Source organism: Myripristis murdjan, chromosome 1 (assembly GCF_902150065.1).
Source record: "Myripristis murdjan chromosome 1, fMyrMur1.1, whole genome shotgun sequence".
In the NCBI taxonomy this organism is placed as follows: Eukaryota; Metazoa; Chordata; class Actinopteri; order Holocentriformes; family Holocentridae; genus Myripristis; species Myripristis murdjan.
This window is the reverse complement of record NC_043980.1, coordinates 16602762-16745881: the sequence shown is the minus strand read 5'-3', so window position 1 is coordinate 16745881 and position 143120 is coordinate 16602762. Positions and strand designations below refer to the sequence as shown.

Below are 143120 nucleotides of genomic sequence, written 5' to 3'. Positions count from 1 at the left end.
TTTCTTTCTTCCTTTCTTTCTTCTCTGTTTCTTTTTTTTTACATTGTCAGGCTAACTAATATTCCATCCCATATAGGATAAAGCTGCTCAAAATGACAACATAACCTTTTACATCAAAATGCTTCTGGAATCATAAAATACTTCTTCAAATATCCCAATTTTTTTTTTTTTTTTTTCATTCTGAAGTTTTAACCGCTTGTGTCATGGTCTTTTTTTATCCTCACCAGCAATGTGCACATACTCTGAGGACATGTTATTGTGCCTCAGTAACTTTCAGAACAGGCACATTGTTCTTTCTGTCTGCCTGGAGAGAGAGAGAATGGTCACTTAACAAGAAACACTTTTCCATTTGCTTCCTCTGCTGACCATGGACAGAACACTAAACAACACCTCCTCTGAGAATCCTAACTCTTAACATTTTCCTCCAAAAGAGTTTAGTTGTACGAGTATCAAAATGGTCCCTTTTTTCTATTTTTGTGCTCGGCAGGCATGGCCAGTCACCCTCCCGTCCCCATCTCTGAGCTGGCAGATCACATTGAGCGCCTGAAGGCAAACGACAATCTCAAGTTCTCTCAAGAGTATGAGGTAGGACTGCAGATTATCTTTCCCTGAAAATCTTCGACTCGAGAAATTTATCCGGTTTTGATGAAGTTTCTCCAGTCAAAATCAATGTTGACTCCTCATTTTTGCTTGATTTAAATAGCTGACACTGTAGGATTACAGTGCATGTTCGGTGAAAGCTAGAGAGTTGTTACGTTGTATTTGGATTTGTCTTCATGGACAGATACAAGATAAAGCGCAATTTCAACTCTATTGCTCTCGCAGTTGTCATGTCATTATCTATACAAATATCTGAGTGTCTCTATTGAATGAAGACTCCCAGTCAGGGAAATTGAAATTGCATGCTCAAAGACAGTTCGCTTAAAGCCAGATGGTTATCAATCCCTCATTTCCACGCTCTGGTGGCGAATGAGAATTGTAGAGGAGAAATGGAGATAGAAATGAAGGGGGAGAGGCAGAGAGCAGCGCTACCAAGAGATAGAGAAGGCAAGAGTTCTCTGCAGAGGAGAAGCAGCTTTTTGATTAGGTTCCTTAAACTGCACTACGTTTAATGTGAAACAGAAAAAAAACATCTGCTTGGAGATAATGATGTGCTAGGACATGGTGTGCTGGAGCTAAGTATCTCTATCAAAACAAAACAAAAGGAGAAATATTTTCCAACGTACTGGTTATGTAGCAAACAGTGCTACCATTACAATGAGCTCCACAGAGAGCTATTAAAGGGGTAAAAACAAAAAAAAAAAATAAATAAAAGATTTTTTTTTTCCCCTCTCTGCAAAAATCTGTTTAGACCGACGGCCTCCGGGTAAAGAATCTGGATGAGACATAAGGCGCTAATTGGCTACCAGAAGAGAGAGCGAGACGGAGATTGTGTGCGACAGAGATACATATTAAAAAGAGAGAAAGACACGTTATGCGAGGATGTTTTAGGGAGAAAGCAATGGGAGAATAAAGGGGAGGGAAGGGGGGCTAGTGAGGGAGAAGCCGTATGTAATTTTGGTGCGAGCTGGAACCACTCTGTCGAGCCACACATTCTCTCTGCATGACTGTGTGCTTTGTTCAGTACTGAACCCTTAACGAGGGAGTGAGGGAGATGGATGGAGGAGGGATCGAGAGAGAGAGAGAGAGAGAGAGAGAGAGAGAGAGAGAACCAGAGAGCAAGAGAGAGAGAGAGGGGCCAGAAATGATTGCGGTGTAATAATCAGACACACATGATGGCAGGCAGTGAACAGAAAGCAGTGCACACACACACACACACACACACACACAAACACATGCACACATACACTCCTCCAGTCCCACTCCTGTCCATTTTTCCCTAACCTAACCATAATTATGTGTCGTAAAATATTCAGAATTGCTAAATTGCTCTGGCTTTCTCCCTCTCCGTCCCTCTCCATTGACACCCCCATAATGACCTCATGTCTGCCTCTCCTGGCTAACAGCAATGGTTACACTGTAATTACCCTCCAGGAACTTAATGTGTTGGTCTAACACAGCCATCCTTTCTCTTCCTGAAGAATTTATTGTGTTTTTATCATCTTTTCCTCGTAGCCAGGTTTCCTGTTGAAAGGAGGAAGACCCCACATGCTTGCGTCTCCTCGGAATAGAATATTGTTCTCACACAATCTAATCCACTTTAATACTGTCTAGTTAATTGTCAATTTGTGTCAGGTTTTTAATTGGACAATGCCTGTAAGCTCAGATTTATAGGGTTGCCCAGTGCCTGCCTTTTTAAAGAGCAATTTCTGCTCTGGCTTTGGGGCAGATTTTAAGAGCTAACAGCATCCATGCCAGGCTACATCTCTCTTGGTTTTAAGTGGTAACGATTTATCAGAGCCTTAATGTCGGGAGTAGTGCTGCTGAATGAGACAGTATCTAAAGCAATAGCACTTTGAAGAGCGTCAAGGCTAAAAGGGTGGAACAGTAGTACACAGTTGTTGGTTCTCAGTTACATTTACAGATGAATTTACATTCATTGATATATCTGTCTTCATGATCATTTTAACGCAGCACTTGCAACAAAAAGAGAGTTCTGCTTAGACAGTGAATGACCCCGTATGTACTATGGCTGCCAAAAGACATTTACTTCGCTTTTTTGCTTCTTTTAAAACAACTGGAATCATAAAATTATAATAACCCTGCAGCATTTCTATCTATCATTTGTAGCCTGTTGATCTTTGGTCTTTGGCCCCCATGCGGTGCATTCAGTTAACCTTTGACCTGTGTGTGTTGTAGTCCATTGACCCCGGTCAGCAGTTCACATGGGAGAACTCCAACTTAGAGGTCAACAAGCCAAAGAACCGCTACGCAAACGTCATAGCCTACGATCATTCCAGGGTCATTCTCTCCAGCATTGAAGGTAAGACACTCTGTTTGTGTCTGTGTGAGTGTGCGTGTATAATGTCTGTGTTATTAGCTTTCACAAAACCAAAGATGTGTTCCAAGGCTGGTTGCTATACTACAAAGTGCCAGCATTAGATGCTGTATTTCAGTCTTTCAAAACGGTAATTTGTAAAGTCGGTTGTGCTCACAATGGTTTCACAGCATTTCAAGCTGCTGTTTCCACCCATTGTGGGACCCAATGACAGTATTGCTATGGTCTCTCATTTGGCCATTTTAATGCCGAAGACTGTAGGGGTGAACCACACTCTCACTTTATTTGCAGACTATTTACTGATATATTTTCATGGCTTGCCCATTATTCTGGACTCGCTCCTTTTGGCTGGTCTAAAATGAGGAGAGAAAACAGCGTCTTTCCCAGTCCTTTTTCCTCAGTGTGTGTTTTGAAGCTCACTCACCCACCTCAGCTGAGAAAGACCTGAGGCAGAAAAACTGGCAGCTCCAATGTGGAGAGAGGGAGGCAGTGGGAGGCCAAGCCCGAACAGATGAGCCTTATCTGGGCAGAGCATGTGTGAGCAGCCCTTCCACCCCCGCCTGTCCTGGAGCCCTGGCTGTCTGTCTTTTTTTTTTTCAGCTCAGAAGACACATATACACTTGAGCGTGTCCAAACACACATAAGGACACACACACACACACACACACACACTTAAAAGTGTAGCATGCATGCACTGTAGATCAAACACATATATACACACACGTTCAAGATGCACAGAGGCTCAAACAGATATGCACTTTTGCTCCCTCCGTCTTGCACACACACTCGCTGCCAAGCCCATGTAGCCACCGAGCGACAGCAACTCATCTTGTGTGTGTGTGTATATTTGTTTTATCTACTGACTGCACAGTGCCTCTGCCATACTCCCTTGCAATTAAGTTGCAGCACATCAAAGCTTTTAGTCAAGCTGTCTTTTAAGGAGTGGGGTTGATAAACATATGTTAGAAGCTCTCCTTACCGTCTGTCCCCACCCCATTTAAAGTAAGATATATAAACACCCTATACTCCCCTGTTATTTAAACATGTGGTATCTGTGTGTGTGTCTGTGTTTATGTATGTATGTGTGAGTTGATCAGTTGGGGTTTCAGGATTGTATTGGGCTCGGCTGTAGCCATGCTAGGAAAAATTAGCAGCCAGGGGAGTTTCTTCATGTGATTTTACTATTTGTTCATTGACTTCTGTTTTTTAAACGTAGACTCAAGAGTGGTTTGTGTCCCATTTAGGCAGAATGAGGTCATGGCTGAACTCTGAGTATATGTGTGTGTGTGTGTGTGTTTATGTATGTATGTGTGTGTTTGGGTGTTTGGGTGTATGTGTTTGAGCTGTGACTCAGTGATTTTTGGGATTATGGTATTAGGCCCCAGATGAGCAGGACTGATCCTAAATCAAACACACACAGACACTCGCACACTCGTGTGTATACAAACACACACACACACACACATACACATACACACCGAACACACATACAATCCCTTCCAGGACAAGCAGTGTCAGTCGAGTCTTACACAGAGACGGCCTTACAGTCATATTGCCATTCAAAGCGACACATCCAGAGTATACTCAGATTAGGCGCATGATCGTCTTAGCATGTATTATAAAACAAGACGACTGAACAATCCAACACCAAAGGACACTGGGCCCCGTGAAAACATTAAGCTCCCTACCCCGACCTCAAATGATCCTCACCCTTTTTTTACTGGGACATTAACCTGCTTTCGTGGCAATAGATTTGGAATAATCCATATTTTATTTCATTGTGAAAGGGAATAAGAATCAGGTTAATCTGCCAAGTAAATTACATGCACAAGAAAATGGTTTTGTGTGATTAGCGGTGAGACATGCCGCCATAGATCGTTGGCATGATGCTGTGGGCAGGACATCACAATGAAAGAACAGGAAACATCCAGCATCAATAGGAGCATTGATCATTGATCTGTTCTCCGCTCTCTCTTTTTTTTCTCCCCGTTCTCTCCCATTTCAATTCACCCCTCTCTCAATTCACTCTCCTCTTCACCTTCCATTCTTTTCTTCTCCTCTATCCTCCCTAACCTCCACGGCCTCCAATCCATGCAGGAGTCCCAGGCAGCGACTACATCAATGCTAACTATATTGATGGCTACCGCCGTCAGAACGCCTACATCGCCACACAGGGCTCCCTGCCCGAGACCTTCTGTGACTTCTGGAGGCTGGTCTGGGAGCAGCACACAGCCAACATCATCATGATGACCAAGCTGGAGGAGAAGTCACGGGTAAGACAGAGGGAGCGTAATAAGATGACAGTAGGGAGGAGTTGGAATAGAACAGGTAGCGCAGGATAGAGCGGCATGCAGTGAACGCCATCATGATGACCAAACTGGAGGACAAGTATGGGGTGAAATAGAATCAGGCAGAACAGGAAAGAAAAGTAAAGGCGAGATCAGTTTGAGATGGAGCAAGGGCCAGGCACTGGTCAAAATGATGTGAGGTAGCATGAAATATAATAGATACTGTAGGTCGGGTAGAGAAAAGTGTTGTCCAAGAGATAACACAGATAGTGGATAGGATAGGATAGCAAAAGATAGCACAGGATGACAGACTGCGTATTTCATACACAGGGGTATTAAAATGTGCTTTACATCCAAAAGTATGAACTGCATCCAGCGATGAGTAAACCAGTCATTTAAAAAGAATAAAAGGCATGATAGGCATGGGACAATCATTTACAAAGGAATAAAAGGCATTAAATCACGAGGCCTAAAAAGGCACAAAAGAGGCACTGGAATACATAGAAAACAAAATCAAATTACAGATTGATTAGAGGACATAAAAGTGCAGAATATTAAATTATTGAGCCTGGATTTAAAACTGACCAGAGTTGGGGCACTTTTGGGGTCTCCTGTGGGATTTTTTCCAGGTGTATGCAACACAGTAACTATGTAAGTGTTTGTTTCGTTAAAGCTGAATAGGATACACTGTACAGAGTAGAGAAGGGTAAGATAAGCTGCTCTGAAGCACCAAGTACTTCAGAGCAAAGGTCCTGGATAGTGGAACAGAATGGGATACATTAGGAAAGAGTAGGATGGTGTAACGTAGGGTCACAGGGTAGAATCAAACACTATAGGACAAGATTAGAATTGGGGAATGTTATCCTTTGCCTGTAATGCATTAACCTACATTGTGTTACTGCCGTTAAAAGTACTTGAAATAGTGGTAGTACTTCTGCAATGTTAAGTCTCTCCTTGTGTTTGCCATTAGCATTTGCTGGCTGAGCTAAACACAAGAAGAATCCACAGTACACCTACACAGCGTAGTATGTGCAGAAACAATAGTCGGGATTTTTGCCTAATTTTTATTCATTAGTTATTTATTTATTTTTATTTTTTTGTGTGCCAGCATAATAATCATTGTAAATAATAACATAAAGTAGCATCTTGCTTAATTGAAAAATAGCCATATACTTGACTACTTGATTACTCTAACAATTTTCTATTTAATGTGTTATCCACTGCAGTAGATAAGAAAGGGTAATGTAGGATGGTGTAGGGTAAGACAGCAAGGAAGGGTGTGTTTGGATAGGCTATTGTATAGCAGGGCAGCATGGGTATAGTAAACTAGGATAAGGGGCAAGAGAAAAAGGAAGGACGGGATAGGGAAAGGAAGGATACGATAAAGAAGGATAAAGTAGGGTAAGTGAAGACAGAGCTTGTACGGTAGGACAGAGTTGGCGAGGCTGGGTTAGATGGGATAGGAGGTCAGTGAAGGGTTAACCGAGTAGAGTCGAGGAGAATATGTTAGGGTAGGATACAATAGGGTAGGATAGGAGCAGGGCAGGACAGGACAAATTAAGCTGGGATGGACGTGTTGGGACAGGACAGGTCCAGCTGAATTCAACAGGACAAGAGGGAATGGGACTGGACAGCATAGGACAGGATAGGACATGTAGTACAGCATAACTTAAAACACAGCCAGCATCAATGTGATGACCAAGCTAAAAGACGTCCTGGCTAAGACAGGGAACAGGAGAGGGCAGGATAGAGATAGCTCTGAGGAGGCTGGGGGAAGTCGGGCAGGTGGATGCACAGGATGGGGAGGGAGGATAGTTAGGAAGATCGGGAAAAGTACAAGTACCGCTAAACTGTGGGGGGCAGGGGGGTAATGGATTAGAAAATCTTTTTGCTTCAAGGCATTTTGCCACAGTTCACAGAATATACGCTTGAGTAAATATTCAATGTAATGATGCTGTCATGTCAGAATTAAGTGAACAAGACTTTCTTGAGGTATGAATCATGATTAAGTGTTAATCAACTATCTCTGGAGCCCTGTTCAGAAAATGATCCTTTCCTCTCGTCTGTGCTCCTTCTCTTAATAACCTGTGCTTTGTGTTAAAGCTCTGTCTCTTTTCCAACTTTTCCAACTGTCTCTGTTGTGTCTGTTTGACCCTCAGATGCCCTCTTATTTCTTCTCTAAGGCAAGACCTCTCTTTCTCTCCTTTGCTAATCCCTTGTGAAACGCAACCTCTCCTCACATGGTTTTCTCCTTACCTCCTTTCCTATTCAGTGCCTTTTTTTCTGCTTTACTCCCTTTTTGTTTTGTACAAAAGCCAGTGCATTGACTGAGAATGCTGAATTGTTTTCAGCTCACCACAAGGCACTTACAGTTAACTTGGTCTAAAATGGGTTTGACTGTAACCACACCGGTTCAGAAACAGGGCATGTTAGTGTCCACAGTTTGCATGATCACACTGTCAACTTTCTCTCGCTTTCTTTTTCTTATGGCTATATAGCACAGATGGAGCCACTGTAGAAATACCTTTTTCTTTAATATATTTGCAGTGCTATCATGACTATATTATCATATGTCCTGTAAAATCCTGCACTCCTTATGCAGGAGCAGTACAGGGTGGAGGACTTCTGCGATAGCTTCCAGTTGAAGGATACAGTGCTTTCACAGAGCTCTAACCACTAGATTACTGTTTCAACAATAAAATGTATGCTTCATGAATTCCAGCTGAGCTTTATATTGATTCACTTCAATAATGAGTATAATTCTTCACAGCCATAACGCAGCACAACAATGAAAATATTAAACTGGAGGGCTGCCCGCAGTCCCCAACCAGCCCATTTCCTCCACATCCACTGTATATTGTGGATGTGGTGGCCTGTATGTTGAAGGAAATGATTTAATCTAATTTAACACTACTTCACGTTATGTCACTATGTGTTTACCCTTTCTAAACACAGATAATAAGCACATGAGCCCAGTGTAGGACTCAAACCACCTCCCTTCCTCTCAAGCCACACAAGGCTGGGGTCAATATATGCTCTTAGCCCATGCATATTATACTCTTCACACCAGGCATTTCTGCGATCCTGTTGAGTCTGTGGCAGTGGTCTGGCCCCCCTACATGGACAACCATTCCAGTCCCCACTAGCCCCACAGTGTCTCAAGGCCTGATGGGAAAACGACAGTTGAAAAGCTGTAATTACAGCCCGAACGTCTCGGGCCAAAACGCATAATCCTCAGTCTGGAGCAGTGGAATGCAGAGCGAGCTGAGCTGAGCTCCCTGCTGTCTTTGATGTGAGGACTGGAGGGATCAACATATAACGTTTGGTTTGGCCTGATTCTGCCAAGGCCCTCCTCCCCCTTCTCCTCTCCACTGGGATTTTTTCCCCTCTCCTCTGTGGTCTCTGAGGCCGAGCTAAAGAACTACAAATATGTCTGTCTCATATGTGGGAATTCAGTTGCGTTGCAGTGGTTAAGCATGCTGGGATTTGGTGTGCTGTGTGCAGTTTTGTAGGGATTTGTTGGGCTGGAATATAGGGTAACAAAGAGCATCAGCTATGTGAGGACTGAACATCAGGTATTAATTGGCCTTTAGGAGCTCTGTGTCAGATCCTTGCGAGAGCCCACTAACCTCTGACACCTTCAGTTCACCTCACACATTTTTTAATACTTGAAAGAAGTGACACAGGATCTCAGACCTTGCAAAGCACAGCTCTCTCTCTCTCTCTCTCTCTCTCTCTCCTCTTTATCTCTGTATTTCTCATATACTCTTACACACACTCACTAAAGCACCTTTCACAAGCAGGGTTGGCACTATATGCATGATTTTCTCATACCAACGTGTCACGAATCTGCTTCAACACTTCCTGCAGTTTTGACGTTACTACACTTGTACAAGCACCCAACCCAGCATACACACACACACACACACACACACACACACACACACACACACACACACACACACACACACACACACACATACAGAAATTGCCCTGCATCGGTCACAGCTTCTCCTCCTCTTCCTGTAGGTGAAGTGTGATCAGTACTGGCCGACGCGGGGCACAGAGACCTACGGCCTGATCCAGGTCACTCTGCTGGACACAGTGGAGCTGGCCACCTACTCTGTCAGGACCTTCGCCCTCTATAAGGTAGCATGACATGTGCATTGCAGTGGAGTGGGGGAGGGGCAGTGTGATGTGTGTGATGGCGTGTGTTTTTACTCATGTATTTGTGTGTGGTCATCATTGTGTCCTTTTATTTATGTGTACAAGTCTGTGGTGTCTCCATGCTGCAATTTGTGTTTGCATGTGAGATTACATTGTTACTACATATACATCATACATTATTGCTCTTGTTATTATATAATTATTATATACACCTCAATATGAAAACGAGGCACATTTTCTGAGATATTTTTTGTTTTGTTTTGAAGAGATTGTTGATCTGTGCAATCAAACTGTAAAGCTATATAGTACGTAATAGGGGCCAAGCAATTGTTTGGTTTGAATTATTAATAACTGCATCAAAAATGTGCATCTAGATTAAACTTATTCTGATGTAAAATAAATCCCCTAAAGCTGAATGAACCTGGGCTCATGGTGGTGTATCACATACATGTATGATGTGCATGTAATTAGGTGTACAGCCTGCATAATGCAGCGTTAAAGCAGTGACAAACACACCTGTCTCCTCCTGCAGAGCGGCTCCAACGAGAAGCGTGAGGTTCGTCAGTTCCAGTTCACGGCCTGGCCAGACCATGGGGTACCTGAGCACCCCACCCCCTTCCTAGCTTTCCTGCGCAGGGTCAAGGCCTGCAACCCGCCAGACGCAGGGCCCATGGTTGTCCACTGCAGGTATGTGTGTGTGTGTGTGTGCTTCTATGCAAGTGGGTCAGCGCTTCATTCTCTTTTAATTTATTTTAGACAAATCTTAGAATTCATTAAAAAATTGCAAAAGTGCACTCCCTAGTGCTCGATTGTCTGTGTTTGTGTGCATGCATGAAAATTCTTTTGTGTGATTTTGGGTTTTACTTTGCAATATAATTTTCATAAAAAGTCCCTGAAACTGAAACTCACCGAGAGAGTCCAAGAAACCATATAAAATCATTCATAGGTCCTGCACTGAAATGAGATTGACCTGCCATTATGCAAACCCCAAAACCCCTCACTGGCTAGGACGCTCACATTCCTCCCTAAACAACCTCCATCACCGGTTAGGTTTTACAACAACAGCAGCCACCAGGCTGACCCCATTTTCCATAAGTAGCTTTAACTGTTGACTATTTACCGTTTAAGCGGGTCGTGGATCTGAGTTCATAAGTTTATATTCAAATGAGGTGCAGTCTGAGCAGCGGGAGGTTCATACGTTGGTTGTAGGAAGATTCTGGAAACTTGTCATTATGGTCCTGGCACACTGAGCTCCAGAGCTGGAATAGAGCCGCTATCTGCTCCTCTCCAGGGACAGAAGGAGAGGAGGGAGGGAAGAAGATAGAGGGAGAGGAAAAATGGAACAAACACTGTCGGGAGAGGAGTTAGTGAGGTATGGATGCAGAGGACATTAGGGAAGTGAAGGGATTGAGACAGTGATTGAGGGTGAGAGTTAGAGAGGAACAGAGAGTTAGAGAGGCAGATATGGGCAGAATGAGAGAGAAGTCGAGGTCATATCCAGGACGTGGTGAATGGAAATGATGAATTAAAGAAAAGGAAAGAGGGATAGAAAATGGAGTCTAAAAAAACCTTCCTGCAAATGTGAGAGTGAAAAAGTGATAGGGATGTCATGAGAGTGTTCGCAGGGGCTTAGAGAGAGCAAAAGAAGAGGCAGAGAAATGAGGGTTGGGGGTGTAAAGGTTGGCAGGAGAGGAGATCTTGCTAATCTTCCTCGCAGTCAGATGGAGTATCTAACAGGATTATCAGTCAAATTAAATTATCCTGGCAAGACTCCATCATAATGTGCCTTAACAGATCCACCCGCCTCTCTATCAGTCAATGAAGTGAATTTCACTCCACCTGAACAACACACACTTGTGAGCGAACATACACACTCATACACACTGATATTAATTTAACCATATAAAAAGGTTTTTATTCACTTGCAGAAACCTGCTTGGTCAGGGTGTTCCACCATTTAGGCACTAGCACAGCAAAAATGAGAAGTGTTTGGGTGCCCAGCTAAATGTATTATGTTTCTGGATTGTGTGGCAATAGAGGAGGACATATTCCTAATGCCAGTGAAACGATGCTGCCGACTCATCACTAATGTCAATTATTATGTCCTTTGTTCAAAATATTGCTGGCTGGCATCTTTATGATACTTAGTTGGTTTAGGCACAATAGATATAGGATTATTGTAATAGAGCTTTCGCAGTATGCAACAAGGCTGGATTAGCATCAGGATTTTAAGACACACACACACAACCACACATATACATGAATAATATTTGCTCAATAATGCATACCTCAGGTTATATGAGAAGTTCACACTAACAACTCGCTCACCCTTTTCCGTCCCGTTTTTTCTCAGTGCTGGAGTGGGCCGCACGGGCTGCTTCATCGTAATCGACGCCATGACAGAGCGAATCAAGCATGAGAAAACCATTGACATTTATGGCCATGTGACGCTGATGCGGTCCCAGAGGAACTACATGGTCCAGACAGAGGACCAGTATGTATTCATCCACGATGCGCTGCTGGAGGCCGTGGCCTGCGGGAATACTGAGGTCGCAGCAAGGAACCTGTACTCGTACATCCAGAGGCTGACGCAGATTGAACCGGGAGAGAACGTCACCGGCATGGAGCTGGAGTTCAAGGTGAGGAACGTTGCACTTGGAAGTCCCTGAAGTCTCTGAAATGATCAAAGGCCCGCCAGTAGAAGCAGATTTAATGATGATAATGTGAGGGTTTATTGATCCCTGATGTTAACGTGTGGAGGGTCAGCTATAGAGCTATACACTCAGTGGCCGCTTTATTAGGTCCACCTGTACAATCGAATGCAGTTCAGTGCAACAGCTCTGCCATAAATTCTACCTTTTAAGGAAGTTTATAATGTTCAGTTTTTGTTGACATTGTGGAGAATGTGCAAATTTATTCAGTGTTTATTGTTGAGGTTGTAGTTTGCAGAGGTTGTATACTGGACTACATTGAGAGGTGTTTCCAAATTTTTTGTCCTCCCTGTTTATGTACATGAGGGGGACTGAATAGTGGAAACACCTCTCAATAAAATGCAGTCCAGTGCCCCCAGAAGCACTAACTATGGGCTCAGTGCCAAACATATAATTGAATGAACACCTCTGTTACTGTGACAAAAAGAAAAGTAAACTTCATGGCGCAACAGTTGTATTAGATTGTATTAGATTGTACAGGTGGACCTAATGAAGTGGCCGGTGAGTGTAGATTCAGCATCTTGCTCAAGGAGGAGCACTTCAGCAGGGTAAACTGAGGGTAAAGGGCGGCCAACCACACAACGACCTCAGCCGCCTAAAGAGAGTGTGGGGTTAGAATGTGTGACATCTTGAACTTCACAGAGTATGAGACAGAGGTCAAGGTGAGGATGGATTTTCAGAAACTTTTGTATAAAAGTTCTCAGTCCACTGTTAAACCACTGTAACATCAGAGGGTATAGAACGTGGAAAGTCACAAGTAATTTTAAAATAGGGAGGTCATTTCCAGTATGTGTTGTTGTCCATTCTTGCATCCCCTGTGGCATGCTTGGTGTTATATGTAAAGGCAAAAATGATTTCTCCTCAACAAAAGAATGCCAAGGAAGGAGAATGGGTCAGAATCCCAGAATTATACATCCCAATTTCAGAGTGTCAAGGAAGCATCAGGTAGTGAAATGGCAAACCACAGAGAATGGGCAGAAGCCTAAGATTCATTGTGAGAATGACACATTATGTACCTGGCAGAAATGCATAGCGCCGTAGTCTATAATACAGATATAGTTGAAACCGCTCGATTACACAGATAATTGTAAAAACTGTGAAGAAACTCTGTGCTTTCAGGATTAATTGAAATTGTTGGCTTTGATGATCAACTATTGTAATGTAGTTCTCATTGGTGATAGAGGCTCCCAACATTACAGTCCTACTGTAAAGGTTTTGTGCAAGTCAGGATGGATGGGTGGACACCCTAGAGGATGATGGGATGGCACTGTTGGGTTTAATGTAAGCGGGCTCTACTGAGGGGTTTAGATTGCTCTTTAGCTCTGAAACCTCGGAGGGTATTTACAGCAAATAGCAGTGAGGGCAAAGTAATATATTTGCAATCTGCAAAGTTTTGGGAAAAGGTCATATGGATGATTTCAAGGGTTTCGGGAGCTGATCGAAATTCAAACAGAGAACATTAAAAGTAGGCATGAATACACAGGCAACTGTGAATAAATAAGGTATTCACAGTGTGCTTATTTTTCATTTTATTCTAGTTTTGAGGGTTCTTTGTCTTTATTTTTTTATTATTACTTTGATATTCACCTCATGGCAGGTCGTCATTGCAAATAAGATTTCTCACCTGACCTGTCTGGTTAAATAGGATCTTAGTAAAGCTACACACACACACACTCACACACACACACATATCTATATATATATAGATATAGATATAGATGTATACACACATATATAAAGACAGGTGGCTTACATTTTCCTGGCATGGTTTATGTTTGCTCAGACACTCAGAGGGCAAGGTAAACACAAAACTATTCTAAGCAATCACCTTCATCGTATGCTACAGCATTCCTATCCTAATGGGAGCAGTCTCTCCCAGAATGACAATGCCTTTAGTGCTCACTGAATTGTTTGTTCAGCCGTACATTAATGCAAACCATATGCCTGGGTTGTCTCAGTCACCAGATCTTGTCTCAACTAAACACTTATGTGACATTGTGGAGTGCCATCATGAAACAGCCCTTTTCTGCTATCATCATCGACAAAATACCAGAGGATGGAATTTCTCAAGACCGGTGTCATATCCCTCCAACAGAGTTACAGAAAGTTGAAGTGTGTGTGAAAAAGGGAAGCTGCCCTGGCAGGTTTTGGCAACCCAACACCCTATTCAGACACTTGTTATTGTTTCCTTTAAGAGAAGGTTCCCTCAAAAAGTCCGAAGAGGTTGCCAACGGCGAGCGATTTTATCCAAGTTTAACAGATGACGAAAAAGAATGGCGTGTATCGAAGCAATCATAGATTTTGCGTCTGACAGACTTTCCTGATAAGACGAAGTAAAATTTAAACCAAATGACACGAAGAATTACTATTGTTGATATTGGAAACTGGATTCAGAGTACCCAAATGAACTGGTGAACTTGTGGTTGGTGTGGGATTTTCCAGCTCGGTCTGTCTGTAAGAAAATAAGGGACTCTTGTTTCTCCCACAGTGCTCCAGTAGCCGCTGATGGGCTAGGCTTGTTTCGTGAGACCCCATTGTTCCCCCAGAGTCTGCGGTTTCCCCCCGCCTATCCTCTGTTGTTCTGTCTTTCTTTTTAACCCGTGTCAACCAGTGGTCAAAGGGTGCACTCACTGTGTGTGTGAGTCTACGTGTGCGTCTGCCTGTCTGTCTGCATGCATATGAATGTGTGTGTTCTAGGGCTTTTTTGTCGATGCAGGATCAACTGTGGTTCACATCTGTGCATTGAGACAGTGTGGGGCCTTGTGGTTTCCTGCCCCTCATTGCCCCCCTCCCTCCCAATACCCCACACCCCCATACCACTTGAGTTTCCTCTTCCTCCTCTAATTCAGCTTTTTATCCTCCCTCCCTCAGTCCCCTCTGTTGTTCCCGTCTCCATATATCCCCCACTGTCTTACCTTCTCCCCTCCTTCAAACCCCCATTTATGTAACCATTGATGTCTCCATTTTTTTTTTTGAACAAATATCCTGATGTCTGCCCAGTCTAGTGGATTTTCAAAGTGTCTTTTGTCCAGCATGGCCAAGGAAAACCAAGCCTCGTGCTGAATACATTTGTAGGCGTTTGAGGAATCTCATTCAGTGAACGTTACCGAAGGGGTTGTGAATTTTTCTCAGCTGCTTTTTGCCTAGATCGAAACCGCCTTCCCTCCTTTTTTTCTTTGCTTCCTCTGTCTGCTCTCAGCAACACTAAGGGATCACAATTTAGAACCCATCAAACCTACCACGTCATGCCAATCAATACTAAATTACGAAATCTTTTTATTTGTTCCACATTCTAGCGCCTAGCCAGTGCCAAGGCGCACACATCACGGTTTGTGAGTGCCAACCTGCCATGTAACAAGTTCAAGAACCGGCTGGTGAACATCATGCCCTATGAGACCACGCGTGTCTGTCTGCAGCCAATCAGAGGGGTGGAGGGATCTGACTACATCAATGCTAGCTTCATTGATGGGTATAGGTAAGCAAAAACATTATTTGAACATGTTCACAGTTTATTTTTGTGTTCCTGTCTCCCCCCCTTTCTCTTTAGTTTAATTTTCTTCTATGTAAAATATATAAAGATGTACAGTTTTAGGCAAGTAATCTGATTGGTCAAAGACTCATTCCATCGTCCAGTGAAAACCCCATCTCCAATTTTGCTGATTTTCATATTTTAACTTATTTTGAGGTTTAACCTGCTCCTTTGTGGGTCAAGAAGAATCTACAACATCAACAATCAACAACCATTTATAAACTACTTAAAAAAGCTAGTTAGTTTGTTTCTGAAAAGTGGACATTCTGGAAATACATTGCTTTCTCTTGACAACAGCGCAACAATTCCCATAAAACATGGTGGCTTTGCTTTATTGGTTGCCACATCAATTCCATAGCAGTATTTCTTGTATTTTTATTTATTTTTTTATTTTTTTGTATTTTTTCTCTTGTATTTTTTTTTCAGGCAAGACACAGCTAAAACACTCTGATGCTGTCAAAGGTGTTTTGCTGCACTTCATACCTATTACATCAGCAAAATACCCAAAATCATACAAAAAAAAAAAACAAACACTCTCTTGGGTACAACTACAATAGTCAGCATTGAATTATACAGTCTGCCATGTGCTCCCAAAAAGAATAAATTAGTTCAACATGCATGTGAAATTATTGTGTGTATTGTGGAGAATATGTGGATAAACATAAATGTATAATCTGTTGATTTGTGTGCGCGTGTCTGTGTGTTTGTGTGTGTGTGTAGGCAGCAGAAGGCCTACATAGCAACCCAAGGCCCATTGGCTGAGACCACAGAGGACTACTGGAGGATGCTGTGGGAACACAACTCGACCATTGTAGTCATGCTAACCAAGCTGAGGGAAATGGGCCGGGTGAGGACTCAAACACATATCTCTTTAGTATCTCTGTATCTCTGTAGTCATACTTTTAGGGTGTGCATGTTAACACAAATGAGCACAACATGAAATTAACCTCTAATCCTGCTGGTGCAAACTCCTGTCCAATGGTCTGGATAGGCACCAAGTATGTTTTGGCTTTTGACCATTATGGGTTCAACCAGTATGGACTAGTAAGGCCAATACCACCATCAGTATTTTTAGATTGAAGCTGCCAATAGCTGATATTTCATGTCAATATTCAGTATTTGACTGCTTTCAAGCCAAAATCCAACAATTGTGGAGTAAAATTCTTCCAAGTGGGTTGCAGCTTCTTAAAAGACAATACCAGTGATTTTGAACATTTGGCCCATTTACTACAATTTACTCACATTTTACATTACAGCAAACCATTTTGAAAATCATGTGGGCGTAAGACTTTCAAAATTGAATTTTTGGTTGAAACACCCACCTTGTAATGTTCTGCTCCTGCGGCTAACAAAGTCACCGCCACTCATAAACCACGGGACTGATAATTGGCTGTGTAAAGCAGACGTTTCCCCGGGGACTATTTTCTAGCAGAGACAGATTCACTCCCTCAAATTTCAAGTCATCAAAACACAACTGCTGCGTTCAGGAAAACTAATGTGGGTGAGTGTATTACAGCGACCGAACACTGGTGTAGAGCAAGTTTGAAGTCTCGGAAAGTTAATTTTAATATCATAGTGCAATGAATGGAAACTAATGGCTGGATAAAAGGTAGGAAAAATATGTCTGCGTTCCAAAAGACTTTGCGAAAAGGTTAACAAAAACATGAAGTACTGTATATACATTTTCTAAATATCACATTAAACATGCAAAATCACTGGTTTGGTCCTTTAAGGAAGGATAAGGCAGTTTTTGTGTCACGTCTTACTGACTAACCTGCCAAATGTTGTTGAGTTAAATCAGTTCTTCATATTGACTAGACACTGACGAGATGGTGTCTGATTTTTATTAAAAGTTCAATACTGGCCTGATATATCAGCCATTGTATTAGTGTAATCCTAATGACTATGTTTTTTCTGTAATACATGTATTCTCAGATTAGAATAGGCTTTCATGCCACAGTATATTAGGATGCAACAGTGGCAATTGTGGAGCACTGAAAAATGCACAGAGCAAGAGAGTTTGACTATATCATGAACTTCATGCCATTTCTGACACAAGATGAACTAAAGCTGGATAGTGAAATTCACAAGTCAGTGTGACATTTTCAGGTCAAAATAGCCAGTTCATGTGAAAACAAGTCACCGCGCTCACTCGTTTTCTGTGTTTGGTGTGTTAAAGCCAGTAGAAGTGGAATCATAACAGGTAGATGGCTCGCACTCAGAGAAGGGAATTCTTGACAGCTTCACTTTATTTTTCGAATTTTCCTGCACTGAACAAAAGATAATAAACGCTGAAAAAATTCAGTGAGGCTGTCAAGAATTCCCTTCTTTTGAGGACAAAGTAGCCAGACACAGTTCGTCTTTACCTGTCGGAGGTGTTGACAGAATGTGTGTCCTGTCCTCCTGCAGGAGAAATGTCACCAGTACTGGCCTGCAGAGCGCTCAGCCAGGTACCAGTACTTTGTGGTGGACCCCATGGCTGAGTACAACATGCCCCAGTACATTCTTAGAGAGTTTAAAGTCACCGATGCCAGGGTGAGTCACCGGTTTGTGTGTGTGTGTGTGGAAGAGAGAGAGAGACAGAGAGGGAGAGTGTCCCATTATTTCTGTAGTTAGAAAGTAAAAAATATAATCCCCATTTTCTGTCCCTCCAGGATGGCCAGTCACGGACAGTTCGTCAGTTCCAGTTCACTGATTGGCCTGAGCAAGGAGTGCCAAAGTCAGGGGAGGGATTCATTGATTTCATTGGCCAGGTTCACAAAACTAAAGAACAGTTTGGCCAGGATGGGCCAATAACCGTGCACTGCAGGTAAGAGCTGTCTTTCCTCCAAATTATAGTTGAGCAAATCATGATTACTGCATCAATGAACTAAGAAAATTACATTTTCTGCACATGGCTGTTAAAGGACTACACCAGCATTTGGCCAGTTGGTCACCTTACCCAGTATGTGAGAAGAGGATTGGCGCCAAAATCATATCAGTCTCTGTCCTGTGGACATGCTAATGCTTTCGCATACAGTCTGTTCTTTAATTGTTGGCACTTAGCATTACCCATAGTATGAAGATATATCTTTTAGCAACCCATTTAGTATTCATTTTCATTCTGTGGCCTGTATTGGGGTTTTTTTGGGGGAGTAATTTCTTGCCGGTTGTTTTGTTTTCTATAAACTGTCAGCCTGTAAAACCAGTTGAGACTGTAAACAGTGATTAAGGGCTATAAACTTGAACATGAACTGTAGATTTATAACTTCTGAAAACAAAATCTTAGTCTTCATCATTACTGAATTCCATAACAAATCAGGAGTGCAGCAAAGCCCCCAATTTCACTCATCCTGTTGTGAAACAAAAAAGAAAAGTTACACTCTTGTCTTGTGGAATCTTCAGCCTTGTCTATTTCACCAATTCTCAAAACAAGCCTGGCAGGTTTAGATACATGTCATTAAAATTAACTAGCCAACCATCCTTACAGCTTCTGCAAATTCTAATTTTCTCACTTTTAAGATAATGCTAATCACTTACAAAACATTAGCATGCTCACTGGGCAAAAATATCTGCCAGAGGCACAGAAATGATTGCTGTGCCAATCCACTCATCACAGACTGGGCACGGTGACCAGTGGGCAAAATTCCCACAAAGAATCTGAATGTGAGCATATCACATAAATACAGTTTATTGCACATTTCCATCAGTGCAACAGTTATGACTCTAAATATTTTCCCGTTTCTAACCTGTGCACCACCAGTGCTGGAGTTGGGAGAACTGGGGTGTTCATCACCCTCAGCATTGTGCTGGAGAGGATGAGGTACGAGGGAGTGGTGGATATTTTCCAGACTGTCAAGATGCTGCGCACCCAGAGACCTGCCACCGTTCAGACAGAGGTGAGAAAGCTTTTCTTCCTTTCATTTTCAGATGCCTATTCTTATGTGCATTTTGAATTTGTGCAAAAGACAGCATGAAAGGAAACACACTGGAATGGAATTTTGGAAAATCTCTCTGGCGTTTTTACACTTGGCTGAAGTTGGCATATCGACAAAGAGAAAATACGATAAAGGCTGATGGAATCTGAATATACCGAGCAACAATGACTTAGCAAGGACTTTTGGCATGGGCTTTCTCTCCACTGCATGCACTCTCCAGCATTTCTTGGCAGCTTTTAATAAAGCCATGTACAACAGAGTGAGGGCTGTTATTACCACGACTCCCAGAGTGAGGAGGTCTTCAAATCTTTCCATCTTCTGAACCGTCTGGTTGCCCTGCTTTGATTATGTAATAGCCTGCAGTGGCGCACTTTTCAAAGTAAGATGCATAGCACAGTTCATGTAAATGCACATGTGAATTCATGTTCTTTTGCAGATTTTTTAAAAAAAATATCCTTAAAATATGTGAAAAAGGTAGATGAAAAAGTGTTTTTCTCTCACAATTTGTGTCTCTCTCGGTTTCAATCTCTGTCAGTAACTATGTTTACATGCAAAAAATATTTCCGGTTTTTGCCCTTATTCCAAAAAACACAAAATTCCTACTAAGCTGTTTGTATGGCTGATAAAAATAAATATTCCGCTAATATTTCTGGTTATATGCAATAACCTGTATACTGTGCACAAACAGCCTCCCTCTGTCATTCATTCAGCCACCTTATTGGAAATGTTGGCACTGCGATATTCATACATATCCGAAAACCGCTGGTATCCTAGTCATTTATAATGTTTAAAAGTAGGTGTTTCTCCTTCTGACCAGAAATGTGGGCTTTTCTTTTGTGAATGCACTTCCAACCCGGTGTTTACAATGCATATAGCTGACCGAAAGCTGCAGTAAAAACCCCAGCTGAGACTCATAGTTGGAAAGCAATGTATGCATGACAGCAGAATGCTCATAAAACCCGAGTAATATCAGCATATCCCACATTAACCGTCCTGTTCCCTTCAAATTTACAAACATTTTTTATCAGTTGGGGTCACTTTGACCACAGTAAATTAAACCTCCAGAATGTGATTATAATAAAAACTGTTACCCAAGTTTATGAGTCAGATACTTTATGTGTCTTGCTGGCTACCTAAATAGACCTTTAATTAAAACATAACCTCCTCCACTCAGCCCTCTTCCTATACATCACAGTTCTTGGGAGAATTATGTTTTCCCTCATAAATGTGAACTGTCAGTGGTTCTCACACTACAACAGGTGTGGTTATGTTCTGTAAGGGCCCCTAAAGCGGAAGGAAGACTTTCGAAGATTATAAATGGCATGGTATAGTTCCTCTGATAGATAGATAGGTATACTTTATTGATCCCAGACTGGGAAATTCACACGTTACAGCAGCATCATCAATAAAAACAAAAAATTAAAAATTAAAAAATTAAAATAAAAAGTATATACAATACAGACTAAATATGCGAAATATATACACTAAAGGCAATAAGGGCTAAGTATATACAATAAAGTAGCCTGAGAATATGAGATGTTTAAGTGTTGAAATGTAATGTTGAAATGTGTCATCCAAAACAACTAAAACAAATGTGTGTAAAATGCTGATACTTGTTCTTGTATGTTACAGATAAAACAGCCTGGGGTCAAATTAACCCCAAAGAAACAAAGATGCATACAAACTGAAATCCCATCATCATGTTCATTTTATGTTTACCCGGCTGTCCCCATTATATTAGCAAAAGTCATTCAATATGAAGCAAAAACATCATGTTAATCATGTATTTAGGAGCATTAAACACCGAATGGGGTCAAACTGAGCCCAAAGATAATACGAGGCTTAATGCTACATTCAGAAAGGTTTTATTAGGAATATCCAAACAGAATATGCTGTTTGCATGACCCGTGTCAAATTCTGAATCTTGTCATATCCGTAGTAATAGTGGAAAATTAGTGTGCATGTGAAGTGTCTCCACTCTCTCATGAGCTCTGTCTCCCTCCAGGACCAGTACCAGTTCTGCTACCGGGCCAGTCTGGAATATCTGGGAAGCTTTGACCACTATGCAACATAAACCCAATGGCCGTCTCCCACACCGCATCCTACCTAGTGTACTTCTCTTTGGTCACACGGGGCCTAAATTAGTGCACTAGGGAGCAGGGTGTCCTCGGAGATTTTGCCACCTCATCCAGAGCGAACGGGAACCATCAGCTTATCCCGTACCCAGAACGAACACCTCTACCTGAGCCATAGCAACCTGCTTGACAAGGGTGTTTCCTTCCACCCTCAGCCCAAACTCAACCATTGGTCAGTCTGAAGAAGCAACTTCAACCACTGTTCCAATCAACATACTTGATCAAAAAAATGAATAGATTTTATTTGTTTCAGTGCTTTTGTGAGCACCCAGATTGCTTTACATTGTTTGGGTATGGAACTCACCCTATCCACCACCAGTGTAGCATCACCATCCTAAATACAGGACTTGGCTACAGTATTTAACTATCACAGGAAATTTAGATTTTTTTCTATCTTGGGACTAGAAATGTCTACAAACCCATCTTATGGACGCCTCATGGACTGAGAGAACTGTTGGCCTACTAAGGGACCTCTGAGGACCAGAAATTTGCCAATAAGAGGCTGAAAACACAGAGCACACAGTATTAAAGACAAAAGACACATCCCAACAAAAAAGAAAAAAAAAAAAAAAAGACACCGAGAAGTGTTTTTGTTATGGAAACAGACTCTCGTTTCCTATGAATGAAAAAGAGGATATTTCTACCATACAGTAATAACAACCACCAGTTCAACCTTATGCTTCACGATTCAAGATAAGGGAAATTTTGGAGACATTTAAAAAAAAAAAAAAAAAAAAAACCCACAAAGTAAAACATTAATTTAGTTTTTTAGAAACAATACAATATAGATCTATCTTGTTTTTTTTTTTTTTTTTTTTTTTTGGTATTCCTTTTTTTCATGTCGCTCTTTGTTTTTTTTCTGTTTCTTTCTTACTTTAACTGACTTGTGACCTTGTCCCCTCTGACCAGACACAGACAAGGTCGTGAAATGTTTTTTTGTTTTTTGTTTTTTTTTTTAATTGCAAAGAGTCGTAGCCATTTTTTTTTTCTTCCCTTTTTTCAGCGATACGGTACTGTTGAAAAGTGTACAATCAAATCTAGTGTGAAAACATTCACGGTTCTATGAAAAGCACCACCATTGAGTGTCACTCTCTTGCATTCTCTTCTTCTCTAACACTCTCTTTTTAACACACACACACACACACACACACACACAGATATTCCAAGACTCTCAACCTCATTTCTCTCTGGCCTGCGATGCCAGGGACCGTTGAGGGGGACCACAGGAGTACAGTATGAAACCTGCTGCTACCAAACAGTCCCAACAAGCGTCCCACCAAGCAGAAGGTTGAGAAAAAAAAAGCCAGACGTTACACAACTTACAGAGAGTATGCACAGAAAGCAAAATAGTTCTATGAAAAATAACTATTTATGTGTCCAAATAAGCTTCACAAAGATTTCTCAAGCAGGGAGGGACAAAGGGATGTAGAAAAACGGGGGGTGGGAGGGAGGGAGGGTGAAATATTCGTTCTCACTGGAATGCTCACCTATATGACTTTTCTCTCTGTCTGATTCAGTGTGCAATAAGTAGATGTATTATTATATATTTTTGTGTCAAGTCACTAACTGCAGTTATATGCCATGATGATGATGATGATGATGATAATGATGACGGTGTATCATTTTTCCAGACACAAGGACGTTATGATTGGTGTGGTACCTGCCACCATTTAATGTGTCCAAATAGAGGAATGACCTCTGACCTAGAAAGTAGATCTTTATCATGTCACGATGCCAGTAGATGATGTCATCCCTCCGTGTCACGAGCAACCAACGAATGATCAAACTCATATTTCAACAGCATCTAATAAGTACTTTGATTTTAGATTTCTAGTGCCTTATATTACACGCCTATTTTGATAAAGTTATTTTAAAGGGTTTTTTTGTGTATTTTATGTATGTATGCCTGTATGTATGTGAACTGAATGTCAATGTATGTTGTGTATATGCTTTTGTTAACGTTATAGTATGTGAAGGTATCTCGTGTGTTCTGTTTCTTGGCTGTGAAACTTTGTATGGAAGGCTCTGTGTAAGCTGGATAATTGTACTATCACTATACACTTTCAACCCAGCAACGAAATTATCATATCTCTTTTAATCAAAAATCCAATCTTGTATGAGACTTCAGCTAGAGAGAGAGAGAGAAAGAAAAAAAAAACAATAGGGGTTTCTAAATAGGTTATTAGAAAAGATGGCCTGAACAATCTTTTTGGACGGGACAGTGTGTGTGTTGACAGTTTTGTGTCTTTTCTCCCTGGGACTCTTGCACAAGCTTTGTGTATATACTTTTTCATGGAGACTTCGGTTTGCCTGCCATCAGATTTTGGCCACAATAACGACTTTGGCGCTGACTGTGATCTGGCTCAGACAAGTCATACTTACTCAGCTATGTAGAGTTCTATACAAAGCCGAAAGGCGGCGGCTGTCTTCGTCGGCTGAAGGAAAGCAAAATATCAAACCATGTAGATGTGGTTCTATATCCCACCTGGAGTCCTGAACCTAAAATCAGTAAGAAAAAAAAAAAACAAAAAAAAACACTCATACGTGTTCCTTGTTCTGATGTCTATATCATTTTATTTACTGACAAAGGCTGAGAGAAGTTCAGGTGCTACGTCTCCAATGACAAAGAACCTACAGCATAATTTTTTTGTATCTTCATTAATACTTCACCACGTTAGGGATCGCTCACAGTTGTCCACCATCTTACGGTAACCCTGTTGTCGTTTTTATATGCATGGTACCACTTTTGAGACGCCCCCTTGGTCGCACCTGTTATGGGAAGACTTGCACTTTCTCTCTTTGTACTATGCACTAATACTAATATCCTATTATCTCTGATAGCGCCCTTCCTACCCTCCAAAATTTTTTTTTTTACTTGAACTCAGCAAAGATGGACCCTGTAATGCTCACATGGTTGTGTATATGTAAATAACACAAAACACGGAGAATAATCTAAAACAGAGAAATGCATAAATAAATGAATGAATAAGGTAAATAAAAGTCTATCAGATATAAAGAGTGGTATAATAAGAGGATGCACCTGAGATCACAGATTATGGCACAGCCGTATGTGCAATACATCACATCGTGGATTTGTTGTACCACAAAAGAAAATTTTCACAAGAAAGTGTTATATTTTCCCCCCGATGTTTCATGTAGATGGATACAACTGGAGTTTATAAATTGTATAAAAAAAAAAACAAAAATATGATGTGTTACATGGATCAGTTACCTCCAATTGGTCTGTAAATGTAGACTTTTCTTTTTTTCTTTTTTCTTTTTTTTTTTTTTTGTGTTCTGCTCCGAGTGAACAAGTGCTTTTTATTTTCTTACATTGGTTCTCGGAGTGTGTGACATCGAAAAAAGAGGTCTGTATGGAATTCTGTTCTTTGTCGACACAAGTTTCATTTGTTACAAATAAACTCAAGTGAAATAATTGCTACTGCTGCCTTGTAAATCACTAGTGCCATGGTGTCAGTAACAGATACGAGGCAAATATGTTTGACAACAACTCACTTTGTGTGACGGCGTCTTTTTGGAATGGATTGGGTGTTGTGTTGTGCTTCAGCCTTCGCTTTGACTGACGGCATTCCTGTCAGACATGGAAGACACTTTAATTGTGTAATTTTATAAATCTTTTTTTTTTTCTCTCTGCTTGTGGTGGTGGACAGATGGCATGCTCATAAAGGAAATAATCATCTGTCTCTTCCTCAGTCTCACTGTTAGACTCAATACTTTGCTCATTTGCTCATCACATCCAGTCACAGTCATGACTAGACTTTTTTATATCTGTATTGCAGACCACTTCCAGAGAGCAGAGCAGTCAGGCTGCAGTCTGAGGTAAGCAGATATTTTGGCAGAGGATTGCTGTCCATTTTCTCAGCCTCTCGTTGCAAAGGCGCTCTGGAAAAGCTTCCCTTTTTGCCTGCCAGCTGCAGATAAATTGTCTTACTCCTGGTTTCTGACTGAATCTTTGAGAAGAGTCTTTTCTCTCTTGCCGTCTCGGAGGGTGCGTTTCATTTGCCATGTGTCATTACCGAAATTCGCATCCTTTTGCATGTATACACGAGTCCCTCAATTAGAGTGTGTGGAAAGCCGGAGAGCACTGCTCCATCTTTTATGGCCGTAAGCTTCTTCAGCTGACTCTCAAAGCCTCAACTTTGCTGTCATGGTGCTGTAGCGTTTAAGCGGCATGAGTCTAAAGCAGCACTTTAGGGATCCTTTTCAAAGCCATGAAGGTGGAAGCAGTCGTGATTATGCACGAGTAAGACATCCCCTGCTGATTGAGCCCATCATGTTTACCCAGTGTGTGCAGCTTCAGGGTGAGGCTGATCGCAAGGTCCTTGACTAATTCACTGATGACTCAGAAAATCAGAGGAAGAGTTGAGGTCAGCACCGTTATCCAAGTGTAGTGCACTTGCTGTTCAATGCCTACTCAATCAATGGTTTTTCAAAATGGGCTCTGGGGACCCTCAGGCGTCCTCGAGGGCCTTCCAAGAGATCCTCAGCAAAATAAGGAATAATTTAATTTCACTGTAATTTTCTTCAGTAGAAATTGATACAATGGGGGGAAAAAACATTGAGATTAAATCAAGATTGTATGTTTTAACCTCACCGCTTTGAATCCATCTGTCAGTGTCAAGTATGACATCTAAACAATTCAATACTTTACACAAATTGAAAAAACTATCTCTCATCAGGGTCCATAGGGGAAAATTTTGCTTCAGATTTCTTAATGAAAGTCAACTAGTGGGTCTGGAACAGGAAAATGAATGAAAACTCTGTACTAAGTGATCTGGTACCAGCTGGGGGATGTAGCAGGCCTAAATGTTGATTGTCTAGTCACAGCTTTGTCAAGCACCAGCCTGGGACCTTGGACACTTACCAAGCACTAAATGATGCCCTTGGGGATGTTTTATCACATGTGTGCTCGCCACCTGTCCTCGGTCACCTGGACGCGTTGCAAAGACCAGAGAGGACTGGAGCTGGCACATGACAGCATGGCTACGCTCACTGGGTTTTTCGCATCTTCATCAAGGATAATTGTCTGCTTGCTTTGGCATTAACGCCAGCGAGAGCCTCTCAGAGCGCGCTGCAAGTGGAGTTTCCATGGGAGTACAAAGCTTTTTGAAACCCCGCCATGGTCACTTTGAGCTGCCTCCTGGATTTCAGCTCTGTTTTCCAGATCTCCTGTTCCTGCCGTCTCAGCCAGGCTCTTTAAGGTCTGCTTGAAGAATAACGCTGGGAACACTGTGCTCAGCCCCCCTTCAGCATAAAACAGCCTTTCACCTGCAAATGCTGGTCGTACCGTTCAGTTACACATTCTCTAAAGGCTCCTCGGCACGGCATTAAATCAAACGCTCGCTGACCTTGAAACATGTTAAGTCTTTTCACTCAGCTGTTCAGTGAGGAAGAGGCTTGCTATTCTGCCACGTCTTCAAAAACTTTCACAAGTAAAAGAATACACTCCAAGAGAACAATGCAGTATTTACTCACAGCTTGATGAAAAACCTCTACCTGTAGTTGTTTTGTAGTCACTCACCAGGAGAGCTTTGCTAGAGCTTGTAATGATCTGTCCTCTCCTGTGATTATTGTAACTAGAACAAACATTCTTGAAATCACAGTATGGCAGTGCAATGTCCAAATCACATGAGCTACTTTTTTATTATTATTATTATTAAAATGTGTGACATAATACCTTTATAAATGAAGGATTGCGGTGGTACTGAGATGCCTTGTCCTACAAATCATATTCTCCAGATGTAAAAAACATGTTTGCTTAGTACAAACTTCAGCAAAAAAAAAAAAAAAAAAAAATGCCATTATTATCATCATTTTCTGAATATGTTAGATATGGTCTATCATAGTGCACTGATGTGTGTGACCGGCTGTACTGCTCTCATGCACCACTGTCCCCTGTATGCCAAGGCTAGCTGGTCTTCATTATCTAATGGAGGCATACACAGGGGCTCGCGTTCATTTTAATATGATTCTTAGCATGCATCCCTCCCATTTTTGCAGACAAATAACAACAGCAACACCAGAGCAGTTAGAGCTCATGTCCCTATGACCTGCACACACTATCTGTATCTGAAGTCCGTGCAGAACCTGGCAAGAGGGTCTTGAGATACGCAGCTCCCTCTGCACGGAATAGACTTAAAACCAAATTGCAGCTGGAGTATTTGGTTAGTTTTGGTGAATGAGAAAAAGATTATAGGCTTACTATTGAGCTGAAGGTGAAATCCAAGAAGGCTGTAGACCTTTTCATAGGAGGCTGGTTCTGGATGCCATTTAGTGTACATGTGAGCTGTCTCAACATGCCTCTTCTTTTGAAATAAATCAGTCCACAAATCATGCCTGTCTGGCATCACTGGAAAACAACAAAATAAAAACCCATATGGGCACCCCGGTTGCTCACTTGGTAGAGCGTGTACCACAAATCAAGTCCTCACCGCGGTAGGGATCCGGCTCAGGGCCTTCGTCACCCTCTCCCCTGCCTTTCCTGTTTCTCTCTGCTGTCACTATCAAATAAAGCAGGAAGGCCAAACACTGTAGAGGAGGAGAAATGTATTTCATGCAACGTTTTAAGGCTTGATTGTATTTGTTTGGTTGCTGTATGCCGTGACAAAAGAAACCAAAAAAAAAAAAAAAGGAATTCATCAGTGCACCTGCTGGGTGTCTTTTGAGGTGAAAACATCACAACACGGCTTCATGTACGCAGCAGGTCAGGGCTCCAAACTGACCATGGTCACTTATTTATTTATTCATTCATTCATTCATTCATTCCTTTATTCTAAAGTCTAAAAAAACATGAAGTCACCTTGGCATGTGCTAATAAATTATTAATGTACATTATAGATCAGTGGTGAAATGGTACCTGCCACTGTGTGTTCACTGTTTTCAGCATCTGCCTGCAGTGCATTTGCTGGCGTTGATCCCACTGTTGTCTGTTGTCTAACAATCCCACAATGCATTTTGCACACCATGTGAGTAGAAAACGCTTATATTGATGGATTAAATTTCCAAATTCAAATTCCAAAGGGTAAAAAAAAAAACTTGTGAAACTGGCAAGCATTTATCTAGTATTACAAAGTAAGTGATTAAAAAAAAAAAAAAAACCATAGGCAAAGGCTGGCCCTGTCAGCTGTTTTGGGACAAGTTTGCAGGGGGTTTGAGGAGGAAGGGTGGGACACGCAAATGAACACACACACAAACACACACACACACACACACACACACTCAATTTATCTCCATTTTTTTAGTAGGATCTCCAGAACTAAACCTTGTAGCGGCTCAGAACCAGGGATTGTCCAGGGGGTTTCAGGGATGCTGAACACGTGAGTCTTGATCAATCAACTACATCCCGAAAAAAACCCAGAAGCCAGCTTTGGGATCAGTGACCCAAAGGCAAAGGGGTTAAATGGTGCCACACACACACACACACACTGCTCCTCAGTTGTAGTGGTAGGATGTAGGATGGCACAGTGGCCTGCATTCAAGAAAGCAGGAAGCTCAAATGTTGTGACAATATTCACGATTTTTCTTTAAGGCACTAATGTCTTTTCTTTACATTACAGCATTTTGTCTGACTTTTAATAAAAGCACCACTCAGATTTTGTTTTTATGTGTCACAAGCTATAAATATACTTGAACAGCATATTTTTGGTTTAAAATACTGTACAGCATTACAACAGTTATGTTTTCAGATAAAAGAAAAAGAAATGTGCATACCATCAGGAAATATTGATCTCGTTCTTATTGAACTATGCTTGAACTGATGATTGACAAATGAAATAATTCAATAACAACAATTCAATAAAAAAATCAAATATGGATTTTTTTTATTTTGTTTTTCTTACAGCAGTTAGCAATACTTTATCTATAGCAAGCCCAAAATAAATACAAACATTAACTTAAATAATTTTAACAGTGTGTTTCATTCAACACAGAGCAACAGTAGCATTATGATTTCACATGGTAAAAGGGCACAAAAACCAATACAACAGTCTTGCATGGCTTCCTATCCTGGTCACCTTGTCTGATCTTCCCTTGTTAGAAAGTGAATCACGGGTAGTGTGATCAAATAAAAAATATTTTTGATTATACAATTATGCCATTTGGATGTAAAATGATACATTCAGCTTATTTTTGTTCAGTATGGAAGTAAAAAAAAAGGACGCAGAGAGGAAGCCACAGGAGTGTATTTGGACTTGGCGCCGCTGAAGCAGGAAGAGACGACGTTTAACATGCGGGGAGAAAACAGTAGGACATGTGATGAAAACACTACGAGCAAAGTGCATACATATTCAAAATGAAAACTCAGGACAGACCCCCAAAAAGCTACTGTAGGTCAGCTATTTAGAAAAATCTCAAACTTCTGAATTTGTCATTTACAAAGGAATAAGTTTTTGTGGTTTATTTCAAAAAGGGTGATGTGACAAATATAAGTTGTGTTTGTTGAAATTCCCTGACAGATGTGAAAGCACTAGGCAACCGAGGGCCACGATGCACTCCGTTAATCCGTTCTGTAGATGGTCAGCCTGATCTAAATCATCTCTAGCCAATCATCTACCACCAACCTGCCCACCGAGTCACTGAGCAAGCAAGCACACAAATGGTAAGCCAACTTCCATCTTACACAAAGCAACCATCTCCTTGAATCTTTCCTCTTAATCTATTCACCAGAACTTATGTGGGCCATAGTTGTTAAGATGGAACTAGATCCAGGAAGCTCACACACAAGCATACACACACACACACACATACACTCACACAAACATCCTCCCCTTTTACATCCGCAGTCAATTCAGTGCATTCATTTGTCATTGATCCTTCTCCATCTCTTCATTTCCCTTTGGGGCTGCGTGGCTCACATGTGCTTTTGGCGGTTGTACGGAGGCCTGGAAGGGCCACATAGTCTTTTTGAAACCATGAATTGGGCATTCTCTGCCTCTTTCTCTCACCCTGCGTGGTAAAGAAGGTGTCCTGGAAACGCATGCTGGAGGCTGTGGACTACATAGAGAGAAATTGGAGAACATCATGGAGAAATAAAGGGAGAAAGAAGAAAATGAGATATACTGCAGGTGGAAAAAGAGTATTGAGTTATTGTAAAAATCAAAGGACAACTGCTAATTCCAAATGCCAGTAAGACTGATCCAAATAGCACTTATTTCCATATCAAACTTCAGAGTTTACATTTCATCTTGTGTCATTTGAAGTTGTCCATAAAGTCTAATACTTACAAGTCTACCCTTCACCTTTTTTGGAAGGTCTTCATCCAGAGTGTAGACATCTTCTCTCTTTGCCAGTACCTGAGACCCATCCTCAAACTCCACCTGAGAGAACGCACAATGAAAAAAAAAAAAAAAAAAAAGCTGATTTTTAGCTGTTCAGAAAACCAATCAGTTTCCATACTTTTCAAGCCCAACTGATGAAAACTGAAAATGACCTTAAAACATCATGCACACATTACTTTGACTATGCAATCTGATTGGCCTGCTCTGCAAGGCGAGAGTAGCCTGCTCATGAAATCCTTTTTTTATTAGTTCAGTTTGAGGTCCTCAAGTAAAAACGCAGCTCAGTCTTGCTTCATACCTAGGCACACCTTGACAATGGAAAGTTCCTGTTCTTTTAAGTCCAGCCCATTTCTAAAATCTGACCCCGCTTACATTGAGTGTGCGTCAGAGATGCATTTGTGCATAACTAATGGTTGACGCCCAGCTCAACTAAATAAAGCTTTAAGTGGAAGCAGCCTGACTCTCAGCTTAGTGAATATTTCAGTGAGTTTGAATAATGCAGATTGTCACCTCCTCCTCATCCCCCATTTTTCGCTCCATCTCGCACTCTCCATCCTTCTGTTCTGTCCTCCATCCACCCCCTTGTGCTCTGTGTATCTGAACAGCTTTATATCCCTGCTATCTATCCTTTTATTTATCTATCTATCTTTTCATTCTCCCATCTATTCTTCTCTTCTATTTTCACCATCGCCCCAGCACCTCCCTCAACCACCTGCTCAAGTTTTCTCTCTCCCGCTGTCTCTCTCACCCCATCTTTTTTAATGCACAGACCTGGGGAAACTGATAACGTCACTGGAGTCAGTGACTCTGAGGCTGAGGGAGTTGAACAAGTTTACTGCTGCCTCTCTTTGACCAACCGCTGGGCTTACAAGCTTCTTCAGCAACATCATACAGATAAAAAGACACAATTTGAAGGGAGAGATAAACACAAAGGATCATGTGTTTATCTCTCCCTTCCAAGCGTATCATCTGTCATGCATTTCTTTGTGTGTGTATGTGTGTGTGTGTGTGTGTGTGTGTGTGTGTGTACCTGGTACATATAGGAGACATTGGATCCCAGGTATTTGGCGCCGTAGAACAGCCCATCAGGCCACTTAACTTGAACAGCCTCCCCCACTTCAGGAGGACCCAAGTTCACGCAGTCTCTACTCTACAAATGCAGGAAAATGGATGTTGAACAACAGCTGAGCAATAACAAGAAATGTCTTCCAAAGTGAGAGCATTCTGCCTCTTGTTTAGCAGCGCTTTTATCACATTATGAGAAATTTGCCTCTTCTCCCTTGTCATAGATGTTTTTCAAAATAAATATTTTAAAAAACAAACAGCATTTCAATATTACAAGGTACTCCAATTAAAGAATAAGGCATTAATTTTATGTAATGTTTTATTTACACTTAATTCACAAGAAGAAGAAGAAGAAGAGAAGAAGAGTCTTGTTTCAGGCAGCCCTCATATCTTCTCTTGACTCTTGCATTACTGGGACTAATTTTTAAAATGTAAATGTTCCAAATTTAACAATATTAGTGTTTCGATGCAACTTTTTAAAATGAAATTGTCAGCTTCTTATGCACATTGATATTTTTCCTTTACTGACTGAATTAGATGTTGGCTGAGTTACTTTTTATGCCACTTGGAACAAATATCTTTAACTGTAGTGCATGCATATAAAAAACAATTAACGTAAAAGACATGGAAAATACAAAAACCAAATCATGCTGGAATTACCCCTTTAAATAATGTTAAGGTGAGACTACATTCAGGCTCAGCCATTCCCGTACACTGTTTCAAAAATAGATAGAATTGGGGACTTGATTGAGCTCCGGATATAAAAGGATGTGTAACACAGCTGCAGCAAACACTTCTGCAAACTTTTCAAATCCAGCACAACTTAAAACACCTTGCTTGTCTCATAAATGTATTTTTGTATGAGTATCGTTTTTGTCAAACTTACTTACTGCTAATGGAAAGTGAAACTTGTTTACTTTGGTGACATCTTGAGTCCCTTAGTGGGAGTATTTCATGACAGCTACTGTATCGCAAAGAGGCTGCATGAGATTGAACAATCCACAAGCTAGCTGCCTTTGTAATGTGCTCAATTCTAGCAGGCTTTTTGAAAGTATCACCGTGCAGACCTCCACTGGTTGAAGCTTTTATGAGACCTAGAAGTATACAAGCCTAGGGTACATACTAAGAAGTCAAAGCTGCTGAGGTTAGGCAGATCTGATTACAGTTAGGGTTAAAGATTGATTGCAAATCAATGGAATGTCATCATTAGTCTCATAGCTCAAGCGTATGGTTATGTTTGTTACTGCTACTTCAGAATTAGCCTCAACAGGGGAAGTCTGGTGATAATGATATTCAACTGAGCAAATCCAAGAATCTCGACCCATCAGAAGCAGTCATGGAAGTGATTATTCCCAGCTACCATGAGAAACACTGTAGCCCCAATCACACATCACATTTTAGAAAAAAGCAGTCCACTGATAATTCTGTGTTAATCTGAATGGCCCTTACAGTAATCAGAGTTTTGTCATAGCAATTACTGAAAGGTTTGGTATTGACAGAAATGACTTACGCTGACTCTTGTTCAAACTGGTTTTGAAGGTTTACGACATAAGGTAAAATATTAGACAAGCTTCTTGGAAAATCCCCGATGCAATGACCAGTTGAGAACAAATAACCTTTTCCTGAAAAAGCAAGGTTTCTTCAGTCTGAGACGGCTTTAATATCCGATATGACCTCATAGAATTGTGAGGTGACCTGTGTGTGAGTGTGTGCGTGTCTGTCCAATTAAACTTATTCTCACCACTATATCCTCAGGGTAGGTATCATTGGAGAAGGAGCCGTCGTCAAACATGACCTCATAGAAGGTCTGGGAGGTGATCTGCGTGACCTTGGAGCTGTAGTACCGCAGATTCTTGTGTTTGGAGATCACCGTCTGGCCCAGCGAGATTGATGCCTGGCATGCTCGTTGCTTCTGGCATGAACAGACGAACAAAGAATTTAAGACCAAAAAATGATGATTAAAAAATGTCTCGACTGAGATATTTCAGCTTTTCTCTGTAGAGGAGCAACGAAATAATGAATTCTTACAGACATCTCATCTATCACATAACAGTGGAAGACATGATCAGTAAATTCCAGAAATATGAACATTGCTGCAGCCTGAACACCAAGCTCAAATCAGCCAAGAGATTAAGAAGAATCGGTAATGTATTAATCTTTGACTAGAATATCTCAAAATGTTGTGAATGGACTGACATAAAACTTTGTAGAAGGGTTGGCCAAAAGATAAGGAAGGGATTAACTTGTCAAAGGGGGGCATGGTGGTAGGGGTGGATTTTCCCTTTAAGGCAAACACCTTCCGAACAGATTCAGCAGGCAGAAAAATGTGTGCTTGTGAGAAATTGCTAACATTTGCTGAAAATTTGGCATGCGGAACAGACACATTGACAAGTGCATATCATTGGTGTTGGTATGCACTACTGAGTGCCTTTTTTCCCTATAAATTTATCCAACTTTCAGCTGTCCACTCCAGCTTCATTGTCTACTTGTACAAATGAAACACACTGACCCTGGATATGAGAATGGCAAGCTCGCTCTTTTAACCTTGCTATGTGAAACACTTTGAGCTGCATGTTGGTTTTATAAACATGCAGTTGAGTTGAGTTACTGTACAAGATTAACAGAAACAATTATTGTAATCAATTTAACTCAATTTACAAACAACGTGAAAGTCTGATAGTTCGCAAAAAATGCCAGCCAATGCCAATCTATATATACTCTTCCTGAGCAGAGCTCTGTCCATAACAAATGTATGACGTGTAGAATGAAGTTGCCCTTGATTACTGTAACCAGATCAGTTTTTTGTCATAAAAGCAATATTAGCCCAATCCCTCTTCAAATGTATGGTTATGGTTAATATTGGTTAAGCTTTGGGTTAAGGTTGGGTTATTAAAATGGTTAGGTTGAGGTTAGGTCATGGCGACAATGAAAATGTCCATCATTTTCAGATGTATTTGATCTGGGATTAGCATCAATGCGCAACTTCACCCATGAGCCTGTATGACACACTAGTCCTATGACTTACAGCTGAGGAGCTCCGTGACTGGTGCCTATGGCAGGTGATTGACACAACATACGGCCAATCATCAGGCTCCATGGTTACCCCGGCAGCATGGGCACAGGTGACATGAAAGGAGGTGGGACACCGACCACATGAGCACTGGATACAAGCACCCGCCTGCCGTTTCCCTGCACAGCGCTTACGACAATAGATGCACTTCTGTAAAGACATGCAGACCAAAGGAGACAGTCAGAACGGTCTGACAGACAAGGGCTTCACTGAGATCAGACAGCATGTTAGTGTCACTTGTTATCTCAAAATGAATAAAGGTTAAGTTGAGAACACAAAATTTTAGGTTAGATTAACAACTCAGAAAGTGACCTCAGGATCTTTTGTCACATCATCTATCTTTTTCCCACCTTCCCTGTTACTCTCCACCGCATACTACTGTATATGGAAAGAACAATTCCAGCCTAAAACAGATTAACACTATTTGGAACCCTGTATTGGTGATTTGCCATGTGTTTCTGGTGCCATTTTGTTGTTTGATATTGTGTTCCTATTCTTCTGTAACTAACAGGTTTCAGTGTCAACACTCTCAAATAGGTATTCGATACATAGGCCTTCGAATGGAGTTAACTATGAGTAATTTCACATCTCCATTTCTAGTTAGAAAAGCTTTGTGAATATGGGCTGAAGAAAAACAGCACCAATTAAGGACAAAAGACCAGAAAGTGAATCATCGTTTGGTTGTGCCGCAAACCTCATACATCATTTAAAAACATTATGTGCTCCAAATAATCATATCTGTGAAATCTGTTCAACTCTCTGTTATTGGATACTGTGGTGTAAACACAGCGTGGAAACCAGAGAGTGAAATGAGAGGGCAAAAGAGAGGGGAGGAGAGGGAGAAAGAGAGAGAGAAATCCCAGCTTTAACAGTCAACAGGAACATGTTATTCTACCGCTACAATACTAGGGAACCCTTAAAATTAGATCCAATCAAATGACATCATTTGAGGTTTCCATAACAAACCAGTACTGCCCGTACTGTAATGCCTATGTTGTGGTATTTTTCCCCTCTTAGAGTCGCAGAGTGAAAGACAACTGCACATTGGTGGGTATAATACACATACATATCCTGTGCACAAACACTGCCATGCATACACAAGTATAAACACACTCACGCCTGCATTTCTGAGACTACCCCTTGGTTTTCTGCACCAAACAGCCCATCAAGTCCATTTCCTCTGCTGTGGCATCTCCCCTCTCCTCTTCTCCTCCCACAAATCTTCCGCTCTCCCACTAAGGGGAAAGAATGACGACATCCCCCCATTATAACCCTACTCACTATCTCCCCATTTCCTCTTTCTCCCCTCTCACATCCCTCCCATCTCACTCTTCCCCTAGTAAAAACATTCATCTACTTCTTTCTTCTCTTTGCTGTCCTCTCCTCCTCTCTCTTGCAGAGCTGTTTCACACCTCTTTGAAATTAATATATTCATTAATCTAATTCCAGTGAATCCATATTTATGCATCCACACATGGTGACAAATAATAGGCCATATACATAGGGGAAACCCCCTGGAGAATGTGCCTCAGTGAGGTGGTCCAAGTGGGAATTGGCATGGTTTTAAATATGAATTTCAGCCTATAAATAGGCCTGATGACATGTAAGCTGTCACAACACTGTCATATCATAGTCAGGTAAGCACATAATACAGCATCTGTGAGAATATAATATTGAAAAGGGCCCTAAAAGCTTTCAATTCCCAGGTATTCCAAGTATTGATATCCCACAGCGGGTGATTAACACAGTGATGCTGTGCAAATACGACAAATTTTTACAGAGACAGTTTGATTGTTCAATAAGGCATGAGTGACAAACACCTCCTCCCTTTCTTTCTGCTAATGAACCATTTATTGCCTTGCACCACCTAAATTTCTGAAGTGAATTTTCAATCTCTGTCCCTCACTTGCTCCTCGTGACTAACTTGGCCTAGATTTTGTAATACCCTGTCCCATACCTCCTCCATTATGGACAGCAATGGGCTGATGAACTGTCCTGACTGTCTGGTCCACCTATTCAGGCCAAGATGACAAGATTCTGACTGGCATGCAACACAGACTGTGCGTGTGTGTGCACATGCATATTGGTGGATTATGGTCACTTGGTGAAAAACAACAATGTGCGCTAGAGTTTGAGAAGATATTTAAGTGTGAATGTGTTAATGCAGTTTTATGTTTCAGTATATGTGTGTGTGTCTAACCCACTTTCCCCATGCCTGCGCCATCTCCGGGGTGTATTTGGGTGCCTGTGTTGAGCCATGCGTTAAGAACATTCCCACAGTAAATTATGAATGTTTGTGCACGTATGTGTGTGTATGAGTGTGGTTACGTGTGTGTCTATGTGTGATAGTAAATTATGAATGTGCTAGGCTGCTGCAGGGGCAACGGGTCCAACGCGAGCGTCAAAACACGTGGCTCACTGAATGAACAAACAGATGGAGTGGACAAAAGGAGAGGCAGAAAGGTGTACCAATGCCGCCCACAGTTTTCCCTCACAATCTCACTGTATTCAAACAATGAATTAGAAAAAAAAAATCTATGTCACAATTAATATAAACTCTATGTCATGCTTCACAGATGGGACCCATGAAACCCATATATTTAGCGACAGCTGGTAGGAGTGGAAATTATAATGTCTTTGCAGCCATGTGTGGAGGGGCTGTCTGCTTGTGCCTACAGCTAAATTTCATCGTCTACCTTAATTTGGAATTCACAGAGGTAGTTCAAAGGAAGCCTGACTACTTTATTACAAAGTAAGGTACCGACCGATCCAAAAAAAAAAAAAAAAGAACACTTGTGCCAGCATCTGAATTAGTGAGAAATTTGCAGGTGAAATGATGAACATTTACTAGTCATGTAAAAGTCTGGCACATCTTCCAGAGTTCCTCAGTAGATTCAAAACTCGTGTACGAATGAATGTATAGATGGAGTTTTGTGTGGGTTCCAAGGAAATGGTTTTCCATTGCCAATAGAGCTAGAAACCAGAGGACTGTCTTTAATCTGTGGTGTCATAAAATGAGAAAAAAGGCTTCAGCAAACTGAATAGCATATTGAAAAGCTACAGGCAGGGCGTATATTCTTTGAAAAATTGTTTAGATCATTAAAAGATAAGGACAGACATTCTGGTCAACATCAAACCCTTTAAAAAAGAAAAAAGATTGAACATGCATCTTTCAGTATGGACTACTATTTTAATTTTGTTCAGGTTTTGGCACATGGAAATGGAAACTGACTTTGTGGTTTATGCTTTTACATCCAAATGAGCTTCATTTCATTGTGGTGTAAGTAGATATGAACCATATCCCGGTAAATTCCATGTGGGTACTGTCATTGTGTCCACAATGTTACTGTCCAATTCAGTATCAGTGGAGCCGCTCTAAAGATCCAGCATGAATTTGCAAATATATAGGGAGTGACAGAACTATCCCTTGAGCTGTTTTAAGAGGGGTGGGTGAGAGCAGGTATGTTACAAGGCTTATAAAAGGGATGCCTGTCACCCTCTCACTGACAATGATATACAGAATATATTGTAATAATGTTTTTTATTTGAAGCTTTGGAGGAAGTATGCTCATAATCATTGTTCACAAACTTTCCACAGATCATAACAGTGATGTGAATCCTGTTATACTGCGAATTTTTTTCTATATAAGAGCCCCATCCTATCTCATGATCAATCATTTGGCTGCCTTAAAAATATGAAACTTTGCTTTGAATATTATACGACATAAAAATATAAGCTGGATACAAGCAAGCCGTATTTTATCTCTGCTATCCATCTTGTGCTAGGATGTACCTCTCTGACTCTTCAGTTTCTGCTGAGCTATCATGATGCCTGAAGCTGAGAGCTAACTATAGTGGCAACATGTCAGGTCTGCTGAGACACACTCCGGCTTTCTCATTAAGCAAACACACACACACACACAAAGATGCAGATGCATGCACACCCATATACATACACTAATATACACCAATACACACACACACATAAACACACATAAAAGCACACACACACACAGAGACAGCTTCACTAACACAAACCCCTACTCCCACCCACCAGTGGTTAATTATCTAGCTTTGATTGCGGGCATGTTCGTCTCACATTGTTAATTAGAACTGTGAACACTTCATTAATTAGACTGAGCCAGTCCTCAAGGATCCAGGGAATTCCAGCACCTCATCTGTGTGTGTGTGTGTGTGTGTGTGTGTGTGTGTGTGTGTCTTTGTATCCTCACCAGTTTATATCGCTGCATGGGGATCCTACTAGTGTCAATGGGACTCCTCTTGGCTTCATCACTGAACCTTGCCTCCGGCAGAGCTACTGCACACATCACATGGGCCCATCTACTTATGCGCACACACACACACACACACACACACACACACACACACACACACACACACGATTAATACATAAACATGATCTGAAGACAAAAAGACTATTATTTCCTATGTGCTTAAGAGATCACAAATGAATATGCACGGATAATCACAGAACAAAAGCATCTCACTTGTCATCTGTGGTCTTCTTCAGAGCGCCACCTCGGAGGTTACACAGGCAGCATTCCTGAGAAACAGAGAAACAGAAAGAGAGGGTGAAAGATCAAATATTAGATCATCAATCCATTCAACTATAACCTTTCAAAGATGCTGCACATAGCAGCATCAATAAATGATTACCTCACTAATTTTTAGACATAATTATAATTAAAATAAACAAACCAGACCTTGGCAGCCTCTATCGGCCTCTGTGCTGCAATTTACATTGTATAGTTCTGCAGAAAATCTGATACAAGGAATATTGCTTTATGGCACAAAACATTTGGAGGGTTTCCTTGTTTTTTCAGCGTAAAGGGAACGCTCCTCACAGTGGTAGTAGAGTGATCAAACCATTTCTAATAAACAACAAATGCACGCATTGCAACAGGTGACAGGAAGAACTGTAACAGGGTTTATGGGAAAAGTGGAAAAGGCTGGCTTGTGCACAAACAACCCAAGTTGGTATTTATGCACCCAAGTGCCAGTCAATGCAACATTTTGACCACAATCAGTCTTCATGAGGCAAACAAAGACCCTGATTGTGGTTGAAACGCTGTATTAAATAGCATAAATTTAGTGTGCAGACATATTTCCTGTTTATGGGAAATAACTTCAAGCAAGTAACTTCATTTTGAGAAGTACTACCACTAACAACACCACTAGCATGAGAAAGAGGCCCCAGTCATCAAAAATCTGAAAATACCCCATGCACAGTGACATTTCTCTCCTGGGTACAAGCTGGAGCAGGTTAGACACAGTTAACCAGAAAGAGTATTCCAGTGCACACCAGGAAAATAGGACTGATGCTGTTTTATTGATGAATTGCATTTAAGAAAAATAATAATAATGATGACGATGTAATTTATCAACACAGTGTCAATCTTAGCACCCTGGTGTGTGCTGGAAAGCTCTTTTTAGGCTCCCAATTGTCTCAGGTATCATGTATCAAAGTAGTTAATTTGATAATGTTACTGATTTTTGAAGATGCAGTGAATATAGTTGAAGAGAAAGGTGTTTCAATATAAACAAGGTGTTTCTGTCAATTGCTCAGGTATGCCCTCTTTCATGGAGAGGCATAACTGGTCAAACAAGCAAAAGGGACCAATTGGTTGACATACCGCTGTGAAGTTTCCTTCCATGCAACGATCACATGACCACTGTTCACTGACATCATCTGCAGCAACACCATAGCAACCTGCAGGAGGTAAGAATTGATAAAAAAGAAAATTTTAAATTTAACAAAGAATCTCATTGGCCCTGAGGTTAGAATAAAAAGGAGTAACATAATTGAGTGAAATCCACATTTGCATTTTGGTGATCAAATGCTTGGCACAGTATCAATGATCCATTCACAGCAAACAGCAGAAATGATGGCCAATTGTACATCTGTCATTGAGAATACAGATCAGATTAAACAAGACAAGAAAAGTGAAAAAACACAGACACACATACACACACATAAACCACATCCTCAACTTCTCCACTGTCATTTCCACAAGTTGTTGAAAGAAAGGTGGGTTTGTTCCATGAAGAATAGTTCAGTGTTGGAGACCGTGTGGAAATAGAGATTTCTGTGGTGTGTGTGCGTGTGTGTGTGTGAGTGTGTGTGTGTGTGTGTAAGACACAGAGATAATACAGGTGACTGAGCAACATTTATGTGTTTTTTGTAAGTATATTTGTTTGTAACTGTGTGTGTCCGTGTATCAAAAAGATGTTTTCTGTGGCAGTGGCAAGCCACAGCCATGCCAGGCTTGCAGTGGCGTGACATCACTGCTTTAGTTTCAGACACAAACGCAGAAAGCCCTTTGCAACCCCAACAACATGGCTGACAGACACCCCAAAAAAATAACACCAGCTTATAAACAGCAGCAGCTTTGTTTAACTGTTGTTTGGTTTAGTTTTGGTCTGTAAACTTGGAATGGGAGAATAACACAAACATTTTAGGAAAGGAAGTGCTGGTGGCCTCTAACAGAGAAACAACTGGAATTCAAAAGGAAGACAAATGTGATTCTTTTCAGAGTTGGCAGCTGGTTAGAATCCACAGGCTGGAGGCTTTAGACATATAAACTGGGGGAATTTTTCTTTGTAACAAACACTTCACGTGTGTATATGTGTCTTTTTCCCTTTCCCACTATCCATCACCAAACCAAACATAAAATCCAAGCTCACCTCTCTTTCCTTTCCCGAGTTCAAATAACAGTAAAGAGGGAAAGCAAAATCAGCCCGTATTTATTATTGGGTCTCAAAACTAAACTTGTGGCTTTTACATCAGTGTCAACTGATATACACTTCACCTCCACACCCACACCAACACACACACATAGAGCTTCAAAGTAAAAGATGAGGTGAGAGTGCAAAGGATTGAAACTAAGGACATTAAAGAAGAATGTGGCACTGCGGATGACAGAGAAGTAAGGTTGCTTAAGCTGTGGACTTGGTAGAGTGTATGAGAATGAGGATTGAAGGACTTTGAGAGTATCGCACGTGTGCATGTGCGCGTGTGTTTGCACGTGCCTGTGGAACTGAATGAAGATTTAAGATATTGGCAAAATGTGTGTGGGCTGCAGAAGAGATCTAGGACTGTTAAAAGAGTGTGAGTGAGGGGTTGAGAAAATGTGCTGTGCATTTGTGTGTGCCTGTGTGTGTGTGTGTGTGTGTGTGTGTGTGTGTGTGTGTGTATGTGTGTGTGTGTGTGTGTGTGTGTGTGTGTGTGTGTGTGTGTGTGTGTGTGTGTGTGTGTGTGTGTGTGTGTGTGTGTGTGTGTGTGTGTGTGTGTGTATGTGTGTGTGTGGTGGAACAGAAAGGCCCCTGGGTTTTTTAGAGTGTGTGTGAGGGCTTGTGGCATTGGCTTGGGGCTGTTGGACAGGAAGTATGTGTGGTGAAGACAGAAGATTCACCCTCATTCAGCTGACGAGGGAAATAAAATACTCCAAACCGCAGGGAGAGGGGGAGAAAGGGAAACAGAGAGGGGGTGGAAAATTAAAGGGGAGCTAGTCAGGAGTTAAACCCATTGAACTTGTTGCAGTGACATCAGAGAGGCAAGCACAACATGTAGAAACAAACAATGTGGTTTGGCATGGTTGGTGAGCAGTATTATCAGAGTAAGTGAAGGACACCGCAATTCAACTACAGAAACAGGCACAAGGTTGCTTAAGAAGATCTTAAAGTTACAGAGGAAGACACACACCTGTTTTCCCCTACAGGCAGGTACTTACAAAGACCTAACGGCCCCAGCATCCAGTTTAAGATGAACCATGTGTCCTCTATAATCCCATTCCTCACTGTAAACCTGTACGCACACATGCACACACATGGACAAACGCAAACAGCTCCTTTACGGGTACATACTTGAATGGACTTGCAGGCAGCAGCCCTGGCAGTAGAGAAGAGGTGAGGTGCCATCCTCCTGCAGCAGGGGGTTGGTGGGAGTTGGGGGACAGTTCTGCTCCCGGAAGGAGAAGCAAATTTCTGGGATCAGGGGTTTGGTCCTCCTTAGCCCTCCACTGGGGCGTGCAGAGCCCTCAGGAGGAGAGGAGGCTCGGAACAAGGTGGGGGTCTTTGCTGGGATGGTTTTATTGTCCTCTGCTTTGTCTTCATTCTAGAGGAGAAAAGGGGTTAGGTTTGTTTCCCATTCCTCTTAGGACTGGGAGATGGTCTTAGATAGTCATTAAGTCAGATAACTGATGTCTCCATCATCAGCTATGCAGATGAGAGATGTGGTCACATTTTAATGTGTGTTCATGCAAGTATGTTCATGTGATTGAGTGTCCCACTGGGGCCACACATGCTCGCAAAACATGTACACTTTCATGTCATGTCGCTTTGGATAAAAGAATCAACATATGTTTGTCATATGTGTGTATATGTGTGTTTAAGTTCCCTCTACCTGATAGTAGGGCATGAAGAGTGTGCAGACAGCACAGTATGGTTGCATGGTGGCTGCGTTGGCATTGTACTCCCTCTCTGCTGTGAAGTAGCTCTTCCTGTTCTGCCACAGGAACAGGAGGGGCTTAGCCCACGTCTCCACTTCGTGCTCCTCCTCTGCCAGAGTTGCCTCAGGGGGCTCTGAGTGAAGAGGGAATAAAGTCTTACAACTTTCCAAACAGATATGTATTCCACTGGGGCCTCTTTCTCTGTGATGCAGATGGTGATCCACGCTGTACTGAAAGCAAACCTCCAGTCTGGTTGTTTGTTAATTAAGCCTATTCTGAATCGGAGGCAAAATTGTGACCTGAATATCAAAAGCACTGTATACATCATTCTCACTGTTCACTTCGGCAGTGCTAATAGACTTGCAGCTAAATCAGATTTATTCCATCCAGTGCAATGACAATTTCTCCAGTGAGTTGAAAAAAACAACATAATTTTGAATGAATAGGGGCCTGTCTGTTTATAAAATTGCCCCAAATGATTAAGAGCTCTCATCATCATAAAATAGGCTTCTTGCAGCCATGAATGGTCATTCCATGGTCATTTCTTACTCAGGGATAAACAACTAAAATGGCTGCTGAATTATTCATCCTTCTCCACAGCCAAGGAGATGATGAGTGTGAATATGTGTATATGTGCATTAGTAGTTGTTAATTGAGGGCCCTCCCTTCCTGTTAAAACCATGAAAACAGATAGGGGATCTATCACCAGGTCATTTCACTGTGGTAGGCCTGAGAGTTAAATCTATCTGGTATGTTTATGTGTGCACTGACGTCAGAAGGATCATTTGGGGGGGAATAAAATCTGAAAAATGAAAAGGGGAAGATGGGACTACAGAGTGAAATGGTTCAACGGTTACATTACACAAGGCTTTATTTTTTATTTTTTATTAGATTACTTGCCAGCAACCTTTGCACATGCAGGTGCCAGATTTGGTAGAAACTACACTTTAAAAATGATCAAAGACTTCACTGTATTCTGACTCACTCAAACAAAACCAACAAGTCAGAGGATCATGTTTTTTGGCCTGATGCCTCCCAATACTTAGCACCAACCACAATATCCATGAGTTTTTATTGCACTGTGCATGACTTTAAGCTAACAGTATCTATGTTCATGGGTGTGTGTGTGTATTGGAATCTCTGAAGGTTAAGGCTTGGCAAAATTTTTCACTGAAACTCTGTGTGCGTGCATGCATGTCTGAATGAACCTACCATCATCACTGGCAGCCTGTTGTTTGACAGCAGTGGGCACAGCCCTGGCAGTAGGTTTCCTCAGCGGGTGACGCCAGCTCTTACTGGTCCTCTTTGCGGACAGAGCAGGGTACTGGCATGGAGAGGAATCATTAGAGGGCATTAGGGCACGAAGACTATGTCTGTATTAGTATCTGAGTAGGAGTTCAAATCTGAGAGAGCTAGACTGTGTGTGATGGAATACTCACAGCACAAACCTCCCCAGGTTCCAGCCCTGATTCACCACACTCATAGTCACTTGTATCATTTTCCTCCTCTTCCTCTTCCTCATCTGATGAGTCACTGCTGCTTTCCCCCTTGGCACTACTCTGCTGCTCCTCCTCTTCCTCTTCTGACCCCCCTTCTTCCCCGTCAGATACCTCCTCCTGTTCCTTTCCCTCTATCCCCAGAGAACCTGGAGGGTCTGTGTCTAGACTCCCTTCTGCCTCCCTCTCCCTCCCCAGCTCCCTGCACAGTGCAAGAGCTTCAGGCCCGTCTGCTTCCACTCTGTGGAGCTCATAGTCTCCACAAAGCCCCAGGGGCTCTACGGCACCAGCCGAAAGTAGCGCAGTGGGCTCCAGCTGGGCCCATGTCAGAGGCCCACCCTCCTCTCCTTGGTTCTCTGACTCACGGAGGTCTTGTCCTGGGTCGTCCAGATCTGTGACCTCTTTGCACTGCGGTTCAGTCCACATAGTGTAAGGGAGGGGGTCATGGGTGAAGTCAGAAGGAAGCTCTGAGTGGAGACTTTGGATGAGAACTGCAGGACTATGGGAATTGAGGTTTTTCCAGATGCTGCTAGAGAAAGGTTTGGGGTCTATGTATGCATTCTGGGAACTACAATGAGAGGGGGAGTATGTATTGCGCTGAAGATGAGTCTCATCCACTTGGTGAAGCTGTAGTGCTGTATGACTGTCATTTTGAGTGCATATTGATAGGGAAGGGGCTGGGGGATTGTGGCTTGAGGTGCTAGTCCAATGGGAGCTGCTGAAGTTGAATTCACTGTCTCTTTGAGTTGAGTTCTTGGTGTTTTCCTTGGTTGTTATCTCTACTGGGTTGGGTAGCTGCTCTGTATGAAGAGCAGTGTTCTGATTTTGCTGGCTAGTGCTAGCACAACACTGTGCAGGGGTAAGACTTTCCAACACTGCATGATCCTGTTCTACAGCAATATCTGGCATTGTTTGAGATTCATGAAGACCATCAGAAGTGTTTTTGTGCATAGTGTTGCTAGTTAAATCACTCATGTTAGTATCTAAATCAGATATTCCTGCCTCTTTGCCATATCGAGAGGAATCTGAATGCCAGTCACTGGCATGCTCTACAGGCTGAGTTTCTTTTGCCATCATTGATTCAATTACCGTCTCTTCCTGTTTGGCTTCATGTGAGGACGGAGAGCCAGTGAGTGTCTCCCGCTGAAGCACTGGTGCCACCTGGTGAGTGTGAGATGTGGATGGTAGGGGGTCTGTTAGCCCGTCATCAGCGAGGGTGAGTGAGGGCATCTCTTGGGTCAGGACAGGTGGCAAGGGACTGACTCCAACCTTATCTCCTGCCTGCTCAGGGGTGAGGAGGGGCATATCCACTCCATTCCTCTGTAACAGAGGAGGAATAAGGTTTTCCTCAGTGCTGCTGTTTTCTAGGCTACACTGGTGTCGTAAAGTGGAGAGACTGCTACAAGATGTGTAACTATCCCCCTCTGCTGGCTCAGTGCTGGGATCATAAAGTGCTTCTGTGGTGGAGGGTTGATTATTATGCTGTGGTTCAGTTGATTCCATTTTCTCTGCCTTAGCAGTTTTGCTAGTGTAATTCTCAGTACCTGTGTCAAGGTCCCTGTCAGTGTTTGGTGTCAGGCTTGAAGCCTCGTCTCTACACAGAGAACTGGATGCCTGAGCTTCACATTCAATAGGACATGAGCCCACCTCAGTCTCAACAGAAATGCCTGATGTGAGCATTTTATTGCCCTCCAGAGGTGTGACCTCTAAAGAGCAGTCCTGAGACATTGAGAGGTTTTGTGGTTCAGGAGAGTAAGGCCTTGGCTCTTCAATTCCAGCATGAATCTGTGTAGCCTCGGGTTTATGTTGGAATACCACAGGCGGCACACCCTTGACCCCTGACGGTGAGGGGTGTTGAGGGTCAGTATGAGTGAGTGTCTCTGCCACTGAGTCTTTGTTAACTGGTGAGGCAGGGGGGGGAGTGGAGTTGGCAACAGATTTTTGGGATGGCACCTTATTGGAAAAGCTCAAATTGTCACCCTCTACACGGTTTACTTTGACCACACACATCTGTCGGCACGGACCTGTCGTGAACAGAGGGATGGGCACAATGTTTAATGCAACACACTTTAAATCTAAGCACACAGCAACCACAGTGTCAAATAAGACCTCCTGGTGCCATCAGTCTGTCTCTTACCAGGGAGCTGGGCAGAGTTGTGATTCTGGTTGTGCTTTGACTCAGCTTCCCTCTCTTCCTGTTTTTTCTCCTTCTCTTCCTCCTCTTCCTCCTCCTCCTCTGTTCTGCAGGTTGTCTCTCCTACAGACCGTCGCACCTTAGGCGCAAGCGGACCACCCAGGCCTCTCCTCTTGCTGCTGCCCAGGACTGAGCTACTTTCCAGGGCAACAGGCTCCTCTGTGGTTCTGAGACGCTTGGAGCGCATACGAGAGTGGGTGCTGCTGGAAGTAAGGATGGAGGGAGATCAAAGAGGATTCAAACTCAAACCCTGATTAACATTGAAAAGCGGTTTAGGCATGCCTGGAATTTTGTGACTTTGGAGACAAGGCCATTTGGCTTTTGCAACTGCCAAATTTCTCAGGACACATACTACAAGTCGTCAGCCAATGCACAAATGCCACTGGTGTGGCCTCCATTTTTTTCTTTGGATGCAACTGCAAGTCCCAGGAAACCATAATCTGATACAGGCCCAAATTTTACATAAGCAATTTTAATTTTGCCTGAATAAAATGGTCTGATTTTTCTAATTATACTGACATTGATGGGGACATGAATCCATGATCAATGTATAGACTGTAGACAGAGCTAGAAAATTATTTGTAATTATTCCCCAAATCTCTTAGGAACCTGTGGCGACATCAATTTGAAAATTGTTTACAAGTGAGAGAAAAAGCTGGTGGTCACAATGGCCTCAAGGCAGTGTTTCCAAAGAGTGACAATGACACTTAAGGGGAAAAAAAGCTGTTCTTTAGCAGTGTTGTTAGTCCAACAAACAAATTTCAACAAAGTTAAAACTCTACCAGCAGTATTAGTTGCTCTTGATTTGTTTTTAAAATAAAAAACATAAAGTATGAATCCAGTACCCTTTGCTGACAGGTTTAGCCTTGCGGCGCCTCTGCAACCAGCTCTGAAGCTCAGGTGTTGTGCTGGGAGTGGCGAGTGTGTGGTCAATGGGTGCTGAGTCTTTACCCAGCATCCAGGTAGCATAGCGGTCAGGTTGAAAACGCTTCACAAATGGCTCCATGGAGATCTTTACCATGTCTTTACTGCATGTGCACTTTGGGAGGAAGAAAGGACAGAGGCGAATATTATCTCTGTCTTACCAAAGCACAGTGGCCTTGCAACATATACGTGAATACACACATCTGAATCAGTATTCACTCCAAAGCAAAAAACTTAAGTTTGAGCTCAAAGTAAAGATGACTACTTTCCAGCTTCACTGTGTGGCTTCTTTTTCTACTTTATTCAAGATTTGTGATTTGAGGTAGCACCTACTGTTAGAGCAAATTCGTGCCAGCCTGGTCCTAGCGGGATATTTACCTGTGTGGCCACCTTGCCATAGTCTATCCAACGCACACTAGCAAAGTTGGTAGACTCAGCACAATTGAAGCCATGATTGAAGCCAGCATGATAGCCATAAGGGAAAGTGATCATGAACTCTCCAGCTTCCTGAGTAATCTGTCAATATAGAAAAGGGGAAAGAGAGAGGAAAGAGTGAGAGATCCAGAAAATAAAAATACCAACATCCAGAATTCTGCAATTACCAGAATCAGGACTACTTGTTTCAGTGCGGCATGAAACAGCTTCAGAAAGTTTGTAAATGAAGGAATTATGACTGGCAGAGAGGACGACACAGTAATTTGTGAAAAGTGTTGAGTGCCTACCTTATCAAAGGGAATGCCATACTTCTTCAGTATAGAAGGGGAGATTAGAGTCATCTTGTGACGAAGAAAAGCCTCACATCCCTTGAAGCTGTTGGGAAAGAAACCTGACAAAAATATGTGCACACACATGCACGCACATGCACACACGCGCGCGCACACACACACACACACACACACACACACACACACAGTAACAAAGGACAGATTTTAATAAAAGCTTACTAAAAAAGTAACTGACTTGGGATTTTTTCCCAAGAATCCTAACATCACAGCCTCATGCTGCTTTAAGGTTTGTTACCAACTGCACAGAACTCCCTCAGCATTTTCAGGAAGCTAACTAGATGGCCATGATCTGCAACAATTAGGTAACAGAGTGGTTTTTATGGTTAACTGCTCAACTTTGTTAGCTCTTCACTACTTCTGTCAAATAACATGCAATACTTAGATCTCATTACTCAGTTTCACATGAAGCACATGGATACATCTGGGAGGAATGTATTCACCCACACTGCTCTATTCTTCCCTGACCTCTGTTCCAATAAGCGTATTGCTCTTTAAATATTTGAACCATCTCCAGCTGTGAAAGTATGCTTATACCATATAAGTGTTACATCTAGTGCCGTACTGTACTATATAATACCACCACACAGCTCAAGTTATATTGCTTGCTTTCTTTTGTATTTCTGTTAGGCCTATCAATTTCTGTTTTTTTTGTTTGTTTGTTTGTTTTGTTTTGTTTTGTTTTGTTTTGTTTTGTTTTGTTTTTTTTTGCTGTTCAAAGCAGAGCATTATGTCTTATGCTGCCACAATGATATGCTAAATTATTTAACTCACTCCGTTTCACAATAACTGGCAGTGTAAAACAATCTTTTACCTGTAGCCAAACGCTCTAATCTCTTTCCATGTTCAGGAGGGATGGCATACCTGTTGGAGACAAGAGTTAAGGGGTAGTCAGATTTTTAGTGTCTGTGTATGTGTGTATGTGTGTGTGTGTGTGCAAGAGAAAGAGAGAGAAATCCTTGAAACATATTATTCATTATACCTACAGTGTATTACACCCTGAGACAAGTGCTTGTCAGCAGTGAGGTGGGGATTTTACCAGGTTCTCAGAGCCTTTACAATTTCAAGACTGCCATCAAGTGGTGAAAAAATGAATAACTGGTGCTCAGGCCAATCAACCTTTTCCAGCATCCTACTGTGTGTAAATACATTATCAATACAACGTGCTGAAAAGTTATCCCTAGTCACATAATTATATTCAAATTATTTGCAGAGAGCTTCATGTAATCTACTTGGTAAGTGGGTAGGTAAGCTGTTTCTAACAGGCACTGTAGTTCACAATGTATGTAGTCACTACGAATGTGACACAAAAATATGGAGGACTAATTCTGTCTGACAAGGGAAAAAAAACATGTCTGATTGTTGTTGTAGAAAGAGGAGTTCGCTTGAATCTTATTTTGACCTTATTCTGCATCTTCCTGTGCCACACTGCTGACGGATTCTGAATTTTAACTATTCCCAAAGTTCCTGGCAAGACAACCAGAGAGCTTGACAGAATTCCCCCAAGGTTTGACTAGGCATTCCATTTGACTCACACCATCCGCCCTCACGTCTGTGGCATTTCTATCATCATATCACCTGTCAGCTTAACAGTGCAGTGAGAGACAAGGCGAGAGGGGGAAGCAACCTCAGGTAGAAATGACATGAGGGGTGGAGGGGGGTGGGGGGTTTGAGGAGAGGTGAGACAGGTGCATCTTTAAGCTGCTCCCCTCCAGGGATGAGATGTCAAAATAGCAGCAAGATGAAAGAATGTGTGTGCGTGTGCTAGATGATAAGGGTATGCGTGTGTGTGTGTGTGTGTGTGGATACTTGGGATACTATGCAACTCTGTGTGTGTGCGTGTGTGCGTGTATATGTGTGCCACTGTCTGGCTGTGACACTGATCCCTGTGGGGTTGCAGGGCTCACTGCTCTAATGAGCAGAACTCCCTCCAGGGCAAGAGAGAGAGGGAGAGAGAAATGGAGCAAGCTAGCCTGACAAGGGAATAAAAAGCAAACTCCATTTTGATCTACCTTCATTCTTCACCTCTTTCTTTTTGCCACCTGCCCTTGTGCCTCCTGATACCCAGTTTATCCTCTCCTAAAGAATGCAACCATTTTAACCACTGCTAATCAGACCTATGCAATTTAAATTCTGTGACTGACCTGAATGTGCTACTGTATCCTCTGGTCTACACAGTGTTCTCAATGAAATTTAGACAACAAGGCACTGCATTATGAAAGAATATCTATTCCACCTTGGCTGCAGTGTGGACAATTTTTTATTTCAGTCTCATGAAACACAAAATCAGTGGGTACAGGGTGAAGATGACAGGCATCTGGAAGGCATTCCTTGCCCAATGCCAGTCAGAACTAATATTTTTATGTGACAGGTCGCTCAGTCGTTGGGTTACTTCCATGTGTTGTACCACAAAAAGCAATGTAAACTTAAACCTAAAACTAGACAATATTATATTTTGTCTATTTCCTGGTGCCCTACCATGTGCCTAACCAAAATGTGTAGATAGTGAGGATGACTCCTGGACATGGGGATGGAGGAAAAGGGTAAAGATGGATTTTCCAGCCTTGCAACAAATGAGATATGGACTGCGCAAAGGAGGTGTATTTCAATATTAGGAAAGTGGTCCTAATGTTTTCTACATTTAGTATACACTCGCTGTAGCAAGCCCTGAACATTCCCTCCTTGTGCCTTGTGCAATATTTATCCAACTTTGTGTCAAGACCCCAAATGAGATACAGTCCTGACAACAATACTGAGATGTATTAAGAGCCTGGGTCCCAAAGTAATTTCAGTATAAAGCAATGGTATGAAAGGTCCACGTCTTCAGTGAGGTAGAAAAGATCTTAATACAGATGGGGTGTGTTGACCTTTACAGTAAATAGCATAGGCATGTACTTAAACCCCTGTCCCACACTAACCAGGACTTGGGCTCTCCAAAGTGCAGGTAGTTGATGCTGTACAGGTCCATGTCCTCAGTGTGCCAAGAGAAAGAGGTCTTCCACATGCCAAAGTACAGATACGGTGTATTAACCCCCTGGATGGACACACCACAGTCCTCTTCGATAACATCCAAGATAGAGTTCAGATGGCCGATGTTCCATTCCTCTACATCCTAGGACATCAGAGACAGTGATCTGAGATTAGTATCACCGGTTTGACACATCTAAGCTTTTATGTATTTTAAATGCAAACATCCAGCGTAAAAACAGATGCGCACAATCCATGTGATATAAGAAACAAAGAGGATGGAAGCAATCCACCTCATCATAGAGGCTCCCGCTGACATCGGCTCCATATATGGGTGAGACAAAAGTGAGGTTCCTCCAGTATTTCCTTTCAAGATCTTCATAGTTCAGGTAGCGAGGTGTACAATATCTGTGGAGAGGACAGAGATGATTAAGCATTTTAAAGATCATAAACAACTGATTACTATGAAATGGGCATCTGAAATCATGAACAATCAGATCCCTCTTATCGCACAATATGTTTCTGCTACATTTTTAAATCCTAAATATCCACCTTACACTTAAACCACTCCTCCAGTTCAAAGTTCAATCATATATGGGATTATGAAGTTGTCTAAAATCCTAACTATGAACACATACATATTAACTCCAGCCTTATCTGCTTCTCCTTCCCTTGTCTCTCCCCCATTCCCTGCTTTTCTTTCATATTTAAGCTTAGCAGTAAAGCACAATATATATTCATGGAGCTATATAACCTCATCATTGGGACAGCATCCAAGGTCACCATGTTTGCAATGCCCACTATGCACCACCTCTTTACTTTCATTTTTTGGGTTGTGCTCGAAAAACGCAGCATCTGGTGTAGTAAATTAACACTAGTCACTAGCCAGATACTCATATACTGATGTTGTTACTACAGTATATATTTCTACTCTATTAGCTACTTTACCAGGCAAATAACCACCTTTTAGTAATTCTTTTATGTTCTGACAATATATTTGGATGCTAAAATTAAATAGCGGAGTGGCTAATAAATTTTGTAAATGTACCAGGCACTGTGCCCGGAAGAAGAAAAAAAAACATTTGTTTCCAACTCCTGCAGCATTATTTTAACCCTTGGTAGTATTATGTCCCCCGCCCCCCGTGATACTGACTGGTCACTGTTGGCAAGTCGTCTGAACTCCTGCACACTAAGCGGCTTCTTCTGGATGTTGTATTGAGTGAAGAGCCCTGATTGGCCAGCCACCATCTGCTGGATGGGAGCGTGGATCACCAAATCGTCTATGTCGTCGTAGGTACGACGAGGCTTCCAGCCCTTAGGAGGAATCACCTGTGGAACAGATAGAGAAACAGAGGGTTTTTCTTTCTCTCTCTTTTTTTTTTTTTTTTTTTTATTTTGCTTAATGTTTCTGTTACCATTAAAATATATCATAGGTATTTTCTCTGTGCTGCCCTGTGCAGTTGTATTGTTTTAACTTAAATTGTATATGTATATTTGCATATGGTTTGGAGCATGGCGCAAATGTCAGCTCCATGCTACCGCCTTCAAAAGCAAGTAGGCTGAGCATCAGTTCACACATATATATCAAATACTGTAAAATTTTTCATGACTTGTAAATCTTTAGGCCTTGCTAAAACCTTAGTAAGGTGTTAGACACATGACAAGTTTCAATGTGCAATGTCACATTGGAGTGATGATACATTAATGTATACAGGTGTGTTAAAACACACACACACACACACACACACACACACACACACACACACAGAAAGTACATGCCATAGACATGCAAAGACACACATAAACCACTCCCTACCTTAGCCAGGCCTGCGCGGTGTGCACCCTGAGACTCCATGTAAACCAGGTACTGGTTGAAGTCCTTGAACTCTTCCATGGTGGGCCTGAAGGTCATAATTTTGCAGGTGGGGTTTGCAGGGGTGTACACCTCTGCTCCCGCCATCCTGCTGCCTCACCAGATAAAGCCTGCAGATGCAAACAAAAAAATGACAGAATAATCGATAAAACTGTGCTCTAACCCCAAATCTGCGTAAAACCTGACATCTAATGCTAATAACCACACTACTGAAATGGCCATCAGGTTATGACTGGCCATTAGATGCCAGATGGTGTCACCCTCTATAGAGTACAACAGGTGGCACCAAATATCAACCAATCACACACGGCGATCTGAGCGGCATGCTTATTACTAGCAATAGGTGGGCCATTCTGAAATCTGCAGGCACTGTGGAAATATCTACAGGAATTAAATTTCAAAGGAATTAACGTGATCAATTTTTTATTCCACCAGTGCCTTCATGTGATGCACCACTTGTATTATTCGTTTTGCCCAAAATGGCTTCTGTGCCTGCGTCACACACTTTCAACAGAAAAAACAAACAGCAAATATTCTTGCTGCCTGCCTTTTTTTTCCCCTTCAGGTAGCAGGTGAGTAGGAGGTGGGTTTGTGTTGTTGTATTGGGTTAGGTAGGTCAGGTAGGTTCTGGTGGTGTGGGCTGTCATAAGTATTAAAAAAACTATTATATATTTAACTATTACTATTAAATAACACTATTATATATTTAAGTATATTTAAGTATATTTAAGTATAGATAGATAGATAGATAGATAGATAGACAGATAGATAGATGAGGCAATAAGTTGAGCATTTTAAATATTAGTAAAGCTGAACATTTTCTGAAATGCCACTTCATTTTAGAAAGATAAACTATAACTAAGAATTATAAAACGGGAACACCTCCACAACTGGAAAATCAGAGAAACTCAGCAGGCTTTCAGAAGTCAGCAAAACTGAAGAAACTGACACAAATGGCAGTTATTGCAGTTAAATTCATGTCTGCTTGTTGAATATTTTGTTTGTTTGTTTTCTGGGGGAGCGGGAGGGGGGCTTTTTTTTCTAAATGTCGTGTAGCATTTTGAAATAAAACTTCATATATCTTAGTAGTGAACTCAATGTTCACATTATTCACATTATTTCACATTCATAGTTTGAATTTATTTGAACTGTTTGAAGATATCTTTAAGTATGTACACTTTTTTTTATTGATCACTGTCAATAGTTAGTGTATCCATTGTTTTATTATTTCTTTAGATTATTTCTTTTTTAATTTTTCAAAGGCATAACAAAAAAAAAAAAAAAATCAGAACTATTGCTGGTAAGCTATTATATTTTGCATTTTTTCCCAATTCATAATCTGGATAATTGATAATAAATTAACAATTACTAGCAATAAAGGTGAATCATGCTGTTAAAACCTTATTTTATTTTTATTTTTTTTATTTTTTTTTTTTTTAGTTATTTGTGTAATTTCTGGGTTGTGATAGTGTTTTGGCCGCACTAGCACATATACTCAGAGGATCATGAACAGATCATGAACTGTGAGCTATGGTGCAGTAACAAATTCACCGCTAGATGGAGGTAAAAGCTCTTTAAACGTCGAGCTGATCTTTTGATCCTTGTTGATGCTGACAACCCCTCAGATTTGAGTCTCCCGTCCCGTCCCATCCCACTCCCAACTCCAAATTTACTTTGCATCGAGACAAAGGATGGCATTGTCCCAGCTGGAGTTAGTGTGATTTTCGGGCTCATGTGTTCTCACATTGCTTTCTTCACCGTAAACAACATTATAATGGCGCACGATCTGATTATGTAACAGGCTGTAAGAAACAAGAAAAATAACTATTGTGTTTCAAACATGTTGTAGCATACAAGCATACTCCTGGACAACATACTGGAACAATAACGTAAAAGCGTGAATCGAGCTGTTCGAGGTTAATTAGGCCTATAATCAACAAATAAATTTGTTAAAGCGAAGCACAGACGTCTACTAATTCACGACAGCCTTATCACGTCGCTTTAAATACTGAATAAGGAAGCGCCGTGAGCTTGTCTGATCTTTGTTGTCTGCCTAGCCAGCTAACTAGCCGGCTATCCTACGTTTTGTTGTGATGCCAAGTAATGGCTGCACAACTAGCATAGCTCGCTAGCTCAGCTGGCCGGGCAGCTTATGTAAATTGTAAACTAATCAGCAGTGGTGCTTCCTAAACCGAGCTTTGTGCGAGTTGATAGGAGCTGTCAGGATAGGAGCTGGTAGTTAGGAAACAGTTATGAAAGGGAAAACATGAGCAGGACACAGCTAGTTTAGTTAGCACATTAGCTCAGCCCTCAATGCAGGAGACTAAGTGGGGTTTAAATGTCCCTTGCAAGGTGGCTGCAGATGCTAGGCCTGTAGCTAGCTTGCTTTGTGGCTCCGTGTGGCACACAAATGACATCAGGTGGCATTTATTTGTACAATGCATTGGTTAGCCGTGAGTATCATGCAAGTTTAGCGACAGACTGATCAACAATGACAAGGCATACGGAGCGAGGTGCCCCCATGGCATGAGCGCGTGCCAACTTGTCTGGCTGACAATGCTAGCTGTTGATTGCTTGGCTAGCTGTCTAATTCAGCACACTTACAGCAAATTAGTCGCGAAAAACACAGCCGCTCAGTTAACTTAACGTGAGATACCGTGCGTAAAGACAAGCGGTGTAGGAAACGTTGTTGCCGTACCCTTCTTCGTGGTGTACCTTGGTTTTGAAAGACGCAGTCGTATTGTTGTTTATCCCTCTGCTGGCTCGTCCAGCTGTTTCACATGACAGCTGCTGTGCCGCTGCTCGGCTCGTGCCTTGAAAACGGCCGCGTTCCAGCTCGCCCGCACCGCAGCTCGCGCACCGGCAGCGCACCTGACGTCACCGGTCAAGCTTTCTGTCTTTTTTCCTTTATTTGATTAAATTCAGGTCAAGAACATGAAGCACGTGTTACAGACGTTTGTCATTAGAAAAGATACTGCAAATTCACTTCAGTGTAAAAGTTAGAGAAAAAAAATTACAATGACCAACAAATGACTTTAGGGTCTGCTGACTAACTGGAGTAAATATAATATCTAAGTAATTTAATAGTTTTTACATGTTTGTTATTTCTGAGTTTCGAATTTTCAATAGTAGACATATGTTTTGAATCTTTTTTTTTTAATTTTTATTATGGATATAATATTTAGCCTAAACGTCACCGTTCAAGTCGTTTTATGTGTGATATGACCAGCTGGCGTGGCTTAATATTATATACACGGCTAAAAATAAATAAATAAATAAATAAATAAATAAAAAAATCCGCCTTTAAAACATATTTGACAACTACTAAAAACTTAAAACTCAACAATTACAAATTGGGAGAAACTAATAAAAATTAATTCGCCATTTCAAATTTAGCCCACTTCGTTAGCAGACCCTTTAGCTTCTCTCTTTCATTCTTTCTTTTACCTACATTTTGTTGCTTGCTGTTTATTGCAATTTAAATTTGAATTATTTTTATACTTAAGTATATTCAACCGTCTTTTCTAATGCAAATTGTATGTCACATGTCTACTTCGTGGACGTGACCTGAATTTAATCAAATAAAGGAGAATAAACGATTATCTGGCTCATCGCTGCGCTGTGTCGCCGGACCGGAACGCAGCCACTCCTCCTCACAGAAAGTCTCCTCACCTACACTGTAAATGTACATACTCGAGTTTATTATTATGTGTATATTATTAGGACACGAAAAAAGATTTGGCGCTCACAGACACGTGTAGCACTTGTTATAAGACTTCAATTTTAGCCCACAACTGCGAGGACGCAGCCTAATGCCATCCCTGTAATTTTGATCAGCAGCAACTGTCTTTTAGCTACACAAATCGTAGTGATGTATTCGGTGTTTACATTATTTTCCTGTGCAGTTATCCTGGAGCACATGAGGGGCTGAGTGTGCACTTATCACATGTTACAGAGAGGAGTGGCACCGACGAGCAGCAGCGGCTCTGTAAGTTAAACTGGGAGGGTCGCCTGTGACTTTCTGCAAACATGGCTGCCCAAGATGAACTCAGTAAGTTTCTCTCTGCGTTATCAGTGATTCATTGTAGCTCAGGTGTTGTTTGTGTCCTTACCTGGCAAAACGACTCTGTTAAACCGGTCTGGCTTACTGTAATAAGTACAACATGTGCGAAATAGCGATGTAGGTTTATTTCAAGGCTACCGCAGGAGCATTAGCATAGACAGCTAGTCAGCTAGCTAGCTTGGCATGCTAACGTCAGAAGGCCGTTTGCTCAGTCATGGTCCAAATGAAAGTATCACGTATAACACATTATGCTGTTATAACCCAGGTGTGGATTTTACAGCTGGAAGTTTAGAGGCTGTAGACTTCATTTGACACGATGTCATTGGTGATTAAAGCTAATAGTGTGGCAGAGAAGCGATCAAATACATGGACAGTCTGCCTGTTAGCTAACTGTGAATGAGCCATGCCAGGGCTGGGGTGATGGTTGCAGCATTACAGCAGCTGACAGTCTTTATCAGCCAAACCAGAGCAACATGCTTGGTTTATTGTCAACTTTTGATTCAAGTGTTACCCCTCCTTTTCGCCACACTTACTTTAATTTGGTATATTTCACATCTTGGTTATAAAGCTGACCATCTCACCAACCGGTTTGTAGTGGCACTCCCTTATGAATGATAGGAAGCTGCTGTCATATCAAGGGTGGGAATCCGCATTTTTTTTTTTTTTTTTTTTTTTTTTTTTAACTTGTAGGGTCAGGGTGTAGTATTCATTTGTAGAGCATGGTAGAAACTGCATAATGAATGGGGAATAAATGCTCGTCCAACGGCCATGTGTTTAATTCCTTTTGTACTTGACAGATCAACTGGAACGCGTGTTCCTTCGCTTGGGCCATGCAGAGACAGATGAGCAACTGCAGGACATCATATCTAAGTTCTTACCCCCTGTGCTCCTCAAACTCTCCAGTGTTCAAGAGGGTGTGCGGAAAAAGGTAGGATTGATGTCTGAAATCTCTGTGGCTTAAATGAGTCAGTAATCCTGAAGCCTGTGCTGTACCTGGTCCTCATATGCAGTAGAATAAATCCATAATCTCAGAGCCTCTCCCTGAGCAAATAAATGTACAGGCATATATTCATATCTGTCAACCTTAAGCTGAAGTTCACTCATTGTTTTAATGAAATTAACCTAATCTCTTTATTGTTCACACTTGTGGAAAGTTGCCTATGGCTTCACAAGTTGGTTAAAAACACATCACAGTAGATCACAAAAAGATAGTTGTTCCTAAAAGATGCTTTACCTCAAGATTTGGAGCTGCATAAAGCTAAAGTTATTGTCTCCATGGTTTTCATGGAGACTCACCTCCTCCCAATAAAACGATGCTCACTGATCCTCAATTTATCATTATTTTCGTGCCAGCAAGGCTTGGTCTCTTGTGTAATTACATTAACTGGTAGGGCGAAATGTCTTGATATCGATATTATACGGACGATTACTGGTGTTTTCACAAAATTTACACAAAGAGATAATTGATAAACAAAAGTAATTAGTGTCATGTGGATATGATGATCAAGTAGATAGAGACAAAAAAACAGAACATCCAGAGCAGACAACTTTGTTCAGGAAACACATATGCCGTATCACTAAATCCAGGTATCTAAAATTTCAGACGATATCTAGTCACATATCACAGGATCAATGTAATATCAATATACTGCCCAGCCGTATTGACTGGCTCCTCTGTGCACCTCTGTGGCTTTTCTGCTAGGTGATGGAGTTGCTGGTCCACCTGAACAAGAGGATAAAGAGCCGACCTAAGATCCAGTTACCAGTAGAAACTCTGCTGGTGCAGTACCAGGATCCTGCAGCCGCGTCCTTTGTTACGGTAACTATTTAATTTTAATTCATTCATTCTAGATCAGTTAATGCTAGAAGTGTACTAAACATTGGACATGTACTACAGCTGTTTGTCCTCCTCCTAAATATAAACTCAGCCCCACGGTTGAGCTAGTGTCATGTGCAGTGTTATTTACGTTTTATCACTCAATCATTTCAGGGCATGTGCAATGTATTCCATTGCTGTTACTATTTGAATCATTTTACTTAAACTCTGAACTGCTTCATGTGTTACTATGTGTTTGTGGTTTTGAGTATATATGATGTGTGCTTTCAGTCCAAGACAGATTTAGCCCAGGCTACAATAAAGTATTATAATTGTAAGAGTAGAGTAATTTCAAATTAGTAGACAGATGAGGTGCCCCTTCAGAATACATTGCAAAGTTGGTTATGCCGCAAATTTCAAGCTCTAGTCTAACCCTAGAGTGAAAGGCATCTCCACTTAACTAATCTGTCTTTGGCTGGATCTGTCTCTAAGGGTGTGGTTTTGTTTCCTGCGTGAAGGATTATATTATAATTTGTGACTTTTTTCCCCTCTCTCTCGATGAGCCCATGCTTACATTTAAAAGATACCTCACAATATGAGTCATAATCTGAACTCAGTTTGGTTTTTATTTTCATAGTGCCGTTTATGTGGCCTTGTCAGTGACCGCTGAATCACGGATCAGTACTTCTATTCATAGAAATTTTATGAGCAGTGATCTGTAACCCGAGGCGGGGATGGTGATCAGTTTTTTTTGTCATTGTTCTAGAATTTCACCATCATCTACATCAAAATGGGCTACCCTCGTCTGGAGGTAGGAAAACAGTGCGAGTTGGCCCCGACCCTACTCACTGCCATGGAGGGCAAGCCGCAGCCACAGCAGGACAGGTGAGGGGACACACGCACGCATACACATACGCAAACAATAGGATACTCATCATCTTTACTGTTATTACAGTACCTGATTGAAAGAAGGGTTGCATTCAATCGATAAAGTAATCCACTCATACTACGTTAGCACTCATGATTCACGTTGATGTTATCTATTTCTTATTGTGTGATCATTTTCTAATTCCTCTCTCTCTTCTCACAGCCTGATGCATCTGCTGATCCCTACTCTCTATCATATGAAGTACCCTGCTGACGCCTCCAAAAATGCTTCCCCGTTTATCCTAATAGAGAGGCCAAAGACAGTGCAGCTGCTCTTGGAGTTCATGTTAGATGTCCTACTGATGCCCTACGGGTGTGTTTCTAGATTTTTTATTGGGTATTGTAAGACCAGTGGCTGGCTCATAATGGTCTAAGTAAACTACAATGAATGGAATGTATTTGTGCTGGTTTGAATAGAACAAATGGAAACCGTAAGGGAAGCTAGCAGCTACTCAAGCTACTGGGTGCTTTCATCCAGGTCAGTGAAGTTGTATAAAAGAGACCAGTGGAGCAGGACACTCTTATTGAGATGTATCCTGAAACCCTGTCAGAATTATAGTCTGTAAATTATGTCTGACCTTGGACTACTTCAACACTAGGCTTTTAAGTATTTGAATGAAGCCCCTGACTTGTTATTTTGGCTTCCCTAGGTTTGTGCTGAATGAATCCCCCACCCGCCCTGCTCCCTCCTCTCTTCAGGGAGGCTCTGGGGCTGGGACAGTGGCAGCATCCGGCCAGGGTCTCCCCCAGCCTCCCCCAGGGATGAGTGTGTATGCTGCAAAGAGGGTGATTGGGGAGGCTCAGTGGAGCGCTGAACAGCTAGAACAGGTACATAGCAGAGAGGGTGGCTGTTTTTTTTTTTTTTTTTTTGTTTTGTCAGTATGAGCAGATTTGTGTTATTCTGTGTGCTGCATAAAGCTCAACTCTAGCCCAAAAATTTGAATCCAGCTCAACATAGAATGAAAAACATCTGCATTAAACAGAGCTTTTTGTGAGCCCACACCCATCTTAATATTTAAATTGTGTTTTACATATAAATAAATAGCTACTTTAAAGTTTGTCTGTGTCATTCCTTAATCTTGTGTTTAAAGGCCCTTAAGATGGGTTTTGCATATGGTTGAATGGTTATACATTCTGTTTTGCATTTGCATGTCCTCAGTAGATAAAGGTTATTTATTCATGTGTCTGTCTTTACCAGTGTAAGTTGGGCATTGTGAAGTTCATTGAGGCACAGCAAGTCCCAGAGGTGGAGACGGTGGTGCACCTGGTAGTGGCATCCAGTGATACCCGACACAGCGTAGCCACCGCGGCCGATCTAGAGCTGAAGAGCAAACAGAGGTAAAGTTCTAGGTTCATATCATTCCATCCTTCCTGTCACTTACTACTATACATTTTTTGAAACACTGAGATTCAATTAACATAATATTTTTAAAATGAGAGGTAGGAGGAGGTAAATGATGCTGATTTGGGATTTTGTTCCTAAACTATCTCCGACTGGGAAAGTCATTCTGAGACCGTGGTCATGAAACCTCAGAGATGATTATCAAAATACAGTGGTCCTCTACCTTGTCTGAGAAGTTTTATAAATACAGGTGTAAGACATTCCATGTTTCTTCCTTGCTTGTAAAATTGTTGATGTTTTGTTATCTCCCAGCATCATTGATTGGAACAATCCTCTGATCATCAACAAGATGTACAAGGTGTACCTGGGGGACATTCCTCTTAAAACGAAGGTTCGCAAATTCAGAGTTTGCCAATTTCAAATTTAGCCCATTAAAAAGTTGAACTTTCGGGCACTGAGGAACATGTGTTTCTCCTAGGGAGTCACAGTAAAACAAGAGCTTAAGCACGAGCCAGTGAGCACTAGAGTCAAACTGAAGATCCTGCCACACCTTCTACGATCACGCCTCGCTGCAGAGTGCTTTCCTGCTAATATCCAGGTAGGGTGAATGTGCATGCATTACTGTGAAACCTAAATAGGCTTCATATCATATCATTTTAAGTGGGGAATCCATATGAATCTTTAATTTAAGATCAGGCTTAATCTAGGCTAAAAATGTTGCTTCATTTTACTCGTATTTAACTGTCTCATAAACGTTCTCCCTTGTATAATATCTCTCTGTGGTTCTGTGTGTCCTCTCAAGGTTGTGTATGATGGTCTGTTTGGAGCCAACACCAACAACAAACTGCTGTCTCTCACTTTGCAGTTTGTCCATCACATCTGCATGGTGTAAGCTGATTTTTTCCTTATCTGGTAGTATCCAGGATAATAAGTTTCATCACAAAGTAGTTGTTGGTTTTTGAAATGTAACATTTGGGTGATTTCTCATTATTAGATGTCCTGACACCAATAAACCTCTGGGGCTAATGCTGCTCAACGGTCTTACCAAGCTCATCAATGAATACAAGGAGGTAAAACTGCAAATAACTGCACATATTTATTTCATTATTTTATTGTTCGGTACTTGATTTTATAGCTTTTGAACATGTTTCCTTGCAGGATCCTAAGTTGCTATGTGTTGCATACTCAGCTGTGGGGAAGTTATCCAGGTATTATTGAAATTCTAATGCTCTTTTTCTTTAAATTTGCCGGCTTACTGTGGAATTTTCTAATAAAATATGTTTCATATTTCTAGCCGCATGCCACAACTATTCACAAAGGACATAGCATTGGTACAGCAGTTTTTTGAGTCCATGTGCAAGGTAAGTTAAAGATACCTTTCAAGAATGTAGCATAATTATATGCCACAGGGAAAATACTCAAAAATTACAATCAAAGCTTATTAGATTATATTATATAAACCAACCTTATTCATCTGCTGTAAAGATTTGGTTTAAGGACAATGAAGTGACTAATAGTGACTCTTTCAAATGGCTGTGTTAACGTCTCCAGGAGGAGGCTGACGTTCGTCTGGCCATTCAAGAGGCTTTGTCTATGATGGTAGGAGCCTATGCCAACCTACAAGGTGCACTCCTCAACCTGATGGAGGCCCTGGTGGCAGCATATATAGGAAAGGTAGGCATAAAGTCCAAATGTCATGGTAAAACTTATCTGGGAAAAGTAGGTTTTGAAAAAAATTGGCTAAAAACACAGTTGGGAGTGGTTTTTGATTTACCTCATTTGACAAGTAAAATTAAGCATATCTTTAATCAAACAGCCCTGACAGCTACTTAAAGCGCATGTTGTAAGTGATGTTAGGAACACTTTGGGTCTATTGAATGTTTTTGAAAAATAAAATAATTCAACATTAATATAACAGCCAATATTTTGTGATAATGAATCACTGCCAGTGTCACTAACCGCTAGTGATATGATAGTTGATTTGTTGCTGATGACTCTGTGTTTGTGTGTTTTATTTTTATCTCGGTCAGCCGGAGGTACAGGTTCGTCAGGTGGCCATGAAATTTGCCAGCACAGTATTTGCCCCTGATCACGTGCCCTCAAGATACCTGCTGCTATTGGCTGCTGGAGACCCGTAAGTCCCAAAACTCTACTTTATAGTGGAGAGGAAAGTAAAACATTAATACACTGTGTTTTAGCAACCTTTTAAAACACCTGCCTTTATCTATTTAATATATAAATTATTGTCACATCTAAAATGAGGGAGTTGTGCTTCCTTTCTGTGTTCTAGGAGGGAAGAGGTGTGTGGGGAGGCCCAGAGGGTGCTGAGGGCTTTCCCTACCAAGAGCTCAGAGAAGGAAGGATCAAAACCAATGCCCTCCTTTCCTGACATGGTGGTCTACATCCAGGAGAAGGTGAAGTCCTGGTTAAATTTGCCATCATTTTACATTCTGTTCATGCAGTGCATTCAGTCGTATTCCACCCAGGTTAAGAGCTGGCCAGTGGAATAATTTAGCTCACAGATATGCTGGAAGCCTTTCCTTGAATTTGAACCACCCCTAGAGCAACCACTGTGTCTGTAAAGAAATAGTCCTCACCCTGTCAGGCATCGTTTCAAGTAACCAGTTGTTTTTGCTAGATAATATAATGGACGTCCATTTTGTTTCTTGTCACCATCAGGCAGCTCAGAGGATGAAGACTCCAGCCAAGTACATTGTTGGAACTTCAGCTCTTCCTTTCAACCCGTCTGCATATGGAGAGGTAAAAAAAAAAAAAAATCAGTGATCCATACATTACATCCTTTAACCTTGATACAAACTGATTTTGTGTATTCAGTTTGCCTTTGTCGGGAAGGAAGTTGCTTTGTTAAACCGCTTCTGCTTACCCTGGATTAATGTCCATTTCACATTTTCTATTTCCTCACTGTGTTCTCCCAGATTGTGCTCTACCTGAGGATGTGTCTAGCCCACAGTGCAGGGGCGATGCCCATGTCCAAGAGCCTGGCAGACATGCAGGATGATGCGCCAGCCATCGGCCGCTATGTCCACACACTGCTGAACTCTGACTCTCAACCTTCAGGGTCAAAGGGTAGCGATGCCAATCCTGTGCATGTCTACATGGACCTGCTGCAGCAGCTGCTCTCTGCTGTCGGAGGTGAGAGGAGCAAATCTCTCATTCACTTAACACCATTATTCTAGTGGGTGGAAACAGGGCTCCAAGGTTACTTTGATACTTTTTAATAGACGGCTTTGGTTGTTTTAGTATTATCTAAGATTAATCACTATGAATGACTCAACCTTGACTTACACACTTTGATGCATCAGTCAGTTATTAAACTTCAAGTAGCCTGAAGCATTTATTGTGTAAAAATGTGAACATATGAAGCCATTTGAGACTGTGATTAAGGAATATACAATTAAGTTTGCTTGGACTTGAATTCATTCCATTGTAAACATTGTCACATTAATCAGTGCGTTCATGCATAAGTCATTGCTTTGTGTTATCCAGGGAATTCAGATTTATTACACTTGACTGATAATCTCCTAACAGGAATCCCAGTCATGTACTGTCTTCTGGAAGTGGTATCTGTTTGCCCAGAGAAACTAGCTCCCAGATTTGTTGACAAAATTGACTGGATTAAGGTGAGTATTTTCTTTTGTTTGTTTGTTTGTTTCTTTCTTTCTTCATAAAAGTTATTTATGTTGTGCTTATTTCCTTTTGACATGATTGTGGCCATTTCCAGTCATTCTTTCCCAATTCTATGCACACAATCTTTAGCATGGCTAGTGCGCAAGTGCGATTTAAAAAAAAAAAAAAAAAAAAAAAAAGATTTCCTGATGTTGATGTAAAGCAAACACTGTAAAATCCTATATCCAAGAAGTTAAAATAAAATTGTATGTGTCTGACATGGCCACAGGTGTCAAGAAATAGTCACTGTGGTGAAGCATCATACTATCCTAGCATACTGGCCTAGATGACGCCATTATAACTCTTTTTTCCATGTTCTCTGCACTGCTGAGGTGCATCTTAAACTCACTGGAAAACTCAGCAGCACCAATGCAAAATATATCCAGGGTAGGGAGATTTGTACACTGGCCTACACCATGTGCTGACTCATCAGTATGAAAAATATCAACAAGCAACAACTGGGTGAACTATTTGTCCAATCACCACAAAGGCTCAGCTGTCCTGTGATGTTTTAAAGCTGTGGCACTGGTTCAGATTACACTACACCTGTCAGTGCAGTCAGTTGTAATGGCAGATGCTTCCTGTCTCTCCAGAGTCTGATGAACACAAACAAGGAAGACATGAGGGAACTAGCAGCGCAGCTGTATGCTGTGGTGGTTTCCACCATGTCTGGCAATGAGCTGAAGACTGCTGTCCAGAACCTTGTCAAAATCACCAAAGACAACCATGTATGCCACTTTGCCCCTAGTTCTTAATAGGGCACAATATTTGACTGATACACAACATTTTAACTTTATAACCTGAAATATGTGCATGTTAAAGACCACTTGTACTAATTTATGTACTAAACTGTCCCAGTATACCTCATTCAACTTTTTATTGGATTTGTTGAACCACAGAGCCCTGAGACCCAGCATGGTGCCATTTTGGCTCTGGGCTATATGGTGGGAAGGTACATGTGCAAGAGGAAAGCTGTCACCTCTAGTGATACTGCCCACAACCTGGAGCAACAAATGAGCACCAAGCCCCAGGAGGATGATGAACTTGTTGCCATGGCCACCAAGACAGTTGGTATGCATGCATACTGAATTTCCTGTAATTCAATTGAATTCTTTGACTCTGTTAGTTCTTTGGGTAAAATAAATAATGTTATTTCCAGTTACAGTTACCCAAATACAGTAACCTTGCATCAAGTTGATGTAATGAAAACGATTACATAGAGATTGACCAATAATGATTTTTAATGGCGAATACTGATTATTAGTAACTAAGGATGCCAATAGCTGATATTTAGGGCTGATATCTATTTGTAGTTAATCTGAAAATTGCAGTGTCATAATGTACATTGTTAGAAATGCCAACACAAAACTTGCTTTGAATTAACAAATGATTGATTGATTGATTGATTGATTGATTAATTAATTAATTGATTTACTGACAAAATGCAACAAGCTCCCAGCAGGAAGATATAATTAACAAATAGCTCCTCAAAAACAAGACACTTTTTTCAAAATGCAGCCTTTTGGCTGCGGGCACTTCATGTATTTGTAAGTAGTGCAGGTCACTGGAATTACAGCTTAGATGTGGTGTTTTCATCTTTCTTTAAAACTACATTAATTGGCTGTCTAACTGGCTGGGACCACCCCCATGATCTCCACTATTACCCTGTTGTACCTTACATCTTCCCTCCATTATTGTAATCTCTTAACATAGTAAAGTTCGTCCTTTTGATTTGCCGATATAAAACTGCCTGTGGTAACAAAATGTAATGTAAAGAAATTATGCATACTGTATGTTTGCATGTGTGCAGGTTCCTTCCTGGATAGCAGTAGTGCATTGCTCGCGGTAGCAGCATGTACAGCTCTGGGAGAAATTGGACGAAATGGGACCCTGCTGATCCCTGCAGAAGGTGAGGGCTTCACCAAACTGTCCACTGTGGAGAACCTGCTGGCTCGCATCCCTTCTGGCAAGGAGAGCACCAAGGTAACCTGGGACATGGCAGATATCCATGTTGCTGTTTTGAGATTCTGTGCAGTGATAACAAGCTTGTTTATTATAACAATAATGTTAATTCTGTTTGGAGATCAACATTTCATCAGTGTGTACATAAGGTAAAATGACAAGGGTTATGTAAAAATAATTTTAACTTACTCCCTCCATCAAAATTATATTATGTATGTTTATGGGTCTATCCATGCATGTGATTCAGATGAAGGAGCGATCAATCCAGACCTTGGGCTACCTGCCAGTGGGCGATGGGGACTTCCCTCACCAGAAGAAACTGCTGCAGGGACTCATGGACTCTGTGGAGGTATGAAACACACTGACTGACTGAAAGCAGTGTACAAGCCTGAGATATTTGGTACAATATGCCCTCTGTATTGAGTCAGCACGCCTTTCCCTTTGTCAATCTTATTCATTCAATCTTATTATTTCCCCTCCTCTCTCAGGCCAAGCAGGTGGAGCTGCAGTTCACAGTAGGAGAGGCCATCACCAGTGCTGCCATAGGCACCGTCTCTGGAGCCGCCAGAGACCCATGGACCTGCACTGAGGATCAGTTCAGCCCACCATACAGTAAGGCCTGGTGCACACAAAGATTCATGAGCATGCTTCCTAGCCCCTTTCACAAATGAGTACTGTACGATCAATTTTACTGATACAGGCAGCAGTTTCTGTTGTTAAACAAGACATGCCTTTCTGCTATTATACCATAAAGCTACCAATCACACAGCACTGAAAATACCATTAAATTCCTCTGTCGTCAATTCACAGAAATTATGTCTAACCTTTGCGCTGGATTCTGCTGGCAAATCTCTTCATCTGCCCAGACACTGTTTTTTAATTTTAATTTTAATTTTTTTTTTTTTTTTTTTTTTTTTTGGACATTTTTGACATTTTGGTATATAGTAGTTTGTTGTTCCCTCTTATGTGTGGCCTTTACAAAAGCTTATCAGGCCATCTGTTTTACAGCCACTGTGTGCCGGTGTTGTTCCGCTTCCTTTAATGTGAGGGCATGCCTCACACATATGGTCTTTATGGAAAATTACTGGTGATGTTATTACCCCTTGAGCCATAAATTGGGCGTAGCTGATTTTCTGACATTTCGACTCTGGCTGCCATTCACACATGGCCCTTATCCCAGCAAATTAGCAGAATAGGCTGCATGTGTGAAGGTGGCTGATGATTCCATTTGGATTTTTATCCTTTTTAGACATGCAGAAAAATTGGATTTGAGCTGCCTGTATGAACATAGATGTTAGTCAACAACAAGTTAACTCAATGTACGCAGTGTGTACATGGTCAGTTAAATTCCAGCCCACCCTTTTAATCTTTACACTCTCTGCTTTGCCCTGTCAGATATAAAAAACAATGACGTCGTTCCCTGGGTCCTCAATGCTATCCTGTCCAAGTACATACCCAGCCAGAACCCACACGTCCGACAGGCAGCCTGCATCTGGCTCCTCTCCTTGGTCAAGAAAATCGGCCAGCACAAGGAAATCAAGGTGACTGGCTGGGTGCCAGGGGTTCAGAATTAGAAATGTCCAGGTGTAACAATACAAGGGTTGAACTGTGTGACATCCAAGAGTCAGTTCACACAAACACTTTATCTTCCTTTTGTTGTTGCCGGGGAATATTGTCTTCATATGGACACCAGATTAGAAAAAAATGTAAAGCCTCCTGTAATTTCAGTGTAGATTACCTTGTATTTTGTGTCCTTGTGTAGGAAAGGGGATTAATTATGTATTTTGTCATATCACAATTTGTATTTGCAATAATTGTTATACTGTCTCTTCTCCAGTCTCACCTGAAAGAGATTCAGACAGCGTTCATCTCCATTCTCTCAGACCCTGATGGTGAGTTGAGAGTCCAGTCTCACTCACTTCTCTTTGTTAGATTGATATACTTACAACATTTATTATATGAATTATTCAAATGTGGTTGTGGGTCCCTGCAGTATTACTAAAGGAATAATCTTCTTTCTTTCTCTCTGTCTTTGCCACCCAACCTTCTTTCTGTTCTTTGGTTCAGAGTTGAGTCAAGATGTGGCATCAAAAGGCCTCGGCCTGGTCTATGAGATGGGAGGAGAGAGTGATCAGCAAGAACTGGTGTCCACCCTGGTGGAGACACTGATGACTGGAAAAAGGTGACAGCTGGGTGGAAGAGAAAATAGAGCATGAGCAAGAATAATCTCTTTAGTGCAATGAAAGAAGACCAAAACCCTAAAAAACAGTATTATGTTTTAATGTATTGTTTTTGGTTTTTTTTTAATCTTTTCTTATAGAGTGAAGCATGCTGTCTCAGAAGACACACAAGTGTTCCAACCAGATACTTTGGGGAAAGCACCTGATGGGTAAATTGTATCTCACTGCAATTACATGTGTCCTCTCTTTTGTTACTTTTTCAAATGTAATGACATATGTTTATTAAGTGGCAGTTTTAATAGAAATATAACCATCAAATAGGAACCAAGCTTAAATTCTGCAACTGAGTGAGTTCAATGTGCACAAATTGACCCTCGTTTCCCCCTGGCAGCCATGGACTGTCCACATACAAGGAGCTGTGCTCATTAGCCAGTGACCTGAACCAACCAGATCTCGTCTACAAGTTTATGAACCTGGCCAATCACCACGCCATGTGGAACTCCCGCAAGGTAGAGTTTTAGCATCACCATACAACAGGAGTATGAAGTGATGTGTCACTGAGTGTTCCTGACAGTCTGTCAAAATACTTTTGGCCATTCTGAATTGAGGAGAGCATAGAGAGAGGGGCTGCAGGCCTTTAACTGCTCAGCCAGTATTGCTGAAAATATCCTCAAATTAAAGGTGACAGTCAGTACTTTAACCTCAGTTATTGTGTCATATCTAATACATTAGAGTGCCATGCCAAAGCTTGTCACTAGCCAAATATTGGTGAGCACTTCACTCGTCTCTTCATGTCTGGCTTCTCTTCTTTTCTCTCTCACTCTCTCTCTCTGATAATACATTTCATTTGTATAGCACTTTTCTCGGTTCTCAAAAACACTTCACAGTAAAATCACATGAAATAAACAATATCACCAAAAAAAATATAAAATAGATAAATTAAAACAAGTAGAGAAATTTAACAACAATGACTTAATTAAAAATGGAGGCAGTGAGAAGCATGGAGGGAGGGAGTCGGGAAGATGAATTTTTCCCCATTCATCTCTCCTCTCCTCTCGCAGGGAGCAGCTTTTGGGTTCCACATCATAGCAGCCAAGGCCGGGGAGCAGCTGGCTCCATACCTTCCCCAGCTCGTGCCCCGTCTCTACCGCTACCAGTTTGACCCCAACTTGGGCATTCGTCAGGCCATGACCAGCATCTGGGACGCCCTGGTCACTGACAAGACCCTGGTAGGAGCCGATACACGTACAGTGTGTACATACATAGACCTACATGTAAATAACTGACATTAGAGGTGTGTGTGTGTGTGTGTGTGTGTGTGTGTGTGCTTGTGTGTTTCAGGTGGATAAGTATCTTAAGGAGATCCTGCAGGATGTCATCTCCAACTTGACCAGTAACACCTGGAGAGTGCGAGAATCCAGGTACAGCAATAGCATACAGCCATCCTACATCAGCTGTGTATAAAATCAAAATGACTCCTAAGACTTTCATCATAGTATCAGTATTCACCAACTTATGTAGCCGGAGCATTGCAACTTGTAGGACTCTTAAAAAAAAAGCTCTAAAGAAATCCCCTTATCTCCATAGGTTGTGTTTTACTTGTTTGTACTTTGACCCTTATTCAAATGTTGGACTCATAGTAACTTGCTCTGTTCATCAACTAAATGCCTATATTGCACTGTGTAAGTCTACAGTTTGATTGATAAACTCATTTTCCACCCAGCTGCCTGGCGCTGAATGACTTGATCCGTGGTCGCCAGGCTGATGACCTCATCGACCACTTGGCAGAAATGTGGGAGACACTATTCAGAGTCCTCGATGACATCAAGGTGTGCAGGATGTACCAATATGAATCCAAGTTGCTTTTATTTAATAAGTATAACAAATGTGGAAGGAATCAGATTTGGTTCATTGGTTGTGGCACATGACGAGAGTTTATACAACACAGGATAGATGCACAAGATACCAGATGAAATATGACAGGACGCCACATGTTGTGCAGACAAGATGTACTATGTGGCAGTAGATTAAACATAAAAATAACTACACATTCAATGCCAGTTTTTTTCTCCATTACAAAGACCAGTTGATATGTGGAATATTACAGGGATTCTGTTACATGATCTCATCTTGTGACAGCTGGCTCAGGTTTCATTTTTCTTTTCACGATTTTAAATCAGAACTCTGACCATGTCGTCATGGTTGCGTTTCAGGAATCTGTGAGGAAGGCTGCAGACCTGACACTGAAAACGCTCAGCAAGGTAAGACTGCGTGTCCTAAGAGTCGCCTCTGTGTATGTGTTTGTATTTGTTGGTGTGTGCGTGCGTGCATGTCCAAGTGCTTGTCCCTCGACACTCTCTCTCTCTGTCCAGGTGTGTACTCGTATGTGTGAGTCTACAGGCACTGCAGCCCAGAGAACTGTAGCGGTACTCTTACCAACCCTGCTGGACAAAGGCATCGTTAGCAATGTGTCAGAGGTCCGCTCACTCAGGTAAAGCTTCCCTCCATTTGTGTTTTTGTAGTCATAACTGTTGTATTTGTCTTGCTGTGTGATGTTGTTCTTAAATCGCCCATACTGAGATGGTTTTTATCTGTCGCTCTGAGCCAAATGCTGCATTCACATTTTGGCAGCATGCAGTCAACAGTAAAGCAAGTGTTGATTGTTTTCTGAAGGAGAATGATTTAAAACAATGTTTGCTCAAAGAACTGGCTACCATGCCTGCAGTAAGAACTTGAAAGTTGAATTATACCAATGTTTGCCTTCAACTACGGTAATGAAGTTAAACCAGATTTTGAGCAAAGTGGATGCGTGTCCAACAAAGATAAAGTTGCCAATAAGCAAGAACTTTCTTCTTCTGCCAGTTTTGGAGCTGAACTGCCAAATTTGGTTTGGCTGGACAATTCCAATGCCCCGCTTAGCTTCCAATTCATTTACAGCGTGAATCTTTTTTTTTTTTTTTTTTTTTTTTTTTTGAAAAATTTATGACTCTAAAATAAACAATCACATAATGCAGTTTAGCAAGTAGGTTTCATTGTATCAGTTTGTATGGCTAACATCCGGGAGTGCGGTCCAATATGGCTCTTGTTTTTTCTCAGGCTGTAATGTGAATGCAGCATGATTGTCTGCCTTGTCCTTTCCCATTCAGTCTATGTCTTATTTCCCACCAGTATCCAGACTCTGGTGAAGGTTAGTAAGACAGCGGGTGCCAGACTGAAGCCTCACGCCTCGCGGCTCATTCCTGCCCTGCTGGAGGCCCTGAGCACCCTGGAACCTCAGGTCCTCAACTACCTCAGTCTTAGAGCGACAGAGCAGGAAAAGGTAACCTCACTTTGTCATCAGTTTTGTCCACCAGCTATATAGGATGTAATTTTTGTCAGAAGTCTCCATGCATTATGTTGTTATGTTGGGGCGGCGTGGCTCAGGAGGTAGAGCGGTCGTCCGATAACGGAGGGTTCCCGGTTCGATCCCTGGCTCCTCCAGAGTGTGTCGAACTGTCCTTGAGCAAGATACTGAACCCCTCCCTGCTCCTGATGGACAGATGGGCAGCTGGCATGCCTTGCATGGCAGCCTCTGCCATCAGTGTGTGAATGTGTGTGTGAATGGGTGAATGTGAGGCAAAAACATTGTAAAGCGCTTTGAGTGGTCGTTAGACTAGAAAAGCGCTATAGAAATGCAGTCCATTTACCATTTATTTGTTTTTGGGTTTTTTTCCCCTCTTCAGAGTGCAATGGACGCTGCCAGGCTGAGTGCTGCTAAGTCGTCCCCCATGATGGAGACTATTAACATGGTAACATGTTGTTGTTTTTAATGACAGGCAAAATGCATACAATGTTAAGAGGTTTTATCTAGTTTAGGATGTTGGTCCATAAACTTGTCACATGGACAAAAGCAAGAAAAACAAGTGCAGCTGGTCTTTCTCTTTCTCACTACACAATCTGCATAAATATGACGATTCAGTGTTGATCATGTTAAGCTGTTTTTTGTTTTTGTGGAATACCTTAAATTGAAAGATTCTTCAGTAGGAGTCAGTTGTTGTTTTTCAGTTGTTATGAGGTAGTTTCTGATTTTTGGGCAAAACCTTACAAAACATGAAGAGGAAATAAGTCCCATCTGTTTTTAAGTGTTTTTTAAGCGTATATCCTGTATGTTTTTTTGCCCAGTGTCTGCAGCACCTGGATGTTTCTGTGCTGGGAGAGCTGGTTCCCAGGCTTTGTGAGTTACTCAAGAGTGGAGTTGGCCTGGGCACCAAGGTAAACACACAGATAGATTTTCTTTCTTTGTCAGTCAATGGCTAATGATTTGCTCCACCTTTTTTTTTTTACATTCTGTTTTCACTTTCTTTTTTACTTACAGCTTCCCATATGTTGCCCTTTGTCTCCCTATTTTGTGTAAAATATGTGTGCCAGTATCATGTTAATTCCTTTGTATTCAGTTTTGTCTCTTCTTTCTCTGCAGGGTGGCTGTGCTACTGTAATTGTTTCCCTCACAGTGCAGTGCCCCCAAGACCTCACCCCATACTCAGGTACAGCACAAGTATATGTTAACACAAGTGACACAAGTTGTGTATTCTAGTAATGTTTTTACTGCATGCTGCAAGTGAGCAGATGACAGTGGAGTGGTGTGTTTGATTTTACCAGGTAAACTGATGAGCGCCCTGCTGAATGGCATCCATGACCGGAGCAGTGTGGTGCAGAAAGCCTACGCCTTTGCTCTGGGGCATCTAGTCAGGGTAGGCGTGAGTTATGACAAATTGACAGGTTGTTCTCATGGTTCAGGAACTCGTTATCATTCCCAGGTATCATAACAACATGTTTTTTTTGCCCCACCAGACAGCAAAGGACAGCAGTGTAGAGAAACTACTACTGAAGCTCAGCACCTGGTACCTGGAGAAAGAGGGTGAGACAACGGGAAAAACACACTCCCCTCCCTGACTGAATGGGAATGAGAGAAAACAGTGCATTCTGACTAATCCTTTCCCTGAACCATCTGCTCGCTCTCTTTCTCTTTCTGTTCTTTCCCTCTCTCTCTCTCCCTCACAGAGCCAGTGTATAAGTCATCATGTGCTCTGACGGTGCATGCCATCAGTCACTATAGTCCTGATGTCCTGAAGGGCCATGCAGGGGTGGCACTGCCCTTGGCTTTCCTAGGCATGCACCAGGCTCCAGGTCCTGATGAGGAGAAGGGAGAGAGCCACGATGCCACACTGTGGTCTGAGGTGTGGCAGGAGAATGTCCCGGGTGAGGAACACAGTTACATTATAAATATGAAGAAGTTTTGTGCCAAAATGAGGTATCTGTTATTTGAAAAGTGACACAAACTCTTGACATCATTGATAGAAAAGAACTCAAAACCTGTTGTGGTCATTTCTAAAGAATACTAAGTAACTAATCAAGTGATTTCATAAAATTAAAACATGTTTTTATAGACAGCGCTTCAGTGCTTTTGGAGTAGACTGACTCATATGTTGAAACATTTTTTTATACATGAAAATGCTATGCATAAATGTGTCCACAGAGATATATGGACTGCATGCAGCATTACATTTACTTGAGAAATGTCAAGAAAAACATACAACCCTATCATAAAATTGACATGTATTACCATTATGACAGCGTGACCTTTTTATTATTTGAACTTTACATGGATACCAGGGAGCTTCGGAGGCATTAGGCTCTATATGACAGAGCTGATCGCTATTACACAGAAGGCACTGCAGTCCCAGTCCTGGAAGATGAAGGCTCAAGGTGCAGCTGCCATGGCAACTGTTGCCAAGGAACAGACGGGCTCGTTGGTGGCACCACACCTTGGCTTGGTGCTAACAGCTTTAATGCAGGGATTGTCTGGACGCACATGGGCTGGCAAGGTAATGAAAATTGGAAAAAAAGAAAAGAAAAGAAAAGAAAACAAGGAAAAAACTGCCTTATTCTAAATCTCTGTTGACTGAAGTGTTGACAAATACAGTCTTTATGTGGAGCTGATTGTGGAGTCATTTTTTCCTTGGTTTAAGTATAATTTCCTAAGACCAGCAGCTATTGTTTTCATTGCATATGACTGTAAAAATACAGCTGCAGAATATACAATAAATGGGAGGGAATGCATTAACTTAAAGGAAATAACTGTTAAAAAGAGAAGTTTGATTGCTGGTTCCTTCTGTTTTCTGAAGGTATTGTTCTTTCTGACACATTCACATTTTAGCATTGTGTTTTCTCACAGCAGTTCTTTGTTTTCTTCCAGGAGGAACTATTGAAAGCCATTGGATCAGTGGTGTCCAAATGCAGGTGTGGCCTCTCATAGTAGTTTTATTAAAGTCAAATTTTCACACATTTGTTTGCCTTCTTGGATGTTTTGCTCCTTCCTTTCTGACACTGTCACCTTCCCTCTCTCTGGCTTTAGCGCGGAGCTGCAGAAGCCTTGCTCGGGCCAGCCCACCATCTCTGAGGTGCTGGAGGTGGTGTTGAAGGAGTGCCGTAAGGAGAGCCTGGTTTACAAGATGGCTGCCTTGCGCTGTGCTGGAGATGTGCTCCACAGCAGCCAGGAGGACCGGTTCAGTGACATGACTGACATCCTCTTCCCTCTCATCAAAAAAGTAAGATGACTGTGGCTATAAACATACTCCATTTAGCATGTTGAGGAACATTTTAATGGTGGTCGGTCTAACTTCTTAATTCCCCAACAGAACTGCCCAGAGAGCAGTGGTGCATCTCCGAGGTCGCTGGACGACGATGATGATGATGATGGAGATGTGAAGGACAAAGAGCTGCGGACAGAAGCTTTGCTCTGTGCCTTTGAGACTCTTGGAAAGGCCTGGCCGAGGAACCCAGAGACCCAGGGTGAGTTACTCCTGGTCCTAGAAAAGACAAAACCTGGGCTAAAGGGTGCACAGCTCAAGTTACCTGACTCTGAAACTAAATAACCTTTAATCACATTGTTTACACTGGACACATATTTGTATCCCCTTTATATGGTGAAACATAACAATCGTAGACACGAGTTAAGCCTAATATTGATAATTAATTATAGACAATATTTTACAGATGTTATAGAGGTAGAAAATCATAGTTTTCCTGTGCTCAAGTGGCTGAAGTTGAACACTACTGGACTTCCAGCCTCACCCAAATTTGCAATGCAGTGCCAGAGGCTTTCAGGGCCACATTTATGGCGCTTTTCCACTAGCACCTACTCGGCTCGACTCGGCTCAACTCTACTCAGTTTGTAAGGTTTTCCATTCGGTGGTGGTACCTGGTAACAGGTGCTGTTTTAGTACCTACTCGGCCGGGGTTCCAAGAGAGCTGAGTTGAGCCAAAAATGTGACATAAAAAACAGAGTGCAGGCCACTGATGGGACAGGGAGCGACGATACATGAGGGGGACTTCTTCACAATAACCAAACCCGTGATTTAAAAAAAAAAAAAAAAAAAAACTGGAAAGCTGGAAAATGGCAAGAAAACCGGTACCATGATCAAATGAAGAGGTGGAGACTTTTCTGTGCTTGGTGGCGGACCAAAGAATCCAGAGGGAGCTGGACGGTGCGCTGCCTTGCTATGATGACTCCACCCACGATGAGGTGGTACTCAATTGTAATGGAAAACGACCGAAACCGAGTCGAGCTTAGTAGAGCCGAGTAGGTGCTGGTGGAAAAGCGCCATTAGTGTATAGAATCTGATCCAAACAGAAATGCGTGCCTGATGTTGACTGGATCTATTTAGTAAGTTTGGTTGCCATGTCCCAATTGTAGTTTTCTTTGTAATCTTGTTATCCATCAAGCCAGAGTCTATAAACAGGATTTAGATTTAGATTTAGTTTGGGAACACTGTGATCAAGATAAGGAATTGTGAGCACTATCATGTGGTTAAGTCCACCTCAAATGAGCCCTCAGTGGCTACAGTGCCATGAGATTCAATGTCTCTCTGACCAGCAGACCTAAAAATACGGTTAGCTGCTGAGCATCTCCATCTCCATCCCCCTATCACACAGACTGTTTTTTTTTTTTCACTTGCTCTCCACCTGACTTAATCACTGTCAGTCTGTTTCAGTACTTTGTGAAAGCTTGTATCTGTAAAATAAGTAAAAATGGTAAAAAAAAAAAATAAATAAAAAAAAACCTAAATACACTAAATAATTGCGATACTTAAAGAGTTTCTGTCTATGTAGCCCGTTTCCAGGTGGAGGTTTGCTGTCTGATGTGCGACAAGCTCAAGCTGAGCACCTGGAGAGTCCAGCTTGCTGTTTTACAGTCTATGAAGGCATACTTCCAGGGGTAAGGATCAGACAGACACAGCATGTCTGATTCACCAGTGTTTTCTCTTAATTACTGCATTGAAGTTAATCTTTTGTGGATTAAGGGCCTTGAATTAATCTAGTTTGATCGATATGTGCTCACACCATTCCTTCCATTGTACTTGAGTTATTAAGGGTTTTTTTTCTCTGCAGGTTATTGCTGCTAGAGAAGGGTCATCAAGACTTTGATGCACTGTCCCAGATCCTCACAGAGACCTGTGCTGCTCTCACATACCCTCTAGGTAAGATAAGACCCTACCTAACCACTGTATTGTAATCCAAGCTGCATTGATTTCATTACATTGTATGACATTGTGTTTTTATCCAGAAAACAAGAGTTACTCGTCTGTGAGGACAGAAGCCCTGTCAGTTGTTGAGCTGTTGGTGAAAAGAACTGGAGGTAAGTATTCACTCCTGTTGTAATATAATATTAAACTGTATAGAATGTAATATCCTGGTCTACAGTTGTAATTGACTGAGCTGAGGTCAGAGTCAGTATAAAAACTCAGTAAACACAGTTTTGACTGGTTGTGTTTAGTAATTTTAATGTGCTTGCTGAATGAAAATCACAACTAATGCTACATATATGCTGGTTATCAGTTAGTGAAAGAATAAATGGTGAAAAATATATAGACATGAAGCAGCAAAATGCCAGCTGTCTCTGTATTTGGCCTTGGTCAGAGCTTGATACCAGAGATCTGACATTGGTGTCACTGTTAATAAAATGTCCATGTGTGATTGTGCAGAGAGCGAGCAGTGGGAGTGTGTGTCTGTGAAGAGCCGGGAGCAGCTCCAGCGTTCCCTGTCCACACTGCAGTCAGACAGCAGGCCTGACCTGAGGGAAAAGGCCCAGGAGCTGCGCAGACACATCCAGAGCCAGCCTTGAGCACGCACACGCACGCACCCACACACACCTCGCCTAGCCAGCCAAATACATACACTCATAAAACAAGCCATTTCAGAGCACACAGGAACACAATATCAACTTATTTCTACTTCTTTAAGAGGGGGAAAAAAACATACATATACTATTACACTCCACTGTCTGACCCCTTTTATACAGCTGGTTTCTCTTCTACAGATATTCACTAATCTGTCATTTCATAATATAAATATATTACCTGCGGGCTTTGAAGCTGGCTTGTGCAAGAGAACTGCTCCATTCAAGTGAAGTGACTGATGTAAGCTGACAGCTGACAGAAAAAGATCATGTCTTGAAAAGACTACAGTATCACGTCAACCTGCTCTGAGACAGTGATGAGGAGCAAGGTGAAGACTATTGTAACATGTCAACAGTTTTATTTGGTTCATTCAGGTGGACACTAATGATAATAATAATAAATGCCATATAAACCAGTGTGTTGGGTTTGTGAACACTGTACACCTGTTTCCCCAAATGGGGACTTTTACTACTGTTGTGGGTTTTCCTACTCATTACATATAAGAGTAGCAGGCACTAGTTTGCTTTTTTTCTTGGATGTGGACATTCGTCCAGTACTCCACCACTACTGTTACATGGGTGAAAGAGCACATATATAGGCAAATCCCACACATTTAAAATTCAGTGATGAGGCAGTGGGGAAAATATTGAACCTGGACCTGGACCTCTCTTCCCAATTACAAAGTGAATGGGGTATAAAACAGCCTATTTTCACAAGTCTTGGAAAAGGAAACTGTGAAGTTGAAAGGGACACGTTAGTTCTTGTCTGAATTTGTCCCCAAATGAAATAAAACTACCCTGTGAACTTTGACAAGTGACACGTTTTTTGTCTTACAAAATACAGGATGGGGTAATGATGCCTTATAGAGCTATAACTGGCAGTATAACACTACAACACCCTACACGAAAAAACTACAATCTCCACAAACTCAAAAATTAACACTAATCTGGTGACTCACTTAAACTGTGTGTAAGATTATCTTCCTAGTCATTATCTCCTGACTTTTTTATGTGCCACTGGTAGGCTGTTGGGTCATATTGAGCCTGTGCTGTGTGCATCCCCCTGCTGTGTGCCACACCACCTACACCTATTTGTTGGAAGTTGTGCACTATAACAAGCCTTAGCCAGCTCAGCAGGGACCCCTGTTCTACCAGTGCCTAGGGGGCTCCTTCACAGGAGATATACATAAAATTTACCATGACCAAACAACAGTACATGTTTTTGTAACAAGCTTTATTTAGCTAGATATGTAGACGCAACAGCTGCATGTGAAAAGGATTAACCTGCTTACTAATTGTGCTCCCATGGACACAGCAGACCACAAAAGAGACAGAGTGACAGTGACTCAGATTACACAAATAGGACTTAGCAGTTAAAAAAGTTCAAACATACCAAGATGTGAACCCACATCACATCCACTTTTTTTTGACAAGATTTAAAGAGCATCAGACAAAGAACAGATTTTCTTGCACAAACTCTTACAGGTGAACAGTGCGCCACTGTGAAGTGATTGGCAAGACTCAAAGACACACATTTAAACAAACATAAAAACCGACAAGAATACGTTGATCAATTACAATCCAAAGAGGAAATAGAGAGTTATACACAGTTTTATAATCATCAGATACCACAATATTTGATACTATGGTATGTTACACAATATGACATGGTGCTTGGAGAAGTAAAACCAGAGCAAATTCAAAATGTGACAATCAGTTTCAGCTGATCTGTGCACTTGTTAGCTCATGATCTGCTTGTTCCTCTTGTCTTTTGAACGGGCCTTGTCCTGGTTTTTCTGAGGGAAGTTGGCGTCACTCTGGCTAAGGGCCGACCGCGTCACTGTGGACATGCCGTCGACGAACTTTGTCTTGAACAGGACGTTGGCGTTGGTGAACATGCCATCCTTTAGGGACACCACCACAAACTGGAAGGAGAGATAGGGTTACAAAATGGACAACTGACAGTAGGTCTTTTAATCCTCGGCACAGCATCACATAGAAAAGCAGGAATGCAGTGTGTGTGTTAGCATTACAAAAAGTTGCAAAACAAAAATCATCAAATCAAACAAACCTACTGGTCCAAAAAAAAAAAAAAAAAAAAACGTGACAGAATTAAAAATTACTACATTGGGGTGATTTATGTCAGTGTTTAACAAATTAGGGATGAGACAATATATTGACATTGAAAATATGGCATTAAAAAATGTTACTTGGTATTGTGGAGAAGAAATCACATTAACGTAATTTTATTCTGTAGTAATCACAAATGAGAAGGCTTGCCCATCACTGTTAATGTAATTCTGTACATTTGTGCTTGTCATTGAACTTTTATCAAATCATGAAGCCCATACTTTGTGTCAAATTGTATAAGCATATTGTTTGCCTCACTAAAACAAATGCCTTATTTTTACACACACTTCAACAAGGCAACAAGGTATTTGTGTGTGTGTGTGTGTGTGTGTGTGTGTGTGTGTGTGTGTGTGTGTGTGTGTGTGTGTGTGTGTGTGTGTGTGTGTGTGTGTGTGCATAAACACACCTGGGAGTGTCTAAAATGTGTGCGCAACATCTGGCCGATGTTCTGTGTGTGGGAGAGATCGAGGGCGGCATCCACCTCGTCGAGGATGTAAATTGGCGCAGGCTTAAACAGCAGCATGGCTAGAATCAGAGACAGGGCCACCAGGGATCTGAAAACACACAAACTCACACACTGAGCCCTTGATCAACCAAGAAAAAACATCTGAGAGCAAGAGCTTTAAATCTCTTCTGCAATAAAATTTCAACATATTGAGAAGAACGTATAAAACAGGGCAAATAAATAATGTCTGTGATCAGTGCTCATAAAAGTGCTTCTGCTGACCTTTGCCCTCCACTGAGCTCAGTGAGGTTTTCCTTCCAGGTGTTCCCCAGGGCCACCTTGAACTCCAGGCCCTCCAGGACTCCACAGCCCTGAGGAGGGGCCAGCCGAGCATTTGCTCCTGGCAGCAGGGTGGAGAAAATGGAGCCAAAGTCCTTGTTTACCTGCACAAAGAAGGAAACATGGCAATTGCAGTGACAATATTCAAGTTGCTGCAGAACTGTTTAGCGCATACAGGATAAATACTGCAGCATGTGTGTGGTACTGTTTAAAAAAAAAAAAAAAAAGGTCTTGAGGCTATTAATTTTACTGCTACATATATTTAAATAGCATTGCTATGACTAACATACAAGGACATGCATAAGCAGAATGAAAAATAAATACAGACACGATGTTTCTCAGGTACTAACACTTCTAAAAATCAGGATAGTGAAGGATAGGAAATATTACTATTTAGTAAGCATTTCTAGGATATGTGGAAGCACACGAACAAGGACCAAATTTTAGTTATATTCAGTTACTGAAGGACTTCCAAGTCAAAATCGGTGTTAAAAATAAGGGAGACAGAGCGGACTGCAGGGATTGATGGAGATACACGAGCGAAACAGACAAAGAAGAGAGATGCTGGAGGAGAGGCAAACCTTCTGCCAAGCCATGTTGAGAGCCTCATTCTTCTTCTGGTCCAGCTCCTCGATGGTCTGTAGGATTTTTGACTTGTCGTTTTCCACAATCCTCTTCTTCTTCATCAGGTCGTTGTACTGAAGGAGGAAAAGAGATTTAAGAAAAGGGAGGGAGAAAAAAATACCATTTAAAGTGCTTGTGTTGTTTCAAAGCTATGAGTGAGGTTTTTCATTCATTCTACAGCTGCTCGATTATGGCAAAAATTATAATTGCAATTATTCTGGTCAATATTGAGATTATTTAGCACAATTACTCATTGACTTTGAAAACATGCATTTATTAAACTTTAAGAAAAGGTCTTTTTAACAGGGGATTTACAACCAAAGACAAAATGAGAGCATGATTCAGAAACAGAATGCTGAACAATCTATTTATTTCAATTATCTTGTTTTAATAACTGTCATAAGGGAAAAGTCATATATGAAGATAAAATCTGATTACACCACGAACTGCTCACCCTCTCCTCGGCCTCGTTCAGCATGTTCATGGCCCTCTTATTGACGTTCCTCTCCAGCTTGGTGGTCGTCTCCTCCAGCTTCTTCAGCCTCTGGCCGGCCTCGCGGGGGCTGTTGGCCTTGAAGTCGTAAGCGGTGTTGGGCTGTCCGAACAAGTGTCGCTCCAACTGGATCCAGTCATGTTCTTCCAGCATGCGAGACACCTGGAAGAAGAAAGACAACAGAAAAAAAGTGACAGAAATGTTTATAAGATGCTAATTGTATTACATTAAAGGAAACTTTATAAGACTCATGTATGATATTACAAATTACAGAATATACTAGTGTGTGCAATAACAGGAGCAGAACAATTTTTGTGCTTGGCTTCCCCATGCCAATAAATAATATATAGGCCAATGTTTCAAGCATCTCAGTATTTTGTGCAGACTTTGTTCCTGTACCAAATACAAACATTTAGAGAAATCAGTCTGGCAAAGTCCATTCATATCAGGTCATACGGTTGATATTAACATGTAGATAATATTATAAAAAGAATAACTAGATTCTGATGAGTGCATTTCTAGCTGTTCCTTTATCAAAACCCCATGGTGGAGGTACATACATAAAATATATACAGAGAAGGGGATAAAATCAAGTACCTTGTTACCTTTTCTGTGACACTGTACCAATATATATATATATGGAAGAGTATAGCTACAGAAACAAGTTGGTTATGGCTAAGATTAAAGAGAAACTGAAAAGAATGAACATAAGTCAATACAATATCCCAACACAAATAGCAAAACCACTGTGTGTGTGTGTGTGTGTGTGTGTGTGTGTGTGTGTGTGTGTGTGTGTGTGTGTGTGTGTGTGTGTGTGTGTGTGTGTGTGTGTGTGTGTGTGTGTGTGTGTGTGTGTGTACCTTGGCAGCAGCATCCTGGCTGTCTTTGCGGTGCTTGCTAATGTTGTGCTCTAGCTCCTTGATCTTCAGCTGGGCCTCGTTGGTCTGCTCCCTTATTTTATTGGCCTCCATGCTCTTCCCCTGGACAATTCCATTGGATTAAAAAATAAAGATAGAAACACTTGTCAAAAATCCATGCATTAGAATCACATTTCATTCTTGACATAACTGAAATTTCAAATGGATTATATATTTTTAAAAAAAATGTATATTGTGGTCTATGCATCTTGATATCGAAGAGCTTTATCTTCAAACCCTTATACTTATGTGAAGCCCACTAGCAATGTTACTACCAAGCCTCTCAAGGTGAGGATGAAAACCTAAACATCAGGAAAAGACTGTATTTGGGTTTACCTTGAGCTCTTTGTCCTGTGCCATGATCACTTCCTTCTGTTTAGCCAACTCCTCCTGGGCTTTACGCACTGCTTCCTACACAGCACAGAAGAGAAAGAGTAGTGGTGAAAAGGGGATAATAGATGAGAACAAAACTAAACTGAACATTTACACAACAGCTTGCTTTGAGTTGTGGCAGATAGGATTCTTAAGAGTTCATTTTCACAGACCATTAACACAGATATGGTCATTCTACTTCACTCAAACTTTTTCCAAACCATCATATAAAAGCCAAATCTCATACTTTAAACAAATGTGACCTCTTAGGAACAGACAAAACGTGTATCAGGTTTCTGCAACTTTGAAGGACTCTAGCTATGATGATAATGCCATATATGTTCCTAAAATACACAGACACACCATACCTTGTTCTGGGACACAGTGCAGGCCATACTGTCTATTTGCTCCTGGATTGACTTCATGGCCTCATCCACAGCCTGGATCTGCTGCTCGTAAGTGGCCTGCTCCCTCCGCAGCTCCTCCAGCTCCAGGGCCACTGCGTCAGACTCCTATGAAACATACACAAGCAAGGCAAAAAAAAAATATGTAAATTCTCTAGACATAGCATAAGCATCTCTTTCCCTCCCAGTGAGGAAAACAGAGGGAACTATAGCGAATGCGGAAGAGTTCTTGGAGGAGTATAATTAGAGAATTAATACATATAATATAGCAATGTGTTATAGTGTCAAACATGGAGAAGACCACCAACTGAACTGAGGAAACTGTCTTTGTGTGCAACTGTGTGTGTGAGTGTGTGTGTGTGTGTGAGTGTGTGTCTGGACAGCCCACCTGCTGCTTCTCCTTGAGCTTCTTATTGAAGGCATCAGCTTTGGCTTTGGCAGCATTGAGTTTCTGTTGTGCAGCCTTCAGCTCCTTCTCCCTCTCCGCCTCAGCGTTCTTCATCTTGTTTTCCAACACCTTGTACTTTTCCTCAGCACGCTTCTGTACATCCTTAGTGTTGCGCAAAGTCTCCTCACTCTCCTCTGGAAAAAAAAAACAAAAAAAAAAACACACACTTAGGTTTAAAAACAAAACAGTGATTGTTACAGTTCTGTTACATTTACCACATTTCAATTGCAATTTGCCAGTGATTTGTGTGTGAACTGGCCTGGATAAAGCTACAATTTAACATCTGTTTATACATAGCATGTATGCATTATGGTTTGATGAATGTATTGATTAGACTCTTCATCCTGACCGATGGCCTTGCGCAGCCTCTCCAGCTCCTCTTGCTGTTGATGGAAAGAGCTCTGCTGAAGTTTAGTCTGCAGAATCTGTTCCTCCTCTACCTTCAGCTCATACTGCTGCTTCAGCTGACGATACCTGAAGGGAGAGAATGGAGTGGAGTGGAGGAGACAAGGTAGAAAAAACATTGAGGATGTGAAGGTCAGTCAGTTGCTGATGTTTTTTGTGTCCGTGCCTAAAAATGCATTGTGCAGTTTTGAGTTATGTATGTGTGTCTGCATACTTCTCAGCAGTTCCCTTCAGACTGGCCAGTTGTCGTTCAGTCTCCTGAAGCTGTGCCTCCTTGTTGTTCAAATTGTCCCTGACCTCCCTCAGCTCCTGCAGACTGGACAACACTGACGCTGACTGAGAGCGAGCTCCTGCAGAGGGAGACGTGTGAGAGAGGAGAAGAAAAAAGGTCAGAGAGATAAGATGACAAGATACGACAATCTATCTGCACTGTGTCTAGGACAGCAGTACGGAGCTTTGGATGCATGTACAGAATCAGCTTTGCTCACTTAGAGGCAAGCAAGCATCTCAAGAACAAGTCAGAAAAAACTGTGATGTCCAGTTTAGGACTGAGAACAACTATTGTGTTTCTCAATTACTTTTTTCTCTTGGTCATTAATATATTTACAAAATAACTGATGACAACTAGTCAGCACATCTATCCTGTCTTTTGAGATGACTTATCTTATTTAAATCTAGCCGATCATAATCTGTATCTCAATATTTTGAAGGGAAAAAAAGCAGTGCAGTTAAACAACTTTTCAAAATGGTAGTAAAATGTACCACTATTAGATCAATTTTCAATTGTCCTCTCTGAGCATACTCAGGGTTCCAACTCTTTTAAGGAAATCATTTTCCAGGTTTTTCAAGGACATATTGCATGATTTATATACATGCTAATTGTTGCTCACAGGTCACCTTAGTATGATTCAAACTGGACAGTGGCCAAAAAGCTCAAAACCGCATCAAACTGATGCTAAATTATTAGAGTTGGGGCCGATCCAATCCAGTAGCATTATCAGGTGCTGTTCCAGATGTTGATATGCAATGTGAGTTTGTCGGGCTACAAGGGGCAGGAGTCTCCAGCAGACCCCCATAAACTATCTGGAGCTCTTAGTGGTGTTTCTCGTACTGAAGTGCTGTGTTCTACGTTTTTTCCATAGATTACAATGGCAATCATTGAAGCTTCAAAGAATTCAGGTTAGCCCTATTAACAACATGCTAAAAATGTACAAATGTGTTGATTTGCAAAAATGCCGTGTTGATCAAAGCATTATATTGCATCTTTTTCACATGTTTTGCCTTGCAAAGCTATGCAACAACAGTAGGGTAAAAGACAAGAGCTGGTTATCAAGGGTTGCTGAAACGGAGCATAAGCACTTATAAATGTGCAATTTGACCTCAAAAAACATTTGAAAACGTAAAATTACCCAGGATTTCATAACATTTTCAGGGACATTTCACAAGTTTTAAAAACATTTTATGGACTGGAAAACTAGTCCATAAATTTTTAGGATTTTCAAGCTGCATAGGAACCCTGATAAGTTGGAACCTACTAAAAATGTAAAAACACTAAACAAACATCCTATTAAGATGTGGGAGCAAAAGATCATGTTCACAGATTACAAAAAACACATTTCTTGCTTGTCCTTTGCTCTCTTGTGAGCTTTCTCACCAGTGACAGAATAAGCCTTACACTCAGTGCAACACAAAGTGCTCTCTCCTGCTCTCACCTCCACTCAGAGTTCCCTGTGGGTCAAAGATGTCCCCTCCCAGGGTGACTGTCTTGGTCATCACTCGTTTATCAAACGCCACTTTCTTGGCATTGTCCAGGGTGTCGCACACCAGTGTGGAGCCAAACACATACTCCATGGCCTTACGAAGGTCAGCCTCGTAACCCACCAGGGACAAAGCTGTGTGCACGTTGTTCTCTCCAACCTGAGATGAGGAAGAAAGCAAAGAGAAGGGAGACAGTTACAAGAGAGTCAAAGTTACAAAAAGGCATGGGTGTCAGCACTGTGTCATACCATAAAAATCAGAAACAATGAACTTAATCCACATATTAAAGAATATAAATGGGCTAAATGATAACACTTCTTAAGCTCCACAACAGTGTTTAATTTGGGTTGCTAAATAGAATTGTTATTAAGATGACGGTCTCTCACCAGGCTCTTAGCAGTGGCAACCACATTCTGATTGAGTGTCCTGGCAGAGATCTTGTTCAGAGGAATGATGGTGTACCTTCGCTTCAGCTCTCCCTTCTCCAGCAGCTTCTTACCAGTCACCTAACCGATAAAAGAAAAACAAACAATAATCATTATAATCACACATTCCTCAATGTTTGTAGCATGGGGGTGACAAAGTACACAAACCAATATAACTGATGCTTTTTAACTTTTAAAATATCAAACTAAGGCTTTGCAGATGTCTTTTGAGGTAGGAAATGCCTTCAATGTTTCATGTTTTTTTGGCTCCCAGGACACAAACAATGAGAAATTCTGAATATAAACAAAATTGTGTATTTACAAGGCAAACTACACAGTAGTAGCAGCAGTCTTTAAGTTTACACTCTGTACCACAGGTGTGCAGCAACACACACACCTCTCAATATGAATACACAGATGTTTTCCCATCTTAAAAAAATGCGTCTGCTCAAACAAACGTACCTCTGTGTCGACTACTATGTTGTAGAGTCGTCCTCCGGCCACCACCTCCAGTCCTGTGGCGTAGGAGACGTCGTTGACTGTGATCAGGTTGGCTAGCAGCCCCTTCACTCTGCTGCGATCCCATCCCCGCTCCGGGTCCCTACAGCACAGCAGAGCAGCATTAATGAAACACACACTAGCACTTGGAAAACACCACTGTTTTCAGGGGCTTAAGGCAACATGACAGTAAATTAAAATTTTATGGGAGGTTCCATTAGGGGTTTTACCATGACTCCAGTAATGTGTGCTCACACAAACATACACATTGACAATGAGACAGCAAATGGATTATCCAGACAAACACTGTGGGCTGATAAAAAGTAAACTAGATTTAAGATAGAGTCAGATTATAATCATTTGTTGAAATCTAGAAATGTGGCATTTTGTCTCTCAATCAATCAATCAATATGATTAGTTAGTACTCTTCATTTCCATGCTGTTATGACATCTACATTTTTGGTGCAGTGTGTTAAGTAAGTGCATTTTTCTAATTCTGTTTTAGTAAATTGCAATGGAAATGTTGAATTAAACTGTTTTAAGTCTGTTTGTTGATTTATTTGGTTAGTTATTTTATGCAGTGAATTCTTACTTGTAGTCAAATCGCAAGTTGGGGAAGCGAGACATGAGGCTCTCGTAGGTCTCTTTAAGTTGAGACACCTCTCTGGACAGCTGCCTCCTCTTGTCCAACAAACTCTCTTCCTTGCCATCTGCATTTACACACACACACACACACACACACACACACACACACACACCAAATTAATTGTGTATGTACATACAATATACTGAAATTAAAATAGCCTTGTGGTTCTGCAATTATTAGGATGGACACAGTTCTGTAGTTTACCCTGTTTAAGGAGGTGAGAGGAAAGACATACAACCCCTTCAATCTGTAAGGTCTTGTACACACAGACACACACACACCTTCATAGTTGAGTTTGGCTAGCTCGGCCTGGAGTTTCTCCCTGGAGCTGCGGACAGCCTGGAAGGCATCCTGGTCCTTCTTGTAGCCACTGTCCATCTTCTTTACCTCTGCCTGCTTGGTCTTCAGCTCAGCCTGGGCATGTTTCAGGGTCATCTGAGCCTAAAGCGGGGAAAACAGGAACAATGGTAAACATGTATGACAGACTATTAGAAAAACAAAAAATGGCTGATGAAATGGTTTCCCAACAATGAGCTGAAAACAATCAATTCAGGAAATGTTTATTGACACATTGTTCCTTCCATCTAGATAAATCAATACAAGTTGGCATCCTGAAACAAACCTGAAATATCACATCCACATGCTTTCCTCACCTGCTTGGCCTCAGTATCGGCCTTGCTCATGTCATTCTTGCAGGCCATCATTTGTCCAGCCAGTGTGGCCTCCTCCCCGTCCTCATTGGTCGAGAGGCCCGCCGACACAGCCCTGAAATGCTGCTCAGCTGCTTCCAGGGCGGAGCTCTCTTTCTGGCCGTCCTCCTGCACAGCCTGCAGCTGCTCCATCAGCTTGGAAACCTCTTTTTCTTTTACCACAAGCATTTTCTTGTCCTGAGGATGGAGGAAGGAAGGGTCAATTTCAATCAAAAAATCACATTCAGGTATTGCTTATCATGGTATGAATTACATTTGCCATAAAATTTGGGAATTTAGGAAATATTTAATCTAAGCTGACAGACACACACAGAGGGGAAAAAAAAAACAAACAAACACTTTTTTGCTGCAATCACCTCCTCCATACTCTTGACGAGCTCCTTCCTCTTCTTGGTTTCATCTTTGAGATTCTGTTTTTTCATGTCCAGAGCACTCTGGGCCTTGGCATCCACACGTTGCACCTCAGACAGTGCCTCTTCCAGGGACTTCAGTACTCCACACACCTCCTACAGAGGGCCAGATAACATCACATCAGGTGATAATCTAATGACTAAAGCATCCCTGTTCCTACAGCAGTTTAGTAAAAACATGTAATGTATTGAATTCTGGTGGGAAGATGCTGATTTTGGGCATGACTTCCAAAATTCTCTTGAAGCCATCAGACTCATCCCTCATCACATAATCCAATTTTGAACTGTATTCCCAGAAATTGTAAGATGAGAAGGAAGATTCAAACTGATGGTCAAATTGTTCTGCAGACACAGATTATTGACTTTAATGAGAAAGATTATCAATTTGTGCAGAGGGGCTGTTACTCTGCAAAACTATTCACAAGTTCATGCAATCTATGACTGGCTGAATGAAACACATTAGGCTTTTAAATTAACTCCTATATAAAGTAAACAATTTCATGTGATTCCTCGATATCCCCAAAGAATTCCTAAAAAAAAATGTGCGAAAATGTAGGTCGCTGGAGAAAAATCGTTTTCTAAACCCATATATTCCATTTCTTCAAACCCTCTCGTTCAGAGTACCTGGTCCCTTTTCTTCTGCAGCTCCTGAATCTGGGCTGTGAGCTCCTGGACTTTGCTCTCATTCTCGGCCATGCAGGCTTGCATCTGCGTGATGTTATCCTGCATGACTTTCAGATCCTCTGCCGATTTCAGCTTGGTCTCCTCTGCGCACACAAACAGCCAGGCCACGTACAGCCGCGACAGATGCTGGATTTCACGCATAAGCTTCTGGTACTCCAAGTATGATGACCGTTCCTGCGGATGGGGAGAGGGGAAAAATATTTTGTTTTGTTTTGTTTTGTTTTTTGACATGAAGAGCAAAAAATAAATAAATTAATGAGAAATTTTGAAAGATTTTTAATCGTTGTTAGGGTTCTATATATAGTTTTGTTTTTTAAGACAAGACAATTTTCAACCTACCTCCTTCAGCTTCTGCATGGTGGGAGTAATTTCCTCATCCAAAATCTGAAGAACAATCAAGGGAAGTAGTTAAATATTGTGAAGGGTGGTTAACAATTATGTGGCAGTTCATCACTGTTGAATGAACAGAGGAAAGAATGGTCAAAAGATTAAACAATATCTGACATACAGTCTGAATCTCCTTCAGCTTGGCCTCCTTCTTCTCAATGGTTTTCTGAGCGCTGATTTTTTTACACTCATACATCCTGGTGCCTGCTGCCTCCTCAATCATGGCGAGAATCTGAAAGAAGAAAGGTCAACGTGAAATAGAAGACTGGAAACAGGCAGAAAGAGATGCATGAAAGAGGTCTGCAGGTGAGGGTGGACTGTGTGTTTATATTTTACCTCTGGTGGCTTCATGTTTAAAACCTTGGTGATCCTCCCCTAAAACAATCAAAAAACACAATGGAAAATGATGTGTACATATTAGTGACAGGGAGTGAGACAGAAAACTGTATGTATGACATATGTTAGTTCAAAATTGCCAACATATTGCTACAGTAGGCTTCCTGACCTGCATGATGAGGAAATGTGGGTTGTTGACGTTGAGGCCAACAGAGCAGAACAGGTCCTGCACCCTGGTGTTGTTGGCATTGACTCCATTGATCAGGTACTTGTTCCTGCCACCGATCACCACCTTAGGGAAACAAACAATAATATATAAACCTGTTTAAACATGAGCATCCCCATGGGCTTACTACAGCACCCACAGCCCCTCCACCAATGTTACGACTCCAGCTCGTGGGCCAAAACATATCAGAGAGTGCCAAAATTGAGTTAAAATCTAGGGGATGACAGTTAAGCCAATTTAACCCATGCACCACCCCAAAAGTCTCTTCCAGTGCCACTGCAAGGCCAGTGTAGGCGCAGAGGGGCCTAACACCAACCTGTCTGGTGATGGTGATCTCATCGTGGGTCTCAAACCCAAGAGGGCTCTGGCTTTTGTTGGAGTTGTCGAAGGTGATGGACACGGTGGCCTTGGTGATTCCTGCCTGTCCATTTTTGTAGACCAAGTCCTGGAGGTTGGAGGCTCGCACCTGTCAAGGGAAAAGAAGAGGAAAAGCTGTAGTGTAGTGGAGGCTATATCCACTTATTGAGGTTTTATTTCTGGAAATTTTGAGTAAACCACCTATCAGCCACACTACCACTGAAATACATAACGTTGGGAAAGTGATGAACTCAATTATCCAGAATCAGAATCAGAATCAGAATACTTTATTGATCCCCAGGGGGAAATTACTTTTTGTTACAATAACAACTCCCACTCAAAGTGTAAAGTAAAAAAAGCAAATAGTCAAGAAAAATAAAGGAATATAAATATAAATATATATAGAATAAAAAGAAAGAAAAAATATATGTACAAGTGCAAACATGGACAGGAGTTATTGCACTATAGGTTATTGCACATAAGTATGGTATTGAATATGGATTATTGCACAGGTTATTGCACATAAGTATGGTATTGAATATGGATTATTGCACAGTCCAGCTTTACATACCTCTTACTTTAGTAGTATAACCACCATCAACTATCACTACAGCCATGGAGATAGTGGTATTAATATTTCCAGATTTGATGTGGGATGTAGCTAACATTTCAGTAAGAAAGTGATGACACTGGAGTGCACAACATAAACAACATAAGATAAACGGTCAACTTTCCGCTTTGCTAGCTTGTAGTTTTCCGTGGTGTTTTATTATTTATTTGGAGTACACAGTTGGCTCACTGTGGACCAGAGAGTTAATAAGTGGACCCTAACTCACCTGAGTGAGGTTGGAAATGCCCAGAAGAAAACATATCGAGTCCAAAATGTTGGACTTGCCGCTGCCGTTCAGTCCGGTGATGGCGTTGAACAGCGGATCAAAGCCGTTGATTTCTGTCCGCTGCGCGTACGACTTGAACCCCTCAATGATTATAGACTTGATGTGCATCCTTGCGCCTTGCTTTTCCACCAAATTTCAGCGACGAAGTTTATGGCGTCCCGAGTTTCAAACCGGTGACATGCAGCTTGAGAGCCAGTGTTTAGTCCCGACGACAGGAAAACTCGTTTTTCTCTCTTCGAACTTGAATTTTGGCGGCAGACGTGGGGCTGCCTTTCCGTCCGCTCTGCGCCGGAAATGTGACGAAGGTATTTAGTACATATTTTTTACATGAGATATGCACAATTGAATACAATTATCTAAATATACATATAAATTCTTCGAATCTTAAAATAAACATAAAAAATACGTGGTTTTAAATATATCCTTTTATTGTTTTCAGTCAGGCAATCTTAAGGCAACTAAAAGCCCCCTCGGCTGTAGCAGTGCTGTGGCGCCACCTGTAGGCGAGAGGCTGTGCAGGCAGGGTGGAATATCAAAACCAAAACAATACCACCATCAGTCAGAAATAAATGGCACTGTACACTGAATTTGGATGAGCAAAGCAGGAAAATTAATATTTAAAAAAGTGAATAAGTCAAATAAAAATACATATAAAATAAACATTCCCTCAATAAAAGTGGTAATCCTAAAATATATGTGAGGAAATAAAGCAGTAACATTTTAAAATATGTCTGCATAATAATCTATGGATGACTGTAGAAATACTATAGGTATAACACAGGAGATACAATGCCATGCCATATGATAAAGGCACTGTAAACTCAGAAGTGAATTGCTTACTACCAAATAAAATCATTATGGGAATATATTATGTTGGTTATATGATATTTTTTGTCAGGGCACAAGGCAAAAAATAAGTTTGATGTCTGCTTTATTCATTCTGCATTTTATTTTTTTCCCCCCTTTTCTGTACATAGTTTATTAAGACTACAACAGGCTTAGGGATCCTTCACATTCAGAGTTTCTGAGTTTAAAAACAAAACAAAACAAAAATAGATTATCCAGCTAATCAGTGCCTACCAAATTGCATGAAACTTGCATTAGTGATGAGTACGTTTGTGAGCATTATATTAGTCTCTGTAAGACAAAAGCCTTTAATGGAGCAGAAGCCATGGGCCTATACACTCCATCCACTCAGACTCAGTGACGTCCATGACATACACACACACACACACACACACACACACACACACACACACACACCACACCACATACAGATACTACGTCATTCAGTTCTCAGTCCAGGGGCACAGGGCACATGGACAGACACACCAGGTTGAATGCATAGAAGCAGACCTGCATTAGGACAACACAGTCTCCTCTGTTGAGGTAGAAGGAGGTGGGCTTGATGTAGGCCCAGTCAAAGTTCCTCAGGTTCAGCAACCTCTGACAGTGCTGGTCACTCAGGGCGACCAGCGCACGCACCAGGGTGTATTTGGCAGACGAGCTGATGGCCGTCACTGAACGCACCTTGTCAAAATGCAGCAGGAAGCAGGGGTCATCCTGGAGCGGGACAGCAGAGGAGGACAGGGTGAGATCAGCTCACTGGTTGCATAAAATGAACTACTGTAAAACGAGGGCAGCACAAGATGACAGGATAAAAACAATATTGCTGTATTAATGGGGTAATTTTATGGCCCTGAGGCTGCACACTGGCTTTTAAGGGCTTGAAGGATCTGCAGTACAGTTTGTGATCAGAGTGTGCTTTATAAATGCTCAGTAAAATCTTACAATAAATGCTAAACATGACAGGGAACCAGTGAACAGATGAATCGGAGTGAACTGATTTCATCAACTGAATTCCAGGTGCTACATCTTGAACAAGCTGAAGATGTCAGAGACGTTTAAATGATACCAGAGGAGATTCACAGCTCTCAGAAACTGAGGAGATGAATGGGTACTGAATAATTTCTGCACTGATGTTTTACACTCCAAGCATGGCCTGTTCAGGCGTCTGAATGAGTGTCTCCACTTTAACACTAAATTATAATTTAATTAGTTTGTTAGTTTCATTTTACAACCCAACAGCCAGTGACAGAGGGAGTATTTATTCCCTGTGGGGTCTCCATAAAATACTGTAAGAGTAGCATGTAATAAAATAAATAAATCTTACAGTAAGACAATAAAATAAATAATTAATTGATTAAGTTACAATGTATACAAACAGTTCACCGTTTCATTATATGACACAACAACATTGAGAAATGTAATAAGAACAAAGACAAAGACTGATTACAACACATATGATTTTCAAATGTTCGTTTTTTTAGTCATGAGTAAAGAGTGATAATGCAGGTGCTATATCATGGACAGGATTCCTGTCCTTATAGGAAATAACACACAGTAACAAGCAATGGAAAGGGCAACAAAATACGTGTCAAATCACTTACCACATCGGGGTCCCGTCCGTCCACAAGAGTAAGGTCTTGGAGCGACCAGATCTCTGTCTTCCTGTAGGATTCCTGAAAACTGGAGCGCTTGGTGTGGGACTTCTTGGATCCCGACACTGACAATGACTGAGACTTCTTACATCTCACGATGCACAGCTGCACCTCCTTGTTCTGTGCCACTGCAGAGAAAAGGGAAAACAACACTTCTTTTATTTAAGGAAATAAGCACATGCACCAGAAATGTAATCAACAGCAAAAGTACAGGACCTCGGCAAGAATCATTTCAAGCCCCATAAACACAGCCGGTTTTGCACAGCAGGACAAGAAGACATTATGTTCATCCTATTTCTTTATTCAGTTTCTTGACAATCTAAGTTACCATCATAATATTCATTAACTGATAATACTGATAATATATAAATCCTTATGTCACCAAAGAGACATTACATTAATTTAACCTTTTTACACTGCAATGAGGATATCCTTCTAATGTATATTATAGCAACAAAACCTTTCCTAAAATTCCACTCTGAATAGAAACACAGCTGATCATTTAGCAATTCTGGGAGGGGATTTATCATTTTGTAAGAATTCAAAGTTACTTTTACACATAGATACAAATGTTTTCATGAGTTAATTTACCAGAAAATCTTTACCTGACACACAGAGGAAATGTCTTCCTTGTGACGGCTCCTCAATCTCTATAAACTCCACCAGTCTTTGTCTTTCAGGTCGGAATAAAACTCTCTGCATCTCCTCCCTCAGAAGGGACGACATCGCCGGAGAGATGAAATGAAATGCTGGTGGATGGAGGAAGTGTCAGTGAAGTGAATAACGATGAGGGTGACACAAAGGGAGAAAATGCAGATGAGAGGAAGAGAGAGAAAGAGAGAGAGAGAGAGAAAAATCCAAAATCTGTAAAACTTTGGGAAAAAAAAAAACAGGGAAGAGAGTGACACAAAGTAGACTATAACCTGGCAGTGATGATCAGAGTGGTGGTGATGTCTCCTCTGGTCAGAAAGCTTCAGGTATGTGGTTGTGTGTGGCATAAGCTCCTCTGCAACACACACAAACACACACACACACACACACATATGCACACACTCTGCAGTGGTCAGGGTTGATGATCCATTTCACCATCTTTCATTACAATACTGTCTTCATACCAACAAGCCCCAGAGGGACTTAGCAGAGAGCCAGCAATTAAATGCAAGCCCCCCTCGTCAATTTACCCTAATATAGCCTCAATTAAGCCCTATTATGATGGTCTGAAATAGTGATGGCAACATTAAGGCTTCTTCAAAAATATGGATTACACTCCATTAGATTTGTATTTCCTGCAGTGGAATGCACCTGAAGTAGCGCACAAATAGTTACATGCCATTATGTGTTCTCCCACCACACATATTCACACACACACACACACACACACACACCGTCACACCGTTTCTCTCTCTCTCTCTCTCTCTCTCTCTCTCTCTCTCTCTCTCTCTCTCTCTTTCTCTGTGGTTCTCTCTCTCATCTGCACTAACACAGACACACTCCCTCACTCACAGAGGTTGCTGTATAATGTGGCATGGCGCCCAACACTTCTCTGTGATTAAACGTTTGTTGTGGGGGGAAAGGATGTCCCATAGCACTCTGCCAGTTTCCATTATCCAACAGCAATTCAATCTCCGAGAACAGATCCGAGTGGGGTGAAGCACTTATGTGGAGACACTTTACAAGAGCAGAGAGGATGTTACTTTATATTACACTTCCTTAACGATCATGGAGTCGCAAAACAATGTGTTACCAGATGCACCAAGAGGCGGAGAGTACATAACATTAAACTTATGGTCATGTTTTTTTCGGTTTCAATGAGTGAACTGCAGATCAAAACAACACGGGATGACTTTTCCGTAAGCAAACCACACTGAAGAGAACAAGGCCAAAGGGCTGATTTGATTTGTTAGTGGGAAACAGTGTGGCTCCATTAGATTTGTCACATTTGTGAAAACAAAGACGGGTCGCTCCACAGCTAAGTGCTTTACAGTGGTTGTTGTTGTTGATGGTTTTTGTGGGTGATCACTTGAAAAGCTTTTTACCTCTGAGATGGAAAGATGAGAGGACTGGTAGGAAGTAGGGATGAAAGGGAATATAAAAGTGTTGAATCTCATGAATAACACATGAGCTCCATCATACTGATTTGTCATAAACTTTGACCCCATTCTGGCTCTGCTAGTGCACTGAAAAGATATGGCGTGCATGGTATTTGGAAATCACCGAAGATTTAGGGGTGAGTGTGTGTTTTAAATCTTGCAGAGTATGTTCTGTAACTTCAAGCAAGGGAATAAAAGTCCCAGTGATTTCCCATTTTTATTCCATGGATAAGACCACTGTGATCAGTCCTACTGTCCATGACTTGAGGCAGTTTGTGGAGACATGCAGGTGAATGGCTACATGTGAAAAATCTCCAAGGTGTGAAACCATAGTGATCAAAACAGTATTACGTGTATATGACATACTCAGTTTAATACCAATATGTCCATATCATATCTCACAGCAGCCCAATGAAATTACCACTGAGGGACACCGAAAACAGTGGTGAACATGGCCACAACTACACATGGTGGGTAACACAGCACCACAGACAAAATAATCTCACCAAATTAACACATTCCTTACATCCAAATTCAGATCTACTGTATGTTACTAAATGGAAACATCAAGAAATTTTACATTAAATCCACATATTAACAGGGTTTGCTTTAAAAGTACATCTTGACTTTTTTTTGTGTGTGTGTGTGTGTGATGTTTATTGTCACCAGGACCTTGATAAAATTTGATATGCTTGATGAAACATGTTCAACCTTTGAAATCTTACCCGTGGCTGTCCACTCCTTTAGGTGTTGAATAATTGACACTATTAAGAGTAATGTCCAGTAATTATTACCTAATAATAATTTAATTTCATTTGATTATTGATAAATGAGTGTAAGGGAGCTGAATTGTTTTCTGGTGATGTAATGGCCTTTATGGTTAAATCATTTATGTATTACCGAAAACATCACTTGACTGGATAAACATGAGAATGTTCAAACAGGTAAAACAAATGTCACCGTTGTGCAATATCCAACTTGGCCTTGCACTCTATTTGACATCTGCAAAGTAGCTTATATTATGAATGTTCTAGCCCCAATCCCAATCCACACAGCAGGAGTGTTATATAAGATTTATCAAGAAAAAAGACACACAAAACACACTAAACTGTTCAGTAATACTTGTGTGATGGATAATATGGTTATAAAAGTTGCCAGTTACCAGAGTGCCTGTGTTTTCCAGATATGAAACTATGATTTACTTTGGAGCAAATGTGAATTTATTATATCTACAGGAGGTCAAGAAGACATACGTTATTTTGAAGGTGATAAAAGAGAGGATGACGTGTATCAGTGTTATAGTCGAGTCACTAGACCTTGAGTCACAAGTCCGAGACCCTCACCCTAACCCAGGGTTGAGTCCAGGTCGAGTCCCCTTTACCTGCGTCCGAGTCTGAATCACCAGTTTTGAGTCTGTGCCTGAGCCCAAGTCACCTGTCCACGTCTGAGTTGATTTTTACAATGGACTCGGCGCTGCTCTACTACAGTGAAAGAGCTGACCTACATTTAAAAGGCATAAATTTTTAAAAAATGACAACAAAAACTGTTAACAGCTTTGATGTGCTTCAAAACACTGATAGCCACAAATACTGAAAATCTGGCAAACAGAGGAAACAATATGGCGTGTTCAATAACCTCTAATAACTTAGGGAGTTTCCATCGGCATCTTTGCATGTTGCACATTGTGACTATGTGGGAGGAAGCTGAGCACACTTATGCTTGTAATACAGCATACAGTATAAAACCGCAATTTCCACTGCCTTGTTTAAGAGGTAAGGTAAGCCTCTACACCTCTGTATCACAATGAAGAAAAGAAAACAAAACAAAAATGAAAAGATAAAAAAAAGTCCTAAATTATGGCTTCCAAGTCCAAAGGCTGTTAATGCACAAGTCCAAATCTGAGTCATCAGTGCTGGTGTCCAAGTCGAGTCACGGGTCATGAAAAAAGGGTCCGAATCTGACTGGAGTTCAAGTCCTGAACTCGAGCACTACAAGTCTGACGTGTACAGTAGCCTGCTGTGATGAGAAGAGATGGGGGAGAGGTGCATGATTATGGAAAGGAGGCATATAGAGTGATATCAGAGGAGGTGGTAGTGGTAGAAAGAACTGGAGAGGATGAGGAGGTGGATTTGCATAACACTTCGATGAGGGTGGAAGTGGAGGAAGAGACGGAAAAGGGAGTAGGAGATGAAGGAGAGCATGCCGGAGAAAAAACTCTAAAGCTGTGTATGGTGTGTGTGGAAAGAGAGTTTTAAAATGATCAAGAAAAAAAGGAGGTAGGAGGTGAAGACATTGTAGATGCAGAAAAGACAGACAAGGAGAAGGATAGTGAGGGTGAGAGCTGTGAAGAGCTGAGGAAGCAAAAGAAGAAGAATGGGTGAGGGGGAGGAGGAAACATAGAGAGGCTGTGTAGAAAAGAGAATAGAGAGCGTGGACAAGAGGAGGAGGTGGCGTTTAGGAAAGAAAGATATATACATATACATATATATCATGCAGAAAAGGAGGACAGGAGAACAGAAAAGAGAGAGAGAGAGGAAGAGAGAAGATTATAGAGGAGAAAAGAGGGAGAGTGCTGATGCAGAATAATGTCACCAAACAGGAGGAGAACTAGGATACTGAAAATGATGACAGGGAAGAAAAGAAAAGAGAGGAGGAAAGTGGATTGGAGAAAGGATTATGTGGAGGATAGATTGTGAGAGGCGGCAGAGGTATGACTACTCCACAGTGGAGGAAAGTTGGGGAGGAGGATAGTGAAAGAAGAGAGTGAACGACAAATGACTAAACAAGGGTGGCTGTTGCAGAGAGGGTTTAGCCTCTCTGCAAAACAGCTAATGAAGTATGATTTCTCTAATGCACAACAGGAATAGTGACAGCTGGATTATGAAAACTGGTAGGAGGTGGGGAAAGAGGAGGAAGCCTTCGATGATCAAAGGTAGAAAGACAACAAGCACAAAATTGTCCAATTATTTTCAAAAAATCAACAAGACCAACCCAAAAGAGATTTGCCGAAGAAAATATGACATGGAGAGATTCAAGTGTCGCTTTGGCATTTTCTGGTTGTACACAGACCGTGTCAACCTTGACAGGCTGCAGCCTAGACAACAGTGCCACACCTTTGCTACATGTACTGCACGTGTCCCATCAGATGTACCTTGCAGGCCATCCATGTATGAGTGACTGAGTGATCTGTGAACATTAGCTACAGATTGTGCGCCTGTTTCTGCTTGTTGTTAAAGTGGTGGTTTTGCTGCTACCCTGAAAAAACCCTCATTTGGACAAACTGTACCATCTGGCTGATAGGCGGTGCCTTTTTGGGAGGGAGGAGATAAGTGAAGTGAAAAGTAGGATGCCTTCTTTTAAGTGACAGGTAATGTCACCACCCACAGAATACAACAGGTGGTGACATAACCTGCCACCAAAGACCAGCCCCCCTAGAGGTCAAACTTCACTATATATATATATATATATATATATATATAAAAAACATTGCATTTTCACCAGCCTGCACATCATTTTTTTAACAAAACCATACCTGTGAATGCGGACAATTGTGAACACATGGCAATAAATGACACACTCGGCGTCCAACAGGATAGGGAAAGGGAAAAAGAAAATAATGCATACAATTACACTTTATGGTACTTAAAAAATCTATTTCTATGGGCTTGGTCTTGGGATAACAAGTGGCACATGTGAAACTTGTCCCTGAGATAAGCAAAAAATCCTTTTATTCTGTTTTAACTCTTCCAGTATGGAAAGAGTTCAGCCATGGTCCAGTGTGAGCAGGTGGGCATTTTTCTGCAAGTGACCTGAAGTGGTTAAATTTGGTCTCAACGCAGGAAATCACATTCATTGAAAGAGTTGTAGTACTGCCATGTGTAAAAACACCCGAAAATACCTCAGAGCCATTAAGATGTCTGGGATCATAGATGTGTCTGGAAAGTCAAGCCCAGAAAAATAGATTTTACTCATTTCAGGTGGGACATCAGGAAACAGGATGTAGGCAAATCTTTTTACATTAAATATGAGCTGGGGGTGCAAATGCACTTCTCCATTCACGGCCATAACACAAAAAAATAATTAGATGATGGTCTGTTTCAGTCTTCGGTCTTTCTCCATCACTTTCCTGACTCAACATCTCTCAACAACTGCAACTCTATCAAGTGCAACTTGATAGAGGGTCACTTTTCCTGTCTGGGTATCAAATTCCCAGGTTCCTTACAAATTCTGTCTACAGTGTGTATTTGATAGTGCCCAGACAGCTGTTTTACGTTCTGGGTGTATCCTGACTGCCATGAAAGGAGAGACATAATGTGCAGACAGGAATGTGACAGAGGTAAGGTGAGGTATGGCGCAGTAGGTTAGGTAAGCTGTAACAGCGTGTGTGTCCATACTCTATGTTGACATTCACATAAACACACACAGCTCCACTATATGTTGGGAAGGTTATAATTAGTACTATCTGTTTTACTGTATTGGTTTGCTGATGTAACCTCACCCAAACATATTGCACCTCACCTTTGTGGATGTGTCTTGACTTTTGCCTCTGTCACCTCCTGAGTGTATCACATGTAACCATGTTTGTGTAACATATTTGCTTTCATTTTCTCTCTTAATAAATGTGCATATTTATAATGTTATCTCCATGAAAATTATATGGCTGCTTGTTAAATAGAGAAAATGGGCAATATTTACATGCAATTCCACATTGTTACTATTAATGTAAAGAGAAGTCAAAATGGGCCATATGGTGTGTCTCTGACAGAGGGGAACCTCAGCACAGTATCGCTGCAGCGTCACGGCCCGTGCAGCCTGTGATTGGACGTCATACCAGGGGAAACCCTCTCGCTCTCCGGCACGGCCGTCCGAGCGCTGCTGCACCCGCTTTGCGACATTCCAATGTCAAATTCACAATCCCATTCACTAAAACCCTTTACACTGCTCTCCCAGTGCCCACACCCAGTACTGTGTGACACTGCTACGGCAGAAGGCATCGTAATACTGTAGCATTGTTGCCATATACGACCTATATGGTAAAAAAAAAAAAAAAAAAAAAAAAGGTTAAATAAATAATTAAGACAGGAATTTAAATAAATAAATAAATAATAAATAAATAAAAAAATAAACAATACAGAGAGAAATTAATATGCATGTTATTTATTATAAATTAAATGTATACTAAAAAAATCATATTATATAAAATTTAAAAAAGAAAAAATATATCTAGTTAAGTGAAAGCACAATCATACAAGACTTAATGAAAAAGCCTTAGACAAAAAAAAAAAAAAAATGTATTCCGGTTTGGCTATTTGCGTCACATCTTCCTTAATAGCAATTCATGTGCTGTCAAAACACAGAGTAATTTCCCTGACCTCCCATCCTCTATCCTCTGATGAGGGAGGTGGGGCACTTGAAACGAAGTCACGTCTACCTGGGAATGCCACCACAACCACTCGTTGTAGTTTCCTCCTCAGATCACTCGGAGATCTCCTTGCTTTTGCTTTTTTTTTTTTTCTGCTGCTACTGTACTTGCAAAATAGTGCGCCCTACTGTCTCCATTGCGCATGACTGTACGTCGTTATATGAAGTAGGCCTCCTGTTTTTCTCCCCAACCCGGAGTCCTGCCCCCCTACCACCCGATGCAACGTCTAAATAAGCAAAACACGGAGGCTGCAAACGATCACTCGGGAAGGTAAGGGTCTATTTGCCAATCGCGGGTATTGATTTTGAAGAAGCACGGCGGTTGTGGCTGGCGAACGGTGTTTTTAGCGTGCGGAAGCGGTCGGACTGCGGAGGAGGCTTCGGGACTGTTTCCGCACGCTTGAGGGAGAGCAAGGCCCAGTGACCCACATTCAGAGCAGCCAGTGTCTATGTGTACGAGTGGGCGAGCGTGTGAATGTATGCCTGTGTGTGTGTGTGTGTGTGAGGGAGAGAGAGGGACTGACTGAGTGTGTGTTGGTACATACATCTGCCGCGAAAATGTTTCGACCATCGCTGCTTTAACACATTTTCCTGCGAGCGACGGTGTTTTTTCCTCGGTTTGTGCAAGGATCAGCCTCCGTGCGGATGTTTTAGTGGCAGTTGTCGGACCAACGGTAACATTTTCGGAGATTTTACTGTATTTGTGCTCAATGTCAGTTGTTGCGTGACAGCTTGAGGCTGGGTGCCAGCTTGCCAATGGTGCCTGATATTCCTCATGTTTTTTTTTTCTTCCCACAAATATGACACGCTTACCTTAACTGTGTCATTCACTATGTGAGAGTATTGCGGAAGGAAACGGGGCCAGTAAGAGCACTAAATCTCTTGACTTACACGGACAGTTTTTTCGGTAGCAAGCTTAGTTAGCTTGCTAGCTAGCTATATGGTTTGCTGTCTGCTGGTTGTATAACGAACACCTGTGGCTTAAAAGAGGCATGTATATTAAGCATTTTTTACTGTGCTCATCTTTGGCTGTGTTTTTTTTTCTGGCTGTATCACTACTGCCACTGGGACATTATTGCTAATATCACATCGTAAAGTGCATTCAGTGGCGAAGCTGTAAGTTGGGCAGCACGGCTAAATTGAAAGCATAACATGAGGTGGCTACAACTATTGGCCACTAGGAATAAATTCATGCAGGTTAGGTTAGTGCTTACCCACGACCACCTGGTCTTTGTGTGGGTTCAGCCAAGTAAGAAAAACAGGTTATATTTCCCTGTTACTTCATTCATTAGAAATAAGCAGCATGGTAGAATGAGGATGATTATTTTGTTTTTTGGGTGGTACTGTACCCACCTCCTGTTTGTAGCAGGCGACACACTAATATATTTCTGTGTCAGGTTATATCCAACAAATTCTCTCAAATGGGGTCCCTGTGAAAAAAAATATTATCAAATAGGCTGTGATGTTAAGGCTCCCAGGGAAGACCATGTTTGCATATTAATCCCTAGTTGGAGGGCAGCCCCTCTGAATTTGAATGCACTTTAAATATGGTGAATTCAGTCTTCAGTATGTGTGTGTGACTGAGTGTGGGTTTTGGTATTACAGGTGTGACACGGGTGAAGTTAAATTTGTCAATTCCTTGAAAGGATAGGACCCCCCCAAAGAGACTTGACTGCATTCAAAAAAGCTACAAATAAGTAAGTTGACGTTATCATTTTTGTGTTTCAAAATATTTCCTGAGGTACTGATTGTGTATTTGCCCTTATTGAGACCATTTACATCCCACTGCTGTACATTAATCATAATTTAACATATTTTAGCTCATTTAGTGTGAACGGCAGGATTTTTCATGCTTGAAATGAATCTATGCTATGGTTATTATTACTTAATAGAATTGTTTCTTGCAATACAGGCACCCGCACTATTTGTAGGGGCAACTTAACATTATAGGTAAGGAGGTTGTAAACTAACACCTATCAAATCGGATAGGTAAATAATGGTCACTAGCCACACTGGTTGGTAACCTGTGAGATAATAACATTTGAATGCCTGTGATATATTGAGGTATGCTGCACTTGATGAATTACAAATCTGATCTGCTTTATATGAGGATGGGCAAGTTTTAAAACACATAGTGAAATGAGTAGAAAATAGGTTAAATGGTTAGAATGACAGATTTCTTCGAAAATGTATATTAACTGTTCTGATCTGTGTAAAATTTTCCCTTTTTAAGTATACCAGCTCCTGACAGGTTAGACAAATTATTAGAAGTTTTCCTATAATAGACTATTTAAGTGTCTGAAAGATAATGGAAATTCTAGTCTGCTTGGTTTCTTGTTAAAATAGTCAAGAATTTTCCCCATTGACCCCATTATAGTTAAACTGTGAGTGGAATCACCAAAAACTGTCCACCAGATGACCTGATGACTCCCGTTTTCTGCTTTGACCTCACCTGCAGGTCGGTGTCATCACCATGTTCTGCCCATGATTTGGTGCCCTTTCGCTACCCCAATGACCTCAACGTCATTTTTGACCACAGAGTCAGCTTCAGCCCCAAACCCATTCCACGATCCCTGAGAAAAGACTTGTAACTGACCACGCGCATAAGCTGCAGTGGGGTGAGATGCAACCACACACACACGCACACACACTTTCAGATGTGCTGAACCCAAATTAGCTTAATAACAGTGATGCTAAAATAGTCTAAAGCTAAAATAGTTGGAGTTTCTGCCGTGCAGTCTTTTCTGTCATTTAATTGTTTAAAACCTTTAAAAGACCTCTCTGTAGACCCTCTCATGGGTTTTAACAATGTCATTTATTTGCTTTGTTCATTTTGACCCATATTTCATTGACATGTAATATGTTCTTTTTCCACATCTGTTGAGACATCTGTGTTATGACTCAGAATAGTGTGTAATCATCACTAAAATATTTGTTGGTGGTGTACTGCAATATGCAAGGAATTACTATTGAGCATCAGTTATCTAAACCCCATGGGATGGAGGTAATTTTGGTCAGTACTGGTCAAAAAAGTTCAGGAAGAGCATTATGCCTACATATTCCCAAATGCCTATACACACATTTAAAACTTTTTTTTTTTTTTTACTGGAGCAACATATCCAGAATTCTAAATATAGTTCCAACATTTTGTTATTGAATATGGATTAGTTAACCTGTCAGGATTTGTAAATGTGACAAATTGACTGATGTTTCTTCTCCTCTCTCTCAGGTGTGCTTCCAAATGCCTACCTCACGCCTAAAGAGCCAGTCACTGCAGCTACAGCCCTGATCAACAGCCACCATGACATCTAGCATAGGGTGTGGTACAACACACACACTCACACACACAGATACACATTATTGAGTGTGCATTACATGCATATTCACTATTAGGGCTGTGCCAGGATGGAGTTTTTCTTACTGTGATGAAAAAGCAACATATCACTACGGTTTGGTGGTTTAATGCCAGTTCTCAACCCTAGCAGCTTCTATGCTTCACATAATTCACATATCTCAAATTGACTTTTGGCCTGTATTTCTGGAACTGAACCTCCTTGCGACTCAGAACCAAGCCTGCCCGTAGATTTTCAGCGACTCTGTCTGAAGAAGGTGGTCCTGGTCCTGAGTCTCTCCGATGTTCCTTGGACCTTATCCCTCTCCTATCACCCATATGTACTCCCTATCTACACATACAGCCCTACTCACTGTACATGTGTAGACTCTTGTACACACAGTCTAAGTGTACTTAGATACAGGTCAGTTTACTAATATATCTACCCAAGCCCAGATATTTGCAAAAACTGAGTATCAGCTTTTCAGTGTCGTCCACTGCCTGTCTGATGCAGATCGCTCCCCGATCACAGCCAGTGAATGTTTTCATTATTATGATTATTATTTTTATATCAGGTGACTGACCACAGAAAATGTTCGAAGTGCAGTGAAACATGCCTTAGCTAGACTCTATTAAAATATTTTTCACTGGAGTTTTAGTTCTTAATCTTGTTTCAGAGGCTTTCCCGTCTTGTTGAAACTAAAATTCTTGGGGAAACCCTGGTTCGTTGTATGTTTATAAAGAAGCAAATGGTCAAATTTTAAGATGCTGATGTCAACATAAAATATCAGCCTCACAAACCCGTATTAGTTGAAACCTAGTACATACCCTAAGAACACGCCCTGTGTCATTAATATACTCATAACCTTTTTGCCAAGCACATCACATTCCTTCTCTCTCCCTGTTTCACTCTCCATTTTTTTGTGTGTCCCAAAAATAAATCTGCTTCTGGCATGTAGGAATCCTCTCATTAGCCAACCTCCGTCATTAGCTATTATTAACAATACGTATCTGCTTTCAAGCTGTCAACAAACGTGTACACACACACACACACACACACACACACACACACACACACGCATATAGTGAGCCTGGAAAAGTCTGTAAATATTTGTCTGTCTCTCTTTTCATAGGGATGATTGTAGCATCTTTGATGGGTTAATGGAAGAAGATGAAAAGGACAAAGCAAAACGGTGAGCTATATATATATATTGATGAACAGTTGACTGATTCCAAATGCAGTATGTGCCACAAACGTTCCCTAATCCTCTGATAAGGTATGGCAGGAATTGGCTCTTACCCGGACTTTCCCTCTGTTAAATTGACTAACAAACAGACTTGAAAGCAAAACCGTAAACTTCGGGGTGGTGGACTCTATCACATGTTATACACACCAGTCATGCTGTCCAAACCATCAGTATATTGTGCATTGTTTGCAGGCACATGACACTTTCAGTGTTAGTGTTTTGCTGTGTGAATGTCAAAACAGTGTTTCTGGACTAAACACAGAAGAAAGAGGATTCATTAAAAGTGTCTGTTGAAAAGTATAAGGGCATAATAAAACCTTTCAACGAAACTGTACTGTGATTTGTATTGTAGTGTGTCCCGCAACAAGTCCGAGAAGAAACGGAGAGATCAGTTCAATGTCCTCATCAAGGAACTCGGCACGATGTTACCAGGCAACACTAGGAAGATGGACAAGTCCACCATCCTGCAGAAAAGCATCGACTTCCTGTGTAAACACAAAGGTCAGGCCTCACTTCCTGTGTGTAGGTTAAATGTTGACAGATTGAACACTTCTTCTTTTGGAGGCTATATTTAGGTTTGTCAGGTATGCAGAACTGTTTTCTGCGCTTGTTTACTTGGGCAACAATCACTTCCTTATTTTTTTATTACACTTTTTATTAGTTTAACAGTTACAAATCACATTTAGACTTGGACTTAGTTCTTGTGTCCTTGCTTTGTGCCAGTCACTTTATTTACTTTATTAACTTTATGTGTCAGTTAATACTACCATACTTGAATTTACCTACTGACCTAGTCACCTAATACCTACAACCTGAACAATAGTAATAATTATACTCCTCAGTCAGTTTATAGCTACATCCTGTACTCCCATAGTCCCTGCGGATTACTACTTAATACTGAGATTCTGTCATGCTGAAATACTCGAATCACTATGCATCAGTAACTTATAATATTGCTGTACATTTTGAAACACTTGAATTAATTTGCTGTTTCACTGATTGTTGTTGCATTGTCTTGTGTTTTGTTTTTTCTTACTATGCCGTGTATTACTATTGCATTTTCTCTTTTACTCTTTTTGGAATGCACTATGACCTCAAGAAAAAGTTGTTTCCCCCCACTGTGTGCTCTTGTAAGGTGGAATGACAGTAAAATTGAGTGCTGCATGCTTTCGTTCCTGTCTTCCATCAGAGATCGCAGCACAGTCGGAGTCCAGTGAAATCAGGCAAGACTGGAAACCCCCATTTCTCAGCAATGAGGAGTTCACACAGCTCATGCTCGAGGTGGGGAATCTCATATTTTAAACTGCCTTCATGTTTGTCAGGTGACAGCACAGGTGCTCTGCTCACTGTTAATGTTACTGTTGTGCTGTTTGCCATTACCATAGTTTTAATTAATTCACTTCAGTTCATTCACTTGGACTTTGGAATTTGATTTGAAGAAGCCAAAAAGCTGTATGCTTTAAAAATTTGACTCCATTTTTTTTTTCTGTTGAATTAACCTTTTAAATAACTGCTAATTTGACAAAAGATTAATCTGATGGTGTCATGCAGATTATACCTGTTCCATTGCTATAGGCCAATATTGAACTGTGAGTTATTGTCTTGTCATGTGTTCTCAGGCTCTGGATGGGTTTTTCCTAGCAATAATGACTGATGGTAACATCCTCTACGTCTCAGAGAGTGTCACCTCACTACTAGAGCACCTGCCGGTTAGTAATAGTAATTCTTTGCTCAGTCAGATATGGATTGGTCAACTATTGTGCTGTAGAACAGGTTTTGACAGGATTTCTGTCTGATTAAGATCAAAGGCATTGTCAGTCATGTCAATTTGTTTGTGTGTGTGTGTGTGTGTGTGTATTTGTGCTCCTCAGGCGGACTTGGTGGACCAGAACCTGTTGAATTTTCTACCACTTGGGGAACACTCCGAAGTGTACAAGGCTCTGTCTACACACCCCACCGACGCAGAGAGCCTGGGCTCTGATTACCTGAAGAGTCAGTACCACCCAGTCGCATTACATCATATTGGTTGATGCAGTCATATCATAACGCATTGTGTGTCTGTATGCAAATCTGACAGGTCTCATTTTATTTAAAAAAAAAAAAAAAAAAAAAAAAAAAAAAAAAGGTGCAAACCCTGAAAAACTGAAGGGTGCATAAAGGGGAGTATGATTCAGTTTAGAATTAACAGGATGCATAGCTTGGAGCTATTAATATGGTTTTGTGGATTCATAAAAATGTGTGTTTGGGCTTTAATATTCATACAGAAATTTTTTGAAGTACTTTTTTTTCTTTCTTTTCTTTAGGAATGAAATGATAGACTTCTTTAGTAGTAGCTGTTGTTAAATGCATAGGCACCAGTTTGATTATACCATACTGGAGTCACATACCACACAAACAGAATCTGACCAATATGTGCCAATAAGTGCTAATGTTCATCATATCCAAATCAGTTAGATCAATGCAGCTGTTGTTGTATTTATCTTCTTTCTGCTGGTAAACAATTTAGATGTTATCTATCTTATCAGGTACAGCTACCTGAGGTAGTACCGTTAACTGTTAGCATCCTGTGGAAATGTCATCTTTTCTGAAAATTATATGATTCTATTTTTTTTTTTTTTACATTTACACCCTTGTGTTTTTGACACTTAGTTCATTTTCTGTTTGGCCTGGTGCCATTCCAGGATCATGACGTTTTTTTTCCGCACATAATATAACATAACTGTCAGTTACAACAAAAAAGGCAAATTTGGATGGATGTGTTTTTACTGGACACCAATAAGAGTGGTATTTATACCCCATTGCAAATTATGTTTTTTGATGTATTTTTGTCTCCAGCTAAGAACCAAATGGAGTTCTGCTGTCATATGCTGCGAGGGGCCATTGACCCTAAGGAGCCCCCTGTCTACGAATATGTTAAGTTCATTGGCAACTTCAAGTCACTCAACAATGGTACGTCACCTGGATAACAATGTTCAGTAACACCAGTGCCTTTAGGGACTGTGATTTAAGAAGTTTTGTTAGGCGCAAAAGTGCAGCTGAAAGCTCTGTATATGTTGACTCATTTGTTGAACAGTAACTGAACAAAGTGGTTTCTGCACAACACATAAGTAGTGATATGCGTTGTCATTTTCAGTAACTGCATTACCATTTCAGTTAACCGTTATGCCATAACAACAAGTGTGTATTTATTGGGTATGTAACAGTGACTTTGAATGGGAGTCAGCCAGTCATAACTGAGGACCAGAACTGTTTTATACGTAGAAACTGAGGAGGGATATTTGAACATAGGTCACCATTTCGTGGACACTTTTCCAAAGTATCTTAAAATCTACTTTCAAGAATTGATAGGCAAAATCAGAATCAAACACTAACTTTAGTAGTGTTTGTTACATTTTCTTCCCACTGAGCCACACATAGAACAATGCTGTGGACTTGACCCAAATAGTGAACAAGTCCTTTAATGGCAAACATCACTCCAGTTTTATTGTGTCCTCTGCTGTGTAGTTCCCAACGTGACAAGAAACGGTCTAGCAGGGGTGTTGCAGCGGTCGCTACAGCCAGCCTTTGATGACCAGGTCTGCTTTGTAGCCACTGTCCGGCTGGCTAAGCCTCAGTTTATCAAGGTACTACACACAGGCACAAATATGGACATACATGAGTAAAATCATATCAGTTTTACTATTTACTATTTACCCTGCTGTTACTAAATTCAGAGCTACCCTGCAAAAGCACATCTATTCATAATAGAATATACTTATAAGATAGTATTGCTTGTATAATGTAACCCTGTATTTTTCCCTAAATCTTTTTTTTTTTTTTTTTTTTTAATCATAAACACAGGAAATGTGTACAGTTGAGGAGCCCAATGAAGAGTTCACCTCTAGACACAGTCTAGAGTGGAAGTTTCTCTTCTTAGACCACAGGTAAACACGCACACACACACACACACACACACACACACACACACTTCCTTGTGAGTTGTTCCATATACCTTAAAAAAGGCCATTTCATTGACATGTTGCAGTTTTGTCCCCTTCTGATAGTGTCTACTAATGGGTCAACATTTTAAAAGACAACCCAAGAATGTGTGACTTGGTCTACGTCATCACTATTGATTTTCGAATTCCACCTCTATATGAAGGTTATCTTATATTTATTTATTTACTTATTTTGTGTTACTGTGGTTAGATAATTATGCCATGTTCTCCTTTCAGAGCTCCACCAATCATAGGCTACCTGCCTTTTGAGGTTTTAGGAACATCAGGGTACGACTATTACCACGTGGACGACCTGGAGACGTTGGCCAAGTGTCACGAACACTGTGAGGCTCACTCTGGCATGCACATTCACACAAATTAACTTCATATTCTTTCTAAGCCCTCCTACTTTTGCTATTTAATCATAACCACTGTGCTCTGCTTGTCTGCCTTTGTCGTGGTCTCTCTCAGTGATGCAGTATGGTAAAGGGAAGTCATGCTACTATCGGTTCCTGACTAAGGGTCAACAGTGGATCTGGCTTCAGACTCACTACTACATCACCTACCACCAGTGGAATTCCCGGCCAGAGTTTATTGTCTGCACACACACTGTTGTCAGGTATACCAAGACAAATCTTATCTCTTCCTTTTAATGTTGCATTTTCCTGATACACAGATTCCTGCCATACTGATCATTATTTAGACCTTGTCAGCTGAGACTCTGTGATGACTAAACGCCTCTCTCACACATTTATATTGATCCACCTCATTATTTGACTCTGATGACATTTCTGAATTGTCTTTTCATCCACTCTCTTGTTCACTGCCTTCTCTCTCTCATCTCCAGCTATGCAGAAGTGAGAGCAGAACAGCGCAGAGAGCTTGGCATTGAAGAGTCGACCACAGAGGTCACTGTGGACAAGGTGAGAAACTACTTCATTTGTTAATACAAATACATGATCCCAGAAAAAAACAAGCAGAAAATACAATATGCCTCCTATTTTCTCACTTGTATTTTATTGAGACCTGAGAAAGACACACATGTGCCAATAGTGCTGTGGTATTTACAGTAGGCTTATACAATGCTCAGTCTGGAAATAACCTCTTTTACCCATATATTATCCATTTAATTATCTTAGTGAGTCACTGCTGTCTATTGACGTCTTATTTGTCACACTGTCTAGAAATCTCTGCTAATCACAGATGTTCTCTGACCTTGTCAAAACTAGTGGGGCTCTGTTTTTGGTCAGTGATTTCATCAAGAAGAGTGCAGCACATACCTCTGTATCATAACTCAAACTATGCATGGAATTTGCAGACAGATTTGAGAATATTAGGATGGTAGCTTTTAATCTCTAAATTGCATTAATCCATTTTTTCTCTCGTGGAACAGTTGCATTTGCTGATGAATGAATTATTTAGGTTAATCATCTAAAATCAACTATTAATTTCTATATACTGGAAGTATGTCAGGCTAAGTCATATACAGTGTACTTGTGCCATTGCAGATTCAAATCAGTGTTATCCTCCTCGCCCATCTGCCCTGTCATTTCCAACTGAATCAAACAAAAAAATCAGTTATCAAGTATCTTTATTTTTTCCTGTGCTTGTGTGTTTTCAGAGTCAGGACTCTGGTTCAGAGTCTCAACTGAATACGTCCAGCCTGAAGGAGGCACTGGAGCACTTTGATCACAGCAGAACGCCGTCAACCTCCTCACGAAGCTCCCGCAAGTCCTCATCGCATGTCTCTGACAACACATGCACTTGTAAGGACATACACACAAGCATACAAACAGTTATATAGACATTTCATGCAGACTCATACTACAGCGTTACATCAGCTCAATGGGATGATTAAGCCTTACATTAGGTTGATATGATGTCGTTAGTCAGGAATGAGTAAGAGTCTGACTCACTGGTAATTATATTTCCATTTCTGTCGCTGCACAAACAAATTTCTGACCTGGATTTTTTTCTTTGCTTTAACCTCTGTATAGCAACCGCCTCCAAGCTACATATGGACACAGCCACACCCCCTCGGCAGTCATTGGCCTCCACCATGGAGATGACATCACAGCGTCGCTCATCCATTAGCAGCCAGGTGAGACTTGATTGGCTAAAATTGCAGCCTTTAGAAAACCATAACTTCCTCTTTTGACTGGTCCTTAAGTGACCTATTTTTCATGCCCCTATGAGTCACAGAGACATAGGATTTTCTTGTCTCTCAGTGCTTTAACCCTCATGCACTGCATTACCCATAATTCTCCACCACTCACTTAAATTTTTTTCATCTCCATGTTTGTAGTCAATGAGCTCACAGACAACGGCCCAAAGTGTAACTCCAGGCATGATCAACCAACAGCAGCAGCAGCAGCAGCAGCAACAACCACAACAATTACAAACAAGCGTACAGGTGAGAGTTCAATACAGTGGTGCTAGACTTGTGTATTTTGTTTTTTCATTGTTTGCTAAATGAATTATTGGAAAACTTCACCACACAATTCTACATGCATCCTTTGACACTGAGTGTGTTTGTCCTTGTTCACTCAACGGTTCAAATGACTTCAGCATCCCGTTCAAAGCTTCATCAAAGGAGCTGGAGCCTTGTTTTATTATTATTATTTATTTTTATTCCTCAGTGAACCTACTGTAGTTTCAATTCAGACATTTAGGGAGGTGAACGTTGCGGTCAGTAGCTTGTTCAGATGCAGATCACTTACTCACAGCTGAGGAGGTGCAAGTGGATTGGATGACTGTTTTGGGTTACAGGAATCAAAATTGGCAAATCTTTCAGATGTATTTCAGTGTAACATTCAACTTAAGCACAGCCTTACCTACCTCATGGATTTGTTTGAATTCACCCATGGCATTTGCAGCAAATTATAAACACATGTATTATTTTGGCTTGAAAAACTGATGCCACAACACTAGAAAAAATACATTCGTTTTTCCCCAGCAGACCCATGTCTCAGAAGTTGTTGGCTGACAGTTCAGAAAGACAAATGATTACTGAAAACTCAAATGCTACTCTAGAGAGAAGCTCTGCTCAGAACATTTTTCCCCCCTCATCATTCTTAGCCTGTGATGGAGTTCTCGGCCCAGGTGAATGCCATGCAGCACCTGAAGGAGCAGCTGGAACAGAGGACCAGGATGATCCAGGCAAACATCCAGCGGCAGCAGGAGGAGCTGAGACACATCCAGGAGCAGCTGCAGAGAGTCCAGGGACAGGGTATACAGGTAGGAGGGCTCATCACTTATCTGGAGCAGAGCCTTTGGTTAAATGTAACACTCGTAAGATTACAACCTAGTAGTAAGCTACTTTCATTTATTAGACTACAAAAATTAAATTAAAAAATAACCTATTTTAAGAAGGGAATTATTTTCTGTCTCATCTGAAAAGAGCACAGTGAGAAGAAATTTATTTTCCTCTGGGGATCAGTGAACTATCCTACTGCAATTATAAGGAACACACACACAGAATGGGGATTCTCGGGAGACAGATGCAAAAATTACTGTATTGGCTGTAAACCTAGACACACAGACCACCGTGGCTTGACAGTTGTTTGTCTCCGTGGCGACAGATGTTCCTACAGCAGCCAGGTGCCGCGATGAATGTCCAGCTCCCTCAGGTGGGGTCGGTCCAGCAGACAGCCACTCTGACCAGTCAGGTCCAACCAACAGCCATAAACCCCGTCCATTCCGGAGCTCAGCAGCTCACCATCCAGCAGCAAGCTCCGCCCCCCCAGCAGAACCTGCAGCAGCAGACCAACACCCTCACACAGGTGGGAGGCCAGACACACACACACTCACACACTCTCACTCAGACGCACACGCAGAGCCCATGTAGACACCTCTATGTTTGTGCACACAGGTACACAATATCTTGGCATATTTTTTGGTACCGGTACCTGGAATTTAATACCAGCATCATAACGGTACTTTTTTGTGTACCTTACCTACAAGGAACTTTGATTTTGTGTTGATTTTGGTGGCCCCTGTGGACAAAAGTCTGTGAATGAAGACTGCATTTCCCATGAGTACCACCACCTCTCTTTGTAAAAATCTTGATCTGCCAAGTGAAGGAAAGATGTCAAGACACTCCTGTTTACATCCTGGACCATGGCTGACCACAGCAAATGCTTGAAAGTGTGGCTTAGCTTAATTTAAAAAAAAGAAAGCAGGAAAAAAGTACAGTAATATTCTCAGTCGGGGCTAGCTATCTCTGAGGCTAGTGTACTATTAGTCAACCAGCTAGTGGGGTGACAGCTCAGTCCAGACAGCGGGCAGAGGAACTAAACATGGCTGAGGGAATTAACAGCAAAGGTGGGCAAGACAAGACATCGAGCCAGAGGCATAGTGAAGGCAAATACAGTGGAGTAACTATGAACCAGGATCTGACAGTTAACACGAGCTGCTGAGGAGCTGTGGAGCTGGGGCAATACCTGGCAGTATGTTAACTTTAGGCTAACCCACAGTTTTATTAACTTCATTAATTACCACTAGGTTATATATAATTAATGCAGAGCCTCGGAGTCAGATGTGAACCCCGTGTCTCTCAACACGGACAGATACCAACCTAGGCTCTTCAGTCTACATTTAGTTAACCACTTGTCTGATTTTACGGTGAATCCAACCCAGGGACAGGCATTTATGGTACGTGAACCCGCATACCTGTCTAGATGAACCCTTCACTAGTTGGCTGGCCTCTCCCGTATTTCAAACCAAGCCAACATGGCAGCTCTTTTGGAAACTTTCTTTGATATTACAAAAATAGTTCATGGGAATGTGTTTCTGAAAACATTTGAGGCGAGAGATAAACCATGCAGTTGCTGAATCTGTCTTCATTTTAGATCGACAGTTGTTAGTTTAAAAGTTTCTAGGGAGTTTCCAGACTCAGCAAGTCTCACTGGATGCCTGTAATTTGCATAAAGTAGCCTAGACTTAAAGTTTATGCAAATGAGGAGACACCAGCATGACACCCTGTCTCTTAAAATGCAACACTACTCAATGCATTGCTTGGCTGCTTACAACATAGACAATGAATGGGAAGCATGGAAATGACTGATCCTGGACACGCACCATTAGAATAGCCAATCATCCCGCTGATAGTGTCATTTGCTCATGTAGGTCATATAGATACATCAGTGTTGAATTGAGACTGTATTATAACCAGTTAAAAACTCCTTGTAGTTGCTTTAACATTAAAGTGTCAGTTTTGTTTTGACCTATATGTCACTGTGTCAGTGGGCAGTTGGTAAGCAGTTGGGTCCTGAGGGCTGTATCTCCAAATCTATTTGTTGGCCTTCAGTTTTGCTGACAACATACATGTTGCCTAGAGGATTAAATCTGTCCATTTTGGTGAACCTATGACCTTCCCTCTAGCACCAGTAGTAGATCAAATTGTCAGTATTACAGTGGAATACCTCAAAATATATTCAATGGAATGCCAGGAAGTTTGGTAATAACATTCATATTGGGTTGATCTGTCTATTTTGGTGACACTATGAACTTCACTCTAGCACTACCAACATTATCAGTGTTTTACACTAATATCTCAAGCTTTTGCATTGCTATGAAATTTGGTGACCACATTCATGTTGCCTAGAGGATGAAACCTGCCAACAACAGGCCCAGCCGGGAACCTGCATTAGAAATACTGCACATTTGAGAAAATAAAGTAAAATATGCCCTTTTTGTATGTTGCTAATGTATAACCTTGCTTGGTGTAAGAGAGTACAGGGTTCAGCCTTGCTTATACAGGCCTAATATTGCTGGTAGATATTCAGTTATTTGTGGAGTTCAGTGGTAACTTTAATGCCAGGCACATTTGCCATGTCTGTAATTTTCAAAGTAAATATAACTGATTATTCATATCCTGTGTGAATTTAACATTTGACAGTACTGGTCACATTTTTGTGGCGAATTCTCAAACTACACAAAACAATCACTGTTCCCTTGAAGTTGCTCAGCAGCCCCTCTTTCAGATGACACGAAGAGCCACAGGGCATGCTGTGTGAATGTGAAAGACTTCATAGAAAACTCTCAACAATCCCATTCTCAACAAAAGCTTCAAGCAGGAAAACTTGTTGAGCCAGAACATGTACTAGAACACACAAACATGTTGGGTGCTGACACTCCTACAAGTTGATTTCATTCATTAGAGATGGTCAAGGTATTTATTTATGTGAGCATGAGATGAAACAGAATATTCCATTGGTTCAAACAGGTGTCATGCCTGTCCTAATAATTAACCTCAATAATTGGAGACATTAACAAGACTTTGATTAGTAACTTCCATTAGGATCAGTCCATATGTACCATGTCTTCTGCTTACACATCAGCCAAGGTCCAATTGGAAAAAACAAGTCACTAGTTCTTTGACGGTCATTACTTGAGCCATGAACACAGCTTTTTAAACTGTTTTTATAACACATTTATCGCCATTTAAAGCCATTATGTTATTAAAGAAAGTGCATCTTTCAGTCACATGGTGGTTTCTGGTCATAAAATCTTAAAAGAATAGCCTGCACATTAGAGTCCCATAGCTTTTTACTGTTGGTGGTAATGGTTAAAAAGATATGGGAACCAACTCTAGTGTGCAGATTATTCTTTTAACTTTTCATGGACTGTTATCAATCTAGCATCTAGATTTAAGTTTTTGGGATGTGCATGCTTTGCTTTTGTTATACTGGTTTCTGGTCATAACCTACCAGACAAGGGTACATCCCGTGGTGTTACAGGAGTCTTTAGGCCAGAGCCGGAAAAGTGTTAAGAACTCCTTATCTCTTTTATTCAACCATAATTTGCAGATTTGTGATGTTTCATATGGGTTTGTGATTTGTTGAAATAATCTTAAGGTGTGTTCACACTGTGCAGCTTTGTTTCAAAAGGCCAGAGCCTGTTTCGCATGAATCTAAACAGGGAGTAGTCACAAGGTAAACAGTCTTGCTTGGTACAGTAGTAGTTGATAGAGTTTCTGGTAACTGATGGTCTCATGCTTGTTTACTGATAGCAGCTGGCAGCAAGTTGCTGTAGGAACAGTATGAGTCACAACATTACACTTCTAGTCTACCCTGTTCATTTAAAGGCGTTCATGCCAATGTTTTTTTTCCCCCATATTGCTACTCTGTAGCCGCAGCGCCAGCCCCAGCAGCCGCCCCAGGCTCAGCCCCAGTCACAGGGCTCAGTATCTGCACCGCTCTACAACACCATGATGATTTCCCAGTCTGGACAGCCCAACCTGCTGCAGATCAGCACCAGTCTGCCGCAGAGCAACACACAGCAAGGCACAACAGTGGCCACCTTCACACAGGACCGACAGATCAGGTAGGGAGCACTCAGAATCCCCATCTCAAATCATACTCTTCACCTGGTAGAAGATACACTCTGTATGCTATAATCCAAATATTTTTTTCTTCCTTTTTATTTGTTCTCCTTTCCATTCCTTTATCAACCCCCCTTAAATCACTCTATACCTTGTTTTTTCCTATTTCTTCTCTCCAGGTTCCCAGCAGGGCAGCAGCTGGTAACAAAGCTGGTGACAGCTCCAATGGCATGTGGCGCAGTCATGGTGCCCACCTCCATGTTCATGGGACAGGTGGTTACCGCATACAACCCCTTTGGAGGGCAACAGGTAAGGAAAAGGCCCTATGAGTCATAAACCAATAAAAGGGAAGAATTCTGTTCTCATTCGGGCTCATCTTATATTACTATATCTTCAGTGTATTCTTGTAATCTGTAGCATGTGGGTAAGAATGTGTGTATCTGTATGTATATGAAGCATTGCATTGTTGGGGGAAATTGGTTTGCATGCTCAGAAAGTCAAAAAATGTTTCTTTTTTATATTCGATTCCAGTGTTGATAATCTGGGGCAAAATATAATAACTGATAAGATATTCTAGCTCAAACTGTTGGTCTTGGTCCGATTTGATGCTTAAGCCTCTCCAAGTCATTGAAACATGAGGATGACTGAAAAAAAAACATCAGCCTAGTAAATTAGTCATTTAAAAATAGGTTTTATTTTAGAGCAAATTTTACAGCAGCATCTACTTTTTAATTTCATTATCCAAGCAATATCTTTAAGAAGTGCAGCCCCAGGGAATTCACAGACAGCTTATAGAGAGATGCACAGGAAATGGTTAAAAAAAAAAACAGTCTCAACGAGGTGAAAGATTCATTGTAATCTGACAGCAGTAGATATCTAACTGTGGGGAGCAGATATCAGTCATCTTAATTTCTTTTTTCTTTTTTACCTCACTTACACTGAGTAAAATGTCCCATTTGTTCCCTGTTGCCTCTTCTGTTTCCTCAGCAGGCGGGGCAGACCCAGACCTTAACCCTGCAACCTGCCCAGCCACCGCAGGCTCAGCCTGATGCCCAAAACCAGACAGCTGTAGTGGCCCAAACTGGCCAGCAGGGACAGCAGCAACAGCAGCAGTTCCTACAGGTAACAGCAGAGAGCAGCAAATATCATGGATTCAATCAGATCTAGGCTTAGAAATGTCAAGACAGCCTGTCATTTATTTACTTTGTGGTGGGGAAGAGTATTGTTGGTTCAGTGCTGCAATGAGTTTGAACAATTCATAATTACTATTCTAAAATCTGTTGGTTGTATTTTTACATTTTTCACTGGAATTTTCTTGTATTTGTATAGTGTTTGTAGAGTATTTATGAAAAGGGAATGTCCGTGTATTGAATTTGACTTATGAGAATGAAGACTACAGATTGTTCGGTGTACTTATATTTCTTAAATTATTCCTGGGTCAGGGCACCCGTCTTCTCCATGGTAACCAGTCTACCCAGCTGATCCTGCAGGCAGCTTTCCCACTCCAGCAACAGGGTACCTTCACCCAGGCAACACACCAACAACAGCAACCACAGCAACAACAGCAGCAGCAAAGGCAGCAACAACAACAGCAACAGCAATCTCACCATCAGAGGCACCAGCAGCAGCTGAAACCCCAGCCCCAGAAACAGCAGAAAGCCCCCTCCTCACATAGGACTGACAGTGTCAGCAGCCAACCACAGTAAGGTCTGGGGAAAGGTGCGTCCAATTAGAAACCTGGGGAGGGGTATCATCAAAACTTGAAGTCTAAAGGATCGATACAAGGATTTCTTTTGGTCGCATGGCCGTCACAAACTTCCTTTCTCCCAAATTGTTGCTCTCCTTTTTTCCATCTGAATGAAATTAATCATAGGAAAGAGGAAAGCCTTTCAGCCCATAAGGAAATCATGTCACCATGGCAACAAGATGAATTAGAATTCCCCTCTCCCCTAGCAGTGGCAGAGCTATGTGGGAGCTCCTGTCTCCATGGAAACCTGACAAAACTCCAGAGAACACCTCATAACCATGGAAACGAGAGACTCTTTAAAGGTGTGTCAAAGCGGACTGGTCTTGTACAGATTTACTGTATGATAAAAACGTGTAAATATCCAATATAGCCTAACAGGAAAACGGAAATGTAGTATTTTATATGATTGCATGGAAAGAATAACTGTGTAAGCTTTTATTAGTCGCTTTTGGACAAAAAATGACTTTTTACTTTCTTCTAGTGTTTTCTGGTCAGAGATGGAGCAAGGCTGTGTTCCCTCAGTACCCTCTCTCCCCCTTCTCTAAAAGTCCAGAATAAGGCTTTAAAGTTCTGTTGGAGTTGGTTTTAAAAATTGTCGGGCTTGGGTTTTTGTGGAAGTCGTGTTTTTAAACACTGTGTCTCTGAGACAAAAATGGCTCTTTTTAACTTTGTAAGTACAAATCATGTTCAACAAGAACCTAGATACAGTTTAACTTAATTCTTTGCAGGATGATCACAGTGCGTATAACGGGTTTAGTGATTCCAAGTGCCAATAACATTATAGTCAATTGATTTTTTTTTTTTTTTTTTTTGAACAGACTATTCAAAGGCGTATATATTTTCCAACAAATATTACCCCATATAAAGTTCATGTGTGTGTATATAGTAGGGATTATTTTTTAAAAGTCAGAGAGCCCTATACGTAACAAACAGTATATCTTCAACTCCCTGATATTTTAGCACTTGATGTGGTTGTGTACAGTAAATCACTATCGAGACCTAGTTATTTGTAATCTGCGTGTGCTAGTGTGTGTGTTTTCGAGAATACAATCTTGGTGTGTGTGAGCAAACTTGAGAGGTCTGTGTGTGTGTGTGTGTGTGTGTGTGTGTGTGTGTGTGTGTGTGTGTGTTGCCCCTTGTGTCTTACAATAATTGACTTAGTAAGGATTTAGAGTTTGCTGGATGGTACTTGTATTCTCAGGAATGTGGAAAGTTTTGCTTCTGCCTCAGTCTGGAACCAGACCAGGAAGGATTGGACAGTGATGCTGCAAAGACCACAGGAACAGGAAGGAGGAGCAACCAAATTAAGGGTGTGGTAGCTGAGTCACATTTGACCCAGATTTCTTAGACCTGTCCCTGTCCCTTCCATATTAGAAGTGTTTGGATGGTAAAGTCTTGTAAGAAAAGAACCAAAATGTTTTCCTCTTCAACAGAGCAAGGGGCAGCGGAAGCAGAGAGAATGCCCCTCAGCTTTGACCCAGATGGGAATAGATTGATTGGACCAGTTAACCTACATTTCCAGTAAACATCTTATGGTCTCTTGTGTCATCAGTGTCTTTTCCTTCTTTCTCTCCCTCGGCCTCAGTTGCCGTCATGCAGTTCAGTTCATTCGTCACTCAGTTCTCAAGCAGCAGTTGAAACGTAAAGCAGGGCTGGGCCTTGGTCCATTTTAATTTCAGATTTTTGAGTAGAAATGGAACTGGGCTCAACTCATGTTATTACACTTGTAAGCCATATCAAACAGAAAAGCCTTGGATTGAAGGAAGTGTAACTGTTGGAAAAGGAGTATTTAGAATGTGTTGTCATGTCTTTGTGTGGTGGAGTGTGTGTGTGTGTGTCTGTGTGTGTGTATGTGTATGTGTCTCTGTGTGTCTGCTTGCACTAGGTGCAATGTTAGTATCTCTCCTTCTCGATTTTACTTCTTGTATCACTCGGGGGTCAATATTGGTTACCCCTGGCGATAGCCAATCAGTTCTTGCGTTGCAGTAAAAAAAATTGTAATATTCAAGAAACTTCCTCTCTGGCTGGGCTGAGTGCTCTTCAAGCCCAGGTGTGGGACAGCTCCACTTGAATACATGTTAGTGTGAGAGAGAATATGTATGCATGTAATGAATCACTCTAACCCATTTTATTTTCATATGGAATGGATTTTTGACTGGAGATGAATGGATGTTCAACAATGCAGAGCACTGCTCCCTGCTCAAAAAAAATACCACAGTAATTACACATGAGACCAGGCTCGAATAGTAATCCTCCAGGATAGATCTTGAGTACTAAATTTAGATTGAGCATGTAGTGCGAGTTGACAGGATTAAAATAAAGACCATTCTCGTTGAAACTATTCATAAACAAGTAATAGCAGAGGATTACTTCATTGAGGAGCATACTATTTGATCCAGGTCTTCCACCCATCGCATAATGAATTCATATCCTCTTGTCTGTAGTTTGTGTTTGAGGCATCGCCCTAAGGGTAGTGTTGAAATATCTGTAGTTTGAAAATGTGTCACTAATACCTAGCCCAAAGAATGTAAAGGTGTTTTAAAGAGACTAATGGATGTTGTAACTGTTGATTATAGTAAAAGAGGAACCTTTGACAGGTCTTGTTATGAAGGAAAGGAAGGGGTGTAAAAGAAAACTGTGTTTCTCAATGCAAGGATTCACTCACAGAAGTGGGAATTCAGTTTCATTTAGCAGCTTCACAATTATTAGTTATGTGGAACGTCTGAATGTTTCACCAGTTTCTGTCATATTTGTTTTTCCGATAACATCTGGTTTGAGAAACAGTTTGACAACCGTTGAAATGGAGGTGTAGGATATTTGGAACAGAACGCCGATGACAAGACAGTGAGGCTAAAGCCCCCCTCCACAAAGATACACAGCTCACCTATCCACTACACAATTTGGCTCTTGAGAATCCTAGCTCTAGTATAATACTGTACACATACACAAAGCTAACAACACCAGTATTCAGTGTGAAATGGTGCTATGCTTTCCTGTACTGTATGTATGTATGTATGTATATCCCTTCTGCTCATGAACTGTGCTCCTTTATCTACCCCAAAGTCAAATGTAATAATGAATATTTTGAAGCAAAATGTTTGCTATTATTATAACTTCTCCCCCTCTTGGTCAATTTGGAAATAAAACCAATTGCAAATATTATACATGATACAAGATTTGTGTTGTGCTTTCTGTGGTGAAAAGGACACACACACACACACACACACAAACAGAGAGAGAGACAACGAGAACACACTCCGGTCACTTTTACCATCACAGGTACGTTCTTTATTACAAGTCAACCCACTGTATCAAAACGTCATACACCTCAAAACCATTAACAGTGTATCTCGCAGAGGCTCCTTTGCACATACATTCCTATGACGGCTGGCTTCCCTGCAGGTACAGAATGACAACCAAAGTCATAAGCGTCCAGTATATCCAAACAACCCCTAAAGGCACATCTATAATGTATTTACATTGCATACATGTTTGACATAAAACAAGTAAAAAGAGCACAGAAACAGTCCTAAAAGCCTGGCCAATTGCTTTGCTAAACACGGTCAGCTACTCTAATGCTACCCCTACAATACATACAGCAATGCACTAGTTAGTCTTTCGTAAATCACAGTATCCAAAGCTATAACGCACAGGTGAAAAGTCAATGTTTTTGTCTCTTATGGCTTGGGTATTACTTGTATCATGAATTGCATATGTGGCTCATATGCAGTACACTTAAAAAAAAAAAAAAAAAAAAAAGACATCAGCTCGCTTCAGAGACATACCAGAATGTTGCTCTAAAAACAAATTTCAAGGCCTATTAAAAAAAAGTCATAGATTTACTGACAGTCTCCCACAGTTTGTTAGTCTGGTGAAATGTTGCACTGAATAAAAGTCACCTTGTCTACATTTCTAGGATGGAGACAGTTTTAATAGAACTGCTGTCTACATTGCATAGTGCTGCTCTCTGCTTGTCCCTGATCCGGTATCATCTCCCAAGGTCAGGCATTCACTCCCATCAGTGCCTGTCAAGTAGTTTCTGTTTTCCCCAAAGCATCTTTAGATGTAATCTTTGGTTCATTGCAAGCCAGGACTCGTCCCTGCTGCTGATGGGTAATGTTAGAGTTGAGGATGGATACAGATGGATGGTTAGTGCTGGAGTCGGCTTTATATAGACATGCACCTGAAAAGCGTACCACAGGGATCAATACGTCAATTAGGAGATGAGATAGAGGCCGGTGTGTGTGTGTGGGCGTGTGGGAGAGACAGAGAGAGCCCAGAAAAATGAGCTGTTTGTTTCAGAGTGACAAATCTGAGTTGTTAGTAGTTTACGGTGTGCAGTTGGCTCTTTTGTGTGGTACAGGGAGAGAACGATCAGGGAGGTAGGGGTTGTATGTTTCATAGCACTGTGTGTGTGTGTGTGTGTCAGACAGTATCATAGTCCAGGAAGACGTCAGCGGTGCTGAGCAGTAAAGGCTGGGTGGGGGCTGTGGTGCTGCAGACTGAACTCAGCCTTCGTGACGGCGCCCTCTGCTGCTCTGGAGGGGCTGCAGCCTGGCTCAGTGTCAGGTACACCTGTGGGAAAACACACACTTGAATTTAAGGGATGATAAACTTTTGTTTTTCAGTGACCTTTCCATCTTTTCGATTTCCATGAACAAAAGAAACTGTTCATTTTCATTTTAACACCATGCTATGTATGAGCCTGTCTGGAACAATAACAGCCATGCACCAGGACAGGTTTTTAAAGATATTTTCAGCTTTCCTCTGCAGAGTGAGGTAAGTGATGCACAAGCACACGATGGACATCCTAAATCACTATAACAACTGTTTCACCCTGTGATGTATCTCTTAAATTATTCAATCGATCAGAATGACCAGGCACTGTTGTTAACAGAAGTGAAGCACCTTCAGCCAGATTTCCATGACTTTCCCATAAATGTATCCATTTTTTTTTTCCAGATTTATTGATTTTCCAGGTTTTTCATGACTGTATGAACCCTGTGAATGTCATAGAAATTGTCATGTGACAGTTTTTCCCCTATCAACTGGAATATCATTTCTTATTTTTTTGACAGTGCACTAGCGTACTGTGAAGAATGACCAGGAAATTTATACAAGAGAGAGGAGATAATATGCAAACAGGTTGTGAGATTAAGCTGAATTTCAATATGTACAATAAACACCATAGCCAAATGAGACACAAGACCTTTTACTTTTGGCAGCACTGCAGACACTGTCTTCTGTCAGAATCATAAATCAAGGAAGTCAAATGTCCCTAACAGCCTCTAAGGGAGTGTACTTATTTGCCTAACCGTCCCTCTGCCAGAGACTATTTTCCAAGGCAGTTGCTGCAGTTCTCAACGTACTCTAGTTAGATAATGATTGAAAATCTTATAATACTAGTTGCAAATAAAAATGATGACTTTCTAGGACATAAACAAATGGGTAAATGTTCATACATCAGTACAAAATCCTAATTACAACATTATCATCAGTCATACTAATTATAAAGTGAGCTATTAATGCTACTATTAGTGTGGATAAATAATTGTTAATTCAGTGGTTTGTTTCTGGGCACAGTTCCATATACATACATTCCTGGTGTTTTCTGAGAGCAGGAGTTCAGTCCTCTCCACCAGCTTCCTGAAGGAAGGCCTTTTCAAAGGGTCCTGGTTCCAACAGGACAGCATCATGTCGTACCTGCAGAGGTGAGACTGGGATTAGACGGTGAACACACACACACACACACACACACACACACACACACATACAGCTGGAGCCATCAGTTTCACTTCTTTGACATTGTTTCTGCACTTCTGCTGCAGGTTGTTCCATCAACCAAATGAACTGCACCAAAAATCCTGCAGCTTTAACACACATTAGATGCTTCATGGGAGAATATTCTGTCCACAGCTGTACACTCATATTACAAATCACATTACAAATTACAAAGAGTCTTTTATGTACACACACACACATAGCCAGTGTAGTATTAAATAACAATGAGGATCAGCCATGACCTCAGCTGGTGATCACTATAATATATACTGTTTAGCCACAAATATAAATTGTAAGCGCATATATTTTCAGGAAAGCATAAATTTATGCTTGATTTCTTTGAAGGCCCTATCTGCATATCATTTGCAACAATTGGATTGGATTTACCCTCCACCCCATCTCTGCATGTGTTATAAATCATAGACCACAGCATAAAAATCATCATCATAATGAACAAGAGCACTTTATACACACACACACACACACACACACTTACATCTCAGTGGGGGCAAACTCAGGCCTGCTCATCCTGTGGCCCTCCTGGATCATTTTGTAAAATGCTGAGCCCACCTGCATCCCAGGATATGGGCTGTTACCTGGAACACATACAAACACATACAAACTTGAAATAGGGATATTTTATTTCCAAATATTATATTTTAAAAAAACAAAACGGAGAATCCAGTCAGTGTAATTGTTTGTATTGTCGGTTACCTAGAATTTGTTGCTATTAATTTGCCATCAGTGATTTCATCAGAGGAGTAAGTGTCACTTTTTGTTCTGGTAGGTAAAAAATCATGTACCCCTATGATGATGCTGGTTTCTGGAGCTGTATTACTAGCATGAGTTTGCATGAATCACCCCATGAAATGGCACTGTTGCTGCATGGGCAGCGTCATCAGAGCCTCTAATTGGGAATCAGTGAGATCAGATGAGTGATGTTAATGGCTCTGAGGTTATGAATCAGACATAACAGCACAGTTCTGGCCGCGTAGTTACCCAGAGAGAAGATTTCCCAGAGCAGGATGCCGTAGGACCACACGTCACTCTCAAAGGTGTAGACGCAGTCGAAGATGCTCTCTGGAGACATCCACTTGACGGGCAGACGTGCCTGCAGGAAGGGATGGACCACATTTCCTCATTCATTCAACAATCAGAGAAAGAGGGAAAAATGCTCCTGTGCGCTGTCTACTGAACTTTGCGTTTAGAGCATCTTTACTGAGGCCAACATTTCAATATTAGGGCCTTCATTGCTTGTAAGGTCTAAACACAAGCCTTAATGAAAAAATCAATGACGTCTGACAGGGGCGACACAGTGGTCTTGTCTAGGCTGGAATACAAAGCCCTGGAGGACCAATAAATGATTAATGAAACTTAAGTAAGGTATATAAAACAAGTCTGATGGGAGGAAAAAAAAATACTTATTCAGCTTTAAGGAGCCAACCCTTTTATAGAACCTGGAAAAGTCCTAGTGCCCCAGAGTTTCTCGCAGGAAAAATTCTGTAATTGCAAAGTTCAGATGATACTGTGTGCAGGTGGTTGTTTTCTTTTGTCCTGTCTTTCTCTTATGGTATTAGAATATATTCTTTAGATTCACATATGAATTGCTTTGAATTGACAGCTACGTATGACACAGTCACATTAAGTTTGTCTAGTGCCACTCTGCTTTTGTTCTTCCCTGCATTTTGATTTGCAATAACAATAAGGAGGAAGAAAGAAAGAAAGAAAGAAAGAAAGAAAGAAAGAAAGAAAGAAGGACAGGAGGACTCACATTCCCCCGAAGCACATAGTTAGCATCAGTGGTGATGTCTCGTGCCAGCCCAAAGTCACAGATCTTTGCCACCCTGCCATGAGTCAGCAGAATGTTTCTGGCTGCCAGGTCCCTGTGGATACACTATACACACACACACACACACACATGCATGCACACACAAGCAGGCACACACAAACAATGACAAGGAAATGAATGCTGACACTGGAACCGGTTTCCGTTGAGAATGACTGAAACCCAGTACTCTCATGCAAATCATATGCAAAGTTTGTGAGTCTTACATTCTTGGAGGTAATGTACTCCATTCCTTTGGCCACCTGGTAGGAAAAGCTGAGGAGATCCTCCGCATCCAGTGACAGCTCGTCTATGTCATCTGCATCGAGGTCACATGTCTGATTTACTGAATGAGGCATTAATTTACCTGTTTTTTTTTTCTTTGTTTAAATGTAGTGACAGAGATTTCCTACCTGACTGGGAAGACCTTTCCTTCTCTGAGGGACGCATTGGCATGTATCCTGCACCAGCCACCTCTCTGCTGCAAGGACACACACACACACAGACACGGGTATTGATTTTTGGCATGGTAACAAGTTTCAAGGGTGCAATGACAATTCAGAATGCACACACACCACACAAAAACAAACACACACACACACCTTGCAGGCTCCCTGTGGTTGGAGACATTGCGGTAGTAGCTATCACCGATCTGGGAGTTGAGGAAGGAATTTCTTTTTCTGCGCAGGAAGTTGAGGAGGTCGCCGTAGCAACAGTACTCTGTGATCACCAAAGTCGGGCCTGAGAGGAAACACAAGTTAAAAAGCTCATTGACTTTCAAATCATATGAAAATCATATGAAAGCCATCTATATATGCATTCAGTGGCCACTTTATTAGGTCCACCTGCAAAATCTAATGCAGTTCAGTGCAACAGCTCTGCCATACATTTTACCTTTTAAGAAAGTTTATAATGTTCAGTTTTTGTTGACATTTTGGAGACATTTTGAGAGAGGTGTTTCTAAATTTTTGTCCTCCCTATCTATATACATGAGGGGGACAGAATAGTAGAAACACCACTCAATAAAATGCAGTCCAGTACAACAGCACCACTAACTATGAGCTCAATGCCAAACATAGAAGTGAATGAACACCTCTGTTACCGTGACAAAAAGAAAACCTGAGCATTATAGACATCATAAGAGTAAACCTGATGGCACAACAGTTGTATTGGTTTGTATTAGATTGTACAGGCTTACCTAATAAAGTGGCCACTGAGTGTGTAAGTTTCTATATATCTATATGCATATCTATATTCATCTACCTATATCTATCTATATAGATATAGATAGATATAGATATAAATATAGACAGACAGACAGATATATACATTTTAGGGTTTCACCAGCATAAGTTTTTGAAGGCCAAATGTGTTTATATAGAAACTACACATAGGGAATATTTCCGGTTCTTTATTCTTGGCTCTTATATCTACACCAATGAGCAACATTTTTTTCTAATGAATCCCAGGATACTACTACAACTACTATAATTAATAATAGTAGTAATATGATACATTTATGCATATTTGTGTGGAATCCATTCAAATTGTTACATTATAATCAATTCAGCCTAGGGGCGTACAACAGAAAACCTTTGTAATATTTATCAGTTGTGCAGTTTTTAGCAACACTGACTGACCACCATCTGATTTTTAATAAAAGGGCAATACTGGTCAGATATATCAGCAAACGGTTATAAATATGAAGTGGAGTTCAAACCCTGGTGGTTTATAAATCCCTGATGCATCCCGTCAGTATAACACACCAAATTCAACCAAAGGTCCATCTCACACAGAATCACAAACATCCCGATGAGCTGAGCGCTAAACAAGGGTGTGGTTTGCATGTTTTTCTCTGGCCGTCTGAGGTCTCACTAGTGCTGCTTCTCTCACCTCCGACCGTGCACGCTCCAAGCAGGTTAACAATGTTCACGTGGTTTCCAAGGTAACTGAGAACCTTCAGCTCGGACATCAGGGCCTCCTTCTCAGTGGAATGAGCGTTGGCTGGAATGACATCATCGGGACTTCATCATTCATACGTTATATCAGTGTCACATTTGTTAACAGAGGCAGACAAGGACAAAGGCAGATAGTGCGGTGCAAAGAGACAAATACACACACACACACACACACACACACACTTACGTTTGAGCATCTTAACAGCGACGGTCATGACAGTATCTGCAGAGCAAAGTCCATAGGCTGTGGCCCTCACTACCTTTCCAAAAGCTCCAGAGCCCAGGGTTTTGCCTATTAGAACACACACACACACACACACACACACACACACAAATCATGAATATTTTACAGTTACTTAAGAAAAATACATAAAAACGTAGGCTGTGTATTTAACTCAGTGATATATGCTTTTTAAAGGAACAGTTCACCCATTTTTTTTTATTTGTTTGTTTGTTTGTTTTCCCTTTGCGCTATCTATCCATCCATATAGTTTCAGTTTGATATGGTGAGGTTTGCCCAAAACCTTTGTGTTAGAACTATTTCCAGAGCTATCTCCAGTTTGCTGGCAAAAATGTGTACTCATTGGGGATAGACAGATACAGTTTCCTGGTTGCTGTGGATCATGCTGGGTATCCATTTGGAGAAAACTGTTGCTACTGAATGTTTCACATAAAAAAAAATTGATGGCTCCACAAAAGAATATCCAGCCCCATTGTATTGGGTTGCCAGGCAACAGAGAAGATCATGACAGACTGGAAACCTCACCAAATCACACAGAAAATATCTGGATATTGATTGCAAAAGCGGTAAGAGGGAATATATCTCTCTTTTTTTTTTGGTATTTTTTTGTTTTTTTTTTTGTGGCTGTTACTTTAATAACAGAGACACAAGCACCCCTGCACACGTGCACGCTCACACATGTGCACAAACAGGCTGTACACACACAGACGCTCTCATACCGAAGCGAAGTTTCTGTCGGGGAAACTCCCACTTGGGGTCATAAGGGAGCTGGGTGGGGTCAATATATATGTAGTTGTTGCCATGGATACTCTCTATCACCTTCCACTGGATCTGGAACTTGGGTTTCTGTTGGAGAGGAGAGGAGGCAGAAGTTGGATGGGTGGGATGGGCTTCCATACAGAGAGGGAGATACAGCATCAAACGATTTTACATCATCATCCTGAGAGTGTTCATATGCCCGCGCTGAAAGGATTGTTCTGCATCACTCTGTGGTTGTATAACTTAAATTTACAACGTGTTCTGTCATCTTTTTTTTCCATGACTTATGCATTCCATCAATTTAAAATGCTTTGTGCACTTAAGTGGTCAGACTGAGTCTGGACTGTACTCTGTTGATCCCATCGTGAGTTCAGAAAGTAATTCTCGTGAGGTCTGACTCATCTGAGAGCAATAAGAGCATGCTGCTACATGAGTTTACTTAATATTTCCAGGCATGATCAGAATGTCAAATATCCCATCCCAAGTGGAAAGTACAATTTGCGCCCACGACAAGATTGATCTCCACATGTCTACATCCTGAATGGCTGAATGATTCATCTTAAACTCATTAGGACGCATTCTGATTGATCAAAAGGATATTCCCTGCACTCACACTGGCAGAAAAGTCATTACCAAAGAAAACATAAAAAGCTGGTTCCAAACTAAGCAAGACACGTCTAACTTCGCTACACACACACACAGAGAGAACGCCCGAAAAGAAGGAAATAAATAAGATAGAGGCACGAGCCATTAGTAAATGAGTTCTGGGCTCTAGGCCAAAAATTCTGCTTCACTTTGACTTTTGCAGCATTTTGTATTTCGGCGATGCTAACTGCAATCAACAGACATAATGGCCTCTACATTTTGATAGTTTTCAGAAATTAAAAAGAAAAAAAAATCCTGTTTTCATATTGATGTTAATGAATTTTAAAACAGTGCATGGGTTGGAATGAACATCATGGGCCCTTGAATTATGAGATGTGCTCAACTTCTCCCCAGTCAGTGAAATTGGAGTCACACATTTCCACCTGACAGTATTGATATAATATGTTTTTTTTTTCAGTCTTACCTGCAGATACTTATAGAGCAGCACCACTAGAATGAGACTTAGTAAGACTCCAGTGGCCACCATGCCAGTTAGAAGAGGAGTGAAGAGTTTATGGGGAACGGTGCGCTCTGGGAGGAAACACACACCAACAAATCAGCAGTCAGAAATGGAGCATTAAAATAAATGCATCATTTAAATTACAGACACACACACACACACACACACAAATCACCTCCTCATCCCCCAGCTTAACGACAGACAGCTGCAGCAGTGGTGTTTGTTTGTGTGACAAGGATTAGGGAGTCTCTGCCATATAATCCCAGCCTGCATAGTCAGCATACAACTAATCTCATTCAATCTGCACCCAGTGACCACACACCTGGCCTCCACAGATAGTGTCAATGAGTCTGTGCATGTGCATGAGCATGTGTGCATGTGTGAGTGTGCTTGTGCAGGGAGGGGCATATGCGTGCCACAAACACACGATTTGTTTGTGGCATGTGACACTTTTGCCCTACATACAGAGAAGCACAGCCGCTATTAGCCCAGTGTCAGAGCGCCAGAGTGTGTGTGTATGTGTGTGTGTGTATCTGCTGTCCTCACATTAACATCTCCGCTCTGTCTTACCGCTGATTGAGAAAAGTGTGTAGGCCTCTTCCCCCTCCGTGGTGGCCACACACTCCAGGGTGTGGTAGTGTGCGTGTTCCTTCGTGACGTTGAGGCGACTCTCCACCTCGCTTCTCCCGAAGGCGGAGTTTGACTCTGTCACCATGGCAGCATCCGCCGTCTCCCATTGGGTGGCATTGGGCAGGTGTGAACACCTGTGGAAGAGTGATGACGTTGTTTGGCTTCGGGATACTTTTGATACTTTGGATAGTTGGCAGCACATGACTATGTAATACCTGTTGGGTAATGTCATAACTTGCAAAGTGCTTTAAATGTGAGAGGAAAACCTAAAAGGCAACAAAATATAGAAAAAGTAAAAATAAAAAATACAATGATTAAAACTGAACTAAATTATCATGCCAAATTATAAAATTACCAACAATAAAATAAAAATAAACATAAAAAAACATGTGAAATTGTTTTAGTTTTTGTCTTTTTCATTTATATGCACATTATAATGCAAAGTTTTGAATGACTATTAGGTGGGGAATTGGCTGTTTTTTTCAGAATGCTATGTACCCCATGAGATGGTGCCATTCTGTAGACCCACTTATTGGTCCCCAAGTGCACCTCTTGCACAACTCAGGCCAAAAATATTTTTCTTGGGAGAAAATACCAGGAAACATGTCTGGTCTCACATTATTTTGAGTGAAATGGCCTCATAATGTTTTTACATTATCCAGCAATTAATTACAACAACATAATAGCATTTTTATTCCATTTAGACAAGCTATTCAGTTATTATCTCTTCTGATTCCCTCCTCTTTCTACAGCTGCCTCACAAGTCATCTCTCTATGTAACTGTGAATGAAATCAGACTCTCTGTCTGATTTCATTTTGTATTTTTTTGTATTTTGTATTTTGGGCGTACCTCGTGTGGGGTAGCTCACAGAAGTACCAGCTGATTTTAGGAGCTGGGAAACCAGCAGCAGTGCATCGCACCTGTCCATTAATAGGCCCCTCTTGGGAGATGATGACTGGCTTACCTTGTAGAGAGAAATGGAAGAGGGGTTACAGGGATGGGCAGTGAGACCAAGAGACAGATAAATTGTGATTCAGACATAGAGAGATAAAGCTGACTGAAAAATCATATACTGAAGTAGTTTGGTATTCACTTATGTCAGTTACCACTTGGAAACTCAAAGGCCACATTTTAAACTTCAGTGTTTAACTCCCTAGGTCTTTTTCAGGTGCATTCCCATTATATTTTTTCAAATCAAGAAATGCAAAAAAAAAAAAAAAAAAAAAAAAAAAACAACCCAAAAAAGCAGTACTTACTGTTGACATAGACAGGGAATGACTGATTGACAGATGCATCCTCGTGACTTGCTAAGAAGGTATAGATCCCGCCCTCTGAACCATGCACCCTTACGAGTTTGAGCTCACTGATGTGTCTGATAAAACAAGGACAGGACAAAACAAGTCAGAGTCTGTGAATGTGCATGTGTACATGTGCAGACTTCTGTCCACAGTACCTGTATCTGCTGCGCTGGACAGTGATAACATGCTCGGTGGTGTTGCGGAGCTGCTTGCCATTGTAAGCCCAGGCCATGCTGCTGGGCGACGGGTAGGCATCAAACTCTACCCTGAGACTAAGGCTTTCCCCCTCTTTCACTTCAGCCTGGCTTGGGCCAGGGTCTCCCAACATGGAAATGAAGCCTCGATCTAGAGTGCAAAAGAAATGCACGTTGTCATCTTCACATACTCTGACACTGTCATACTGTGATTTAAATTAATTCAAGCTCCCTCCAAATATAGTTTGTGAAGATGTGTTGTAATTTATTTTTCTGGTGCAACAGCTTTACCTCAATCTGCCTCATCTACTTCTAGCAGGCCTCAGCTTGTCACACTCAACTGTTTTTTGTGTGTCAGGGTGGAGAGACTAATAAGCAAATTTTTTCCAGTAGAAAGGAGTATATTGTGCCCATCACTCAAAACACAAAATGTGTTGGCTGCATTGCATTTGGGCCAAATGAAGCTACTGTTGGTGGACAAATTGGTATCTCTTCCTCTTCTACAATTGTTTTCACCTTGTATGACTTTTGAACGTTGATGCAAAATGATGAGGAAAACAAGTCTTGCTCTTTGCTGCTGAGGGACTTAAACCTTAAGTTGACCACTTTTGTTTTACATTGCTACCTTGCAGGGAGCCAGTTGAAGCGGTTGAGGCACCTGGTAAGGATGCCCCCTGCCTCCAATGGCATGTGCTCTGGGCATGAATGACTAAAGGAAAGCTTGAGTAAGGACACACTATGGGACTACATCTCCCACCTGACCTGAGGGCACTTGGAGATTCCCCCCCCCGGAAGACCTGGACAAACTTAGGGGTGCTATTAGAGCAATACACCTAACATGGTTACGTGTGGGGTTGTGGTTGAGGGCTTACATCAAATGTCAATTGCCATTCACAGCATTTGTGTTTGTATCTTTCCCAGAACTCCAGTGGGATCCATAACAATGTAAGTTGGAATAACAAGGATGTCTTTCTACCCCTAACATGGATAAACTGCTAGAAAACTGATGAATACTCACATTTCATTGAAAACACCTGTGCTAACAGACTCTATAAGGCATTGCAGATACAAAAAGTATGTTGCATCTGTTGTGGGCGGATAAAATATTTTTTTCATGATTTGATGATTTGATGTGACTTACAATGTTTTTGCTTGCTGATGTGACCATGTGGTAAACAAGCAGAATAGGCTAGACTAGCAGACTGGCAGCCTGAGGGACTCACCATAAGAGCTAAAGCCGTGAATCAACAAAACTATCAGTGTGGAATTCATATCATCCTGTCAGTGAATCTAAACTATTAGGACACTAATCTTTAAGTTTTGATTAACCTCTTTCAAGTACATACTTGTGATTTAAGTTGAGGAGTATATTTTGATGTAAAACTCTTGATGATAGAATCAAAAGTGTGTATAAAATATCATGCAGTACAGTATGTAAAACACACAAGATGTAGACCTAATTAAAAAAAAAATAAAAGATTCCATTTTTTTTTCTTTTTAAATTGGCTGCCTTTAGTTGAGTGTGGATTGTCATTCCCCAGCTGTCCATTATTCCCATCCTCTGAGTATTTCTGTATATTTACACATATTTTATATATTATTTAATATACTGCTGTGAGCACATTAAGGTTCACACTGTTGGAGGGGGAGAACACACACACACACACACACACACACACACACACACACACACACACAAACATAAAAAACGACCTTCAACACTCACCACGGATGTCCAGCTGCAGGGCTGCAGCACTGGCACCTCTCTCGTTGTGGGCGTGGCAGCGGTAGGTGCCAGAGTCCGATTGGTTGACGGCGGTGATCCAGAGTGAGGTGGAACGTTTGTAACCACGGTTACTCGACAGGATGTGTGAGGTGTGTCCTTCCAGAGGATTCTGCAGGGTGGTAGGGACCACAGGTGAGTGGTGCGCTAACAACAAGTGTAATATCAAATGGATTCATTGTTTCCATGCTATAATGATAGAAATAGTTGATGTAATATACCACGATGAATATGCAGTCAATAACGTAATTACTGGAACAGTGGGCTGAGGTTTGAAATATTAAATATACTGGATACTACACAGGTGGTGACTGAAAATGAAAAATCGAAGCCCAGCTCACAGTCTCGGTTTTTGGCTGTCTCTGCTATTGGCATTGGCAAAGTTTCATCAAAAAAAGGCAAGAGGAGCCAGACAAACGGAAAGACAAATCAGGCAAATAGAGAGACAGAGACAGTTCAATAGCCATCCAGACAAAGAAGACAGGAGAATCAGCAATGTCTGGCCAAACTATCCCTCCATCCATCTCACCGCTGTTGAGGGGAAGTCCCACTTGAGACTGAAGTCTGGGTTTACATTGGAGGAGCTACATGTCAGCTCAAACTGCTCTCCTCTCCTCAAGATGACAGTCTCTCTGTGGGACAGTGTGATCACTGGAGGCACCTCTGGCACTGGAACAAGTGGTAATAAAAAAGGTTAATGTCACCTTGATTTTAGGATAAGTCCGTGAAGCACACAAGGAGGCCGGTATCCTATGACTTATTCCTGCGTACATCATCACCTTGGAAGGTACATATTGCTGCACAAGGAGAAATTCTATAAATTCATGAACATGATCTTGATTTTACTTGGTAGGATTTGTAAAATAATCTTCCCACCCCTCTCTCTTGTTATATTTATTTTTCCTGGCATAGTGTAAGAGCACTAATGCCTGGATCTTTGCATTCTTTCCTATTTGCTCCTTGTAATGTTGACCTAAGAATTTGAGCTTATTCTTATTTGCACTCATTGCACGTCACCCTGGGTAGTAGTATCAGCTAAATGCATAGATGCAAATAAGGTGCATATACAGTATTTCTGCTAAAGATGTTTTTTGGTTTTGACATTTAAATGTAACACTGAAACACTGGCACACATACACACACACACACACACACACACACACACACACACACACACACACACACACACAAATGCATTTTTACACTCACATGACCAGGCGCAAATCCACTCACATTCATGCACACACTTGTGTCTACACACAGTTGATAAATTATGCTTGGCACGAATACCGGCTGATGTCAGTTTGGAGTTTGTTTGGAAAAGGCTCTGATATTTCTGTTTACCCCAAACAGAGCCTTCATGCTCTGTTGAAAATCCTCGTTCTTTACGGAACTCCTCTAATCCCTCTTACTCCACTCCTCCCTCCCTCACTTTCCCTCTCTCCATCACACCAACTCTCAAGGAGAAGGATAGTAATAATTCCCCCAGCTCACCTCTCTTTGGCTCTCTTTCCACTGCTGACCCAACAGAAAATGCTAAAACCAGTAGAGACATGATCAATTTCCACTGCGTTTATGCTACATTTTATCTTAATATTGTTTAGGCAAACCCAGGGGAAATTATATTTATTTTACACTATTGTTAAAGACCTAATGTGTCCTCTGGCAAGGTCCTTACAACATTTTTGCTATTTTACTAGCTAAATTGTTTGAAACAAATAACTTAAAGTTATGAGTAGCAATCAGTTGTGCTGTTTGCACTCAGAGTCTCCTGCTGTGACCTGAATCATCATCTCACACAAAAGTGTTGGGGACATTGGGACTGTGCATAATAGTTACCATATCATATCCACTTGGCACTTGGTCTTCCCAGGTCTGCGTGGGGTATTTAACTAAAATGACCAGAATGTCAGAGCAGGAACAACTTAACTCTCCTTTTAGTGATCTTTACACAGAACTTGCACACCGACCCTTTTCATGATGTAAAAACAATCCAAAGCCATCTATACAGCATTCCCTCCATCTCTCATTATCTTTGTCTCCCAGCTTTATTAACTACTTCAACTCTGCCAGTCCCATCGGTGGGTTTATTATTATAAATGCATGCTGTGCAGCTAAGCTTTCTTCAGATCCCCTAAAGATGACAAACATGTTCTGCTGAATTGCAGGGAAATGTGTATAAAACTTGCACACAACATCTCCATGTTTTTTGTTTTCAGTGTTTGAATGTTTCTCTCAATACAAGCATCATGTAGCTTCAAAGAAGTGTTGCAACCAGCAGACAGAGAATAAATATGTTACACTGTTGTGCTTTATGGTAAAAAACTCTGAAGCTGCTTTGAATAGTTTAACAGCTGCAGACGAGAACAAGAGACCTAGTAATCCCATGTGGAGACCCATTTGACACCAATCCATAGTTTAACATTAGGAAAGTAGATATTCCCTGGATATTCCCCCTTGCCCATCCCACTTCACTCACCTTGTCGCACATCCACGGTGTATTGGCTGGAATTCACTACGGCACCTCCAAGCTGCCCCACACATATGTAACAGCCCTCAAACTCCTTCCTGGCATTGCTGATGATGACACCTCGCTGGGGGTTGCTACGGTAATGCATGCTGGAGGGCAAAGGTCGTCCATCGCAGGTCTCCAAAGCCAGAAGGGTGACCTCGGGGTCGGTGACCAGACAGGGGATGGTGCAGTTCTCACCTGCCCGGACCAGGATGCCATTCACCATGGTGTGCTGGAAGGCATTCTGGGGGTCTGAAGGGGGAAGGGAGAGACTCATTAGACAGATTAGACATGCAGGTGCAAACACAAACAAACACAGGCCTCCTCCCCCGATTCAAACACCCACCTTTCACATAGACATAGATGGAGCTGTGTTCCAGTGTGCTGTTGTTGACACACACATAGCGACCCATGTGGTAGGCTTGGGCTGCCGACACCTTGATATAAGCCACTCCATCTTCCTCCACCTCTCCCTCCAGCCTGCGCGCCCTCTCCCGCTGCCACCTCACCCTGCTTGGTGCACCAGACAACGTGGCATCGTCATGGCAACTCAGCTCCAGCTTCCCCCTCTTGGGAACCACCACATGAGGCCCGCTGGGGGATATTACCGGCTTGGAGCAGACTGGAACGGAAGACACACAGCATGCTGGGATATGGTGGACGTGTTGTGCTATCTGATTTATAATGCTGGGATGAGTTGACTTTAGGAGCAGATCCCATCCAGAACAACGGGGCCTGCTGCCACCACACTCACTAAAATAAACAATTTATCTGCTCTGTCATCCAGGCAGAACAGAAACACATGACAGAAATAAGAGTTACACCACAACACAAATAAAACAGAACAGAAACAGAGCTGTACAAAACAGCTTAGAACAGGATAGAACAGAACTGAAATACAGTGCAAAACAGAACAGAATAGAAACAAAGCAGCACAGAACTAGATCAGCACAGAATTGCATGGAACAGAACAGATGTATAGCAGAGAAAAATAGAATACAGCAGATAATAAATGCAGAATAGAATGGAACAGAACAGAATAGAAATAGCCCAGCAAAGAATACAATAGAATAGACGTGTAGCAGTACAGAATAGCACAGAATAAAATAGAAATAGAGCAGTGCAGAATAGAATAGACACAGAGCAGTGCAGAATAGAATAGAATAGAATAGAATAGAATAGGATGCAGAACGTTATTGTTAAATATGGTATAAAATAAATAAATAAAGATGGTTGGCACGGAGCTCCTTAAGACATCCATCTGCTATCTATAACCACCATCAGTTGAATTGAATAATCAATAATTACGAGCCGTCTACCCACTGAGTAATCATGCATTAAGGACTTGAATCCAGGCTCTGAGCAGCGGTTGCTGAAGTTCATCTCAAGTGCCTGGGGCTCCTCTTTTTTTTTTTTTGTGGATTTCCATATGACAAGCGTTCAAAAACAGAATTTCCATGTGACTGCTGTTGTGCCTGCAGGCCTGCACACATGCCGACAAGGAGGAGGGACAAATCTGAACTGAAAGGGATCGTTTATAAAATATAGCCTACATATATGTGTAGGCTTGTGTGCATTGTGTATTAGTTCATTTAGTTCATATTAGAAGGCAGATATTTGTACGCAACCCAGCTTCTATTTCCAAATTAGGACGCGTGGGCTTATTCGAGTTAGGTGAAGTTTACTAGAATTAAGCTCTGGTGTAACCACACAAAAAAATCTATCTGCACAACATTTCTGATCGATGTGAGCCAATGTCCGGTTTCTGGGTGTGTTTGTGTAGCAGCAGCTTAAAGAAGTTCCGTTCAGAGCGGGGCCCTTCGCTCTTCAGGTGCGCAACGCAACACTATCATTGCAGTGAATTATTAATTGTCCCCGGAGGCGACTCACACACACACACACACACACACACACACACACACACACACACACACACACACACACACACCTGTTGCCTGCGAGACAAACATGCAGCCTCAGAACGGATCTGGGGCGTGGGAATAGCAAATGTTTAGATAAAGTCTGCATAAACGGTCAAAGCGGCCCGGGACGAGAGCCACTCTGCCGCGCGTAATGACGACAGAGCGATACACCTGCCCGCTGAATGAATGCAGGGCGGACTTCCCCTGCTGTATAAAATGTAGTAGCCTGTGACGAACACTATATCGATTACATCATCAATTATAGACCAATAATTTGCCACAGTATACCCATCCGTAGAAAAAGTAAGTAGCCTGGGCGTAATCCCTTAATGCAGAGGGATAGTGCACAGAAATACCCAGCAGATCGGTAAACTACATATCATGTGTATGAGAATGAAAATTACAATTTCGCCATGGGAGATAAAACCATAAAGTGGCAGATCAGGTGAGAACTTAATCATTAGATCACAAGTGGATCAGGTGTGAACTCACAAGTATAAGCCCCAATAGGAACGTTATTGGAATAAGCAACAATGCTCAATGAGATTTCCATGTTAGGTGATTAAATAAATACGATTTGGTCACCATACACTCACAATTAGTACACAGACGCAATTTAAGTCACTACAGCAACACTGGAGGAATATTACAGTGATATTATATTCATGGCTGGAATTGCTTTCTTACCTGTTAATGGTAGGAGAATAAAAGGTGTGGCAAATACAATCCAGTGACATCTCATGGTTAGACTGCTGTTGGACCTATTATTCTATCCCATGTGCCTTTCGGTCAAGTGAGGGCATGACCATCCTGTACCTAAAACTAGATCCCGTCCAACCCCAACCAAAACAGGTCCCTCCACAGTAATTTGCGCACGAGGATAAAGGATCCTGTAGCCTACGACTCCCTCTGATGGATCTCAATGGACCTTAAAGCTACAGCACTACAGTGCCTCCCTCCCTCCTCTCCTCCCTCTCTCTCTCTCCCTCTCTCCAACCGTACCACTCCTCTCTGTCCCGCATTGGCTGGACACCCGCCAAAATGATGAGTCTGTTTTACTGGAAAAAAAAAAAAAAGCCCTTTACAAATAATCTTCCTTGTTTTTTCACCCAACCCTTATGAGAAAGAGCAAACGCAGTGATCCTATAAAATTTTAATCACATACTCAAATATTCAAATATCACCGCAGACTCATGTCAGCAAGTTCACCATAGAATCATTTTTAGCACAAACCATATTGTCTATTGTAGGCATATCAGGCAGACTTTATTAATTATAATTAATTATTCCCTCAGAGTGAATGTGACAGTTTCCTCACACAAAGGGAAAAGTGACCTGCTGTGATGACAGCTTCCTCTTGGCAACAGCTCGTCTCTCTGCAGCAGCCCGCTGACTTTGTGATACGCACTTGCTGTCACTTTTCCCAGTTTTAATCAATATTATCTTACTGAGAGTCTATGATTACTCATGGTGTGAGTGTGCCCATAAGTGTATGAACATATTGCCTTGAGGGTGCATGTGTGTGTGTGTGTGTGTGTGTGTGTGTGTTTATGTGTGGGTTTATTTGTTTGCATCTCTGTCTGTGAGTTTTCTCTTGCCCTAGAGAAGAATGTTAGGATACATTGGGATCTTTGTTTATCTGCTACACATGATTCATTTCAAGGTTCATGATGCCCTTCAGCACAGCATCCCATCCCACATAACCTGACACATGACATAAAACCATAAAGTAAACCAGCTAATGTGACTCATTTTTCCATTTTGTTTTTCTAGAATAATTCACTGAGAAATGTGATCAGTGATAGTGAAACGCTGGTTTCCTTTATCAGGTCAAGGCTGGTTGGATTGGGTAATATCTTGCAAACCTATGTTAAATTTGAATGCATTTTCATTCTTTTCTTTCCTTATGATTATGCAAAGCAAATGAACTTCTTGCTCTTTCACAAAGACAACAGCAGCTCTCACAGGACTTCTCAGTGTCCTGCCCTTGAGTCAGGTGGGCCACTGTTGACTACAAAACCAGTAGCCCCCCAAGCCATAACTGCTAAATAGGTTGTTTGGGGAGTGTTGTTTAAAACTGGGATTAACATCAAATAATCTGAGACATTCACCCTAGGGGGTGGACGGGAGGCTTCAACCCAAAAGTTTGGGGAGAGAGAGGACAATAACACCCAAACCATGTGCTTATGAAAGATGTTTTTGTAGGCTGCAGTTGCTCAATGGGGGTATTTCATAGCAGTGCCACAATAAGGTTTGTTGTTTCTCACCCAGTAAAAGAGTCCACTTCCATATTGTAGCACAGTTCTGATATGGAAACTTGGCTCGTATGCACAAAGAGCAACAAGTACTTTATACAAACATTATTACACTGCCTGGTTCCTTTATAAAAATTAATATTAATAGAGAACAGTATGCCTCAGCAAACAAGCTGTCAGATTAACAGGTTTCTCTTGAAAACCGTGCAGACTAAACTGGAAACCTGGTGAATAATCCATGTGCACTGTAATCATTTCATGTCAGACAATGCAAACCCCCACCTCAAAGTGTCA

At 41.4% G+C, this 143120-nt stretch overlaps 7 protein-coding genes across 19 annotated transcripts in view; 3 read left to right on the top strand and 4 right to left on the bottom strand.

The window, feature by feature from the left end:
* Positions 1–22441, top strand: part of ptprdb (protein tyrosine phosphatase receptor type Db) — a 91091-nt gene extending 68650 nt beyond the window's left edge. For all 7 annotated transcript variants that reach the window (XM_030065126.1, XM_030065117.1, XM_030065171.1 and 4 more), the window contains 12 exons: positions 488–585; positions 2800–2923; positions 5036–5211; positions 9256–9375; positions 9926–10080; positions 11747–12032; positions 15401–15579; positions 16354–16480; positions 18043–18168; positions 18288–18442; positions 19376–19511; positions 21556–22441. In XM_030065126.1, coding sequence (XP_029920986.1) covers positions 488–585; positions 2800–2923; positions 5036–5211; positions 9256–9375; positions 9926–10080; positions 11747–12032; positions 15401–15579; positions 16354–16480; positions 18043–18168; positions 18288–18442; positions 19376–19511; positions 21556–21624 — 1751 coding nt within the window. In that variant the 3' untranslated portion in view covers positions 21625–22441. The remainder of the gene's footprint in view (positions 1–487; positions 586–2799; positions 2924–5035; positions 5212–9255; positions 9376–9925; positions 10081–11746; positions 12033–15400; positions 15580–16353; positions 16481–18042; positions 18169–18287; positions 18443–19375; positions 19512–21555) is intronic.
* A 7055-nt stretch (positions 22442–29496) lies between these two features.
* Positions 29497–56665, bottom strand: kdm4c (lysine (K)-specific demethylase 4C). 5 transcript variants are annotated; one of them, XM_030052245.1, is made up of 22 exons: positions 56519–56665; positions 53764–53930; positions 53101–53276; positions 52241–52355; positions 51899–52092; positions 49795–49844; positions 48921–49024; positions 48577–48714; positions 48120–48313; positions 47218–47477; positions 45024–47104; positions 44797–44908; positions 43539–43717; positions 43001–43250; positions 40771–40847; positions 39625–39680; positions 39349–39457; positions 35072–35266; positions 33788–33958; positions 32012–32131; positions 30928–31020; positions 29497–30697 (listed from the first exon to the last, which is right to left on the bottom strand). In XM_030052245.1, the coding sequence occupies exons 2-22, from the start codon at positions 53905–53907 to the stop codon at positions 30530–30532; spliced, it is 4986 nt and encodes a 1661-aa protein (XP_029908105.1). In that variant the 5' UTR covers positions 53908–53930; positions 56519–56665; the 3' UTR covers positions 29497–30529. The 5 variants fall into 5 exon arrangements, with proteins under 5 accessions (XP_029908105.1, XP_029908136.1, XP_029908128.1 ...); XM_030052276.1 differs by having other exon boundaries at positions 30943–31020; XM_030052268.1 differs by having other exon boundaries at positions 33788–33955.
* A 1184-nt stretch (positions 56666–57849) lies between these two features.
* On the top strand, positions 57850–79825 carry ecpas (Ecm29 proteasome adaptor and scaffold). Its single transcript, XM_030054589.1, has 49 exons — positions 57850–57871; positions 58681–58811; positions 59586–59702; positions 60466–60584; positions 60790–60939; positions 61277–61454; positions 61825–61964; positions 62281–62359; positions 62447–62566; positions 62771–62856; positions 62963–63038; positions 63127–63176; positions 63263–63329; positions 63520–63642; positions 63999–64102; positions 64259–64382; positions 64648–64728; positions 64905–65121; positions 65518–65609; positions 66249–66383; positions 66555–66726; positions 67466–67638; positions 67865–67966; positions 68106–68229; positions 69013–69158; positions 69455–69509; positions 69685–69799; positions 69938–70006; positions 70189–70306; positions 70859–71026; positions 71139–71218; positions 71521–71626; positions 72011–72058; positions 72170–72288; positions 72966–73116; positions 73520–73585; positions 73959–74048; positions 74254–74320; positions 74436–74527; positions 74628–74694; positions 74838–75035; positions 75450–75661; positions 76033–76076; positions 76192–76384; positions 76475–76628; positions 77949–78054; positions 78228–78316; positions 78403–78474; positions 78821–79825. The coding sequence occupies exons 1-49, from the start codon at positions 57850–57852 to the stop codon at positions 78958–78960; spliced, it is 5547 nt and encodes a 1848-aa protein (XP_029910449.1). The 3' UTR covers positions 78961–79825.
* A 402-nt stretch (positions 79826–80227) lies between these two features.
* On the bottom strand, positions 80228–93032 carry smc2 (structural maintenance of chromosomes 2). The gene is made up of 25 exons (XM_030063004.1): positions 92865–93032; positions 91988–92137; positions 91615–91737; positions 91446–91484; positions 91231–91341; positions 91062–91106; positions 90663–90896; positions 89985–90134; positions 89572–89805; positions 89200–89359; positions 88865–88982; positions 88237–88375; positions 87736–87855; positions 87304–87508; positions 85806–85941; positions 85536–85660; positions 85127–85320; positions 84703–84846; positions 84299–84373; positions 83906–84025; positions 83007–83207; positions 82510–82626; positions 81872–82032; positions 81551–81698; positions 80228–80939 (listed from the first exon to the last, which is right to left on the bottom strand). The coding sequence occupies exons 1-25, from the start codon at positions 93030–93032 to the stop codon at positions 80754–80756; spliced, it is 3603 nt and encodes a 1200-aa protein (XP_029918864.1). The 3' UTR covers positions 80228–80753.
* Positions 93033–94161: 1129 nt separating this feature from the next.
* Positions 94162–96151, bottom strand: exoc1l (exocyst complex component 1 like). The gene is made up of 3 exons (XM_030063046.1): positions 96031–96151; positions 95375–95553; positions 94162–94487 (listed from the first exon to the last, which is right to left on the bottom strand). Exons 1-3 carry the CDS (start codon positions 96149–96151, stop codon positions 94221–94223), a joined length of 567 nt encoding a protein of 188 aa, XP_029918906.1. The 3' UTR covers positions 94162–94220.
* Positions 96152–103084: 6933 nt separating this feature from the next.
* clockb (clock circadian regulator b) lies at positions 103085–123731 on the top strand. Of its 3 annotated transcripts, none has more exons than XM_030063041.1 (24): positions 103085–103207; positions 104542–104633; positions 105395–105554; positions 106166–106254; positions 107401–107460; positions 107867–108015; positions 108704–108795; positions 109134–109223; positions 109386–109506; positions 110350–110463; positions 111019–111137; positions 111355–111437; positions 111729–111835; positions 111963–112110; positions 112339–112414; positions 113113–113257; positions 113489–113592; positions 113797–113904; positions 114570–114728; positions 115073–115273; positions 118624–118817; positions 118995–119124; positions 119806–119937; positions 120258–123731. In XM_030063041.1, exons 4-24 carry the CDS (start codon positions 106238–106240, stop codon positions 120519–120521), a joined length of 2613 nt encoding a protein of 870 aa, XP_029918901.1. In that variant the 5' UTR covers positions 103085–103207; positions 104542–104633; positions 105395–105554; positions 106166–106237; the 3' UTR covers positions 120522–123731. The 3 variants fall into 3 exon arrangements, with proteins under 3 accessions (XP_029918901.1, XP_029918891.1, XP_029918882.1); XM_030063031.1 differs by having other exon boundaries at positions 119803–119937; XM_030063022.1 differs by lacking the exon at positions 103085–103207 and adding an exon at positions 103268–103610 and having other exon boundaries at positions 119803–119937; positions 120258–120521.
* A 92-nt stretch (positions 123732–123823) lies between these two features.
* kitb (KIT proto-oncogene, receptor tyrosine kinase b) lies at positions 123824–141506 on the bottom strand. Its single transcript, XM_030063009.1, has 21 exons — positions 141259–141506; positions 138996–139271; positions 138617–138901; positions 136667–136806; positions 136081–136249; positions 134316–134505; positions 134119–134234; positions 133712–133826; positions 132802–132995; positions 132196–132302; positions 131087–131213; positions 130314–130418; positions 130062–130172; positions 128771–128909; positions 128582–128649; positions 128396–128487; positions 128115–128237; positions 127343–127454; positions 126840–126939; positions 126160–126265; positions 123824–125137 (listed from the first exon to the last, which is right to left on the bottom strand). The coding sequence occupies exons 1-21, from the start codon at positions 141311–141313 to the stop codon at positions 124988–124990; spliced, it is 2880 nt and encodes a 959-aa protein (XP_029918869.1). The 5' UTR covers positions 141314–141506; the 3' UTR covers positions 123824–124987.
* Positions 141507–143120: the final 1614 nt, after the last annotated feature.

Excerpts from the sequence above, each read along its gene's own strand:
- kdm4c (XM_030052245.1), bottom strand. The coding sequence starts at position 53,907 with ATGGCGGGAGCAGAGGTGTACACCCCTGCAAACCCCACCTGCAAAATT. Across the intron at positions 47,478-48,119 it reads GCTAAACCTGTCAGCAAAGG|CAGCACCCACTCTCGTATGC; the intron begins GTACTGGATTCA and ends CCTTACTTCCAG. Across the intron at positions 43,718-44,796 it reads ACAGGCTGCCAGTGATGATG|AGCCCCCTGAGGCAACTCTG; the intron begins GTAGGTTCATTC and ends CTCTTCACTCAG.
- ecpas (XM_030054589.1), top strand. The coding sequence starts at position 57,850 with ATGGCTGCCCAAGATGAACTCA. Across the intron at positions 63,177-63,262 it reads GCTGTGGGGAAGTTATCCAG|CCGCATGCCACAACTATTCA; the intron begins GTATTATTGAAA and ends TCATATTTCTAG. Across the intron at positions 67,967-68,105 it reads GACTCATGGACTCTGTGGAG|GCCAAGCAGGTGGAGCTGCA; the intron begins GTATGAAACACA and ends CTCCTCTCTCAG.
- smc2 (XM_030063004.1), bottom strand. The coding sequence starts at position 93,032 with ATGCACATCAAGTCTATAATCATTGAGGGGTTCAAGTCGTACGCGCAG. Across the intron at positions 90,135-90,662 it reads TGCAGAAGAAAAGGGACCAG|GAGGTGTGTGGAGTACTGAA; the intron begins GTACTCTGAACG and ends GGCCCTCTGTAG. Across the intron at positions 82,033-82,509 it reads TCAACATGGCTTGGCAGAAG|GTAAACAAGGACTTTGGCTC; the intron begins GTTTGCCTCTCC and ends TTCTTTGTGCAG.
- exoc1l (XM_030063046.1), bottom strand. The coding sequence starts at position 96,151 with ATGTCGTCCCTTCTGAGGGAGGAGATGCAGAGAGTTTTATTCCGACCT. Across the intron at positions 95,554-96,030 it reads ACATTTCCTCTGTGTGTCAG|TGGCACAGAACAAGGAGGTG; the intron begins GTAAAGATTTTC and ends TTTTCTCTGCAG. Across the intron at positions 94,488-95,374 it reads ACGGACGGGACCCCGATGTG|GATGACCCCTGCTTCCTGCT; the intron begins GTAAGTGATTTG and ends GTCCCGCTCCAG.
- clockb (XM_030063031.1), top strand. Across the intron at positions 113,905-114,569 it reads AATTACAAACAAGCGTACAG|CCTGTGATGGAGTTCTCGGC; the intron begins GTGAGAGTTCAA and ends CATCATTCTTAG. Across the intron at positions 119,125-119,802 it reads ACCCCTTTGGAGGGCAACAG|CAGGCGGGGCAGACCCAGAC; the intron begins GTAAGGAAAAGG and ends CTGTTTCCTCAG.
- kitb (XM_030063009.1), bottom strand. The coding sequence starts at position 141,313 with ATGAGATGTCACTGGATTGTATTTGCCACACCTTTTATTCTCCTACCA. Across the intron at positions 134,506-136,080 it reads CCTGCAGCTGGACATCCGTG|ATCGAGGCTTCATTTCCATG; the intron begins GTGAGTGTTGAA and ends TTTGCACTCTAG. Across the intron at positions 127,455-128,114 it reads ACTATGTGCTTCGGGGGAAT|GCACGTCTGCCCGTCAAGTG; the intron begins GTGAGTCCTCCT and ends CCCTTCCTGCAG.